Below are 144,179 nucleotides of genomic sequence, written 5' to 3'. Positions count from 1 at the left end.
TGATCACCATCGAATTTCAGCCCGCTACCGGGTTCCGTGCGCAGAGAGGATAAGCTAGCTACATATACCAATATAAAAAATTTCTATCTAGCAGACTCAGCTAAATACAAATTACCCTAGATAAAGCCACATCTCATAGTCACCACATGAGATTTGTAAATGAAAGAGAAATATAATAATACAAATCTAATGGAGTTTCCCATCTCTCCATTTAGAGTACTTCTGGAGGAGTATAGAAATCCTCTTCTCCAGATAGTGTATAATATTTAAATATACTTAAATCATACTTAGCGTAATTATCATAAATGTCTAAATTGGAACCATTTGAAATTCATTTCATGTACATTGTTTTTGGTTGTATTTATTATAATTTCAGTATATTAAATACATGTAAATAATGTAAATTATGTATTTTTTCATACTTAAGTATATTCTTAGTATATTATATAAATAGTAAAACAAATATACTTTGAAAAAACCTTAAGTACATTTTTATGTACACTACCGTTCCAAAGTTTGTGGTCACTTAGACAATTCTTAGTTTCTGAAGGAAAAAGCACATTTTTGTCCATTAGAATAACATCAAATTGATCAGAAATACATTGTAGACATTGTTGTAAATGACTATTGTAGCTGGAAATGGCAGGAATATCTACATAGGCGTACAGAGGCCCATTATCAGCAACCATCACTCCTGTGTTCCAATGGCACGTTGTGTTAGCTAATCCGAGATTATAATTTTAAAAGGCTAATTGATCATTAGCAAACCCTTTTGCAATTATCTTAGCACAGCTGAAAACTGTTGTCCTGATTAAAGAAGCAGTAAAACTGGCCTTCTTTAGACCAGTTGAGTTCTGGAGCATCAACATTTGTGGGTTCGATTACAGGATGAAAATGACTAGAAACAAAGTCTTTCTTCTGAAACTCGTCAATCTATTCTTGTTCTGAGAAATGAAGGCTATTCCAATGCAATAAATTGCCAGGAAACTGAAGATCTCGTACAACACTGTGTACTACTCCCGTCACAGAACAGAGCAATCTGGCGCTAACCAGAATAGAAAGAGTATTAGGAGGCCCCGGTGCAAAACTTTGCAAGAGAACAAGTACATAAGAGTGTCTAGTTTGAGAAACATACGCCTCACAAGTCCTCAACTAGCAGCTTCATTAAATAATATCCGCAAAACACCAGTCTCAACGTCAACACTGAAGAGGCGACTCCGGCATGCTGGCCTTCTAGGCAGATTTACAAAGAAAAAGCCATATCTCAGACTGGCCAATATAAAGAAAAGATTAAGATGGGCAAAAGAGACACTGGACAGAGGAACTCTGAAAGCATTCTGGATAGCAGAAAAGGTTGCTGTGGCACATGCACATTTTTATGGACATTTGTTTTTGAATGTATACTGAATGTATACTTTAAATATATTTTGTGGACATTAAAATATACATAAGTATATTTTCTTGAGATATGAAAAAGTATACTCACAGGAAGCATGTTCCTCACCTGTGCGACTTTCTCTGCACTCTTCTAAACAGGAATTTAGAAAGTACTTAAACTCATTATTGGCACTGAAACATTGTCTTGCAAAAGGATTCATACCCCTTGAATGTATTCACATTTTGTTGTTACAAGGTGGGATTCAAATTAATTTCATTGTAATTTTTGGTCAACAATCTACACAAAATACTTTGTCAAAGTGGAAGATCGCTATTTCTTTTCTTGAAAAGATTGATAGAAATTAAATCACTAAAATATAGTCATTGCATAAGTATTCAGCTCCCTGAGTCAATACATGCAATAAACCACATTGGCTGCAGTTACAGCAGTGAATCTTCTTGGGTAAGTCTCTAAGAGCTTTACACACCTTGATTGTGCTCTATTATCCCTTTTATTATTTTCTTAATTCTTCAAGCTCTGTCAAGATGTTGGTGCTTGTGGCAACACAGCGATTTTAAAGAAAGCAGATTTAAGTCAAAACTGTAACTTGGCCACTCAGGGACATACACTGTCTTCTTAGTAAGCAACTCCAGTGTAGATGTGGCCTTGTGTTGTAGGTTATTGTCCTGCTGAAAGGTGAATTCCTCTTCCAGTGACTGAAGCAGTGTTGATCCATCCTCAGTTTTCTCCCAGCCATTGAACTATGTAACTGTTTTACAATCCCCAATGGCCTCATGGTAACATCACTGATGTTCAAATCCTCCAGCTGACAAGGTACAAATCTGTCGTTCTGCCCCTGAACAGGCAGTTTAACCACTGTTCCTAGGCTGTCATTGAAAATAAGAATTTGTTCTTAACTGACTTTCCTAGTTAAATAAAGGTTAAAAAACCACAAAAAAACATAATCCACAGCATAATTAATAATTATTAACTTGACCATGTGTCACGCTCGTCATAATGATTGGATGCAGCGTGATATGTTTCCATCCCTTTTATTTGGAAGAGAAACTTAGAACAAAAACAATAAAGAGAACAAACGAAACGCTAATACAATTTTTATCATAGGTACACTTCAACTGTGAGAGGCGGAATCTAAAACAAATATCCAGAAAATCACATTGTATAATTTTTAAGTAATCAATTAGCATTTTATTGCATGACATAAGTATTTGACCACCTACCAACCAGTAAGAATTTCGGCTCTCACAGACCTGTTAGTTTTTCTTTAAGAAGTCCTCCGCTCTCCACTCATTACCTGTATTAACTGCGCCTGTTTGCATTGTATAAAAGACACCTGTCCACACACTCAATCAAACAGACTCCAACCACTCCACAATGGCCAAGACCAGAGAGCTGTGTAAGGACATCATGGATACATTTGTAGACCTGCACAAGAATGGGATGGGCTACAAGACAATAGGCAAGCAGCTTGGTGGTAAGGCAACAACTGTTGGCGCAATTATTAGAAAATGGAAGAAGTTCAAGATGACGGTCAATCACCCTCGGTCTGGAGCTCCATGCAAGATCTCACCTCGTTGGGCATCAATGATCACGAGGAAGGTGAGGGATCAGCCCAGAACTACATGGCAGGACCTGCTCAATGACCTGAAGAGAGCTGGGACCACAGTCTCAAAGAAAACCATTAGTAAAACACTACGCCGTCACGGATTAAAATACTGCAGCGCACGCAAGGTCCCCCTGCTCAAGCCAGTGCATGTCCAGGCCCAGCTGAAGTTTGCCAATGACCATCTGGATGATCCTGAGGAGGAATGGGAGAATGTCATGTGGTCTGATGAGACAAAAATAGAGCTTTTTGGTCTAAACTCCACTCGCCGTGTTTGGAGGAAGAAGAAGGAGTACAACCCCAAGAACACCATCCCAACCGTGAAGCATGGAGGTGGAAACATCATTCTTTGGGGATGCTTTTCTGCAAAGGGGACAGGACGACTGTACCGTATTGATGGGAGGATAAATGGGGCCATGTATCGCGAGATCTTGGCCAACAACCTCCTTCCCTCAGTAAGAGCATTGAAGATGGGTCGTGGCTTGGTCTTCCAGCATGACAACGACCCGAAACACACAGCCATGACAACTAAGGAGTAGCTCCGTAAGAAGCATCTCAAGGTCCTGGAGTGGCCTAGCCAGTCTCCAGACCTGAACCCAATAGAAAATCTTTGGAGGGAGCTGAAAGTCGGTATTGCCCAGCGACAGCCCTGAAACCTGAAGTATCTGGAGAAGGTCTATGTGGAGGAGTGGGCCAAAATCCCTGCTGCAGTGTGTGCAAACCTGGTCAAGAACTACAGGAAACGTATGATCTCTGTACCAAATATTAAGTTCTGCTTTTCTGATGTATCAAATACTTATGTCAGGCAATAAAATGCTAATTAATTACTTAAAAATCATACACTGTGATTTTCTGGATTTCTTTTCCGTCTCTCACAGTTGAAGTGTACCTATGATAAAAATTACAGACCTCTACATGCTTTGTAAGTAGGAAAACCTGCAAAATACACATTCAAGGGTTTTTCTGCAAAGCTGTCATCAAGGCAAAGGGTGGCTTCTTTAAAGAATCTCAAATATAAAATATATTTTTACTTAAAAAAATGTGGTTACTACATTCAATATGTGTTATTATATTTTTGATGACTGAACTGTTATTCTAGAATGTAGAAAATAATACAAAATAAAGAAAACCCCTTGAATGAGTAGGTGTGTCCAAACTTTTGACTGGTACTTAATGGGACCTCACCCAACAGGTTGACTCAAGTTTACCAAAAACCACCTGGATGATCATCAAGACTCTTGTAAGAATGTTTTTTGACTCATGGACAGATGAGTCAAAATTAGAACTTTTTGGGTGACATGGGTCCCATTATGACTGGTGAAAACAAAACACTGCATTCCACAGTAAGAACCTTATACCAACGGTCAATATATGGTGGTGGTAGTGTGATGGTTTGGGGATGCTTTGCTGCCTCAGGAGCTGGACGACTTGCCTTAACCATTTCACGCAAGTGCTAAATATCTCTAACGGTCACCCCAGCATAAGTTTTTTAATGCACGTGATATCAGAATGGACTCATTGTTCCAAAAGATGATTGCTATGCAAGAGGACAGTTAACCCGCACTGCCTGCTAATTATCTATAGTTTGTTTGTCAACTTGTCAATTTCAAATGAATTTCAAACCAGTTTTATCTTCAAACAACAGTTTTAACTGCGGTGTGTTCCGCCTCCTCATTAATTCACATAGACGTAACCCATTTCATTGTTGTAGACAATTTATGTTCGAGGATTTATTGAGCCGGACAAACTTCTCTTCAGGAGAGCCCAAGCACTTCCCAAGTGTTTCCGCCGAGCAAGTATGCAGTTTTTTTCCCGTGGCACATTTTCTGGCTGGCACTCATAACTTTGAAATGTGTGCATTCCTATCAAAGTAAGTGCCTTATTTCACATTTATATTGTGTTGTCGTTTCTACTGTAGCATACAGTACATTTATTTTTTTAACCTTTATTTAACTAGGTAAGTCAGCTAAGAACAAATTCTTATTTTCATTGATGGCCTAGGAACAGTGGGTTAAACTGCCCTGTTCAGGGGCAGAAAGATGGATTTTTACCTTGTCAGCTCTGGGATTCGATTTCGCAACCTTTCGATTACAAGTCCAATGCTCTAACCACTAGGCTACCTGCCGGCTATCTGCTGTATGTATGTACAGTACCAATCTAAAGTTTGGACACACCTACTCCTTCAAGGGTTTGTATTTATTTTTTTACTATTTTCTACATTGTAGAATAAATAGTGAAGACGTCAAAACTATGAAATAACACATATGGAATCATGTAGTAACCAAAAAAGTGTTAAATCAAAATATGTTCTTGCCATAATATGGACTTAGCCATATTTGGTCAAATACCATCTTCTGTATACCAACCCTACCTTGTCACAACACAACTGATTGGCCCAAATGTATTAAGAAGGAAAGAAATTACACACATTTAACAAGGCACACCTGTTAGTTGAAATGTATTCCAGGTGACTACCTCATGAAGCTGGTCTAGAGGATGCCAAGAGTGTGCAAGCTGTTATCAAGGCAAAGGGTGGCTACTTTGAAGAATCTCAAATGTAAAATATATTTTGATTTGTTCAACAGTTTTTTGGTTACTCAGTTCCGCAATAAATGTTTGATTTGTTCGATAATGTCCATTTATGACCAAGTAGCTACTTTTGTTAGGCTGTTTAGTACACAAATCCAAACGCTCCTGCAGATTCAGCCGAACGTAGGACGAAAACTTCTAAAAGTTATATTACAGGTCGTAGAAACATTTCAAACTAAGTATAGAATCAATCATTAGGATGTTTTTATCATAAATATTCAATAACGTTCCAACCGGAGAACATTGTCTGTAGAAAAGCCATGGAACGCAGGTCGCTATCATGTGAAATGTGCATGACCAGGACCTAGCTCTCTGCCAGACCACTGACTCAAAGAGCTCTCATCCGGCCCCACATCACAGTAGAAGCCTCATTCAAGTTTCTAAAGAAGGTTGACATCTAGTGGAAGCCTTAGGAAGTGCAACATAACCAATATCCCACTGTGTATTCAATAGGGGCTGGGTTGAAAATCGACCAACCTCAGATTTCTCACTTCCTGTTTGGATTTCTTCTCAGGTTTTTGCCTGTCATATGAGTTATGTTATACTCACAGACATCATTCAAACAGTTTTAGAAACGTCAGAGTGTTTTCTATACAATACCAATAATAATATGCATATATTAGCACCTGGGACAGAGTAGCAGGCAGTTTACTCTGGGCACCTTATTCATCCAAGCTACTCAATACTGCCCTGTGATGCCATGTTTGTTGACACTATACAATGCATTCTGGGTGTCACGTCAATGTCTGTCAGACCAAAGATGTTATAATGAGATGAAGGAATGGTTCACTCATCTTTTGAGTAAACTTCCGGAAGAGAATGAAGGGAAGTGAATGATAATATATGACACATCCCCTTCAACATGCATACTGCAAACAGACCAGACTCATCTTGCCTCCTCTTATTATCTTTAGTTGACGTGAAAAAACAAACATGGTTACATGCACAAACTACCCATTGTCAGATTTATTATACACATTATACACATTTTATTCTATCAATGGTGAGCTCGCCCGTGAATTGATGAATTGTAAATAGCAATTGATATTAGCTAATTCATATTGTGGTTTCTGTCTACTGAGTTAGCTAACTATGACCACTTGTGTTAGGTCAACCTTTACTCAGTTAGTGCTAGGACTAATGTAGCCTACATTTTCTGGTTTGGATGATTGTGTTATGCTGTCGCTTCTTCTGTGAATGTCTGAACATTGCATCCAAATATAAACTGGTCACTTTCAGGACATAACTTTGTAAAGACTGTTTGTGCAAAAAAAATCTGTGAAAAAACAGTGGCCAGCTCAAACGCTGACTGTCAATCGAAACTGGAAGTTCTAAAGTGTTCTCATCACAGCAGCTTGAGTGTACACTGCAGGGACCAGTTTAGAATGATCACACCCATGATTTCTGCTCTGTATCAAACAATTCTACATGAGAATGTCAGGCTATCCTGCTCTGTGCTGAAGCAAAGCTGGATCATGCTTCAAGACAATAATCCAAAACACAATCAAGTCTACATGAAAATTGCAAAAGAAAGCAACAAATTTGAAGCGTTCGAATGGCCTCGTCAAAGTCCAGACCTAATCCCAATTGGGATGTGGCAGGACCTGAAATGAGCAGTTCATGCTTGAAAACCCACAAATGTTGCTGAGTTAAAGCAGTTGTGCATGGAAGAGTGTGCAAAGAGTGCGTTTGGTTGGAGTCAATACAGCTAAAGGTGGCACAATCAGTGTAAGGGTGCAATTACTTTTTCACACAGTATTTGGTGTTGCATAACTTCATGAAATAAATTAAATAAGTATGTAGTTGTTGTGTATATTGTGTATATTGTTCAGTCAGGTTCCCTTTATGTCATATTAGGTTTTGGTTGAAGATCTGATAACATTCAGTATCAAAAATGTGCAAAAGTTGAGAAAATTAGAAAGTGGGCAAATATTTTTCACAGCACTCTATGTAATATATTTGTTTTCAATGCTCTCTTATGCTTGGGACTCAAAAAGTACATTTGATGCATCTATCAATGTGAGACAGAACAATCAGGTGAAGCTGCGTTACGGTATCTGCCCTCAAATAGTTGACCAGAGGCTCCAGAATTGTATCGCCCTGCAGCCGTTCTGAAAGGCCATTCAAATCGAGATTTATGACTCTGATGACATTTTATGGGATTTTTAATATTGTGCTAAATGTCAGCGCCTCTTACTCAAAGACAAACCATTTGGTACATAAAAGTCCCTTCCTACACAGGCTAGTCTCGGCAGGACACGTGATAGCAAACCACCCAACATTGAAGCTGTGCTCAAATAATGGCTTGCGTATTAATACAAAGCAAACTTTAGTTTCACGAGTCAAGCCATTGCCATTCATGGTCATCTTATCGCCTCTCCTTGGGATTTACTGGGAGGAATTGAGGGAATTTGTGGCGGAGAGACCTTTGTCTTAACGACTCCTCACTTCAGTGCCAGGGGACACGAGCCTCCTCTTGCACCAGCTACAGTGAGAATCACACATCGACAGCCATTTTTTTGTCCTTCCTGACATGAATAAAACATGAAGGCTCCAAAGAGCCCAGAAACCCCCAGATTTACTGCCAAATCTGATACAAGGCTCACTTTGTTGAAGTGCCTGTAATAGGAGGTCATAGATTTGATGCAAGACTGATAGTGAAAATGTGGATGGTTATTCTAGAAGAGAAAGATGGAGATCAAGCATTCTTTATTTCAGAAATCTCAGAAACATAGACTTTACCAGAATTTGAGTCTACCAATGGTACAGTATTTCAAGGAAACACAACAGTGACAGAATGCAATGTGACATGAGCTGTGAGATTTTCAGCAATATGAAATGATTGAGTTTTTCCTCACACTTTGACATACCTTTGTTTGGTTGTAGTAAGTACTAGTCTCCGGGTTTCTCTTTATTGTGTCCCCTTGTCTTGTCATTTTTCAGTATCGTTATGGTGTACAGTGCAGGTGCCATATTTTGAGCAGAGGGAGGGAGCTCCCATCTCACTTTGCTAATGGTGCCAGCCAAGCTTGTTTTCTTTGCAAGCAACTTGTTCGCCAATGACAGCAAAATGAAGAAATTTTACATGGTGACATTTCTCCCCGTACCAACATAAGGTTACAAAAGCCTCATCACCACGTTCTCCAACACTTGCTCAGCTGCTGCCCAATGTGGATATTTTCCAGATATTGAAAGCCGTTCAGCGTGTACAATTACACACGTTCTCACTGTGTAGCCTACTCCAGGTAGGCCAGAGTAGAACTGTTTGGATTCGGTGTACTTATATGGGGGTACATACCATTTTAAGATTACAATTAGAATAAATAAATACAAATACAATAAATGGCCCGCCCTGTTCTTCATTCACAATATATTGAAAGTGCAATGCACAGCTGATAATCACCCTGATAATTGCCTCGAAACTGAACCTAATTTCTCGAAACTAGTTTTACACATACAGTGTAAAAAGTTGAGAGATCACTGCTTCATTGTTCCAGACCAGAGCAAGGAGGAGTTAGAGCACTAATTATGCTTTTGGGTCCCAAGGCGCTAATGTGCCTTTAACTGATAATGAATGGGTGACATAAACCAAATAGAAACTGATAATTGTGCACGACTTCAAAATTGAATGTCAATTAACAAAATAATGAGGATGAAGTGATTGAATTTAGAACAATAGTGTAAGAATTGCAATTCCTCTGTCCTGCACGCACACACCCTGAAAAATACACAAATGGCTCCACTCTAATTTTGACAAAGTATTTTAATTTCTAGTTAAAGTGTACTGTACTGCTAGCTGGCTCGCTAACTACCATTACGTCATGCTTTGAGATTCATTGTTTATCTAGTTACATTTCTTACCAAAAGACTCTTGTCTTAGTGTGCCAGAGCGCAGAATAACTGATGCATTTTTGAATGCTCAACACCCAATGACAAAGCCAGGGCGAGTAAAATGGTGAGTGGTGTGTTCTCTCATTATGTGTCTGGAAGTATCTAGCCAATGTTAGCCAGTTAGCATGGGTGCTTGACTGTAGTTGTGAGGTCAGAGCTTTTAGAACAACCCTACTTATTGGCCAGAGCAACCATTTTGCTCTCCGAATGCGAAACCACAGAGCGATAGGGCGAATAATGTTCAGTGAGCTATTCTCTCTCTCTTAGATGTCTGGAAGTAGCTGGCAAGTCAGTACAGAATGGTTGGATCAACTCTTAAAGAGATGGGTGAGGCTAAGGCTTAAGAGGATTTGGACAATGCTGAATGGGTGTAGACAAAGAAGGGCTCTCCAATACTTGTACCAAAACATTGAAAGACATTTTTTTTTAAGTAAGTTTGTAAGTTGAATAACTTTCAAAGTAGAACTCCTTTCCCATTGTTTCCTCAAATGCAGTGTATGATATACCATTTTGTAGCTCAGAGTCTCTACTTTTATGCAATGTAAAAACACAAAATGTTGCTACATAAAACCGTATCCAGGTGGTGAGTGACATATACATACTGTATGTCCAAATATGAAAATAATATATATATTTTTTTAAATCTTGGGCGGGGGGTGTGTACTTACTTTTTTACTATATGTTACCTTTTGTTGACGTTATTATAATGTAACTTATGGTAATGTAGTAAGCTACATCCAAAAATAAGGTGTCCTTATTAATCACACCAAGTAATTGTGTTGAAGGTTCATCCTGCTGAGGCAGAAATGCATTTAATTATTGCATCACATCCATGCTACCCAGGGGGAGCCACGGCCAATAAGTACACTAACAATTATTGTGGGTGAAAGCGAGTGGGTACAATCATTTTGATTTGACCTATGCCAATAAAAGCCAAGAGCCTTTATTGGTTTGACTTTTCATCTGGCTACATTGGAACCAAGATCATTATCGGTTTAATTGCAATCCAATGTGTTTGTCTTTCGCTGCAGCCAACCAGTCAACACAACATTATTCACTCCAGGTACCATGACCACCACCCTGATTTATCCCTAACTTTTTGTATTGACCATTAATTCCTCCTGTTTGCTCTCCTGACAAACTTCAATGTCTCTAGCCTAGCCCTTCCTCTGTCAGGACAAGGTGGAAGAAAGATAACTGGTGGTATGTGATTTTGTATGTTTGATCTTTAATAAATCTACAGTGTCTGTTTACCTGTCTATAAATGGACCGTGCCCCTGTTGCAGTATCTGTTATTTTCACGAGTCAATATTCATTGATAGCCGAGAGGCAAGATCTATATTATCATTGATGAAATGATTGCCATTGATGCCCATGCTTAATGTAAATATACACACAGTATGGATTCACTTGACATACAGTATGTTTGCTATTTGTTATTTGCATGCATGAAAAGAGGACAGTATAATGTGTAGCTCTGTGCAAAACTGGATAGCTACAGTATATAAATAGTATAGATTGAAATCATTCTCTCTGAAGTGAAGGGAGAAAATGACTGAAGGAGAAATGCATAGTGAGTAATCACTTAACCATTAGATGGTTTAGTATTGTTAGAACACTGATCATTGGCATTCATAATAGCCCAGTTAATCCTGCTTCCTAATCACCAGCGATTGTGCCAAATTATCGGGCAGAAATCATTTTAATTACGAAATTAATTAATTGAATATTGAATTAACTGGTCATGCTAGAGAGCTTATTCACATAAGGCACAGTTCCTTTGTTGATCATAGTATAGTATGCCTTTGAGCACACATCTTATCTTTGCTATTGAAGAACCCTTAGCTCATCTGTTAGTTGTGAACAACAAACAAACAAATATAGTTCATAAGATGTGTATATTTGATTTCATAATCAAATATAATATGTCCGTCCAATGGTGTTGGTATGACTGAATTAAAGACAAAGTAACTTCTCCATCTGTGTGTGTGTGCGCTCATGTGTACTTGACTGTTATGGTTCCTGATGTTCACCCAAAGATGTTTGCAACAATAAAGTGATGGAAGGGGTTTAATGCCACCACAGCTATCACAGTGTAGGACATGCAACAGTGGGAGACTGCAGTGGAGATGCCATCAGCACTCAGCCCTAGGGGAGATAAGAAAGACCAGAGTAAAGACTACTAGCCTTTCACAACAGCTTAATCAGAAGTGAACTATAAAGAGACTCCATAACACTACAATCTATCCCATGAGCTAGCTTTTCTTTTGAGCAAACTCTGACTACTGTATTGTACACGTTTCAGGGCAACCTTTATGTCAAATCATACTGAATCTTAAGGACAACAAAGTCAAGCTATTGGAGTGACCATCACAAAGCCCTGACCTCAATCCTATAGAACATTTGTGGGCAGAACTGAAAAAGCTTGTGCGAGCAAGGAGGCCTACAAACCTGACTCAGTTACACCAGCTCTATCAGGAGGAAAGTGGAAGGCTTGTGGAAGGCAACCCGGAACGTTTGACCCAAGTTAAACAATTTAAAGGCCAAGCTACCAAATACTAATTGAGTGTATGTAAACTTCTGACCCACTGGGAATGTGATGAAAGAAATAAAAGCTGAAATAAATAATTCTCTCTATAATTATTCTGACATTTCACATCCTTAAAATAAAGTGGTGTTCCTAACTGACTTAAGACAGGGAATTTTTACTCGGCTTATGTCAGGAATTGTGAAAAACTGAGTTTAAATGAAATGAACGTGTATGTAAACCTTCGACTTCAACTGTATATCTTCAGACGACAACATTTCCCTCACAGCGGTTTATGGTAGAGAAATTAACAATCAATAATCTGGCAACAGCTCTGGTGGAAATTTCTGCAGTCAGCATGCCAATTGCACGCTCCCTCAAAACTTGAGACATCTGTTGTCATGCAGGTGAAAGAGGACCCAAAAGCGACTTGGCGAAAACAGAGTCTTTAATCCAGTAAAGTAAATACAAACAAAAAACACAACTTTCACTCGAAATGACGAGGACAAACTGGAGACTCGATCTTGAACAGCAGGTGAACAGCAGGTTGCCTCGGGAAGGCACTTGAACCAGACAGACTCAGACACCTGCTCACCACGCAGCATCTGAGGAAAACACGACACGACAGGGCGATACACAAACACAGCACGGTGAATTCTAGACAAGGAACCGACAGGGCAGAAACGAATAACAAGGAGAGAAATAGGGACTCTAATCAGGGAAAAGGATCGGGAACAGGTGTGGGAAGACTAAATGATGATTAGGGGAATAGGAACAGCTGGGAGCAGGAACGGAACGATAGAGAGAAGAGAGAGCGAGAGAGTGAGAGAGGGAGGGGGAGAGAGAGGGATAGAAAGAGGGAAAGAACCTAATAAGACCAGCAGAGGGAAACGAATAGAATGGGAAGCACAGGGACAAGACATGATAATAAATGACAAAACATGACAGTACCCCCCACTCACCGAGCGCCTCCTGGCGCACTCGAGGAGGAATCCTGGCGGCAACGGAGGAAATCATCAATGAGTGAACGGTCCAGCACGTCCCGAGACGGAACCCAACTCCTCTCCTCAGGACCGTAACCCTCCCAATCCACTAAGTATTGGTGACCCCGTCCCCGAGAACGCATGTCCATGATCTTATGTACCTTGTAAATAGGTGCGCTCTCGACAAGGACGGGAGGGGGGAGGGAAGACGAACGGGGGTGCGAAGAAAGGGCTTGACACAGGAGACATGGAAGACAGGATGGACGCGACGAAGATGTCGCGGAAGAAGCAGTCGCACAGCGACAGGATTGACGACCTGGGAGACACGGAACGGACCAATGAATCGCGGAGTCAACTTACGAGAAGCTGTCGTAAGAGGAAGGTTGCGAGTGGAAAGCCACACTCTCTGGCCGCAACAATACCTTGGACTCTTAATCCTGCGTTTATTGGCGGCTCTCACAGTCTGTGCCCTGTAACGGCAAAGTGCAGACCTCACCCTCCTCCAGGTGCGCTCACAACGTTGGACAAACGCTTGAGCGGAGGGAACGCTGGACTCGGCAAGCTGGGATGAGAACAGAGGAGGCTGGTAACCCAGACTACTCTGAAACGGAGATAACCCGGTAGCAGACGAAGGAAGCGAATTGTGAGCGTATTCTGCCCAGGGGAGCTGTTCTGCCCAAGACGCAGGGTTTCTGAAAGAAAGGCTGCGTAGTATGCGACCAATCGTCTGATTGGCCCTCTCTGCTTGACCGTTAGACTGGGGATGAAACCCGGAAGAGAGACTGACGGACGCACCAATCAAACGACAGAACTCCCTCCAAAACTGTGACGTGAATTGCGGGCCTCTGTCTGAAACGGCGTCTAACGGGAGGCCATGAATTCTGAATACATTCTCGATAATGATTTGTGCCGTCTCCTTAGCGGAAGGAAGTTTAGCGAGGGGAATGAAATGTGCCGCCTTAGAGAACCTATCGACAACCGTAAGAATCACAGTCTTCTCCGCAGACAAAGGCAGACCGGTAATGAAGTCTAGGGCGATGTGAGACCATGGTCGAGAAGGAATGGGGAGCGGTCTGAGACGACCGGCAGGAGGAGAGTTACCCGACTTAGTCTGCGCGCAGTCCGAACAAGCAGCCACGAAACGGCGCGTGTCACGCTCCTGAGTCGGCCACCAAAAGCGCTGGCGAATAGACGCAAGAGTGCCTCGAACACCGGGATGACCAGCTAACTTGGCAGAGTGAGCCCACTGAAGAACAGCCAGACGAGTGGAAACAGGAACGAAAAGGAGGTTACTAGGACAAGCGCGCGGCGACGCAGTGTGCGTGAGTGCTTGCTTAACCTGTCTTTCAATTCCCCAGACTGTCAACCCGACAACACGCCCATAAGGAAGAATCCCCTCGGGATCAGTAGAAGCCACAGAAGAACTAAACAGACGGGATAAGGCATCAGGCTTGGTGTTCTTGCTACCCGGACGGTAAGAAATCACAAACTCGAAACGAGCGAAAAACAACGCCCAACGAGCTTGACGGGCATTAAGTCGTTTGGCAGAACGGATGTACTCAAGGTTCTTATGGTCTGTCCAAACGACAAAAGGAACGGTCGCCCCCTCCAACCACTGTCGCCATTCGCCTAGGGCTAAGCGGATGGCGAGCAGTTCACGGTTACCCACATCATAGTTGCGCTCAGATGGCGACAGGCGATGAGAAAAATAAGCGCAAGGATGAACCTTATCGTCAGACTGGAAGCGCTGGGATAGAATGGCTCCCACGCCTACCTCTGAAGCGTCAACCTCGACAATGAATTGTCTAGTGACGTCAGGAGTAACGAGGATAGGAGCGGACGTAAAACGTTCTTTTAGAAGATCAAAAGCTCCCTGGGCGGAACCGGACCACTTAAAACACGTCTTGACAGAAGTAAGAGCTGTGAGAGGGCAGCAACTTGACCGAAATTACGAATGAAACGCCGATAGAAATTAGCGAAACCTAAAAAGCGCTGCAACTCGACACGTGACCTTGGAACGGACCAATCACTGACAGCTTGGACCTTAGCGGAATCCATCTGAATGCCTTCAGCGGAAATAACGGAACCGAGAAAAGTAACGGAGGAGACATGAAAAGAGCACTTCTCAGCCTTTACGTAGAGACAATTCTCTAAAAGGCGCTGTAGAACACGTCGAACGTGCTGAACATGAATCTCGAGTGACGGAGAAAAAATCAGGATATCGTCAAGATAGACAAAAACAAAGATGTTCAGCATGTCTCTCAGAACATCATTAACTAATGCCTGAAAAACAGCTGGCGCATTGGCGAGACCAAACGGCAGAACCCGGTACTCAAAATGCCCTAACGGAGTGTTAAACGCCATTTTCCACTCGTCCCCCTCTCTGATGCGCACGAGATGGTAAGCGTTACGAAGGTCCAACTTAGTAAAGCACCTGGCTCCCTGCAGAATCTCGAAGGCTGATGACATAAGGGGAAGCGGATAACGATTCTTAACCGTTATGTCATTCAGCCCTCGATAATCCACGCAGGGGCGCAGAGTACCGTCCTTCTTCTTAACAAAAAGAACCCCGCCCCGGCCGGAGAGGAAGAAGGCACTATGGTACCGGCGTCAAGAGACACAGACAAATAATCCTCGAGAGCCTTACGTTCGGGAGCCGACAGAGAGTATAGTCTACCCCGAGGAGGTGTGGTCCCCGGAAGGAGATCAATACTACAATCATACGACCGGTGAGGAGGAAGGGAGTTGGCTCGGGACCGACTGAAGACCGTGCGCAGATCATGATATTCCTCCGGCACTCCTGTCAAATCGCCAGGTTCCTCCTGAGAAGTAGGGACAGAAGAAACGGGAGGGATGGCAGACATTAAACACTTCACATGACAAGAAACGTTCCAGGATAGGATAGAATTACTAGACCAATTAATAGAAGGATTATGACATACTAGCCAGGGATGACCCAAAACAACAGGTGTAAACGGTGAACGAAAAATCAAAAAAGAAATAGTCTCACTGTGGTTACCAGATACTGTGAGGGTTAAAGGTAGTGTCTCAAATCTGATACTGGGAAGATGACTACCATCTAAGGCGAACATGGGCGTAGGCTTCTCTAACTCTCTGAAAGGAATGTCATGTTTCCGAACCCATGCTTCGTCCATGAAACAACCCTCAGCCCCAGAGTCTATCAAGGCACTACATGTAGCACCCGAACCGGTCCAGCGTAGATGGACCGACAAAGTAGTACAGGATTTTGATGGAGAGACTTGAGTAGTTGTGCTCACCTGTAGCCCTCCGCTTACAGATGAGCTCTGGCTTTTACTGGACATGAATTAACAAAATGTCCAGCAACTCCGCAATAGAGGCACAGGCGGTTGGTGATCCTCCGTTCCCTCTCCTTAGTCGAGATGCGAATCCCTCCCAGCTGCATGGGCTCAGACTCTGAGCCAGAGGAGGGAGATGGTTGCGATGCGGAGCAGGGAAACACCGTTGATGCGAGCTCTCTTCCACGAGCCCGGTGACGAAGATCTACCCGTCGTTCTATGCGGATGGCGAGAGCAATCAAAGAGTCCACATCTGAAGGAACCTCCCGGGAGAGAATCTCATCCTTAACCACTGCGTGGAGTCCCTCCAGAAAACGAGCGAGCAGCGCCGGCTCGTTCCACTCACTAGAGGCAGCAAGAGTGCGAAACTCAATAGAATAATCCGTTATGGACCGTTCACCTTGGCATAAGGAAGCCAGGGCCCTAGAAGCCTCCCTACCAAAAACTGAACGGTCAAAAACCCGAATCATCTCCTCTTTAAAGTTCTGGAACTTGTTAGAGCAATCAGCCCTTGCCTCCCAGATAGCTGTGCCCCATTCTCGAGCCCGGCCAGTAAGGAGTGAAATGACGTAAGCAACCCGAGCTCTCTCTCTAGAGTATGTGTTGGGTTGGAGAGAGAACACAATCTCACACTGCGTGAGAAAGGAGCGGCACTCAGTGGGCTGCCCGGAGTAGCAAGGTGGGTTATTAACCCTAGGTTCTGGAGGCTCGGCAGGCCAGGAAGTAACAGGTGGCACGAGACGTAGACTCTGGAACTGTCCAGAGAGGTCGGAAACCTGAGCGGCCAGGTTCTCCACGGCATGGCGAGCAGCAGACAATTCCTGCTCGTGTCTGCCGAGCATGGCTCCTTGGATCTCGACGGCAGTGTAACGAGCGTCTGAAGTCGCTGGGTCCATTCCTTGGTCGGTTCCTTCTGTCATGCAGGTGAAAGAGGACCCAAAAGCGACTTGGCGAAAACAGAGTCTTTAATCCAGTAAAGTAAATACAATCAAAAAACACAACTTTCACTCGAAATGACGAGGACAAACTGGAGACTCGATCTTGAACAGCAGGTGAACAGCAGGTTGCCTCGGGAAGGCACTTGAACCAGACAGACTCAGACACCTGCTCACCACGCAGCATCTGAGGAAAACACGACACGACAGGGCGATACACAAACACAGCACGGTGAATTCTAGACAAGGAACCGACAGGGCAGAAACGAATAACAAGGAGAGAAATAGGGACTCTAATCAGGGAAAAGGATCGGGAACAGGTGTGGGAAGACTAAATGATGATTAGGGGAATAGGAACAGCTGGGAGCAGGAACGGAACGATAGAGAGAAGAGAGAGCGAGAGAGTGAGAGAGGGAGGGGGAGAGAGAGGGATAGAAAGAGGGAAAGAACCTAATAAGACCAGCAGAGGGAAACGAATAGAATGGGAAGCACAGGGACAAGACAAGATAATAAATGACAAAACATGACATCTGTGGCATTGTGTTTAGAGTGGCCTTTTATTGTCCCCAGCATAAGGTGCACCTGTCTAATGATCATGCTGTTTAATCAGCTTTTTGTTATGCCACACCTGTCAGGTGGATGGATAATCTTGGCAAACTAGAAAAGTTCACTAACAGTGGCGTACACAACATTTGAAAGAAATATCAATTTTTGCCATCTGGACAATTTTGGAGATCTTATATTTCAGCTCATGAAACCAACACTTTACATGTTGCTTTAATATTTTTGCTCAGTATAATTAATTATATGTATATATATATATTATACTTTGTATGATGTATTAAGACAAACAATCACTACAGGCATCCTTCCTAACTCAGTTGCCAGAGAGGAAGGAAAATGCTTGATTTCACCAAGAGGCCAATGGTGACTTTAAAACAGTTTCAGAGATTAATGGCTGTGATATGAGAAAACTGAGGATAGACCCAACAACATTGTAGTTACTCCACAATACTAACCTAATTACCGGAGTGAAAAGAAGAAAGCTTGTACAGAATAAAAATATTCCAAAACATGCATCCTGTTTTCAACAAGGCACTAAAGTAATACTGCAGAAAATGTGGCAAAGCAATTCACATTTTTTCCTGAAAAGAAAGTGTTACGTTTGGGTCAAATTTAATGCAAAACATGACTGAGTACCACTCTCCATATATTCAAGCATAGTGGTGCGTGCATCATGTTTTGTGTATGCTTATATAAGTTAAGGACTGGGAGTTTTTCAGGATAAAAAATAAACGGAAATGAGCTCAGCACAGGCTAAATCCTAGAGGAGAATCTGGTTCAGTCTGGTTTCCACCAGACTGGAAGATTAATTAACCTTTCTGTAGGACAATAATCTAAAACTGGAGTTTGCAGAGTATTTTGTGTAGATCGTTGACAAAAAACATGACAATTAAATCCATTTTTAATCCAACTTGTAACACAACAAATGTGAAATAGTTAAGGGTTGAGAATACTTTCTGAAGGCACTATAAATAATGTTAGCCATAGTCCAACACAGGTTACAAAAAAATCCTTACACAAGATCATTCATAACTGCCATAGAAATACAAGATTGGTTCCTAAAATAAAAACCCGCCTTCAACTTCAGAGGCATGGGAGTAGACAATTGTGTCATCAGTGTACAGGTGGCATTTTGCAGAGTTCACATTTTAACTCATTTTAACCTCTCACCCACCCCCTCCCTCTCTCTCTGTCTCTCTCTCCCTGAACATATCTGTGTTGTGTGTGTGTGTGTGTGTGTGTGTGTGTGTGTGTGTGTGTGTGTGTGTGTGTGTGTGTGTGTGTGTGTGTGTGTGTGTGTGTGTGTGTGTGTGTGTGTGTGTGTGTGTGTGTGTGTGTGTGTGTGTGTGTCTGCCTGTCTCTTATCTCTCTGACCACCACATGTCAATTAGGAGAGACGTATAGTAGCAACCTGGACTCACAACTTCCATATCATGCTGCTCCTCCTGCCTATTACCGATTCTCTGTTTTGCTGTTTCCCCTCAGGAGGTTGGATCCTAATAGATGATATCTAGCACACTTGGAAAAAAAGGTACGGTTAGGGTACAAAAAGATCAAAACATGCAATGTAAATTTAGAGGTACACTTATGGGCTCACATGGTACTATTTGGTAGGCCTAGCAAATGTAATTGTACATTAGTGGAACCCAATATTTTGAATGTAAAGGTACAATCATTGGAGGCATGGCTTAGCTACGCCCCGTAGCTTTCAGTTAATAATTTTGGGTCACCCATGAGTGAAAGTGTTATACCTGTTTAACTTCTTGGTGACAGGCTGCAGTATTTTCATCTCCGGATGAAATGCCAGCCAAATTCAACTGCCTGCTACTCATCCCCAGAAGATAAGATATGCATATTATTAGGAGATTTGGATAGAAAACATTCTGAAGTTACTAAAACTGTATGAATGATGTCTGTGAGTATAACGGAACTTATACAACAGGCAAAAACCTGAGAAAAAAATCCAACCAGGAAGTGGGAAATCTGAGGTTTGTCGTTTTTCAACTCTGTTGAACTCTGAAGATACCGTCGGATATTAGTTATGTTTCGTACCCAAGGCTTCCACTAGATGTCAACAATATTTAGAACCTGTTTTGAGGATTCTACTCTAAAGGAGGGGCTAATAAGAGCCCTTTGAGTGAGTGGTCTGGCAGAGTGCCACAACCTCGGTCTGGCGCGCTCACGTGAAAGGTAGTTACGTTCCACTTCATTTGTACAGACAAAGGAATTGTCCGGTTGGAACATTAATGAAGTGTTATGTTAAAAACATCCTAAAGATTGATTCCATACTTAGTTTGGCATGTTTTTACGGGCTGTAACAGACCTTGTAACAGACCTTTTTGAACTTTGCGTCCGACGTTCGGCGCGACCTGAACGCGCTTTTGGATTTGTTTACCAAACGGCCTAACAAAAGAAGATATTTGGACATAACTGATGGACATTATCGAACAAATCAAACATTTATGGTGGAACTGGGATTCCTGGGAGTGCATTCTGATCATCAAAGGTAAGTGAAATAGTAAAATGCTATTTCTGAGTAATGTTGACTACCCAATATGGCCGGTATCTTTTTGGCTGCTTTGTTGTCTAAAGGCTGTACTATTATTGCATGGTTTGCTTTCTCCGTAAAGTTGTTTTGAAATCCGACACAGCGGTTGCATTACGGAGAAGTTTATCTGAAGTTCCATGTATAATAGTCATATCTTTATCAATGTTTATTTTTTCTATAATTTGATGTGGCTCTCTGCACAATCACTGCATGTTTTAGAACTACTGAACGTAACACGCCAATGTAAAATCAGATTTTTTGATATAAATATAAACTTTATCAAACAAAACAAACATGTATTGTGTAACATGAGTGTCATCTGATAAAGATCATCAAAGGTTAGTGATTCATTTTCTCTCTATTTCTGCTTTTTGTGACTCCTCTCTTTGGCTGGAAAAATGGCTGTGTTTTTCTGTGGCTTGGTGGTGAGCTAACAATCGCTTCTGGTGCTTTCGCTGTAAATCCTTTATGAAATCAGACACTGGGGCTAGATTAACGAGAATTTTATCTTTAAAATGGTGTATTTTAATTTTCATTATGAGATTTTTGTTGTTTTGAATTTGGCGCCATGCACTTTCACTGACTGTTGGAGGGGGGGGGGTCCGCTAGGGTTCCCCAGTCCTAGACAGGTTAAGTGGTGTATGTTCATGTTATTTAAAGTTTGAGTATGTACCCTGACAATTCTGAAGTACTTATAAAGTCTTACATAAGAGCATTTGACAAAATTGACCTTCACCCTAAAGAGACAAGAGTATACCTTTTGGCTCTTTTAACTGCAATGGTAGAAATATGTACCTATAACTTATGGTACAATGGATGTACCTTATAGGGTACCATGACAGTGACAAGCGTTTGTATCCCTTTATGTATAATTTGGTGCCTTTTTCTCTGAAAGTGTATAGGTACATATGGTATAGTCCTCACAGAGAGATGTGAAAACACTGGTTACGCTGTGAGAGTGGAGGAAATGGGGGACCAATAGACTGGCCCAGGCAACCATGTGGCCCATAATGCCTGTAGGTCAACCACTTATATGTTGGGTAATTGCAGAAAGGAGCTGGACGTGGAGGTAGACATCACACGAGGGTTTTCTCCCCATTATCTAAGCCATTTTTATCCCTGTAAAGCCTCACTCACCCTTTGTATTCACACACACACACACGCGCACACACACACACACGCACACACACACGCACACACACACACACACACACACACACACACACACACACACACACACACACACACACACACACACACACACACACACACACACACACACACACACACACACACACACACACACACACACACACACACACACACACACACACACACACACACACACACACACACACCTCTAATTCCTCTCTCAGCAGGAGAGGCTGAGCAACAGCAGGCAGATCTCTACCTGTACACCTGTCAGACTCACTATGGCAGCAGCCCTCCACTGGTGGCCTTGGCTGTTAAACCCCTCTTTATTTTTCTCTCTCCTCTTTCCCCCACACACAGACACACACAGACACCTCAGAGCTCAACAACACAAGCCAGACCTGCTGCATCTCATCTGCAGATTCCTCACCAGGACAGACTGCATTGGGCTTCAACTATTCTTTCTCTTGCCATCTCACAGTAGTACATCAGTAGAAACACCTGAGACACAAGGAGACATAGAGAGCCTCTGTGTGTACAGTTTGGCGTCTCATTTAAAGGACCTGGCAGAGTCACAATGTATGTGCACCCTGTAATTACTGTGAGTGAAAGCAGCTGTGGGGTGAGTATGCAGTGCAGTCAGAACCGATTGGGTGCTGGAGAAGAAGGATTAATGAAAGACAGTGAGAGACAGTGGGGTGTGCAGAAAAATACAGAGAGGAGAAGTAGATGTGAAGAAGGGAGACAGCAAATTAGAAAGTAAAGGAGAGAATGCATCATTACCACTAGACTCCTTGGTTTTAGCCATCTAAGATGCAATTGGACAGGCCAAATTACCAGTTAGACATCATCTCAAGATTTGCAGTGGGAGAGAAGAAATTGAGTCTCAGATACGCCCACACACTTTCAATAATGACTCAAGTTAACCCCTTGTTTACACAGCACACACAAATGACTGACAGAGCTGTTCAGAGAGGGTGATATCTTCACTGGGGTTGGCTAAGGTAGTTGATATAACTACTGTATTTCAGTTGTACGTTGTAGCTCTAGCACTACTGAACAAAACCCACTGAAATGGTTAATATGGTTAAATTAGGTAATTATTCCAACAAATGTCCAGCCACACCATGTCTGTCACTCCCTGACCTTAGAGAGACGTTTTATTTCTCTATTTGGTTAGGTCAGGGTGTGATGTGGGGTGGGCATTCTGTTTTATTTTTCTATGATTTTGTATTTCTATGTTTTGGCCGGGTATGGTTCTTAATCAGGGACAGCTGTCTGTCGTTGTCTCTGATTGGTAGCCCTTTCCCTCCTTTCTTTTTGGAAAGTTAATCTGTTTGTGGCACATAGCCCTTAAGCTTCACAGTTGTTTTGTATTGTTTACTGTTTTTGTGGGCGTCATCCTAAATAAAAGGAATATGTACGCTCACCAGGCTACGCTTTGGTCTAGTTCTTTCGACGGCCGTGACAATGTCCCAGAGATGGACCACCAGACTCCCATGAGGCTAGGGACATAGAGACTTTCATTACATACAGTGATGGCCATGGCCTCATATTTCGTATAATCTGCACTCTCATGTGTCTCTTAACTGTAATGAGCTGTGCTCTGTTGCCACCCGTTCAATATGGCAGACCACATGAGTGATTGGCCCATTTATTTATTGCGTGTGCATCGATTTTGCTCCGATGCAACCACAACCGCTCATCTTGGGGCCCATCACTTGGACACATCCATTTAATCGTGCTCTCCCATGTCACATCTCCAAATGTTTTGAGATCCATAATGGTAACATTTGGAAGCCACTTACTCTCCTAGCTGTGCCCCCCTGTGGTATGTAGAGGGAACCTCCCGACGCTGGAGCGTGGCTGACAAAGTAGAGAAAAAGAAAACCGTGGACACAAATGTATCAGCCACAAACACAAGTGGATTTCTGATACTGCCTCTGAGACGTTGTCGAACCACAGGGAAGACAGTGCTAAGCACTTCTCAGAACAGCAGTTAACCTTTTTATAGTTTACACTAGACTTATCAAATTATTGTCATTACAGCATAATATTTTATACTGTAATATTTTATTCATGCTTTTTCCAATTACAGAAACCCATTAAGAAGCTTGAATATACAGTAGGATGGATGCCTGATTATGCATAATTGGTAAAAGTGTGAGTGTGGTATGAATTGTGTGTATCCTGTTTATGAAACTAGAATAGCGAATGAGGTATCACTACAAAACATATTAGTCCATTTACACATGCTTCACGTGAAAGAGGGAGAGAGGCAGAAAAGTAAATTGAGTGAAAACCCAATTGTTGGTGCAATTAGCCCCATGTGACATTATTAGATGTGACATGGCTAATATGGATCTCATTATTGCCACAGGAAGAGTGATTTTCATGGGGAAAGACATGCAAAAAATAATGAATAGAAAAGTGCTTTTTCAAAGACTGCTTAGTCGCTCTGCAGTGGTTCAAACAAGATGCACGACCTCCCACTGCTTTTTTGAAAGCTGCTTTATTTTTGTAATGATTCAAGTGGCCAGGTTTTTCACATTGATCAATTCCACCCTGGGTTTGAATGGTGGGCCCTGTCCCTGGCGCTCTGCTGTTTTGAAGGCTGGACATCAGTGAGCAACCCCTTTCCAAAGGGCGTTTCACCCTCCCTTCATTGAGATGCATCCATCTCTTTCTCCAGCCGCTGAGTGCTTATGTGTTTGCATAATGGGGAGTATGCAGGGGTCTGTGTGTGTTTGTGTGTCTGTGTGTGTGTAACGCATGACTTGTGCAGACTCTGCCACGCCTGATGTGTGAATGCTTGTCATTCAGGTTTTCTTCAGTCTCAGAATTCACTTCCTGGTCTTCTGGTAAAATGTTTATGCCATGAGACTCAGTCTAGGCTAGGGTAACTGCATGTATATCCTACAGGATATCAGCTGTGAGACTGTGAGAGACAGTTGTATGGACTATTCCTCAGAACACAGGTTGATGTGCTATCAAGGCCTACTATGATATTTTCTCTATGCAAGAACAATAATAATTTCTTACCAAAAACAGGGGCAAATGGTTTGACTTGTAGTTTAAGGTTCTGTCCGTTGACATGATTAGTCAGGACAGGATAGGTTGGCAAACAATTATATATTTTTTTCTGAAAATTCATCATTACTTGCTTTTTGCTGTTTTAAAACTAGAAGGTAAAGCACAGTAAATTTACACATTACCATTATAAAAACAAATGTGTCTTAATTTTAATTGGATATAACATTGAATGTGAGAAAAATATACTTGCATACTGCAAGTATATCATACTTTAAAAAATATATACAGTTAGTGGATGGCGGCCATTAAATTAGACCCAGCATACAGTTTTGAGAACATTTGTTTTTTACTCAAACTGCAAAATATTTACTCACAAAAAAATGATATTAACCACATCCTACAAATGTCACCAATTATTACAATTTGCGCAATATAGTGAACATTTTCATATTGGTAGTTAGCAAACATTGACACTAAGCAAACACTGGAACACAGGTGAATTTTTAAACCATGGCGCCAGAGGTTGTACAGCTGAGGAACTGACAGTGTCAGTACACATATTGTACCTGGCCTGGTGGTTACTGTTTTTTGTCAGCTTTGACTAAGTTATCCAAAGCTAGCTAGACAGCATTTTTGCTCGCCAGGTATCGACATCGCCAGGTATCGACAGCGCTCAGCAAGGAAGAAGCCACTGCTCCAAACCGCGATATAAAAAGCCAGATTACGGTTTGCACATGGGGACAAAGATCGTACTTTTTGGAGAGATGTCCTCTGGTCTGATGAAACAAAAATATAATTGTTTGGCCTTAATGACCATTGTTAAGTTAGCTGGATAAAAGGGGAGACAATGACCCAAAGCATACTTCCAATGTTGTGGCAAAATGGATAAGGACAACAAAGTCAAGGTATTGGAGTGGCCATCACAAAGCCCTGACCTCAATCTCAGAGAAGATTTCACTCAAATGTAATGTCAGGAATTGTGAAAAATTGAGTTTAAATGTATTTGGCTAAGGTGTATGTATTGCTCTGTTCATCTTTCCCTCGATCCTGTCTATTCTCCCTGAGGAGTGGGTTCCGTCTGGCCACTCTACCATAAAGGCTTGATTGGGGGTGTGCTGCAGAGATGGTTGTCCTTCTGGAAGGTTCTTCCATCTCCACAGAAGAACTCTGGAGCTTTGTCAGAGTGGCCATTGGGTTCTTGGTCACCTCCTTGACCAAGGCCCTTCTCCCCCAATTGCTAATTTTGGACGGGCGGCCAGCTCCAGGAAGAGTCTTGTTGATCCAAACTTCTTCCATTTAAGAATGATGGAGGCCACTGTGTCCTTTGGGACCTTCAATGCAGCAGGAACGTTTTGGTATTCTTCCCAATATCTGTGCCTCGACACAATCTTGTCTCAGAGCTCTAATGACAATTCCTTCGACCTCATGTCTTGGTTTTTGCTCTGACATGCCCTGTCAACTATGGGACCTTATATAAACAGGTGTGTGCCTTTCCAAATCATGTCCAATCAGTATGATGAAAATTTCAAGAATGATCAGTGGAAAGGGAAGCACCTAATCTCAATTTCGAGTCTCATAGCAAAGGGTCTCAATACTTATGTAAATAAGGTATTATTTTTCTATTTTTTGCAACAACAACAAAAACTGTTTACGCTTTGTCTTTATGATGTATTGTGTATAGATTAATGAGGGGAAAAAATATTTTATCCATTTTAGAACAAGGCTGTCATGTAACAAAATGTGGAAAAAGTCAAGAGATTGAATTATTTTTGAATGCACTGCATATATGTTAATTTCTTGCAATGTGTGCCCAACGTGGTTTAAAACACGCTTTGGTGATGAAATTTAACTTTTGTTTTAAAACACATTTACCAAGACAAATATTATTGCTCATGTTCTGAATCGTTCAGTGGGATCTTTCTCTAACATATCATTAACATTATATTCAAAAATACAGATTTTGTACCTAATAGCACCGTGCATGTTGTGGTGGTGGTGGTCTGCAAAGTTGTTTCCGTTGGGTCGCGAAAAGCTAAATTGGCATGACACGAGCTTAAATGTGAAAGACTTCAAATAAAAAGCCTGCTCAGTGCTCCGTTGACATTTCACTGAGATAGACATGTTTTTGTGATAAATCTGTGAAAATTAAAAGTAATTTCGCATGAATTTGAAAAGTTTATTTCCTTAAATATGAAAATGTCATATCTATCTTAGCTCTGTATTGTTTATCTCCTCCGGATTTGATAAGAAAGATGATGATGTCAATGGTGAGCCTGTCAGTTTGCATTAATTCTTGCACAGCATACAGCCTAGCTGACACAATACAATTTATTTTACATGTTCTACCACCTTTTTTCTCATCACCATTCATTGAGTCATCCTAATTGTGGCCATCCTACAAGGGTAAAAACTCCAATAACCTTTTAACCGATTATGATGGAGACATGAGTTACCCATTGGTCAAAATATGCGTTTTTGATTGGACACCCTACAATGTGGCAGATGACAAACTCTTAATTTCTGGTTTATTTATTGTAAGGAATGGATCACAAACCAACACTTCTGACCAATCACTGACAAATGACAAATGTGTTTTTTCTGATACAGTGTTAGAATATGAAACTGATTCAATTGCATAAACAGATTCCCTCTAACTTTGCTAGACTATCAATTATAACCAGCCACCCTGCAGTCCTGTTGTTAGGTCCCTTGAGCCAGAGGAGGGCCAGAGCAGTGACAGAGAGGGGGCCAGTCAGAACCATTCCTCCTGGGCTGTGAGGATGCAGTTGAGGCTAAAGCTGTGAGCTCAAAGGTAGGCCTAAACCAGGAACGATTGCTCCCTCTCATTGAAGCCATGATAGTTCAAGGCCGATTGCGGTACTGCAGGCATTGTTACCAGAAAACAGGATCCCCCTCTAAAGTGAATGGAAAAATGGCAATCTTCTTCATCAATCTTCGTGTAAATAATACAAAAAAAGAAAAGCAAATCATGGTACCAATAATTGCTTCTAATACGCAGACGTATGTCCTTGAACCGATTATTCTAAAATCGCACACAGAAGTTATAATATTTGAGTTTGCTAACAGTAACCCGATCAGTCTTCAACTTGAGTTACTCAATTAGTTACTCACTGAACTAACCTTCAACCTCACTTCCTGGAGTAGCTTATGTTTACATGAGATGCCATCTTAATTAGATAACTTCATTTGGCTTCAATGGGCTAAAAACTCTTCACATAGGAATGAATAGTGTCACATGATAGGTGGATTTTTCCATTCATACTGTATATTCAGTACAGTAATTGGGCCAAACACACTGCTCATCTTGTCTGTAAATGTTCCTGTTGACTTTTGAGAGTGGGTCAGGACAGAATATGAGAAGACAATCATTATGTGGTTTGATATGAATCAGGTTGGCTGCCAACCAGATGTGAATATGCCATAGAAAATCTGCATTTGTGGGCCCATGCTTTTCTGCCAAGTATACTGCTCTTTCTATCTGACATTTTCACTCCCTCCTTCTCTCCTCCTCCTTTGTATTCTTCCATAATCATTCACTAAACCATCATGATTCTTTCCTCCCAATGACACTGAATCCTAGTCAGTCTTTGCCTATCTCTCTCCTTTTCTTTTTTTGCCCATACCTGTCTGAGGAGTTATTCAATCAAATCAAATCAAATTGGTCGTGTACACATATCTTGCAGATGTTATCTGAGGTGCAGAGAAATGCTTATCTCCAAAAGTGCAGTAATACCTAACAGTACAAAACAATACACACAAATCCCCCAAAAATGTAAATAAAGAAATTAAGAAATTATTATAGGTACTAATGTACCATCGTCTGAACTGCCCATTCAATGTACTCCACTTAACGTGCATTAGTAGTTAGTATATGAGGAACTATTCATGACTTGTGCCTTTGTCAGACTATTCAACAGATGGGGGTATTTTATATCCTTCTCCTTGGAGAAGAAAGTTGTGAGGCGATGTATTAAAGTTTAACGAGAGGTTTGCCAAATCAGAGCTGATTTGATGAATAGTTAGCAGGTGTTTCTGAATCCCACTGACTCCTATTCATCTTGTGCATGAGAGAGATGGAGGGAGAGAGGATTCATACAATGAACAAAGCCATCGCTCATAATCACTGTTTCATGTTCCTCTTTCATGTGATGAAAAGAGGAAAATAAAGTTCAAAGAGGGCTTTTTCTTACCTCATGGAAATTCACTGTGGGGCTGCACATTGTTTTGAACACACTCCCTTAGCTAATTGAGAAGAAAGGATTGCAGAGTCTCTCCATCATTTAACTGTGGACAGAGAGGATAGGAGAGGAGCCTCAGGTGGCCATGCCAAGTTGTTATCCTGCGACTTTGATTTATTGCCCGATAATCACCCTCATAATCCTGAAAGAAGGGATTAGTTTTCCAGCTGGCCTTTCATGTTTATTTAACTAGACACAACTTCCAAATCAGTGACACAAAATGAATGAGGTTTCTTGTAAAACTTTGGTGATTCAAGCCACTTTCACTTGATGCTAGTTTGTTTTTATCTGGACATCTACAATAGAATCATGGTCAGAAAGTGCATTTGTTTTTCAATTTATCTGATGGTTGTTTGTTTGCTTCTATTTATTGATTTTCCCTTGTCTGACAAAACAGGCAATATACAGCATATCACTTGCAGACCAATCCCTTGCAGTTGATACAGTTAATGAAAATGAGTTTATGAAATTTGAGAAGTGATACATTTGAGAGGAGGGAGGTTATATGAGTTTGTGTTCCTACCACCAAAAGCAGGGATAACAATCATTAGCAAGGCAACTGACAACAAATATTTTAATCCACTGTCTGTGCATGTGGCCTCTTATTCTAATTTCCATTGTTAATGGGATAGGGTCTTCAGAAGAACTCCCTATTCCTCTGTCCATTATATTTTTACATCAAGACACACAGAGAGATACACTTTCCAGCTCTGTCCTTTTCACATGTCCAGACTTCATTATCCCAGATTTATTCAGCAACTACATGGCTGGAAAATGGCTTTAGAAATGTGGCTTTCTGAGTGGATGTTGTGGATGGAAATTGGAAATCCAACTTAATTAAGGCTAGTCCTGTTCGATAAAAGGGTCTGGAATTATGGCACTTCTCACAGGACCCTCATAGAGTGAATGATTGGATGTTTTAGGCCGAAAAATATAAATGATCTAGAAATTCCCCTCTCTCTCGCGTGGCCAATAAAACTAATTAAAAGTGAGCGGATCCAGTCCTCTCACATGTGAAACTGATGTAGAGCTTCCTGATTGCTACTTGATTAGCACTGGAGCTAATTTCAAATTCATGAGATAGTTACGTTGTCGTTGAATTTAATTGGATATAATGGGTACACTTTATCTCTGGTGGCCGTTAATTGATAGAAAAAAAAATCTGCATTGATGAATGCAAATGGATGAGTGCAGGCTTATAAGAGGTTATTGAACCTGCACCTCTCTGCCCGTTCCTTTCAATTGAAAAAAAAAACAATCATGGGGAGGTTTTACTTGGTTTATTTACCCATTCCAATTAAAATAGTTTGGTTTTTACTTATATAATGCTTATTCTGTTTTGTAAACACTTAAAATCCCTTTACTTTGTGGTATGAGCCACACAATTAAATGCAATGGCCCTGTTTGTGTACACTTACTTTGGTTAAGAACAACTGCGAAGGGAGTAGGCAATCTCCAGTCAAGTTAGAGTAATCAACTTCTGGTTATTGCCTAATGTTAGACTAGAATATGCCAACACAGAGATACAATTCCCACCTACACACTACATGACCAAAAGTATGTTGACACCTGCTCTTCGAACATCTCATTCCAAAATCATGGGCGTTAATATGGAGTTGGTCCCCCTTTTGCTGCTCTAACAGCCTCCAATCTTCTTGGAAATCTTTCCACTAAGATGGTGAAACATTGCTGCGGGGACTTGCTTCCATTCAGCCACAAGAGCATTAGTGAGGTTGGGCACTGATGTTGGGTGATGAGGCATGGCTTGCAGTTGGTGTCACAATTCATTCCAAAGGTGTTTGATGGAGTTGAGGTCACAGCTCTGTGCACGCCAGTCCAGTTCATCCACACCGATCTCGACGAACCATTTCTGTATGGACCTCGCTTTGTGCACAGGGGCATTGTAATGCTGAAACAAGAAAGGGCATTCCCCAAACGGTTGCCACAAAGTTGGAAACACAGAATTGTCTATAATGTCATTGTATGCTGTGGCATGCTGTGGCATTAAGCTTTCCCTTCACTAGAACTAAGGGACCTAGCCCGAACCATGAAAAACAGCCCCAGATCATTATTGCTCCTCCACCAAACTTAACAGTTGGCACTATGCATTCGGGCAGGTAGTGCTCTCCTGGCATCCGCCAAACCCAGATTCGTCCATTGGACTGCCAGATTCTAGAGAACGTTCTAGAAAAAGTGTTTGCGCAAGGTGATCTTAGGCTGCTCGGCCATGGAAACCCATTTCATGAAGCTCCCAACAAAAATTACAGTTATTGCTCCTAGACATTTCCACTTCACAATGACAGGACTTAGTTGTCCGGGGCAGCTCAGAAATTTAATGAACTGACTTGTTGGAAAGGTGGCATCTTATGACAGTGCCACGTTGAAAGTCACTAAGCTCTTCAGTAAGGCCATTCTACTGCCAATGTTTGTCTATAGAGATTGCACAGCTGTGTGCTCAATTTTATACACCTGTCAGCAACCGGTGTGGCTGAAATAGTCAAATCCACTAATTTGGAGGGGTGTCCACATACATTTGCATATATTGTGTACTTAAATCGAGTCTGAAGCTATAGTAAATGGAATAGAAAAACAATGTTTGCATGATTATTTCACATGTAATGTAGTTATTTCATTGATTAATTTTGGTGTACGATTGTCTGACTTGAATCTATATTGTCTTTAAGGCAAGGCTTAATTTCAGGACTTTGTTTTCTAAGACGAAGCGTTGGCTGTTTCAATTTGCTGTGAAAAAAAAAATCCATCAGCAGCATTGTTGTTTGTCCAACTGGCCTATTTTTCTCCCCCCTCTGGTATTTATCCTTACCTGGGTTTCTCTCAACTAACTAAGATGGCAAATTCTGTCAGGGTTTTCCTGTGGTGAAGTAGAGGACCAAAACGCAGCGTGGTTATATTGACTCATGTTTAATCAAAAACAGATAAACATGAACACTACAAAACAGTGAACGTGGAAAACCAAAAACAGCCCTATCTGGTGCAAACCACAGCGACAAGACCATCAAGACACTCAGGACCATCAAGACACTCAGGACCATCAAGACACTCAGGACCATCAAGACACTCAGGACCATCAAGACACTCAGGACCATCAAGACACTCAGGACCATCAAGACACTCAGGACCATCAAGACACTCAGGACCATCAAGACACTCAGGACCATCAAGACACTCAGGACCATCAAGACACTCAGGACCATCAAGACACTCAGGACCATCAAGACACTCAGGACCATCACCCACAATACAACCAAAGAATATGGCTGCCTAAATATGGTTCCCAATCAGAGACAACGATAAACACCTGCCTCTGATTGAGAACCACTTCAGACAGCCATAGACTCTCCTAGAACACCCTACTAAGCTACAATCCCACTAAACTACAATCCCACTAAGCTACACACCACATACAAAAACCCATGTCACACCCTGGCCTGACCAAATACATGAAGAAAAACACAAAATACTTCGACCAGGGCGTGACAAATTCATTTAATCAAAGCAGATATCTTCAAAGCAATAATAGACACTCATCTTCATATTGGCCAGCAGGTAGACAACAGCTTTGCTTTTACCATCAGTTCTCTAAAAAAGCTTACACAACACTTGTAAGTGAATTTCTGGTCCAAATGAATTTCTGGTCTGGCTGCCGTGAACACTGGAGGTAAGGGCCATTCCATTTGTATTGAATGAAGATGGAAGAAGAGGAAAAAACTCAGCACAGTGCTCACTAATTCTGTTTCACTGGTCGATCCAGGGTTCAAATGAGAAACTTTTGAAAGGGGAGGGGGAGAAACACAATTTGCTAGCAACAGTATAGCAATGATGTATAGATGTATACAGGAGACTCAGCAGTCAAGGTCAGCCAAATGAAACATGAGCCTTCTACTGTAATCCTCCATAATAACATAAGCCCCCGACTCACCCTGCCATTGTCATGAAGTGGTTGTATTGATCGTCACAACCTTGAGCCTATCAATACCATACATCAATGTATCCATTCATCTCATTGGCTCAGTTTGCTGGCTAAATTCATTTGATGTTTCTATGGAGGTTTGCTGTTCTGGCTTCATATGTGCATCAAAAGGCTTATGTCAGTTTTTCTGTTGGCTTCAGATCTACTGGGCACATAAATATGAAAATACTTTACCTGTTTCTTTCTTTATGACTTGGATTATGACATATCAAAAAGCACATATAACATGCTAAATGTGTTATCAATCTGTCATATGAAACTGTCCAGATAAAGCATTAATGTGGTTTGCCCTTATCATGTCATCCTTCTCAACTCTAGGTTACCTTAAAAGTAGATAGAGCCTGCTCTTAATATTCAAATGTCAGAGATAATTACCATTGTGAGATATACTTGTATTCTGTAACAAAATGCGCTGTCTGTTCCATAAATTCTACTATAGGAGCCACCATGGGCTACATTCCTTCAGAAATGTTACATCCTAGTTTAGTATTTCCGTTGTACGCATCTGTATCATTTTGGCCCCTAATATGATTCTGGAACAGGTTCTATTGTACATCAGCTGCTGTCACAAGCCGCAAGGCCCAGGTGTGAAAACAGCATCGGAGAAGCAATAATGACATTGCTGCCTGCTGGTTAATACTATCTCTGATTGATTTTTTCCAGTTCCACCAATGTCTCTGGAATAGGATTTTGTGCTCATGGTAATGTAGATGCCATCCTTGGGCCAGACAGGCCCACCTCTCTCATAATGTGTATCTGCACAGCCTCTTTGTCAAGCTTGTTCTCTGAGAGATAGAGGGGGAAGATTAGCCCAAACACAGAGCTTGAAAGAACCACCCTCTCCAAATGAAGTTCGGCTCCAAAGTAAGTGACTGTAATTTCTCAACTCTTCTTTTGTAACTACCCTTGGCTGAATCCTCCAGTCCATTGTGTAAGTAGCAGAGATTGCCACTTGCCTAAATCTAATGGAGAAAAAAGGGACAGTAGCTGGGGTCTCTCTTTTAGTGTTCCTATTATTGGCTAAAGAATTGTGTGAATGTACTTTTTGCAATAACAACAAGCTATAGGAGCTATGTTGATGAAACTTGATTGTGTTGATAATATTTTGTTTGACTAATGTCTCCCATGTAGCCTCAATAGATTACAAGAATGCCTGTACGCAGTGGGTTTACTGAAGCATGTTTATATTCATTTGGTTGTGTCCAGGGATGTGATAGTTTTCGAAAGTAGTTAACACTGAACATAGTTTGAGATGACATGCACAGCATAATGTAAACACCAACAACGCTAAATGTGTGTGTGGACTGTATTTAAATCAGTTTAATTAAGTGATAATGCCCGAGAAGCTGGTGTTTGGAGGAAATATTTTGTCTCGGGTCGGCAAACTGTGCCAATATATCCTCCAAACACCGGATTCTCTGGCATTAGCACCTTTATTCAACGGGTTACCAACATATTCATATAATGATTGACATATATTCATTAAAAACGTTATTTTCATCAATTTATTCATACTATTTCATCCTTCCAGAAGATATAGTCCTGACACAAATCTAGGGTTGCTACCCAAGCCGGCTGGTCGTTTGTTTTATCGTTTCAGTTGCTAGAGACGTGACCCAGTCGCCCAGTCTTTTTGTTCTGTATCTATGGACCCAGTCATTTGTTCTAAATGCTCCATAGCCATACCAGCTGGCAAAGTGCTTATCCCTTGCTTACTAGCTTGCTAACTATGGCTAACTTACAGTCATGTCAAAAAGTGCAGACAGAATAACAACAAAGTAGCTGCATTTGCATTTGTTTAAGCTGTTTTATAGAGACATTTATTTAGATACATCCATAACAATGAGCTAATGAGGCGGGATTTCATCTGGCAGAGAATATGTGCTCACTCGTCAGGAGTGTTGTTCAGAGGAGCTAGCCAACAACATAGCTAACACAATCATTTTAAACTGGCTACACATTTTTTAAATTGACATTTATTTGTATATATCCATAAAAATGATTCCCGCTGATTCATGATTTTGACTGGCTGTTAAACGCTGCCTGCCTCGCCCGACTCCTGACACGTTCATTACTGTGGGACAGCTGAAGATCGAATTTAAAAAAATTGAAACAATGTTGCAAATGTCGGAGAGACTGACAGCAATGTTTAGACAAATCTCCGCTGTTGAAAACGAAATGTTAGTCTAAAATAATTGTCAGATAATGTCTAAATGCTTTTTACAGTGGAGATCATCTTCATAAATTGCTTGGCTGGGCTAATGAGACAGTGGATTGCGCAGTCAGATGGAACAGAGTAAATATGCTTTATAACGTCATTGATTTAGCCGGTGGTAATTTGTGGAACAGACTCCGGCTGGAATACGGTTTTAACCACTCAGCATTCGGGATTAGACCCACCCGTCGAATAATCTCCACCACATCCCCGGTTCTCTTCCATTGGCCCTGCCCAACACCTGCCCACCAACCACTATGACTATGGATCTGTTCTTGCTCCTAAGCAGGCCCCCTACCCACTAACTCCATCAACTACTATGACAGGTAGTCATTGAAGACTGACAGATCCCAATAGGGTGTTAAGAATAGCAGGCCAAGACCCAGTTTCTGTAACATTTTAGTGAAAGATGGCATAGGTAGGAAGACCCCACTTGCATACACCCACACGCACAAACATGAAGAAGTTTCACTTAAACTTACACATGGGGCTCCAAGAAGAATTGACATTTGAGTAAAGAAAATAAGCAAAATTAAGACTGGAAGTTATTCAAATAATAATTAAAAGTTAAAGGTTGAAAACATTGGGAAATGTTAAAGGGTGATTAAAGTGATGTAGTAGAATGGTTAAGAATGAGATGTTTGTTTGCTTTAAGGTACAATGCATTTTGAATATGTTTGTTAGGTTTAGAGGATAGAGTTCTAGTGCCTGTAGGAGGTTGATAATGAAATGTTCAAATGTTAAAAATATTAAATGTTTAAGATGTATTGTAATAAATAAAGTAAGTTAGAGGGATATTAGGATTGAGTGAAATAAGAAGGATTAATGTTTAAGAATAAACATTTTAGATGTTTATGTTTAAGAATTAAAAGTGTATTAAGGGTACTAGACTAATATCCTGTAGAATGACCCCAGGTTGGACATGTTGAGGTGCAAATCCTGCTGAGGCGAGGAAAAAGTGGGGGCTAGTTGGCGCTTAAAAATACCTTTTTGAGAAATGGCCTCGCTAGGCGTCAACCACTGAATGCTTCATTAAAGTAGGTGTTAGCCAGAATGAGTCAGCAGAAATGAATATTAAGGGTATAAAAGAGGCAGGACTTTTGGGAAGGGTACGACTCTCTTTGAGCTTGTTAGAAGAACCGGTCGCCATCTGGAGAAAGATTTTGGTGTAGCTTTTTAGCTTAAGATATATTTTTATTTTAGAATTACATTTTTATTATACAGTTTGTTTTTATTCTTAAACTGTTAAAGCAAAGTTCTAGAAGGAACCCTTAAGGTTACCTTATTGTTAGGAGTGTTAAAGTGACTGTTCGAATTTTAGACACCAACTAAGGGACTGATCATCCTGAGGGGGGAGACAAACAACTGTTTATAGGTTGTAGAAGGTAAGAACCTGTTTTTCTTGTTATTAAATACTGTGCTTCTCAGAAAATGTTAGATACAATTATTTTATTGGCACCACAATAAGGGTTTAGTTAAGGGCGTTGAAATTGCCTATTAATCTGATCTTTTTGATCCGATCTAATTTTCACTTATCATTGATTTGTGATTGATTGATTGTTTGATTGAACTGGGATTTTTTTTATGCCTATTTTTAATAAACTTGCTTTATTGTTCTGAAACCCTGTGTCATCAAAGAGTCATAGAAGTGCATGTCGTTTTACTTTAGGTTTCTGAAATTGACTTGATTAACTGAGGATTTTTTGCATCTGGTTGATTAGTCCATTGGGAACATGAGCTGCTGGTATAAAGGAACCTGAGACCGAACCATATGTACTAAGTGCATTGGTAGGAGTCGTAGGAGGGGTGTCTCTGGGCTAAGCCAACCCAGAGGAATGTGGCCCACTCATAGTGTACTACGGTGGAAGCTCTGGCCTGGACGATCATGAGAAGGCGCCGGGTTACTAAGAGAAAGAGTGAGGAAGCACTAGACTCTATTGAGTTTGAGGAACAGTCCCTAGCTGTAGACTAGCTCAATGGTAAGGCAGAGCAGCATCTATCAGATCTGTAGGGATCAGTGACATGAGATAACTGACTGCAATTGGGTATGCGGAAGAGGTTGTGTCGATCTTCAGAGGTGGTATTTTTGCTTTGACAAGGGTTTCATGCTTGTGGGATTAATTGGCCTATAAGATTACACCATGGTGTATCTGGTCTCCACTCCCCCACTGTGGAAGCAAATAGCACATTGTGATAGAGCCCTGTTATTGCAGAGAGAGTAGTATTTAATTATATTTCTGGTGGACTGATATCTAGACAAAGAGTGTTAGCTGGAAGCCAAATTGTCTCACCACGTTTAAGGCAGCTCTCCTGTTCATTTTCATCTTTGCTCTCCAATGTCTCCTTTCTGGAAATCATACAACCATGTCTGTGCAATTTTAAAGAAAGTAACATGAAATCATGATGATAGTCTCTGATAAGTATTGGTGTGGTTGGCTTCTATAGAATAGGTCCTTTCACTGGGGGCAGAGTAGTGGGGCAGTATAGCCTAGTGGTTAAGAGTGTTGGGCCAGTAACCGAAAGGTTGCTGGTTTTGAATCCCCAAGCTGATTAGGTGAAAAATCAGTCGATATGCCCTTGAACAAGGCACTTAACCCTACGTCCTCCTGTGTGTCACTCTGATAAGAGCATCTGCTAAATTATGTAATTGTAAATGTAATGTGTCTATGTCCGAGATACAACTTCTTAACAGTTATCCACAGATGACAAGTAGCCTAATAAGTGTTCATGAGTGAGGATTCATTGATTGGTTGATTTTGCTTGACTTTTGAAAATTCATATTAAGCTGCTTCAGCTGGAGATAACATTACATATAGTAAAACATAGCTATGTCTACAGAATATTGTTTCCCGTCATGATAGTCTATTTATAGGTATGGCATTTCTATCCAGGCTAAAAATCAGAGCAGCATGTAAGCTGAATCGTATTTCCACGGTATCTTATTGTGAAATGGGTATGTAAATACATCTGCAGAGGCATCCCGTATGCAGAACATCATCAAACATTAATGCATCCTGTTTGAGATTCATTTTATTTTTTAAAGCAGTGTTTTTACTTGTTGCTGGGAGAGCAGGGAGACGCCGGGGACTTTTTGACATATTTCTGCAACTCTGCCAGCTGCTGTACTCCACCACTGAGTTATGCTCAAGTGCTGCATGTGGGGGTGGAAGTGGGGGAGGAAGGAGGGATGTGGAGAGAAGATAAGAAGGTGACTCAGAACAGTAGCAACAGAGAATGTTCTGTATTTTTGAAATGGGGATGAGGAGAGATAGGGTCAGATATCAGAACCTCTGATTCGCCGCAGAGGCTTTCATGGTGGTCATTGCAAATTAATCTGTGCGCACCCGTAAATCAATCGATTAATCATTAGCGCAGGGGTCTAATCGAGATCGTGGGTGGAGGAGGGTCAATGCTGAGGTGTGTGAGAAAAAAACAGCTTGATTGTTTTCCCTTCGCCTGGTGCACAATGTGAGCTCACAGTCTTGCTGAATCCCATCATCTCAATCTCAATCCCCTCCTCCCTTTTAGCACAACATCTAGTGCTCTCCCTCTGCCACTTATCAGTCAAAGGCCTTCTATTTCTTCCCCAGCCTTAATGATGTAGGACCCGTGCATGACGTGTGGCTGGAATTTCAATGTAGGCCCCTGTGGCAGACGATAGCCTCCCGGTTGCACGAAACAAAACAAGCTGCCAGGCTGAGGCTGGTAGGCCAGGCTAGCCTGAGAGGGTGAATTACCCTGTATCTGATATCACATGAGGGATTTGGCCATGGCATGGGAAGCCTTTGATGTGCCTGATGGGAGGGGAGATGTTATTTGGTGTAATTGCACATTATGAGTCAATGTTTTATGTGTGCTGTGTTTTCAGTAGACACATTTGGCCCATGTCCGCTGCTGGAGTTTTATTTCTTCAGTGTGTTTGAATGGAACAATCTCATGGATCTTGATCTCTATTTTTGAAAAAGCATACGTTTGGAATCAGAATCACCTCCATTCTCCAAATACATTTGCATGTACAGGAATTTGACTTGGTGAAATGGTGCTGCCACAATAAACATAATATACAGACAGACAGATGATAAACAAGATATAGAAACAACATATGTATGTCAGTTGTCTTCTTCTTTCCCTCACCCATTACTTCCTTAGTTAGAAAGGACAGCTGGTAATGTTTAGTTTGTGATGTCACTATCAGCAGGAAAAATACAGTAATGATGTAGGATTTTAAATACACATATTATGTTAATTTCATTTAAACATGCTTTGTGTAAATTATAAACTGAAGTGGCTCATCATAAATCATTTAAATGAATCTTAGCTATGTTATTTGCTCTTATTCAGTCTTCTTTCTGTGGGAGTTTATTGCCATACATAAACTGCTAATATTTAAAATCCCAAACTATTTAATCATTGCAGCACTCAAAAATTATCACACGACCTGCGGAAGTGCTGCTATTTGTATCTTAGAGTAGAAAGGTAAACAGTCTTAACACTTTTAAATTATATTACCAGCCACTACACAAGTATTTCATCCAGCTTAGTAGTCAGTAAACATATATCTGAAATGTCATCCTTGTCTCATCGCGCACCAGCGACTCCTGTGGCGGGCCGGGCGCAGTGCACGCTAACAAAGGTTGCCAGGTGCAAGGTGTTTCCTCCGACACATTGATGCGGCTGGCTTCCGGGTTGGATGCGCGCTGTGTTAAGAAGCAGTGCGGCTTGGTTGGGTTGTGTATCGGAGGACGCATGACTTTCAACCTTCGTCTCTCCCGAGACCGTACGGGAGTTGTAGCGATGAAACAAGATAGTAGCTAGTAAGCAATTGGATACCACGAAATTGGGGAGAAAACGGCATAAAAAATAAAAAACACTGAAATTTCAAAAACTGTTTGAATCATGTCTGTGAGTATAAGAGAAGTTATGTAGCAGGCAAAACCCCGAGGACTAACCATTCAGAATTTTTTTTTTTTAGGTCTCTGTCTGTGCAGTCGTTCTCAATGGGAAACTATATTTCTTAGGCACGTGTTTTCAGTTCCTACCGCTTCCACAGGATGTCACCAGTGTTTGGAATTTGGTGCAATGAAATTTTGTGCAATGAAGTACGGCCATCTCGGAACTGGGTAACACTGTTGAGAGTGCGCAAGACTTGAAAAGTAGTGTTGGTTTGTTGTCTTCCTGTATTGAACACAGATAGACCCGTCTTCAATTTGACCGTTATTATTAACGTTTAAAAATACCTAAAGTTGTATTACAAAAGTATTTTGAAATGTTTTGGCAAAGTTTACAGGCAACTTTTGAGATATTTTGTAGTGACGTTGCTCAAATTGGAAGCTGTTTTTTTCTGGATCAAATGCACCAAATAAATGAACATTTTGGATATATATGGACGGAATTAATCGAACAAAAGGACCAATTGTGATGTTTATGGGACATATTGGAGTGCCAACAAAAGATGCTCGTCGAAGGTAAGGCATGTTTTATATTTTATTTCTGCGTTTTGTGTAGCGCCTGCAGGGTTGAAATATGCTACCCTCTTTGTTTACTGTTGTGCTATCATCAGATAATAGCTTCTTATGCTTTCGCCGAAAAGCCTTTTAAAAATATGACATGTTGGCTGGATTCACAACGAGTGTAGCTTTAATTTAGTATCTTACATGTGTGATTTAATGAAAGTTAGATTGTTATGTAATTTTATTTGAATTTGCAGCGCTGCATTTCCCTGGCTTTTGGCCAAGTGGGACACAAGCGTCCCCTATACCTTAAGAAGTTATTAACTCTTAAAGATCGGGTCTTTTTTTTCAACGTTTTGTTAAAAATCGCACAAAATTTCAACATCCTGCTACTCATGCCAGGAATATGCATATGATTAGTATGTGTGGATAGAAAACACTCTGACGTTTCTACAACTGGTTAAATCATGTCTGTGACTATAACAGGACCTGTGTAACAGCCAAAACCCCAAGGAAAACTGTTCACCAAAAAAAATAAAAAAATATCCATCCGCCAGTTGGCTGGATTGTCTATGGCAAGGGAAAATAGATAGCTCCCAGTTTACAAGTCCTACAGCTTCCACACAATGTCGCCAGTCTTGGCAATTGGGTTGAAGTTGTTCCTTGGTGAAATGAAGAAGAGGCACTTCATGTCATCCGGTACACGACAGGATGTTTTGGAAGAGAGAATATCGACCATCGTTTCAATACCTGCAGCTATTGACTACACATCGCCCCGTGATCAATTTGATCGATTATTAACGTTTACTAATACCTAAAGTTGGATTACAAAAGTAGTTTGAAGTGTTTTGTCAAAGTTTATAGGCAACTTTTTTAATTTAAAAAAATGACATTGCGTTTTGGAAAGATGTTTTTTTCCTGGATCAGACGGGCTTCATAAATGGACATTTTGGGTATACATGGACGGATTTAATAAAAAAAAGACCCAATTGTGATGTTTATGGGACATATAGGAGTGCCAACAAAGAAGCTCGTCAAAGGTAATGAATGTTTTATATTTTATTTCTGCGTTTTGTGTAGCGCCGACTACGCTAATTATTTTGGGGTGTTGCATGCTATCAGATAATAGCTTCTCATGCTTTCGCCGAAAAGCATTTAAAAAATCTGACTTGTTGGCTAGATTCACAACGAGTGTAGCTTTAATTAAGTACCCTGCATGTGTGTTTTAATGAAAGTTTTAGCGAGCACTATTAGCATTTGGCGTTGCGCATTTGCATTTCCTGTTGGTTAAGTGAGACGCTAGCACTATCAACAAGGCAGGTCCTACAGGCCCTAGTTTTGTTGCACCTGGACTTCTGTTCAGTTGTGTGGTCAAGTGCCACAAAGAGAGACTTAGGAAAATTGCAATTGGCTTAGAACAGGGCAGCGCGGCTGGACCTTGGATGTAGAGACAGAGAGCTAACATTAATGATATGCATGTCAATCTCTCCTGGTTTAAAATGGAGGCGAGATTGACTTCATTAATTCTTGTATTTGTGAGAAGTATTGACATGTTGAATGCACCGAGCTGTCTGTCTAAACTACTGGCACACAGCTCGGACACCCGTGCATACCCAACAAGACATGCCACAAGAAGCCTCTTCACAGTCCCCAAGTCCAGAACAGACTATGGGAGGTGCACAGTACTACATAGAGTCATGACTACATGGAACTCAAACACATGATAACAGACACACTATACACACGTACACATGGATTTTATGTTGTAGATATGTGGTAGTAAAGTAGAGTAGAGGCCTGTAATGAATGTACTGTAATGTTTTTATGTATAACTGCCTTAAAACCTCTTTGGGATAGGGGCAGCATTTTCACTTTTGGATGAATAGCGTGCCCAGAGTAAACTACCTCGTACTCAGTCCCAGATGCTAATATATGCATATTATTATTAGTATTGAATAGAAAACTGTTGGAATGATGTCTGTGAGTATAGCAGAACTCATAAGGCAGGCAAAAACCTGAGAAAAAAATCCAAAAAGGAAGTGGGAAAACCGAGGTTTGTAGTTTTTGAACTCAGCCCCTATCGAATACACAGTTGGATATGGGTCATTTTGCACTTCCTAAGGTTTCCACTAGATGTCAACTGTCTTTAGAACGTTGTTTCAGGTTGCTCCTGTGAAGGGGGGCCGGATGAGAGCTGTTTGACTAAGGGGTCTGGCAGCAGCCTCGTTCCCAGTCACATGCATTACACATGAGAGGTAGCTCTCGTTCCATTGCTTTTCTACAGACAGTGGAATTCTCCGGTTGGAACATTATTGAACATTTATGATAAAAACATCCTAAAGATTTATTATACTTAGATTGACAAGTTTCTACGACCTGTAATATAACTTTTTGAACTTTTCGTTCGACGTTAGGCTGAACCTGAATGCGAATTTGGATTTGTTTACCAAATGCCCTAACAAAAGAAGATATTTGGACATAATTGATGGACTTTATGGAACAAATCAAACATTTATTGTCGAACTGGGATTCCTGGGAGTGCATTCTGATGAAGATCATCAAAGGTAAGTGAATATTTAAAATGTTATTTCTGACTAATGTTGACTCTGAGCGCCGTACTCAGATTATGCTCTTTCCGTAAAGATTTTTTGAAATCTGACACAGCGGTTGCATTAACCTGTTGAATCTAGGGGGCACTATTTGAATTTTTGGAAAAATAACGTTCACATTTACATTACATTTCCCAAAGTAAACGGGCTATTTTGTAAGGACAAGATGCTAGAATATGCATATAATTGACAGCTTAGGATAGAACACACTCTAAAGGTTCCAAAACTGTAAAAATATTGTCTGTGAGTATAACAGAACTGATATTGCAGGCGAAAGCTCTGCGTTCCTATGCGTCCCTATTGAGCAGTGAATGAGATATCAACCAGATTCCTTTTTCTATGGCTTCCCTGATGTGTCTGGTGTCACAATACATAGTTTCAGGCTTTTATTTTGAAAAAAATGATCCTGAACGTCAACATTGCATCAGTTGTCAGCTGGAGGCTCTCAGAGTGTTTTGTGCGTAAAAGACAAATGCGGCCATTGTTTCTCGCTTTCCTACTAAGAAGCCACCTGTCCCGGTTGATATATTATTGAATAGATATTTGAAAAACACCTTGAGGATTGATTATAAACCGCAATTTCCGGTCGTGACCGGAATTTCCGGTCGTTTTCTCAGCCAAAGGTTTTTGGCTACAAAAATAATTTTTCTGGAAAAAGGAACATTTGCTATCTAACTGGGAGTCTCCTTAGTGAATACATCCGAAGCTCATCAAAGGTAAACAATTTAAATTGATTTCTTTTCTGATTTCCATGACCAAGTTACCCGCTGCTAGTTTTCATGAATAGGAACATTTTCTAGGAATATTTATGTCCGTTGCGTTATGCTAATTAGTGTCAGTCGATGATTACGCTCCCTCATGCGGGATGGGGAGTCATTAGAGGTTAATGCTAGATATTCTAATTTATGAGCAAGGAAATTGCACTCAGTTGGGGATAAACTTTGACTGACAAATGCAACTGGATGCAGATGTTGATCCTTGTCTTCTTGGTACATATGGCTGTTGAGGGTCTGTAAAAGCAAGCACTGGAGCATTATTGAGGCTTTCCTTCAGTTTCTCAAAGACCATTTCACATTTCTCATCCCATCTAGATCCTTAAGGATTCAGAGTGCTTGAAGTACTCTTTGACTCTTCTTTCCTTAGACTTTCTTCCTTTCTTGGCCAATGGAAGGTAACCATGCAGGAGTTTGTTCAAAGGGTAACTCACTTTTGATTAATCTTTCACAAATCTTTTATAATACCCACAGATTCCGAGAAAGGAAAGGAGAGTAGACACAGTGTCTGGTCTCGGCCATGTGGTTACCGCTTTGATCTTTGATGGATCTGTAGCCGCTCCATCCTGGGATACTATGTGTCCCACAGTTGACTGCTGGCTGAATTGACACTTGTCCAAATACAACTTCAGTCCTTCTTCTTTCATGCGATCCAACACATTGAGAAGCCTCTCTTCATGTTCTTCCAGTGTCTTTCCGAAAACTATCAGGATGTTTAAGTACACTAGAACTTCAAGCAGATTCAATGTGTTATGGAAACATGCACGCACCCAGAGATTATGCAATAGTTTCGACGGAGGACACCAAACGGACAGCTGGTAAATGTAGTCTCTTATGGTCAATTTTCCAATGATATGCCTACAAATACGTCACAATGCTACAAACACCTTGGGGAAACGACAGAAAGTGTAGGCTCATTCCTTGCGCATTCACAGCCATATAAGGAGACATTGGAACACAGCGCCTCAAATCTGGCTCACTTCCTGTATGAAATTTCATCTTGGTTTCGCCTGTAGCATTAGTTCTGTGGCACTCACAGACAATATCTTTGCAGTTTTCGAAACGATAGAGTGTTTTCTTTCCAAAGCTGTCACTTATATGCATAGTCTAGCATCTTTTCGTGACAAAATATCTTGTTTAAAACGGGAACGTTTTTCATCCAAAAAGGAAATACTGCCCCCAGAGGTTCAAGAGGTTAACAAAAGGCTAAGCTTGTGAGTGAATATATTTCTTTCATTTCATTTGCGATTTTCATGAATAGTTAACGTTGCGTTATGGTAATGAGCTTGAGGCTATGATTACGCTCCCGGATACGGGATTGCACGACGCAAGAAGTTAACCTCCTCTTCCATTCTTCAAATAAAGGTTAGTTAGCGAAGTTGAATGGAAAATAAGTAAGTTGTGCTTACTCCCTTCAGCGGCAGCAGGAACAGGAGCTACATCTACAGGTAACAGATAAGCAATGGGCATGCCATGTTTTAAGGCAATCTCCCTTGACGATACATTCCTGACTGTAACTGTTATTCTTCTAGACGACATAACCATAGACATCTGAATTTCAGGTCTCACAAGAAGTTATTCTGGAAACCGGGACGGGAATCTTCTAGACACAGGGATTCTTCAGGCCTATCTACCAAAATGGTCTCTGTAGAAGGTGATCCAGAAAACTTCGGAATCCCGTTGGCTCTTGCTCTTCCACCAGGGGGCAATGTTACATGCTTTGTCTGTGAAAACCATACTGTTCCTCTTTTCTGATCATCAACTTCTGTTGGGATCTATCATCTTCTCATAAGCATCTTTGATAACAGGACTAACTCGTAGTGTCCTCATGAAACCTTCACTTCCTTTCTCTTCACAGGCCATCATCAGCCTTCTCACCAATGAAGTGTTTGTACCAACCAGGATAAAGACTTCACTTTTCATGGCTGGGTCTGGACAAACCAACTCAAGTGCTTCTATGGTCTCCGTTATTTATTTAAATCAAATCAAATCAAATTTTATTCATCACATACACATGGTTAGCAGATGTTAATGCGAGTGTAGCGAAATGCTTGTGCTTCTAGTTCCGACAATGCAGTGATAACCAACAAGTAATCTAACTAACAATTCCAAAACTACTGTCTTATACACAGTGTAAGGGGATAAGGAATATGTACATAAGGATATATGAATGAGTGATGGTACAGAGCAGCATACAGTAGATGGTATCGAGTACAGTATATACATATGAGATGAGTGTGTAGACAAAGTAAACAAAGTGGCATAGTTAAAGTGGCTAGTGATACATGTATTACATAAGGATGCAGTCGATGATGTAGAGTACAGTATATAAATATGCATATGAGATGAATAATGTAGGGTAAGTAACATTATATAAGGTAGCATTGTTTAAAGTGGCTAGTGATATATTTACATCATTTCCCATCAATTCCCATTATTAAAATGGCTGGAGTTGGGTCAGTGTCAATGACAGTGTGTTGGCAGCAGCCACTCAATGTTAGTGGTGGCTGTTTAACAGTCTGATGGCCTTGAGATAGAAGCTGTTTTTCAGTCTCTCGGTCCCAGCTTTGATGCACCTGTACTGACCTCGCCTTCTGGATGATAGCGGGGTGAACAGGCAGTGGTTCGGGTGGTTGATGTCCTTGATGATCTTTATGGCCTTCCTGTAACATCGGGTGGTGTAGGTGTCCTGGAGGGCAGGTAGTTTGCCCCCGGTGATGCGTTGTGCAGTCCTCACTACCCTCTGGAGAGCCTTACGGTTGAGGGCGGAGCAGTTGCCGTACCAGGCGGTGATACAGCCCGCCAGGATGCTCTCGATTGTGCATCTGTAGAAGTTTGTGAGTGCTTTTGGTGACAAGCCGAATTTCTTCAGCCTCCTGAGGTTGAAGAGGCGCTGCTGCGCCTTCTTCACGACGCTGTCAGTGTGAGTGGACCAATTCAGTTTGTCTGTGATGTGTATGCCGAGGAACTTAAAACTAGCTACCCTCTCCACTACTGTTCCATCGATGTGGATAGGGGGGTGTTCCCTCTGCTGTTTCCTGAAGTCCACAATCATAGTGGTCCTTCTGTAGCTCAGTTGGTAGAGCATGGCGCTTGTAACGCCAGGGTAGTGGGTTCGATTCCCGGGACCACCCATACGTAGAATGTATGCACACATGACTGTAAGTCGCTTTGGATAAAAGCGTCTGCTAAATGGCATATATTATTATATTATTATTATCTCCTTAGTTTTGTTGACGTTGAGTGTGAGGTTATTTTCCTGACACCACACTCCGAGGGCCCTCACCTCCTCCCTGTAGGCCGTCTCGTCGTTGTTGGTAATCAAGCCTACCACTGTTGTGTCGTCCGCAAACTTGATGATTGAGTTGGAGGCGTGCGTAGCCACGCAGTCGTGGGTGAACAGGGAGTACAGGAGAGGGCTCAGAACGCACCCTTGTGGGGCCCCAGTGTTGAGGATCAGCGGGGAGGAGATGTTGTTGCCTACCCTCACCACCTGGGGGCGGCCCATCAGGAAGTCCAGTACCCAGTTGCACAGGGCGGGGTCGAGACCCAGGGTCTCGAGCTTGATGACGAGCTTGGAGGGTACTATGGTGTTGAATGCCGAGCTGTAGTCGATGAACAGCATTCTCACATAGGTATTCCTCTTGTCCAGGTGGGTTAGGGCAGTGTGCAGTGTGGTTGAGATTGCATCGTCTGTGGACCTATTTGGGCGGTAAGCAAATTGGAGTGGGTCTAGGGTGTCAGGTAGGGTGGAGGTGATATGGTCCTTGACTAGTCTCTCAAAGCACTTCATGATGACGGAAGTGAGTGCTACGGGGCGGTAGTCGTTTAGCTCAGTTACCTTAGCTTTCTTGGGAACAGGAACAATGGTGGCCCTCTTGAAGCATGTGGGAACAGCACACTGGTATAGGGATTGATTGAATATGTCCGTAAACACACCGGCCAGCTGGTCTGCGCATGCTCTGAGGGCGCGGCTGGGGATGCCGTCTGGGCCTGCAGCCTTGCGAGGGTTAACACGTTTAAATGTCTTACTCACCTCGGCTGCAGTGAAGGAGAGACCGCATGTTTTCGTTGCAGGCCGTGTCAGTGGCACTGTATTGTCCTCAAAGCGGGCAAAAAAGTTATTTAGTCTGCCTGGGAGCAAGACATCCTGGTCCGTGCCTGGGCTGGGTTTCTTCTTGTAGTCCGTGATTGACTGTAGACCCTGCCACATGCCTCTTGTGTCTGAGCCATTGAATTGAGATTCCACTTTGTCTCTGTACTGACGCTTAGCTTGTTTAATAGCCTTGCGGAGGGAATAGCTGCATTGTTTATATTCGGACATGTTACCAGACACCTTGCCCTGATTAAAAGCAGTGGTTCGCGCTTTCAGTTTCACGCGAATGCTGCCATCAATCCACGGTTTCTGGTTTGGGAATGTTTTTATCATTGCTATGGGAACGACATCTTCGACGCATGTTCTAATGAACTCGCACACCGAATCAGCGTATTCGTCAATATTTCCATCTGACGCAATACGAAACATGTCCCAGTCCACGTGATGGAAGCAGTCTTGGAGTGTAGAGTCAGCTTGGTCTGACCAGCGTTGGACAGACCTCAGCGTGGGAGCCTCTTGTTTTATTTTCTGCCTGTAGGCAGGGATCAGCAAAATGGAGTCGTGGTCAGCTTTCCCGAAAGGGGGGCGGGGCAGGCCTTATATGCGTCGCGGAAGTTAGAGTAACAATGATCCAAGGTTTTACCACCCCTGGTTGCGCAATCGATATGCTGATAAAATTTAGGGAGTCTTGTTTTCAGATTAGCTTTGTTAAAATCCCCAGCCACAATGAATGCAGCCTCCGGATAAATGGTTTCCAGTTTGCAAAGAGTTAAATAAAGTTCGTTCAGAGCCATCGATGTGTCTGCTTGGGGGGGATAAATATACGGCTGTGATTATAATCGAAGAGAATTCTCTTGGAAGATAATGCGGTCTACATTTGATTGTGAGGAATTCTAAATCAGGTGAACAGAAGGATTTGAGTTCCTGTATGTTTCCTTCATCACACCATGTCCCGTTAGTCATGAGGCATACGCCCCCGCCACTCTTCTTACCAGAGATGTATGTTTCTGTCGGCGCGATGCGTGGAGAAACCCGTTGGCTGCACCGCCCTGGATAGCGTCTTCCCAGTAAGCCATGTTTCCGGGAAGCAGAGAACGTTGCAGTCTCTGATGTCCCTCTGGAATGCCACCCTTGCTCGGATTTCGTCAACCTTGTTGTCGAGAGACTGGACATTGGCAAGAAGAATGCTGGGAAGTGGTGCGCTATGTGCCCTTTTTCGGAGTCTGACCAGAACACCGCCTCGTTTCCCTCTTTTTCGGAGTCGTTTCCTTGGGTCGCTGCATGCGATCCATTCCGTTGTCCTGTTTGTAAGGCAGAACACAGGATCCGCGTCGCGGAAAACATATTCTTGGTCGTACTGATGGTGAGTTGACGCTGATCTTATATTCAGTAGTTCTTCTCGACTGTATGTAATGAAACCTAAGATGACCTGGGGTACTAATGTAAGAAATAACACGTAAAAAAACAAAAAACTGCATAGTTTCCTAGGAACGCGAAGCGAGGCGGCCATCTCAGTCGGCGCCGGAAGTCCTGAAACACACACCTACTGATCCTGAAAACTCCAACTTAAATGACAAATAGCCATAGGGGTATTGCTCTGAGCTAAGGCCCCACATCTCCAAGTGTTTGATGGGCTTTAATGGCAGATGTGTAAAGTACTTGTTGTAAAAGTATCTGTAGAGTAAGCTAATCTGAGACCCACTATCTAGTAAAGCTTTAGCATAGATGCCTTCAATCTGTACAGGAACAATAGCACTAGGGCCCACTAAGCAGGTAAGTAGCATGTCTTTTGCTTCTTCACGTTTCTTGTGAACTTGGTGGAACATATCTTCACAGTGACATCAGGCTGCTGCTTTACTGCGTTCCACTGTAGTTTCCCATGGACTGTTTCTGGCTGATGAAACGTTTGTTGATTTCCTCAGATTTTCTTCGCCCTCACAGTCTCGTTTGAAGTGTCCATCCTCTACAGATTTATAGCAGAAGATACCAGGTTGGCCTTCATCCTTAGTGAGATCTTGAGATGGATCAGTGTTCTTCCTTCTGACTTTGAATGGAGAATCTGTATTCTGAGTGAGAGTCTCAGGATTACAGACCTAAAACGAGTCATCTCAGTTTTCAATCCATTCAGTGCTTTCCTCAGCAGCTCCATGCCACTGTTGACTTCTGTGGGTGCAGCAAAAACTGGAGTGACAGCTGATGACATCAAATCAAATCAAATCACAATACAGTCTTGAGTCATATCATCCTCCTCCCTTACCTCGTGATGCAGCTCAGAGAAGGTAGGTGGATCACTTAGCTTGTAGGTCATCCGCATGCGAAGAACAACCATGTTGTGTGGCAGTGCACCTCTCACAACCTGTTCAATGTGTTTGCTAGTCATCTCAGGCAGTTGAATTCCACCTTTGCGAAACACATTGTTCAGAAATTTGTTCAATCTAAGCAGATTTGCAGAATGTTTTTTTCCCTCATTCTGGAACGCGTTTCTGAACCTTGCCATCAGATCAGATGCACTTTCAATGGTTCAGAATGCAGTTTCAAGAGCGTTCATGTAATCAGTAGCAGTAGCTGTGGGATTTCCAACCTTCACAAACCTCACAATGTCAGCAGCAGAACCTTTTAGACTTTCAACTATTCTTTGCTTCTTCACATTATCACTGCATTGCCATTCATCCAGCAGAAGAGTGGTCTGCTCAGCCTAAGCATCATACTCCTCTTCTTCACTGGGAGTAGGCTTCACACCAGAGAACATGCGTAGCTTTCGGTAACCTTGCGTCTAAGTAGGCGCACGGTGACATTGCTCCACCAATGACCAATGGCACTAACCGACGCAGTTTTTAGATCAACAGAACGGGAGTGATTTATCAGACCTGTAACATCTGCAACAGTCTTTCCTTCATGATGACAACAGCTTAGACTGAAAATCTTCACCCTCTGCAGGAGATGCAACAATGACATGCACTGGTCAGGGACCAGCCTCTCCAGGTAACCCTACAGTACAACATCTGGTACTACCATGTTTTTTTATTAAAAATGTTTAATCATTATTTTACCCCTTTTTCGCCCCAATTCCGTGGTATCCAATTGGTAGTTACAGTTTTGTCCCATCGCTGCAACTCCTCCCGTACGGACTCAGGAGAGGCGAAGGTCAAGAGCCGTGGGTGCTCTGAAACACAACCCAGCCAAGGCACACTGCTTCTTGACACAACGCCCGCCTAGCCCGGAAGCCAGCCACACCAATGTGTCAGAGGAAACACCGCACACCTGGCGACCTTGTCAGCGTGTATTTTGCACCTGGCTGGGGTAGAGTGTGGGAAAACAATGCATTTTTTTTACAATGTACTGAAATAATGTCTCAAAATAATGGATTGTAAAAACATTGTGCAGGTTCCTGCAAGTCATTGTGTAGTTTCACACACTGCAAAGGGTAAAGAGTGCCAGAAAAGTGGGAGACAGGCAGGAAGACAGACAGTTTATTGGTGCTACGTTCAGACAGCAGGCCCAAGGAGGAGGAAGACAGAGTGAAAGCACACAGCAAACCTTTTTGTTTCATTTTTACTTATTTCCACAGTTTTATTACCCTCGGGTCCAGTGGTCCCGAACACCACATATAATATAAATGTGTAGGGTGGTGTGCAGTGTGCACTCAAAGAAAATGTGTTATTTTACATGAAAATGAGCCAAGGCTAGTGAGTCTCAGGTTGAGAAAATTATTAACACCACACAATGGTTAAAAGGGTCAACATTTAGATTATGGCTTAATAACCTGGCATTGAGACCTGATCCCTCACCAAGGTATTCATCCTGGGTCATCATAAATGGAACAAATGCTCTGTGCGTTCAAACAAATGGGGGAGCCAGGAAAGCTGAGTTGAGTGGTCGTTTCTATCTACACTATAGGTGCCTGTTAATCTGTGCAGCCATCTCACCGCTCTGAAAAGCTGCAGGCACAAGCTGTTCTCAAGGCTGATGAGCAGCAGGGAAGCATATCTGTGTCAAGCAGTGTTGGCTGTGCAGGGGACACACAAGGGACGCACTTGAACAACCTCAAAGGCTACGCTAATGTTTCAGCAAAGTAAATGAGCCAAAACAGGAGAAAAACATGTAATAAAACCCCCACACTTATTGGCACGGAGAGTCAATGAAATAGTGATGGCGGCTGTTAATTCCGTACACAATTCTTCTGCCGCCACTGGGGCCTTGGGTTGGTTCTGTCAGCCTAACAGACTATGACAAGATCCAGTGGTTTGTAGATGTTTCTCACTTCCAGCCCAGGAGCATCAGAAAGAACTGTGTTCTCGTCTTGGCCTGGCTTCAGGTCCTCACTCTATCTCCTACCCATCTCTCTCCAGCCAGACAGATAAGTAAAGTCAGGGAGATGCCAAAGAAAAAGGTTATTGCTGTCATGAATCCTTGGGACATCCCTACCCTAAACCCTAACCCAAACCTTAACCCCTACCCTTACACTTACCTTAACCTTAACCTTAACAATGACCATGACCCTTACCTAACCTCAACCTTAACCTTAAACCCTTACCTTAACCATTTAAATGTCCACTTCAATGCGATAGGGACATACCCAAGATCCCAGATAGCAAGGAAACCCTGTGCTGTCTCAGACAACCATGGGAGTGCAAACGCCTCTCTCTCTCCTCTCCCATGGATCAGACTGTTATTCTACTGGAAGACAGGTTGGCAATGGATCATGCTACAAAGTTTAGCCATCATTTACACTGAACACTGTTGAGGATTTGCAACTCTAAGGGCCCGAAGGACAAAGCACAGAGCACAAATCAGTGGAAATTAATCATTCTTAATTATGTGATTGATACATTCATACTGCCTGTCTCAACTATGACAAACACACCTAATGCATTTTTCCCTTTCCTGGAAGCACTGTCATCATGTGTCACTGTGGACATGGAGGGCTGCATTAACCCAAATGCTAACCTGCCAAATGTGTCCAAAGTGAAAGAGACTTTCCATGGTGGGCTACAGACTCGTGGTTTAGCTTTATATTGTCATGTTTTGTCATTAATTATCATGTCTTGTCCCTGTGCTTCCCCTTCTATTCGTTTCCCTCTGCTGGTCTTATTAGGTTCTTTCCCTCTTTCTATCCCTCTCTCTCCCCCTCCCTCTCTCACTCTCTCGCTCTCTCTTCTCTCTATCGTTCCGTTCCTGCTCCCAGCTGTTCCTATTCCCCTAATCAATCATTTAGTCTTCCCACACCTGTTCCCGATCCTTTTCCCTGATTAGAGTCCCTATTTCTCTCCTTGTTTTCCGTTCCTGCCCTGTCGGATCCTCATCTATAATTCACCGTGCTGTGTCTATGTTTTGCCCTGTCGTGTCGTGTTTCCCTCGGATGCTGCGTGGTGAGCAGGTGTCTGAGTCTGCTAGGTTCAAGTGCCTTCCCGAGGCAACCTGCAGTTCTCGATCAAGTCTCCAGTCTGTTCTCGTCTTTACGAGTAGTATTATGCTTTTTGTTTTGTAAACATTTCTTACTGGATTAAAAACTCTGTTTTCGCCAAGTCGCTTTTGGGTCCTCATTCACCTGCATAACAGAAGGATCCGACCAAGGAATGGACCCAGCGACTACAGAGGCTCGTAACACTGCCGTCAAGATCCAAGGAGCCATGCTCGGCAGACACGAGCAGGAATTGTCTGCTGCTCGCCATGCCGTGGAGAACCTGGCCGCTCAGGTTTCCGACCTCTCTGGACAGTTCCAGAGTCTTCGTCTAGTGCCACCTGTTACTTCCTGGCCTGCCGAGCCTCCGGAACCTAGGGTTAATAACCCACCTTGCTACTCCGGGCAGCCCACGGAGTGCCGCTCCTTTCTCACCCAGTGTGATATTGTGTTCTCTCTCCAACCCAACACATACTCTAGTGAGAGAGCTCGGGTTGCTTACGTCATTTCACTCCTTACTGGCCGGGCCCGAGAGTGGGGCACAGCTATCTGGGAGGCAAGGGCTGATTATTCTAACAATTACCAGAACTTTAAAGAGGAGATGATTCGGGTTTTTGACCGTTCAGTTTTTGGTGGGGAGGCTTCTAGGGCCCTGGCTTCCCTATGCCAAGGTGATCGATCCATAACGGATTACTCTATAGAGTTTCGTACTCTTACTGCCTCTAGTGACTGGAACGAGCCGGCGCTGCTCGCTCGTTTTCTGGAGGGACTCCACACAGTGGTCAAAGATGAGATTCTCTCTCGGGAGGTTCCTTCCAGTGTGGACTCTTTGATTGCTCTCGCCATCCGCATAGAACGACGGGTAGATCTTCGTCACCAGGCTCGTGGAAGAGAGCTCGCATCAACGGTGTTTCCCTGCTCCGCATCGCAACCATCTCCCTCCTCTGGCTCTGAGACTGAGCCCATGCAGCTGGGAGGGATTCGCATCTCGACTAAGGAGAGGGAACGGAGGATCACCAACCGCCTGTGCCTCTATTGCGGATTTGATGGACATTTTGTTAATTCATGTCCAGTAAGAGGCCAGAGCCCATCAGTAAGCGGAGGGCTACTGGTGAGCGCTACTACTCAGGTCTCTTCATCTAGATCCTGTACTACTATGTCGGTCCATCTACGCTGGACCGGTTCGGGTGCTACATGCAGTGCCTTGATTGACTCTGGGGCTGAGGGTTGTTTCATGGACGAAGCATGGGTTCGGAAACATAACATTCCTTTCAGACAGTTAGACAAGCCTACGCCCATGTTTGCCTTAGATGGTAGTCATCTTCCCAGTATCAGATTTGAGACACTACCTTTAACTCTCACAGTATCTGGTAACCACAGTGAGACTATTTCTTTTTTGATTTTTCGTTCACCTTTTACACCAGTTGTTTTGGGTCATCCCTGGCTAGTATGTCATAATCCTTCTATTAATTGGTCTTGTAATTCTATCCTATCCTGGAACGTATCTTGTCATGTGAAGTGCTTAATGTCTGCCATCCCTCCCATTTCTTCTGTCCCCACTTCTCAGGAGGAACCTGGCGATTTGACAGGAGTGCCGGAGGAATATCATGATCTGCGCACGGTCTTCAGTCGGTCCCGAGCCAACTCTCTTCCTCCTCACCGGTCGTATGATTGTAGTATTGATCTCCTTCCGGGGACCACTCCTCCTCGGGGTAGACTATACTCTCTGTCGGCTCCCGAACGTAAGGCTCTCGAGGATTATTTATCTGTGTCTCTTGACGCCGGTACCATAGTGCCTTCTTCCTCTCCGGCCGGGGCGGGGTTCTTTTTGTTAAGAAGAAGGACGGTACTCTGCGCCCCTGCGTGGATTATCGAGGCTGAATGACATAACGGTTAAGAATCGTTATCCGCTTCCCCTTATGTCATCAGCCTTCGAGATTCTGCAGGGAGCCAGGTGCTTTACTAAGTTGGACCTTCGTAACGCTTACCATCTCGTGCGCATCAGAGAGGGGGACGAGTGGAAAACGACGTTTAACACTCCGTTAGGGCATTTTGAGTACCGGGTTCTGCCGTTTGGTCTCGCCAATGCGCCAGCTGTTTTTCAGGCATTAGTTAATGATGTTCTGAGAGACATGCTGAACATCTTTGTTTTTGTCTATCTTGACGATATCCTGATTTTTTCACCGTCACTCGAGATTCATGTTCAGCACGTTCGACGTGTTCTACAGCGCCTTTTAGAGAATTGTCTCTACGTAAAGGCTGAGAAGTGCTCTTTTCATGTCTCCTCCGTTACTTTTCTCGGTTCCGTTATTTCCGCTGAAGGCATTCAGATGGATTCCGCTAAGGTCCAAGCTGTCAGTGATTGGCCCGTTCCAAGGTCACGTGTCGAGTTGCAGCGCTTTTTAGGTTTCGCTAATTTCTATCGGCGTTTCATTCGTAATTTCGGTCAAGTTGCTGCCCCTCTCACAGCTCTTACTTCTGTCAAGACGTGTTTTAAGTGGTCCGGTTCCGCCCAGGGAGCTTTTGATCTTCTAAAAGAACGTTTTACGTCCGCTCCTATCCTCGTTACTCCTGACGTCACTAGACAATTCATTGTTGAGGTTGACGCTTCAGAGGTAGGCGTGGGAGCCATTCTATCCCAGCGCTTCCAGTCTGACGATAAGGTTCATCCTTGCGCTTATTTTTCTCATCGCCTGTCGCCATCTGAGCGCAACTATGATGTGGGTAACCGTGAACTGCTCGCCATCCGCTTAGCCCTAGGCGAATGGCGACAGTGGTTGGAGGGGGCGACCGTTCCTTTTGTCGTTTGGACAGACCATAAGAACCTTGAGTACATCCGTTCTGCCAAACGACTTAATGCCCGTCAAGCTCGTTGGGCGTTGTTTTTCGCTCGTTTCGAGTTTGTGATTTCTTACCGTCCGGGTAGCAAGAACACCAAGCCTGATGCCTTATCCCGTCTGTTTAGTTCTTCTGTGGCTTCTACTGATCCCGAGGGGATTCTTCCTTATGGGCGTGTTGTCGGGTTGACAGTCTGGGGAATTGAAAGACAGGTTAAGCAAGCACTCACGCACACTGCGTCGCCGCGCGCTTGTCCTAGTAACCTCCTTTTCGTTCCTGTTTCCACTCGTCTGGCTGTTCTTCAGTGGGCTCACTCTGCCAAGTTAGCTGGTCATCCCGGTGTTCGAGGCACTCTTGCGTCTATTCGCCAGCGCTTTTGGTGGCCGACTCAGGAGCGTGACACGCGCCGTTTCGTGGCTGCTTGTTCGGACTGCGCGCAGACTAAGTCGGGTAACTCTCCTCCTGCCGGTCGTCTCAGACCGCTCCCCATTCCTTCTCGACCATGGTCTCACATCGCCCTAGACTTCATTACCGGTCTGCCTTTGTCTGCGGGGAAGACTGTGATTCTTACGGTTGTCGATAGGTTCTCTAAGGCGGCACATTTCATTCCCCTTGCTAAACTTCCTTCCGCTAAGGAGACGGCACAAATCATTATCGAGAATGTGTTCAGAATTCATGGCCTCCCGTTAGACGCCGTTTCAGACAGAGGCCCGCAATTCACGTCACAGTTTTGGAGGGAGTTCTGTCGTTTGATTGGTGCGTCCGTCAGTCTCTCTTCCGGGTTTCATCCCCAGTCTAACGGTCAAGCAGAGAGGGCCAATCAGACGATTGGTCGCATACTACGCAGCCTTTCTTTCAGAAACCCTGCGTCTTGGGCAGAACAGCTCCCCTGGGCAGAATACGCTCACAACTCGCTTCCTTCGTCTGCTACCGGGTTATCTCCGTTTCAGAGTAGTCTGGGTTACCAGCCTCCTCTGTTCTCATCCCAGCTTGCCGAGTCCAGCGTTCCCTCCGCTCAAGCGTTTGTCCAACGTTGTGAGCGCACCTGGAGGAGGGTGAGGTCTGCACTTTGCCGCTACAGGGCACAGACTGTGAGAGCCGCCAATAAACGCAGGATTAAGAGTCCAAGGTATTGTTGCGGCCAGAGAGTGTGGCTTTCCACTCGCAACCTTCCTCTTACGACAGCTTCTCGTAAGTTGACTCCGCGGTTCATTGGTCCGTTCCGTGTCTCCCAGGTCGTCAATCCTGTCGCTGTGCGACTGCTTCTTCCGCGACATCTTCGTCGCGTCCATCCTGTCTTCCATGTCTCCTGTGTCAAGCCCTTTCTTCGCACCCCGTTCGTCTTCCCTCCCCCCTCCCGTCCTTGTCGAGCGCACCTATTTACAAGGTACGTAAGATCATGGACATGCGTTCTCGGGGACGGGGTCACCAATACTTAGTGGATTGGGAGGGTTACGGTCCTGAGGAGAGGAGTTGGGTTCCGTCTCGGGACGTGCTGGACCGTTCGCTTATTGATGATTTCCTCCGTTGCCGCCAGGGTTCCTCCTCGAGTGCGCCAGGAGGCGCTCGGTGAGTGGGGGGTACTGTCATGTTTTGTCATTAATTATCATGTCTTGTCCCTGTGCTTCCCCTTCTATTCGTTTCCCTCTGCTGGTCTTATTAGGTTCTTTCCCTCTTTCTATCCCTCTCTCTCCCCCTCCCTCTCTCACTCTCTCGCTCTCTCTTCTCTCTATCGTTCCGTTCCTGCTCCCAGCTGTTCCTATTCCCCTAATCAATCATTTAGTCTTCCCACACCTGTTCCCGATCCTTTTCCCTGATTAGAGTCCCTATTTCTCTCCTTGTTTTCCGTTCCTGCCCTGTCGGATCCTCATCTATAATTCACCGTGCTGTGTCTATGTTTTGCCCTGTCGTGTCGTGTTTCCCTCGGATGCTGCGTGGTGAGCAGGTGTCTGAGTCTGCTAGGTTCAAGTGCCTTCCCGAGGCAACCTGCAGTTCTCGATCAAGTCTCCAGTCTGTTCTCGTCTTTACGAGTAGTATTATGCTTTTTGTTTTGTAAACGTTTCTTACTGGATTAAAAACTCTGTTTTCGCCAAGTCGCTTTTGGGTCCTCATTCACCTGCATAACATATATAGTCTCTCTACCCCCCAGCCTGTTTCTTCTGGAGACCATGAACTTATCTTTTATAAATGTATTATTTAAAAATAAACTGATATTTTTAACAAACTATGTGGTACAGCGACAGCCAAAATGATCAAAATGTTTGTTTATTATTTAGATGCTGGTGCGAGTTATTTTCCCTATGTTACACAAACACATCTGTTTTGAAGAGAACATCTCAGACGAAAGCACAATGGAATTAGGATGAAGACATTGACGTCAATCAGAAGGAAATATATATTTATTCCACAACAGAGCACAGATACATATTTGATTGATCACTAACGATGGAACTAATCAACATTAGTGGGGTGTTAATTATGCGTTCATGTTTAGACAGAATGAAGTAGAGCACAGATCAGGTAATTAATTTAACCTGTTTTGAAGGACCACATGTTTCCTTGCTAAAACATAATTGACAATTAATTTCAATGCAATAGTTATGGCATTTCAATTTCAATGATATCAGTGCTGTGTCCTGAAAGGTTGGTTAATAAGTAAAGTTTTGTGGAGTTTCTTTTCCTCCTCAAATTAACTTTGCAAATAAATGTGGTTCTCCTACTCACTTCAGTGCTAATGGAAAGCATGAGTAAATCAATAAGGCAATAAAGTATTTAAGATAATCCAATCCTAGGCATCACAACGAGCCTGCATATTTCTATGTGACGTTCCGTGCGGTTCGGAAATGGCCTTTTTATCAATAAAGCATATTTGTATATACCAAGTTGGCAGGGTGCTATTGAAAAGCAGAATAAGGAAGCACTGCACCTAACACTCATATTGAGAATACATAATTTTGAACAACCTTTAAAACCTCATCAGTACAGTAGCCACATAACAGTTTCTCCACATAAGCAACACAGACTACACATAAAGATACACTGTCAGATCTCCCCAAGGAGATTTGGGTGTGGAGTCAGGTGCAGGAGAAACAAGTTTCAAAGAAAAGGGTGTTTTATTCAACTAGCTCAAAAAATGACAGGACACCGGACTACAGTAATTGCCACGAAAACCCCACTCAGACACAGTCCAGGGAAAAACCACCTGTAAAACATAAGCTAATAAAACAAACCCCAAACTCACTGGCAGTTCAAACTAAAACCATCCCACACAATACCCCAAAGGAAATGTCGAATTAAATAACCCTAATTAACCCTAATTAACCAAAATTAAACCAGCTGAAACACCAAACAGACATAACCAAAAGAAAAGGAAAAAGGATCGGTGGAAGCTAGTAGCCAGTAGAACGGCAACGACGACTGCTGCACCCCGCCCGAACAGGGAGAGGAGCCACCTTCGGTGGGAAGTCGTGACAGACACTTCGTATTGAAGTATAGCTGTCATCACACTGTATAAGATGTAAATTGAATGTCTTTTGATAACTGCAACCAAAATCACAGCCAAAGTTATTCCAAACCAATTGTTAAATATGCCCATCTACAGTAGTGTTTAAAAAGACATTTGAAATAACATTAGCAATTTAAGGTGGAGTCTGTCTGGCTGTGGGCGACAGGGCGTCATGTGTGGTAGTTTTGGCTGAAGGATATTAATGAGGTATATGGCCCAAAATTCTACTGACATCTGATTGACCATTTTAATTATGTCAGAGGACACAGTGTGACAGTGACACATTCATCTGACACTTGAGGTGATGCATACAGTAGAGACATGGGAAAGAGGAGAAGAGGACGGTGACCTGTACTCCTCTTCTTCATCTGACCCTGTATGTTGCATTGCCCCCATCCCTCACGTGCTTGCCGTTTATCATAGAGCAGAGGGTTAACAATTGGACTTAATTAGCCTCTTTCAATTCTAGTGGTTGTTAAAACCTTTTCATGATCCAAAAACTGTGCTATACTTCAATGACGTGTTGTGCCAGCTATCAGGTTTTTGGTCTCTCTGTCTTATTAGCAAGCCAATCAAGTTCACTGTGTCTAAAAGCTACATAGAGCCGGTTATTCCATAATAAACTAATAGGAGAGAACAACATTATGTAGAGGTTCTATTTTTGCTTGAATGCATATCTTTAATTCTAAAACTGTTGTGGATTGTGATAAAAGGTGTGCATTATGTAGTTAGACTCCTCTTTTAACATGATGCACTTAAAATTCAGGGGGAAGTGTCACGCCTTGGTCTTAGTATTTTGTGTTTTCTTTAATTATTTGTTCAGGCCAGGGTGTGACATGGGGTATTGTCGTATTGGGGTTTTTGTAGGCATTGGGATTGTGGTTGATTAGGGGTGTGTCTAGTATATGCTTGGCTGCCTGAGGCGGTTCTCAATCAGAGTCAGGTGATTCTTGTTGTCTCTGATGGGGAACCGTATTTAGGTAGCCTGGGTTTGTCACACCTTGGTCATTGTATTTTGTGTTTTTGTTATATGTTTGGGTAGGCCAGGGTGTGACATGGGTTTATATGTTGTTTTTCGTATTGGGGTTTGTAGTATTTGGGATCGCGGCTGATTAGGGGTGTTGTATAGGCTTGGCTGCCTGAGGCGATTCTCAATCAGAGTCAGGTGATTCTCGTTGTCTCTGATTGGGAACCGTATTTAGGGAGCCTGAGTTTCGCCTTGTATTTCGTGGGTGATTGTTCCTGTCTTTGTGTAGTGTTCACCAGATAGGCTGTATAGGTTTCACATTCCGTTTGTTGTTTTCGTCTTTCAGTTAGTTCATGTACCACGATTCTTTCATTAAAGTCATGAGTAACCAACACGCTGCATTTCGGTCCGACTCTCTTCCTTCAACAGACGAACGCCGTTACAGGGTTTCACTTTGTATTTCGTGGGTGATTGTTCCTGTCTCTGTGTAGTGTTCACCAGATAGGCTGTAATTAGGTTTCACGTTCCGTTTTGTTGTTTTGTATTTGTATCAGTTATTTCATGTACCGCGATTCATTCATTAAAGACATGAGTAACCATCACGCTGCATTTCGGTCCGACTTTCTTTTGACAAACGAAGAACGCCGTTACAGGAAGTGCTTTATGAATGCACATATTTGTTTCTGAGGGAGTGAACCAGCTCTGAATACATGAATAGCAGAACACAAGCCCCAGGTCAGGGCCTGATGACAGAACTTCTCGAGGAGGGGGCGTTGGGTTGGAAGGGGAGGAGAGAAAAGGAGAAGAGAAAGATGAGGTGCTGAACTCAAACTGTGATGGGTCAGGGTTGGCTGTGTGAGGGGGATGCACCGAAAGATCCTGGCACACGGTCAGATCTAAGCCTGTTTGATATCTCCCCAGAGTCCCAACCATTAGGCCTCCTCCACCTTCTCTCTCCTTCCCTTCCTCCCATGGATAAATAAATGAGAGGAGGCCCACATTTTCTCCACTACCTTTATGAGCTACAGCCCAACAGGCCACATTAAAAGCAGAGATGTCTGAGGTGGAAAATGATGGGGACAGATCAAAGTGCTGAATGAAGGGGACTTGAAATACAGTGCATAGGCCCAAAGGCAAGGATCATTCATTTTCTAGGTATCAATAGCAATGAAACCTTATGAAGTGGTAGATGACAGATACTTTGTAAATGCTTTTTGTGTGTGTGTGTGTGTGTGTGGGGGGGGGCTGTTAATAACAACAATGGTATAACAAATGTGTATAACAACACATACATGGTGTAAATGGTAACCCATACTCTATCTAAAGGAAATGTGGTTGAAAGGACAATCTTGACAAAGAACATCCAACACCAGATAGGCCTTTTGCCACTACCAGTGGGACAGTCAGCCATTAGTGCTAGATACAGACCCCATGCTAGACCCATGGCCCCTACAATCACAGTCATGCAAAGCTGTGTTTGTTTAAGATTAACTTCAACCCAGGCCCATCTGAGCACCTCCATCAACTACCCTCAACTGTTCCTGAAGGCTCACATGTGAATGGACAAACTTCATGCTGAGAACACCCCCAACACTCCCTCGGTTTCCATCATTGAAATATGTTGTTCGGTTGTTTGATCGTATCGGATTACAGGGGTGGCATAAGCTCTCCTCGCTGCGCAAAGGCCTGTCAACTGGGCCACCGACAGCATCTTTTTGTTTAGCGCTGCGGTGGAACCCAATCTGACACAGATAACAGCAGCATCAAACCATGTCTATTAGCAACGTGTTGTGCACTACTGATTGGAAAACCGTGCAAATACAGCCAACCACTACAATGGTAATTCATACAGATTATCATTATCAGTTTGTCAATTTGGTAAATGTGCAATAGTGCAGCCGTAATGTTAATAACAAAATATTACAGAAGTCACCTTTCTTAAATCCTACATTATCCATCGTAGCACATTATATTGAAGTTTGTTCGAGGAATTCAGAACAATTTCCTGGAACCCAGGAGTTTTTCTGTGGAAGTCCCGTGTGAATGGGTGTCAGTTTCCAGCGTAGGCAGGCAGATATCATGCTGATTCTTCTTGAGAGAGTCAGCTCTGATTGACACTTCACATGCACCTGATGAATCACAGCTCTGCATACCTTAGAAGTTTTATTGTGAGGAATATGTCTACCCATAATCCTCTGGGTTTCTTTAACCACCTGATAACAGAGAGTACGAACTTATCATTCAGGGCCACAATTCAATACCTTTTGCTTTTCGATGTTTGTTCAGGTTTGTTTGAAATAGTGATAAGCTGTGTGGCTGAATGTCTAACCTTTACTTTGTAAAAAGTTAGTCATGGCATTTAACTCTAGATGGTACAGCTTTTGAAAATAAAGTATTTTTTTCCTCTCCTATTTTCGTCAAAGATCTACAGTTTGTCTGAAAAGTGTCTGCTCTACAGTCCGTTTAAGTATGTGTATGTATTGACATGCCAATTTCTAACTTTTTTTGCGGCACAAATCTATTATTCTACCACATGCCTCTATACTGACAAAATACCTCCTATTTGAAAAATAAGAAATATGTTATCGGGGGGGGGGGTGTTAGTTTCTTGGGTCAGTGTATGTGTTGTGTGTGTCTGTGGCTGGCTTGGCAATGCTGGTCAGCAGCAGCAGTTCACTGTGCCTGTTTACCATCTCCCTCCTTTGCCTGACAGCCCTTTCCACCCCACTGAGCTTCCATTCAAAACATCTGTTCAATTGCCCATTTGCCAATACTATTTAATGTCTGATAAAGTCAGCCCCTTTCTTTGTCCCTTCTTGTCACTGTTAAACAATCTTGTTTCTTATCAATCACATTTTGCCCTCAGTTTTACAGATGTGCCTTGACTATGGTCAAGTCTGGATGTCCTGCTGTCTCCCTGGCTGTCTGGTTGATGGGCAGGTCATACCTTTGGCCCCTGTCAATGCCTATGTCATTCAAGTCTGTGCCCTACTGTAACGGTTTTCTTCTGTTGAAAGAGAGGCAGACAAAAATGCAGCGTGGTTAGTTTTGTACATCTTTAATAAAGATGAAAATAAAACAATCTACAAAACAAGAACTGTGAATAAACCAAAACAGTCCTATCTGGTGCCACAAACACAAAGACTGGAACAATCACCCACAAGAGACCTAAAGAATATGGCTGCCTAAATATGGTTCCCAATCAGAGACAACGATAAACACCTGCCTCTGATTAAGAACCACTCTAGGCAACCATAGATACCTAGAGTACTACTCTAACCACAATCCCCTTAACTACAAACAACCCCAGACAAAACAAACCACATAAATCCCCATGTCACACCCTGGCCTAACCAAAATAATAACGAAAACACAGAATACTAAGGCAAGGGCGTGACACCTACAGAGTTCAGTAACTCCAAGTCTCCCCTTCATTTGGCTAATTGCATAAGGACATTTAAAGGTGTAGCAGGCATCATACTAGACCCGTGCTGTGTTAAAAGAAGCAGTACGACTGGTTGCGTTGTGTATCGCATGACTTTCAACCTTCGTCTCTCCCGAGCCCGTACGGGAGTTGTAGCGATGAGACAAGATAGTAGCTACTACAACAATTGGATACCATGAAATCGGGGAGAAAAAAGGGGTAAAATAAAAAAAATAAAAAATAAAAATAATGACTTCACAAAGTTTTAAAGTGTATATGTTACTTGCTTATGTAATGATCTTCGTCTGTTGTTTGTAGAAAGTCAGACCGAAATGCAGCGTGTAGGTTACTCATGACTTTTAATGAAGCTAATACGGTACATGAAATAACGGAAGAAGAAAACAACAAACGAAAGAAACAAAATACAGCCTATCTGGTGACTATCACTAAGACAGGTACAATCACCCACGAAATACAACGCGCACTCAGGCTACCTAAATACGGTTCCCAATCCGAGACAACTAGAATCAGCTGACTCCAATTAGGAATCGCCTCAGGCAGCCAAGCCTAAAAAGACACACCCCTAATAATACACACTCCCAATTAATGCAAACCCTAATACGAAATACAACATATAAACACATGTCACACCCTGGCCTACCCAAACATATAACAAAAACACAAGATACAATGACCAAGGCGTGACAGAACCCCCCCCCCTAAGGTGCGGACTCCGGGACGCACCTCAAGAGCATAGGGAGGGTCCGGGTGGGCGTCTGTCCATGGTGGCGGTTCTGGCTCGGGACGTGGACCCCACTCCATCAATGTCCTAGTTCCTCCCCTTCGCGTCCTAGGATAATCCACCTTCTCCGCCGACCATGGCCTAATAGTCCTCACCCTGATCCCCACATAACTGAGGGGCAGTTCGGGACCGAGGGGCAGCTCGGGACCGAGGGGCAGCTCGGGACCGAGGGGCAGCTCGGGACCGAGGGGCAGCTCGGGACAGAGGGGCAGCTCGGGACAGAGGGGCAGCTCGGGACAGAGGGGCAGCTCGGGACAGAGGGGCAGCTCGGGACAGAGGGGCAACTCGGGATAGCGGGGCAACTCAGGATAGCGGGGCAACTCAGGATAGCGGGGCAGCCCGGGACCGAAGCAGCGGGAAGCCCGGTACTGAGGGGAAGCTCGGTACTGAGGGGAAGCCCGGTACTGAGAGGGAGCTCGGTACTGAGAGGGAGCTCGGTACTGAGAGGGAGCCCAGTACAGAGAGGGAGCCCAGTACTGAGAGGGAGCCCAGTACTGAGAGGAAGCTCAGGCAGGTAGTAGGCTCCGGTAAATCCTGGCTGGCTGGTGGTCCTGGATGATTAAGGTTGTCTGGCCGATCTAGAAGATCTTGGCAGACTGGCACTTCTGGCGGATCCTGGCAGACTGGCACTTCTGGTGGATCCTGGCAGACTGGTGACGCTGGGCCGACAGGAGACTCCGGCAGCACAGGAGAGGAGAAAGGCTCTGGCTGAGCTAAACAGGCGAGGCGCACTGGATGCGCTGGGCCGAATGGGAGCACTGGTGGCGCTGGGCCGACTGGGAGCACTGGTGGCGCTGGACAGACAGGAGACTCCGGCAGCGCAGGAGAGGAGAAAGGCTCTGGCTGAGCTGAACAGGCGAGGCGCACTGGAGGCCTGGTGCGTGGTGCTGGAACTGGTGGTACTGGCGCGAGGACACGCACAGGAAGCCTGGTGCGGGGAGCTGCTACCGGAGGACTGGTGTGTATAGGTGGCTCTGGATAGACCGGACCGTGCAGGCGCACTGGAGCTCTTGAGCACCGAGCCTGCCCAAGCTTACCTGGCTCGATGCCCACTCTAGCCCGGCCAATAGGAAGGGCTGGTATGAGTCGCATCTGGCTCTGCACCCGCACTGGAAACACCGTGCGCTCCATAGCATAACAAGGTGCCTGCCCGGTCTCTCTAGCCCAACGGTGAGCACAGGGAGTATGCGCAGGTTTCCTACCTGGCATAACTATTCTCCCTTCTAGCCCCCCCAATAATTTTTTGGGGCTGTTTTTCCGGTTTCCAACTGCGTCGCCGTGCTGCCTCCTCATACATACGCCTCTCCGCTTTAGCTACTTCTATTTCCTCCTTGGGACGGCGATATTCTCCCAGTTGCGCCCAGGGTCCTTTTCCGTCTAATATCATCTCCCAAGACCAGAAGTCCTCATATTGCTGCTCCTCACAATTAACAGGGAGAGTAGGCTCAGGTCTGACTCCTGACTCTGCCACTCTCTCTCTGCGCTTTCCCCGTTACCTACGGTTTTCGCTCTGTATAGCCGTGCTCTCCTTTTCGATTCCATCTGTGTATAGCCCTCTTCGCATTGCTGTAGGGAATCCCAGGCGGGCTCCTGCACTCGCACTGGGTCGGACGCCCACCTGTCGATTTCTTCCCACGTCGTATAATCCCTGCTTCTGCCGTCCATATCACGTCGTATAATCCCTGCTTCTGCCGTCCATATCGTCCTCCTTTAGCTCCTGCCAGTTCACACGCTGCTCGGTCTCTGAATCGTGGTGGGTGATTCTGTAATGATCTTCATCTGTTGTTTGTAGAAAGTCAGACCGAAATGCAGCGTGTAGGTTACTCATGACTTTTAATGAAGCTAATACGGTACATGAAATAACGGAAGAAGAAAAAAACAAACGAAAGAAACAAAATACAGCCTATCTGGTGACTAACACTAAGACAGGTACAATCACCCACGAAATACAACGCGCACTCAGGCTACCTAAATACGGTTCCCAATCCGAGACAACTAGAATCAGCTGACTCCAATTAGGAATCGCCTCAGGCAGCCAAGCCTAAAAAAGACACACCCCTAATAATACACACTCCCAATTAATACAAACCCTAATACGAAAATACAACATATAAACCCATGTCACACTCTGGCCTACCCAAACATATAACAAAAACACAAGATACAATGACCAAGGCGTGACAGCTTAGTGCATTCAGTGCATACGGAAAGTATTCAGACCCCTTGACTTTTTCCACAATTTGTTAAATTACAGCCTTGTTCTAAAAACAAAAACTTGTCAATCTACATACAATAGCACATAATGACAAAGAAAAAACAGGTTTTAAGCCATGTATAATTTAAACAAATCTGAAATATTACATTTACATAAGTATTCAGACCCTTTACTAAGTACTTTATTGAAGCACCTTTGGCAGCGATTACCACCTCAAGTCTTCTTGGGTATGATGCTACAAGCTTGGCTCACCTGTATTTGGGGAGTTTCTCACATTCTTCTCTGCAAATCCTTTCAAGCTCTGTCAGGTTGGATGGGGAGCATTGGGTTCAATTACGGGCTCTGGTTGGGCCACTCAAGGACATTCAGATACTTGTCCCGAAGCCACCCCTGCGTTGTCTTGGCTGTCTGCTTAGGGTTGTTGTCCTGTTGGAATTTGAACCTTCTCCCCAGTCTGAAGTCCTTAGCGCTCTGGATCAGGTTTTCATCAAGGATCTCTCTGTTCTTTGCTATTTAAGAATGAAGGAGGTCACTGTGTTCTCAGAGACCTTTAATGCTGCAGTCATTTTTTGGTACAATTCCCCAGATCTGTGCCTGGACATAATCCTGTCTCAGAACTCTACGGACATTTCCTCGGTTTTTGCTCTAACACACACTGTCAACTGTGGGACCTTATTTAGACTGGTGTGTGCCTTTCCAAATCATGTCCAGTCAAATGGATTTACTACAGGTGGACTCCAATCAAGTTTAGAAACATCTCAAGGATGATCAACGGAAACACGATACACCTGAGCTCAATTTTGAGTCTCATAGCAAAGGGTCTGAATACTTATGTAAATAAAGTTTTTTTTTTTTTTTTTTTTCAAAAAAGTTGCTAAATTTATTTTTAAAAACGTATTCGATTTGTCATTGTCATTATGGGGTATGTACTGTGAGTAGATTGATGATTTTTTATTTTTTAAATTTATTACATTTTAGAATAAGGCTGTAATGTAACAAAATGTGGAAAAAGTCAAGGGGTCTAAATACATTTCGAATGCACTGTATCTGGAATTAATAGTAGTTTGTCCCAAATTGTAGGGAAATTACTTTTCTGAGACATTTAAGTCTGACACGTAGTCGGGCAAATATTTGAACACATTAAAAAAAACATTTAGCATTTGAAAAACATGCTTTAACACCTGTCTGGAAACATGATCTGAGACAACATTCAGTACAGTTTGGGTGTTTGTAAATAGTTATGTCTGTTTGTCTGGGGGGGCTGTAGACTGTAGACTGGAAGAGCCGTCCTGGGTCTGGACCTGTCTACCATACACTAGAAACCCTCGCCATAGCCTGCCAACACAGAGCAGACACTGAGCTCCCTACCCTAGAGTGACCTTGGCCTCATCCATCATTCATTAGACAGCCTGACAGAATGTCAGGGGAAGGAGGGCAAGCCATTCTCTCAATAATTAATCAGCTCCAATCAGGGCACTTTTTGTCTCTGTCCCAACAGTGCTGTTGCTCTGTCCCCACCTAACCCTTGCATGCCACACACTTGTATGTTTTTCACCAAGTGATTTTTCTCTGAAAGGGTATTAAAGTGTAGACACCAGAAATAGCACAGTGAAATAAGCTGTGTGTCTGTGTCACAGGAAGTAGTGGCACCTTAATTGGAGAGGACGGGCTCATGGTAACGGCTGGAGCAGAATAGGTGGAATGGTATCAAATATATCAAACACGTGGTTTGATGCATTCCATTTGTTCCATTCCAGGCATTATTATATTCCATCCTCCACTCAGCAGCCTCCACTAGTGTGGGTGTGTTCGCGTGTGTGTGTGCGTGTGTGTGAAACATAACTCAGTTCTCTTTGTATTCACACTGCCCTGGCCTTTGAAGGAGGACTCAACTCTTTTGTCAGTTCACTTCAACTATTTTGTGGACCAAGTCCTCTTTGCGTTCACATTGCTATATTTAGAAAGGAACCAAGATCTTTTTTCTAGCATATACTCTGTGTTTTTACAAAGTGCAAGACAAGCCATTCAATCACAATGTGGTATTGGACAGCTAGGTATACAGTGCCTACTTACATTTTGTAAGGTAATAGATTGCATTTAATTAAATTATGGGACATACTAATTGTAATCAGAAGATACGATTAACATGTACATTTACTGCTAACAGAGTAAATAGCAATATAATAACTGCAGAATAAAATGCTGTAATCGACAATTGTACACCCAAGGTAGACTACTGCCCCTTTAAGAGGTAGAATACATACATTGTATCTTATGTTGTGATTCTCACCAAATAGGTTGTCTTCTAGCACTATTCAAAACCACAGTTTATGAAGCTCTCTTAGACTATTGATCACATATTGCAAACAAATAATCTGAACTAAAAACTCCACACATTTTGGAATTTCTCTGGTTCCTTGACAATTGTTAATGAATATCCAAATATCCACAGCACACATTTTTTCCTGTGAACCTGCACATCATTATCTTCTCTCTTTTATGGCACCAGTGTTGCATTAGTGTGTGGTGCGGGAATAATAACAAGTGAACCTGGGGAGCTTTGCGTTCACATTGCCCTAAAAGAAGGAACCGAACTCAGACCCCGTCTCAAGATGGTATCAGTTTGATTCGCTTCGAGAGCTCTTTTGAGAGATCTGGGTTCCTTTGGAGTGTTCACACTGCACAAAAAAAGTAAGCGATCCACACTGAGTCCACAAAAATTGTCTGAAAGGGACCAAGTGTGAAAACACCGTAACATTACATTAATGTGAAATAACAGAATTAGTGACAAAAGAATCCCTGAAAGAAAGAGGGGTAATGAAGGAGAGAGGTGGAGCAGAAAGAGGGGAAGTGAAGGAGAGACATCGAGCGGAAAGAGGGAGAGAGGTAAAGCGGAAAGAGGGGAAGTGAGGGAGAAGGGTAGAGCAGAAAGAGGAGGTGGAAGTGTGGGAGATAGGGAGAGGCAGGAAGAGGAGGGTTGGACAGGGAAATAGGAGGACACCCACGCACCAGGTCTTTTGGGAGCAGAAACTGTCAAATAGGGATTACCAGAATGAGCAAGAAGCCTTCAATAGGCAGCAGCTTACATACTTTAGAAGACAGGATTTCGGTTTTAATCCACTGTAAACGAGAAAAAAGGCAGAAAATACAATCACTGCTAGTAGGCCAAACTGTTTCTGCTTCTGCGGGGAGCTTACATTAAAAAGGGAGAAAGCTACTGAACTAAACAATGCTAAGTGGGAAGGGGGACCTGCAATTATGAATAAAGAGGAATAGAGGGAGAGAAAAAGTGAAATCAGGTCAAATGAATGTGCTTGTGAGGTGAAATTAATGTGTATTTTCCATCACAGGGGTAACTAGCTTTGTCCTTCCACGTTCACAAACAGGTGTGCCCACAATATGGATCTAATGGGTCAGTAGGAGAAATTGGGTCCCCTCCTAAATGTACGTAATGTAAAAAAATATGGACACGTACACACACATGCACACACACACACGTACACACACACACACGCACACCCACACTCAAATCCACACTAGCGCACATAATTTTGAATCACAGCTGTTAACTGTAATAACATGCAAATTAACATAAAGGCAAAATTCAATTCAATTATGAATTATGAAGAGTATGTAACGAATTTACTGAAATATTTTTTTTTTTTTTATTTCACCTTTATTTAACCAGGTAGGCTAGTTGAGAACAAGTTCTCATTTGCAACTGCGACCTGGCCAAGATAAAGCATAGCAGTCTGAACAGACAACACAGAGTTACACATGGAGTAAACAATTAACAAGTCAATAACACAGTAGAAAAAAAGAGGAGTCTATATACATTGTGTGCAAAAGGCATGAGGAGGTAGGTGAATAATTACAATTTTGCAGATTAACACTGGAGTGATAAATGATCAGATGGTAATGTACAGGTAGAGATATTGGTGTGCAAAAGAGCAGAAAAGTAAATAAATAAAAACAGTATGGGGATGAGGTAGGTTAAAATGGGTGGGCTATTTACCAATAGACTATGTACAGCTGCAGCGATCGGTTAGCTGCTCAGATAGCAGATGTTTGAAGTTGGTGAGGGAGATAAATTTGCCGCTGTGGTCAAGTCTATAACGGCAGTTGCCCATGACTTCGCTTAATTCCTCCAGCAGCTGAGACACCTCACCAGATGTTGACTGTCCTCCACACCTCCTCCACCTCCTTCTCCTCCTCCACATACAGGCACTCTTCTAACAATCTCTCATCGCTCTTAGGAGTCTATTCATGGAAAGAGTGGCTGTAGAGAAGACAGAAACTGATTATCACAGTGCTAATAGCTGACTATCTTGAGGGTGTTCAAGCTGAAGTTTGTTTATTCGTCATATACAGATGATTTACTTGGAGTACACGATGCAATGAAATGCTTACTTTCAGGTATACCTCTCGACAGTGCAAAAACAATAGAAAAACTAAATGGGTAACGAAAGGATACTATTACAAAAATATGAATTATAACATTAAAATAAATAGTAATTTAGCAATATACAATATTAAAGAGAAGGAAGATAGAAGGCAGAGACAGAGTGTTATCCTCATTTCAAACATATGCAACAAGGACATGTAGTCAACATCACAGAGATCATTCTATGGTCAACACAACATAGTCGATTTCTAATGAAATAGACGCACAATTCTATTTCCAACTCAGTTCACAGTCACCCTCCAGGTGTTAAGTTATGAACCCTGTGACAATTAACCAATGTGACACCCACCCTCTCTCTGCCTTCTGAGAAGAACAGGGTGTCCTTGCTTCCCCTCCATTCTGCCTGGTGTACAGGACCTCCCATTCTCTACTGTACCCTGCAGGCAGCGGAGTTACCGAGCTGTGCAAAGTGATGAGTCAGGACTCCCCCGAACCGCGTCCAGAGATTAGACGAGAGGCGATGTGGAATTAAAGCATAAATCTTTTTTTAAACTCCCAACACCTGCGTCACTTTTTCCTTTTGATTTTAAAAAGAGGAACGAGCAACCACTTTTTTTTCCAGAGTCTCTGCTTTTTTCAGCATGGCAATGGAATAAATTAGCCTTTTGTTTTTAAATCATAACCCTCTCCCTCCACCATCTGTTTCCAGCCACTACCTGAGTGTTTCATGGAGATTTTAAACTGGCAGAAAATACTTTGTCATGGCGTGTATGGATAGAGGGAGTGTTGGAGGAGAGGAAAGGGAGCGAGGAAAAGCGGAACGGACAGAGATGAATAGAGGGGCCCACGGTTTTGCCCTGAAAGTCCACGCCAGAGGCTAAACTCAAAGGCAAATATTAGCGATGACCACAAAGCTTCATGGGAAATCTCCTGATGGATGTGCTTATCATTGGAATAAATGAGGCAAATCAAATGCAGAGTAAAGTGATTAGGAGAAAGCTCTGCACCGCTCTCAACCCATTGGGACCAGGATGTGACCTCAAAGCAGAGCATGAAAAATGAGGGGAGGATAGCATGAAACAATGGTTTGCGTAAATGAATGCTGTAAAGGTTGGATGTAATTCTGATAACCAGTTATAGACACAGACTGATTAGATAAGTACAATCTGGTTGTTATTATGTTGTGTGTGGTAATCTGACTAGTCTGCTTTGGTTCACTAGCATTGCAAACATGAGAAAATAACAGATATTAAGCCTGTAATGGAAAAATAATGATAACCATTAATGGAAAATGAGATTGATTGAGAAATACCCAACACCACACGTTCTGTTTCTTATTTATGTATAACTTTAGGCCTGCTGTGTTCACTTATACTAGTGCAGCATCTTCCAAGAAAGAAAAAAACAGGATAAATTGTAACATTTTTAGTAGGCTGTTTTGAAAGAGATCAATAAATACAAGAAATACCAGGAGAAAGTGGTGTCTCTGCTGCTGGTCTTCAGGCACACAGGCCCCTGATCACTGATGTGCTAACATCCTTAATAAACCAGCTCTAATTAGCAATAAGTGGGGGCTTCTCTACATTTCCATAAAACTCTGTTGATCAATAAATGTCAGCAATGCTGGCTGCATCTTATATTAAAATAGATATTCCACTGCCAGTGGGAATAAGTCTCCCATCAGCAAAGTGCACACTTGCATTTTTTACCCAACTCTCTCTACTGTCTGAAAGATATGAAAAACAAATATGCTACTGTCTGTGTCTGTTACCAGAGCATTTTCTCTGGCAGACTTAAAATGATGTAGGTATTATCTTTTCCCCTACCTAATAGATACATCTTGGCAGAGGATAGACACCTAGTTATTTCTTGTGTTTTGATTTTGATTGATTTTAAATTAGGTACCTGGAATATATGTTATTGGCTAACCTAACATTTAGCTTGGCATGTGGCTCATTGGATGGTTTTGCTGACTTACACTGTATGACCAAAAGTATGTGGACACCTGCTCATTGAACATCTCATTCCAAAATATGAAGTTGGTCCTGTCTTTGCTGCGATAACAGCCTCCACTCTTCCAGGAAGGCTTTTCACTTGTTCTTGGAGCATTGCTCCGGGGACTTGCTTCCATTTAGCCACAAGAGCATTAATGAGGACGGGCACTGATGTTGGGTGATTAGGCCTGGCTTGCAGTCTGCTTTCCAATTCATCCCAAAGGTATTCAATGGGGTTGAGGTCAGGGCTCTGTGCAAGCCAGTCAAGTTCTTCCACACCGATCTCGACAAACCCTTTCTGTATGAACCTTGCTTTGCTCACAGGTGCATTTTCATAATGAAACAGGAATGGTAGGCCCCAAACTGTTGCCACAAAGTTGGAAGCACAGAATTGTCTAGAATGTCAATGTATGTTGTAGTGTTAAGATTTCCCGTCACTGGAACTAAGGGGCCTAGCTCAACCTATGAAAAACAGCCCCAGACCATTATTCCTCCTCCACCAAAATTTACAGTTGGCACTATGCATTTGGGCAGGTACCACTCACCTGGCATCCACCAAATCCAGATTTGTTCGCCGGACTGCCAGCTGGCATCACATCCGGCCGTGATTGGGAGTCCCATACGGCATTGCACAATTGGCCCAGCGTCGTCCGGGTTTGGCCGGGGTAGGCCGTCATTGTAAATAAACATTTGTTCTTAACTGACTTGCCTAATTAAATAAAGGTTAAATATTAATATAAAAAAATGGTGAAGAATGATTCATCACTCTAGAGAATGTGTTTACATCACTCCAGCCGACGCTTGGCATTGTGCATGGTGAGCTTAGGCTGGTGTGCGGCTACTCAGCCATGGAAACCCATTTTATGAAGCTCCCGATAAACAACGTCAGCACAACAGTTATTGTGCTGACGTTGCTTCCAGAGGCAGTTTGGAACTCGGTAGTGAGTGTTGCAACTGAGGACGGACGATTTTCAAGTGCCAAGCATTTCAGCACTCGGCGGTCCCGTTCTGTGGCCTACCATTTTGCAGTTGAGTCACTGTTGCTTCTAGATGTTCCACTTCACAATAACAGCACTTGTAGTTGACTGGGGCAGCTCTAGCAGAGCAGAATTTTGACTAACTGACTTGTTAGAAAGGTGGCATCCTATGAGAGTGCCACGTTGAAAGTCACTGAGCTCTTCAGTAAGACCATTCTACTGCAATTGTTTGTCTACAGAGATTACATGACTGTGAGCTCGATTTTATACAGCTGTTGTGGCTAAAATAGCCGATTCCACTAATTTGGAAGGGTGTCCACATACTCTTGTATATATAGTGTACTACATGTGTACTATATAGTGTATATATAGTGTACCTTAGGTTCCTATGGTACTGTGCATTCGGAAAGTATTCAGATCCCTTGACTTTTTCCACATTTTATTACGTTACAGCTTTATTCTAAAATTGATTAAATAAATGTTTTTCCTCATCAATCTACACACATAATGACAAAGTAAAAACTGTTTTTTAGACATTTTTGCAGATTTATAAAAAATAAAAAACAGAAATAAGTAAGTATTCAAACCATTTGCTATGAGACTCCAAATTGAGCTCAGGTGCATCCTGTTTCCATTGATCATTCTTGAGATGTTTCTACAACTTGATTGAAGTCCCCCTGTGTTAAATTCAATTGATTGGACATGATTTGGTAAAGCACACACCTGTCTATATAAAGTCCCACAGTTGACGGTGCATGTCAGAGCAAAAACAAAGCCATGAGGTTCGAAGGAATTGTCTGTATAGCTCTGTGACAGGATTGTGTCCAGGCACAGATCTGGAGAAGGGTACCAAAACATTTCTGCAGCATTGAAGGTCCCCAAGAACACAGTGGCCTCCATCATTCTTAACTGTCCATTTCCACATTTGAGTTGTCTAAAATAATAGTTAAGCTCTCTTTTTCTCCATGAAATTAAAATTACTTTTCCTCATTTAGTGTCAAGAAATGTACGTAAAAATGTGGACACACTGATGTGTTGTGGAATGTCTGTGTAGATTTTGTATACAAACATGATATTGTGTGTAATTTCAACCCGGAGGCTTTCATGTGCATAGATATTTGCACAGGTCCAAATAAACAAGTGTATTCGATGTATTTTGTTTTGACCAGTTAATGGTTGCATTTTTATAATTATGTCTGGGTACCCAGGAGCTTTCTCCAATGTATGGGTACCCAGGAACTTTCCCATAGGAGTATGCCATACCATCCCCTCCATCAGATGAAAGAGAGAGCATGCAACAACCATCATCCAGAAAAGAGAGGACATGGAAGTCTAAAGATGGTCATATAGAATGGTCACCGTCACCACAACAAAGTCAAGGTAGACTGTCTGATTCCAATGTAATCAAAATTGTTCCAGGGCCTACACGATTTGTACTGCCCCACACTACAAGACAGTAAAACCAGCACCACTTGTGAAGAATGCAATAAATACATCTTCAGAAAGCACACACGTACATTCTGTTCAACATATGGAGAGAAAGACTGAAGGGATCATTTTGACAAATAGGGTCAAATCACACCTACAGTTGAAGTAGGAAGTTTACATACACTTAGGTTGGAGTCATTAAAACTCATTTTTAAACCACTCCACAAATTTAGTGTTAACAAACTCGTTTTGGCAAGTCTGTTAGGACATCTACTTTGTACATGACATAAGTAATTTTTTCAACAATTGTTTAAGGTCATTATTTAACTTAAAATTCACTGTATCACAATTCCAGTGGGTCAGAAGTTAACATACACTAAATTAACTGTGCCTTTAAACAGCTTGGAAAATTCCAGAAAATGATGTCATGGCTTTAGAAGCTTCTGATAGGTTAATTGACATAATTTGAGTCAATTGGAGGTGTACCTGTGGATGTTTTTCAAGGCCTACCTTCAAACTCACTGCCTCCTGGCTTGACATCATGGGAAAATCAAAAGAAATTAGCCAAGACCTCAGAAAAAAAATGTCCAAACGCCTGAAGGTATCTGTTCATCTATTCAAACAATAGTACGCAAGTATAAACACCATGCGACCAGGCAGCCATCATACCGCTCCTAGAGATTAACGTATTTTAGTGCGAAAACTGCAAATCAATCCCAGAACAACAGCAAAGGACCTTGTGAAGATGCCTGAGGAAACAGGTAAAAAGTATCTGTATCCACAGTAAAACGAGTCCTATATTGACATAACCTGAAAGGCTGCTCAGCAAGGAAGAAGCCACTGCTCCAAAACTGCAATAAAAAAGCCAGATTACTGTTTGCAACTGCACATGGGGACAAAGATCATACTTTTTGGAGAAATGTCCTCTGGTCTGAAGAAACAAAAATATAACGGTTTAGCCTTATTGACTTATTGGATTACTGAACAAAACGCGTGAACAAAACAGAGTTTTTGGGACATAAAGAGGGACTTTATCGAACAAACCAAACATTTACTGTGTAACTGGGACCATATGAAGATCATCAAAGGTAAGTGATTCATTTTATCGCTATTTCTCACTTTAGTGACTCCAATACTTGGCTGGTAAATGTTTGTATGCTTTTTTATATGGGGCGCTGTCCTCAGATAATCGCATGGTATGTTTTCGCCGTGAAGCCTTTTTGAAATCTGACACCGTGGCTGGATTAACAAGAAGTTCATCATTAAGATGATGTATAGCACTTGTATATTTTATGAATGCTTATTATGTGTATTCGTGTATTTTGAATTTGGTGCTCTTCAATTTTAACGGATGTTGGCCAGGTGGGACATTAGTATCCCACATACCCTAGAGAGGTTAAATGTATTAGGCTAAGGTGTATGTAAACTTCCGTCTTCAACTGTACGTAAGTATTACAGTTTCTCGGAAAAACAAGAAAAATGCCTACTTGGGGAAAAAGAAATGCTTGTTTGTGAGAAGGAAATATGTTTAACAAATAGTTCATAAATATAGAGTTTTGAAATCAAAGGTTCTTGTATTTCTTCTTCTGAAAGGTCTGACGAGACAAAATAAAGTGTTTGGTTGTTTTTACCTGATTCTTTCACCTCTTAATCCAACCACGGTGTCAGATTTCAAAAAGGCTTTACGGCGAAAGGTATAGTGACCGAGGTGACCAAGAACCAGATGGTCACTCTGACAGAGCTCCAGAGTTCTTCTGTGGAGATGGGAGAACCTTCCAGAAGGACAACCATCTCTGCAGCACTTCACCAATCAGGCCTTTATGGTAGAGTGACCAGGCGGAAGCCACTCCTCAGTAAAGGCACATGACAACCCGTTTAGAGTTTGCCAAAAGGCACCCAAAGGACTCAAACCATGAGAAACAATATTCTCTGGCACCATCCCTACAGTGAAGCATGGTGGTGGCAGCATCATGCTGTGGGCATATTTTTCAGCAGCATGGACTAGGAGACTGAGGTAAAGATGAACAGAGAAAAGTACAGAGATCCATGAGGACCTCAGACTGGGGGTGAAGGTTCAGGACAAGTTTCAGAAGTGGTTTCAGGACAAGTCTCTGAATGTCCTTGAGTGCCCCAGCCAGAGCATAGACTTGAACCTGATCTAGCATTTCCGGAGAGACCTGAAAATAGCTGTCCAGCGACGTTCCTCATTCAACCTGACAGAGCTTGAAATAATCTGCAGAGAAGAATGGGAAACTCCCCAAATACAGGGGAGGCTATAATCACAGCCAAAGGTGATTCAACAAAGTACTGAGGAAAGTTTAGATTTGTTTTATAAATTTGCAAACATTTCTAAAAAACAGTTTTTGCTTTGTCATTATGGGATATTGTGTGTAGATAGATGAGGGGATAAAACATTTTAATCCATTTTAGAATAAGGCTGTAACCTAAGAAAATTTGGATAAAGTCAAGGGGTCTGAATACATTGTATATATTTTCTTCTGACAACCATGGCTGAGAACACCAAAACCTGACAGAGAAAACAACACCAATTGTATTTGAAATTGCCCAACTGACGTACAGGGGCTTTAAAGCATACAGTTGAGGCTCTCTCTGCAAGGACAGCCACATCAGGAACCATTAATGTAAATGCTGTTGCTAAAGCATTTTATCGGGGGAGTTACTGAAAGCATCACTTGTGTATTTTCTGTGGAAATGTGTAAAATTGCTCAAAAGCGGTTTCTACAATTTCCCCTCAAATGTATATATTGGGATTTCAGAATTCATAAAAAATATTTTCTTAGATTTTCAAGAAATATCCATGTAACTACTTTTTCTACTGTGCACCCAAATCTATTTGAGATTCCTGTATTAAAAGTCTTATTTGTTATGAAAGTTTTTTTTTTACCTATATTTAACTAGGCAAGTCAGTTAAGAACATATTCTTATTTTCAATTACGGCCTGGGAACAGTGGGTTCAGGGGCAGAACGACAGATTTGTACCTTGTCAGCTCGGGGGTTTGAACTCGCAACCTTCCGGTTACTAGTCCAACTCTCTAACCACTAGGCTACCTTGCCGCCCCCAAGGTAATGCCTGGGAGTAAACATTTACCTGACTCTAAATGATATACATGTCAGATATGTGTCTGTGCAGGTGAGCTGTCTAAACATGCATTAATTTATCCAGTGTGACTCGATCTAAGCCCTGGGCCTTGTCAATACTGGAGGAGATAAAATGGTGTCATGGTGGGGAACTCATCCCAGAGGTGAAATGCTGTCGAGGCAACGGTCGATGTCGCTCATCAGTGTGGATTATAAGCATGCGTTCAGTGTTCTGGCACACGTGTAAACGCATCATGTGGACATCTTCCTCCCTGCTCTCTGCTATCTCTCTCTGATGGCTTACTAGCAGGGAAACCACATACAAGGCAAAAGGAGGAGGTAAATAACAAAGAGGATGATACTATAGCAATGGGAGTCTATTAGTCCAGATGTGTCTGTTCCACGATGAACATATTGGTAATGTTGCATTTCCCAAATACAATTATTCTCTCAAATATATGATTGGCAGCGAGGTTTTTGGATTTGTCTCATTTTTAGCTATATGTGTGATGGTGCGAGCTTGGCAAATAATATGACCCTTGGCACAAACATGGCACCTCTCAGGCTGTTGACAGGCAGATAAACGAATTATGGACACATGATGAACATCGAATCAAATGGCTATCCAGACTAATGTACTTGCACCCCACCCATCCTCTTTCACGTCACTGCTACTCTCTGTTATTATCTATGCACAGTCACTTTAATAACGCTACCTACATGTACATATTACCTCAATTACCTTGACTAACCGGTGCCCCCGCACATTGACTCTACAGGTACCCCTTGTATATAGTCTCTTTAACTACTTGTTACTTGTATTTCTTATTCATATTTTTTAAACAGCATTGTTGTTTAAGGGCTTGTAAGAAAACATTTCACTGTAATTACCTGTTGTATTCGGCGCATGTGACTAATACAATTTGATTTGATTTGTCAATTTTCTTAACTGTGCAGTAATTGAGTTGCCAGGCCTCTGCTCAGATGAGTCAGATAGAGCTCTCATAGACCTTTGGTGGTGAGAGAGAGGGATAGAGGGGTGAAAGAGGGGAGAGAGGAGTGGGAGAGAGAGGACGTGTCACCACAGGAGGGCAATCAATGCCTCCTTTTCCCCCTGGAATGTTCCACAGGAGGAAGAGGAAGGGGATGGTTGCCAGGGTTGGTCTTAACTCTCCTTGGGCATTCCATCAAAATGGTAGGCAGGGCTAAAGTGGACTTACAATGGAACACACAATCGGATAGACAATGATTGGCTACGTGTCCATCCTGTGGATGTATTCTGTCAGTAGGATGACCCACGCAGAGATTACAGCTGTATATTGTAGCTTATAGTGCTGTAGACCTTGGCAGTGCCGGACGGAACTCCATGTTATTTGACCTGTTCCTCCAGACAAGGTGAACCTTGAATACCATGGCTGGAATAGGGGCTACTGATGACAGCATTATAATAAAGTGCTGAGACAGAGGAAAAAGATGGAAGGTTAATTCCTATTCAACCGAGGCAGAAGACAACACATATTACAAGGGGGTACTTGAAGTGCAGGGGAGACAAATTGGATTCGAGCTCAAATCTTTCAATAAGTCACTTGCCTGGTCTTCTCAGGGGCAGCATAAATTGGCTGTGAACGTTGGGACTGAGAGGACTGAGAGACCCTTCATCAGCCTGCCGAGGGGGAGAACAAGTACAATGAGCAAAATAAGTAAGTAGGGGAGAGTGGATACGTTGAGCCAAAGGGTGAGTTGAGCCACCCCTTATTTCTAGGAAACCATACACAAATTCATGTAACCATAAATTTAGGAAGGGGTCATCATTTCGAGTCTGTGAAGGAACAAACCACATATAAAAATTGAGTTAGGTCCAAAAACGGATTTTCACAAATGTATTGTGTTATAGGTTTCATGATGAGTGTATCTAAACCAAAGTAAATCGTTTTAAGAATGTTTTATACATCAGTTGGGGTCCCTATAAGCTATAATAAGAGGTCCTAAACTTAGCATGAACGTGCATCCGTGTAGCTGTGTGGGCTAATAGTAAATTGTTTTGCCTTGGGATAAGTTGAGCCAATTGCCACCATACTACATACAAATGATGATTACATATTTGTCAGTTTTATGCATAATATGCATATTAGTTTTGCAATAAGTCATGCATATGAACTCAATGTTGTGCATTTTTTGTTCTACAGAACAGGCATCATCATGCCCCATTTATACAAACGTGAAACAAACAGGGCCCCCCTTTAGGTTCTTGGTAGAGCAGACAAAGGAAGTGAGAGAAGGGAAGAAGTCCATTTGAACAGCAGCAAGGGATTAAAAAATAGACTGAATGACACTGAAGAGGTACATTGACAGAAAATAAAATGAACATATAACTGTGTGAAAAAGAAGCTATGAAAGAGTAGCAGAGGCACACAAGGTCTTATCTGATGACATGGAGTCTGAGCTTGCTAAATGTATCAAGTATCTCGCATGACCCGTTTCAATTGCAGAGAACTTGCCTACAAATTGACACATCAAACAACGTAGGCATACATTTAAGATATACAATATACCACACCCCCATTGATGCTACCACCACCATGTTTGACAGTGGGGATGTTGTGTTCAGGGTGATGTGCTGTGTTGCTTTTTCGCCAAACATAACGTTTTGCATTGTTGCCAAAGTTCACTCCTTCCATTTCAATATTATCGCTTGCACAGTGCTCCTTGGGATGTTTAAAGCTTGGGAAATCTTTTTGTATCCAAATCCGGCTTTAAACTTCTTCACAACAGTATCTCGGACCTGCCTGGTGTGTTCCTTGTTCTTCATGATGCTCTCTGCGCTTTTAACGGACCTCTGAGACTATCACAGTGCAGGTGCATTTATACGGAGACTTGATTACACACAGGTGGATTGTATTTATCATCATTAGTCATTTAGGTCAACATTGGATCATTCAGAGATCCTCACTGAACTTCTGGAGAGATTTTGCTGCACTGAAAGTAAAGGGGCTGAATAATTTTGCACGCCCAATTTTTCAGTTTTTGATTTGTTAAAAAAGTTTGAAATATCCAATAAATGTCGTTCCACTTCATGATTGTGTCCCACTTGTTGTTGATTCTTCACAAAAAAATACAGTTTTATATCTTTATGTTTGAAGCCTGAAATGTGGCAAAAGGTCGCAAAGTTCAAGGGGGCCGAACACTTTCGCAAAGGCACTGTATATGTAGATATCATTGTTAGAAATAATACTAAATTTCCCTTGACGTAGTGATGCTGAATGAAAACATTTGCTCAATTTACCCCACTCTCCCTTAAATACCATTAGATCTATCCAGGGAACTTGATTTCCATTCTATACTTCAATCATTCGAAACGCAATGTTTTAAGCTATGTGAATGCTTTGTTCAAATTCAGATTAAAATAACATAAGTGCAACCAACATTATCGCTTACATGGATGGAACATACCAACTGCAAAGCATCAAGGCTACACGTCATTCCATTTCAGAAATGCTTATGAGCAGAGGGTACTGTGTGTGTCCCTGAGCAATGCTTTTCATTGTCATTTTAAAATGAACTCCACAAGCAGAGCCTTTGTAATGACAGTTCTACCCATTGGACCTTTGGAAGTGGACCCACAGATGGGTGTTTGACCCCTCCCTCTCTGAGCCCTTGCGTTGTTTGGGTAAATGTTGAGGGGAGAGACTGTGAATAGCTTACGTGAAGGCTGACACACAATAGCAGCTACCGTTATTGCTTGCTCCACCTAAAGCATGCTATGAATAAGTAATTCAGACAACTCAGAGGAGTATGCCCCTTTCCCTTGGGTGACCACCTTTTTGTACGACCTCTTATTCATTTCCACAGTGAACCTTGCCCTCTGCTGTTTCCTGCTGAACTTGTGTGTTTGCTCTCAAGCTAAGAGACAATAATGAAAAGTGAAGGAATACCCATTTGGCAGTGTGTACAGGACTATTAGCTTTGGGGAGGCAGTCATTGCTTCCACTACCTAGTCCTTAGCCACCTGCTGCTGCTTTCATTACATCTAACACAAGTGTTATGGCAACCTTCTCAATAAGGCACACACTCTCCTAATCAAGAGTTCCCAGCTCCAACATGACTCATGGTATTGTGGTCCCTCTAGTGCTGAGCGATTAACATTTTAAACAACTAATTGACCCACATCGGTTCAATTATTTGAATTCCATTTCGGTTATATTTTTTCAGTGAGCTCCTGTTGAGCTGCTGTTTCTCTAGAGATAAATCAGATCGTGCCCGAACTGTGCGATGTAGTAGGGAGTTGTAGTTTCCAACAGGCCAATGTTCTACATAGTTTAGTGCAGAAAACGTGATAATTAACTACAATGACCTTAATCCATTGCGTGCGGATACTTGTCCAGTCTGAGGTTCTTTTATGCCTGCTACTTAAGAGACAAAATAATGGGCCATCAAGACGGGATACATAGAGAACATTTTCTTCATTAGGAATTGGTATTCAGGAGTCATAAATGTAATGCATGACTTATTTACTTTTAAGAACTACTAAAATAGTGATTTTGTCAGCATAGGCATCAGCTCTACAGAAATGAGATGACTTGGAATTAAATGATAAAGTCATAAATAAAACAAAAGTAATACACACAACTGAAATGTGTAAAAGTATAGTAATGTGAATGAATGATGGTTAATACGTGGTAAGGAGTCATTGGCAGTCACCACCATCATGGGACTTGTATTAATTGTTTTATCCTGTGTTGATTCAGCATCCAACCCACATAATGCAAAGTGCCTTTTTAAAATATATTTTTTAATTGAAACTGAAATCGAAAATCTTAATAATTTAAAATAATAATTGGACCAAAACAGAATCGACCACAAAAGGCACTAATTTCTCAGCAGTAGGTCCCTCCCATGCCTCCTCATCCCATTTCCTTGTAAGGGTTTTCTTCTGGTGAAAGAGAGGCGGACCAAAATGCAGCATGGTGGTTATTCATGTTTTTAATAAAGTTGACTATACATGAACAGACTATACAAAACAAGAAAAGTGAAAACCTAAACAGCCCTATCTGGTGCAAACACAGAGACAGGAACAATCACCCACAAAACCCAACACAAAACAGGGTACCTAAATATGGTTCCCAATCAGAGACAATGACTAACACCTGCCTCTGATTGAGAATCATATCAGGCCAAACATAGAAATAGACAAACCAGACACACAACATAGAATGCCCACCCAGCTCACGTCCTGACCAACACTAAAACAAGGAAAACACATACGAACGATGGACAGAACGTGACATTCCTTCAGTAGAGATGTGATCCATTGGGGCCAATTGAGGTCTGCTGATTCCCCAATGCTCCAGAGCAGTGGCTGATGGTCTACTATAAAAACAGGCTCCCCAAGGAGACCGTGGGACATTACACATCAACATAGAGTGGGGCCAAGGCTGAGGTCTTCTCTCCCAGGTGGTAATAGTGATAGCACACACAGTAGTGAAGTCATTAATAACCCCACACATCTGTTTTCTGTTTAACCCATGTGCTACAACATATAATCAGAGAAGACAGGTGGCTATGTGGCAGTCATTGCACTGTCTTGAATATTTATCGGTTTCCAGTGGACAGCCTGAATCCGCAGGAAGGCTGGGCATTTGCATCTTGAAGGACCCATGTGCACCAACATGTGAAATTCATAGAAGCATGTCAAATATTTTTGAGGAATTTAAGGCAATATATACCATATTCAACCATGTTCCATCGAAAAAAATAGGAATAAGTAAAAGCTTTGATTTAAGTTCATGTCACGTTTGTTGTATTGAGGAGACCAAGGCACATACTTATTTAATAGAAGAATGACCACTGAACCAAACTAACAAATCAAAACAAACCGTGAAGCAATATGGCTAGTGCTGAACAGGCATCTAAACATAGAATAACAACCCACAAAATAACCAAGGAATATGGCGACCTAAATATAGTTCCCAATCAGAGACAAAGATAAACAGCTGCCTGATTGAGAACCAATCTAGCTAACCATAGACATATAAACACCTGGACAAACAAAAACATCTAGACAATACAAAAACTAAACAAACCACCCTTGTCACACCGTGACCTAACCAAATAATAAAGAAAACAAAGATAACTAAGGTCAGGGCGTGACAGGTCAAATAGATGGAAAAGGGGTCTTAGACAACATCTACCAGAAAAACATCCCTGCCATCTAATATAAACACATATTTGGTTTTTGAGAAATGATTCTGTAAGTTTAAGAAACATTGCCTTGTGCCTTGTAATTCCATTACCAAAATCGACATAACATTAAGATACTTTTGAAATTCTGTCACTCATGAGGAGGGTGGATAATGAAAGTTCACAGAAGTAACAAGTAAAGGTAGACCTACCAATTAGTTATGTTTTTTTTACTGATATCAAGTTTGTTTATGTGTGTTATTGAAACTCGTAATTACCGGGAAATCTGTAACTTAATTACTGCAAATGAGTTGGCTGCAATGGTAAATCATAGTAGTCACAATCCACAGTTGGGTCACCTGCTATTGTCCTCCCTTCCACTGGCACACTGTCATAACCGTTTATTCTCTCTTTCTGTGAAATCAACCCCTTCCTCTCATTTCCCTGTCTCTCTCCTGACACTCTCCCTCTCTTATCTCTCTCTCCGGTTAATGTCAACCTCTCGCGGCTCTTACTGACACCTACCATGACACCTACCACCTACCCTCTTTCCATTTACTGTAACAAGCATCCTCACACACTGATCACCGACTGACATAGAATGTTCATGGTCGTTGAAAAGTAGTTGACATTTGGTCAGTTGGCTCTGGCCAGACCAACTCTGAACCAATCATAGATGTCTATGTTTCACAAGTTTTGACAGGACAGTACAGTACAGTAAAGTAAAGACAAGTACAGTAGTGCAGTACTGTAGAGTTAAGTACAGTACAGTACATACAGTACAGTATTATGTACTGTATTGTACTATACTGTTCTGAACAGATCTACTTTACCTTATTGTACTGTGCTTTATGCTTTACGGTGCTGTACTGTGATGTCAAAACTTGTGAAACATAATTAGAATTTTTTTTTCTAATTTGGTTTGGTCAGGACCAACCAAATGTGGTCTTGTTTGAGGTCGGAGCATATTACAATAATAGCCAGTGTGTAGAATAATACCCAAATATGCAAAAGGTAGGATATTGTATACCTTTGTGTACCTATTCAGGATACATCACCACAAAGAGAATGATATTCATATCCATAATTATACATTTCTGTGTAGTACAGATCAGGGACTGTAATTCCATTACTGGATGTAAATTCACTTCACTTACTCTAGTTCAATGACCAAAATACCGTTTGTCAATCTCAAGGTGTCATGTAATAGCTGACACTGCATTATTTTAGCAAAAATCTTTTAATCTTAATTCGGAGCAGACATTTACATTTTTGGATAACTTGGTTGCATAAAAAAACTGAGTGAGATGTTCCTGTAATTCTATTACCAAACGTTGTACATTCACAGTTCTTCCAGTAAATGTGTTTTTGTGATTTTGTTCAAACTATATCAACGCAACATGTGTTGGTCCCATGTTTCATGAGCTGAAATAAAATAACCCAGAAATGTTTCATATGCACAAAAACGTATTTCTTTCAAATGTTGTGTAGAAATGTTTTTACATCCCTTTAAGTGAATATTTATCCTTTTCCAAGATAATCCATCCACCTGAAAGGTGTGGCATATCAACAAGCTGATTACAGCATGATCATTACACAGGTGCACCCTGTGCTGGGGACAATAAAAGGCCACTCTAAAATGTGCAATTTTGTCACACAACACAATGCCACAGATATCTCAAGTTTTAAAGGACATGTGCAATTGGCATGCTGACTGCAGGAATGTCCACAAGAGCTGTGGTCAGATAATTGAAAGTTAATTTCTTTACCAAAAGCCACCTCCAACATACGTTTAGAGAATTTACATGGCCCCTGGCACACTGGAGAAGTGTGCAGAATCATGGCTGAGACATGGGGCACAAAACCGGGGCACAAAACCGGACAGGAAGATCACGTCAGTGACTCAACCCACTCATGTCGAGTATAGCAAAAAAAGCCTGGCCAGACGTGTTGCATCCCCTTTGAGAGGGCATGGAAGATCACTAGGTAAGCCAGTGATTCAGCCCCTGTAGCAGGGTCAGAGGCAGAGAATCGCAGTAGAGAGAGGGGTGTTGGTCAGGCAGAGACAACAAGGGCTGTTCGTCACTTGTGAGGAAAATTTATGTTAAACCGTACTAATGCTTGTGTATTAAGATATCCTTCTTTAAATCTAGACATTGGGCTTGAGATAGTTTATTTAACAAACTCATATAACATAGAAAAGAGTGAGGCCTATTTCAATTCGCACAGTTTTAACTGTTTTGTTCTGTAGAGTATGAACCCATGATATCCAGGCACACAGCCAAGAATATGACAGAAACTGACTGGTTCCTCTTGATCCTAGACAGAGTAAAGGTTATATCCTGTACACCAGTAACAGAGCTATTGTTCTGTTTTGGAGCCTTTTTCTGGGGAAAGATTATGGTGGAGAAATCAGCATTATCTAGGGGGTGGCAGGTAGGCTAGTGGTTACAGCATTGAGCTTGTAACCAAAAGGTTGCTAGATCGAATCCCTGAGCTGACAAGGTAAACATCAGTCGTTCTGCCCCTCAACAAGGCAGTTAACCCACTGTTCCTAGGCAGTCATTGTGAAATTAAGATTTTTTCTTAACTGACTTGCCTAGTTCAAATAAATAAATGTAACATAGATAATTTAGATGTCTTATCTACAGAATATAATTGAACTGTTGAAACTCTTGTTATTAGAATGTCTCCTTTCTAGTGTTTGCAGCTGCACTTCCTCAGTCACACTGGGTCCAGAGAGGGGAGAAGTCAGGCTTATCTATCACATGTCCCTGTTGCAATGCAGAATATCAGCAGGGAATATGACAAAGGAGGTCAGAAAGAAACATTGTCAACTGTGTGTCTTTATTACAAACAATGTAATGGGGAACCAATCACTTGCCTCCACAGTCTCTGTGCATCAGTCACCTCCTCCTAGGGGGAGATTGTATTTGGGACCCAAAGTCTGGCACAGGATGTGTAGGGAACCATTGTGCCTCATATCTGAAGTTGCACCTATCCTGACCTATCCTGAGATAGTATACAACCCATTGTTCGAGACTGAGTCTGCGTCTCTCACATGGATAGGCAGACCATTCCAGAAAAATGGAGCTCTATAGGAGAAAGCCTATAGAAGCTGTTTGCTTAGAAATTCTAGGAATAATATGGAGGCCTGCGTCTTGTAACCGTAGCTTACGTCTAGATACTGTATATACATCATAACCAAATTGGAGAGATAGGTAGGAGCAAGTCCATGTAATGCTTTATCGGTTAGCAGTAAAACCTTGAAATCAGCCCTCACCTTAACAGGAAGCCAGTAGAGAGGCTAGCACTGGTGTAATATGATCAAATTTGCTGGTTCTAGTCAATATTCTAGCAACCATATTTAGCACTAACTGAAGGTTATTTAGTGCTTTATCTGGGTAGCAGGATAGTGGAGCATTGCAGTACTAAAAGTGGCAGAAGCCCAAAACAATGACAAACACATTCAGATTTTTGCAAAGATACGAAGATTTAAAAAGCATTTGCATATGTTCGTAAAGAGAGCAATCAGGGTCCAGAGTAATGCCAAGGTCCTTCACAGTTTTATTTGAGACGATTGTACAACCATCAAGAATAATTGTCAGATCAAACTGCAGATTTTTACCTTTATTTAGCTTGGCCAGTCAGTTAAGAACAAATTCTTATTTTCAATAATGGCCTAGGAACAGTGGGTTAACTGCCTTATTCATGGGTAGAATGACATATTTTTTTTTTGTTTAATCGAAATGTACAGCTAGCTGTGTGTCGTCCGCATAGCAGTGAAAGTTGACATTGTGTTACCAAATGATATCCGTTTGTATTCTTGACAGGCAGTTTTTCTCTGTGAAGTGGTATTGGAGAACATTTTATTTGTAAGATGCACTGAATACAATATGGTGAATATGGTTACTTACAAGTCCTTAATAACCAGGTAAGCATTTGATTAGCTGTTCAGTAGTCTTATGGCTTGGGGGTAGAAGCTGTTAAGAAGGCTTTTGGACCTAGACTTGGCTCTCCGATACCACTTGCCGTGAGGTAGCAGAGAGAACAGTCTATGGCTAGGGTGGCTGGAGTCTGTTAGGGCCTTCCTCGTACACCACCTGGTATAGAGGTCCAGGATGACAGGAAACTTGGCCCCAGTGATGTACTGGGCCGTATGCATTACCCTCTATAGTGCCTTGTGGTAGGAGACCGAGCAGTTGCCATACCAGACAGTGATGCAACCACATGCTCTTGATGGTGCAGCTGTAGAACCTTTTGAGGATCTGAGGACCCATGGCAAATATTTTCAGTCTCCTGAGGGTGAGTAGTTTTTGTTGTGCCCTCTTCACGACTGTCTTAGTGTGTTTGGACCATGATAGTTTGTTTGTGAGGTGGACACCAAGGAACTTGAAGCTCACAATCTGCTCCACCACAGCATAGTGATTAGCTTTGAGGGCACTATGGTGTTGAATGCTGAGCTGCAGTCAATGAATAGCATTCCCACATAGGTGTTCCTGTAGTCCAGGTGGGAAAGGGAAGTGTTGAGTGCAATAAAGACTGCATCATCTGGGGATCTGTTGGGGTGCGAATTGGAGTGGGTCTAGCCTTTCTGGGATAATGTTTTTGATGTGAGCCATGACCAGCCTTTCAAAGCACTTCATGGCCACAGATGTGAGTGCTACGGGTCGGTAGTCATTTAGGCAGGTTACCTTTTGTTCTTGGGCACAGGGACCATGGTGGTCTGTCTGAAACATGATGGTATTACCGAATCAGTCAGGGACAGGTTAAAATTGTCAATGAAGACACTGGTCAGTGCATGCTCAGAGTACACGTCCTGATAATCTGTTTGACTCTGCGGCCTTGTGAATGTTGTGAACTCACATCGAATGATGACACAATCTTCCGAAACAGCTGATGCACTCATGCACATTTCAGTGTTACTTGCTTCGAAGCGAGCATAGAAGTAATTTATCTCATCTGGTAGTGTCACTGGGCAGCTCGCGGCTGTGCTTCCCTTTGTAGTTTGTAGTAGTTTGCAAGCCCTGCCACATCCGACGAGCGTCGGAGTCGGTGTAGTATGATTCAATCTTAGTCCTGTATTGACACTTTTCCTGTTTGATGGTTCGTCGGCGGAATGAGTGGGATTTCTTATATGCTTCCGGGTTAGACTCCCTCTCCTTGAAAGCAGCAGCTCAACCCTTTAGCTCAGTGCGGATGTTGCCTGTAATCCTTGGCTTTTTGTTGGGTTAGGTGGCAGGTAGCCTAGTGGTTAGAACGTTAGACTTGTAACCGAAATGTTCAAATCCCTGAGCTGACAAGATAAAACAATATGTTGTTCTGCTCCTGAACAAGGCGGTTAAACTCTCTGGTACCTCAACAACAGCCAGTTAAATTGAAGGGTGCCAAATTCAAAACAACAAAAATCCCATAATTAAATTTCCTCAAACATACATATATTATCCATAATTTTAAAGATAAACTTCTTGTAAATCCAACAAGTGTCCAATTTCTAAAAGGCTTTACTGCGAAAGCACACCATGCGATAATGTTAGGTCAGCACCTGGTCACAAAAAAACATATAGCCATTTTCCAGCCAAGGAGAGGGCTCACAAGTCAGAAATAGCGATTAAATGAATCGCTAACCTTTGATGGTCTTCATCAGATGGCACTCATTGGACTTCATGTTACAAAATACATGTATGTTTTGTTCGATAAAGTTCATATTTATATCCAAAAATCTCAGTTTACATTGGTGCGTTAAGTTCAGTAATGCATTGTCTCAAACTAACATCCAGTGAAACTGTAGAGAGCCACATCAAATTTCAGAAATACTCATCATAAACATTGATAAACGATACAAGTGTTAAACATACAAATTAAGATATGCTTCTCCTTAACCTCTTGCTCCTACCTGGCATGCAGGCGTCCCATCTAGAGCTCTGGAAATGCAAATGCGCTACGCTAAATGCTAATAGTATTAGTTAAAACTCAAACATTCATTAAAATACACATGCAGGGTATTGAATTAAAGCTACACTCGTTGTGAATCCAGGCAACAAGTCAGATTTTTAAAATGCTTTTCGGCAAAAGCATGAGAAGCTATTATCTGATAGCATGTAACACCCCAAAAGACCCGCAGGGGACGTAAACAAAATAATTAGCATAGTCAGCGCTACACAAACCGCACAAATAAAATATAAAACATTCATTACCTTTGACCATCTTCTTTGTTGGCACTCCTAGATGTCCCATAATCACTATTGGGTCTTTTTTTCGATTAAATTGGTCCATATATAGCCTAGATATCGATCTATGAAGACTGTGTGATAAACGAAAAAAATAGCGTCTTATAACGTAATGTCATTTTTTTCAATTAAAAAAGTTGACGATAAACTTTCACAAAACACTTCGAAATACTTTTGTAATGCAACGTTAGGTATTAGTACACGTTAATAAGCGATCAAATTAATCACGAGACTAAGTGTTTTCTATAGGGGTCCGTCTGGAAATAATGTCCGTGTATTTCTCAACCAAAATATCCGATCGGAGACCTGAAGAAAAAGCCTGTCTCTTGTTCGTTTGACCAAGAAACAAAGAATTGGCAAATGACAAGACTGTTGACATCGTGTGGAAGCTGTAGGTACTGCAACCTCAGCCCATAACAATGGGTTGAAGCGGCGGATGGATATATTTTTCCACTTTCAGTGATCAGATTTTCCTGCACTTTTCTTTATAGTCACAGCCGTGATTTAACCAGTTTTATAAACGTCTGAGTGTTTTCTATCCACACATACTAATCATATGCATATACTATATTCCTGGCCTGAGTAACAGGGCGCTGAAATGTTGCGCGATTTTTAACAGAATGTTCAAAAAGTAGGGGGTAGGAGTAACAGGTTAATGCAACCACTGTGTCAGATTTCAAACAGGCTTTACGGAGAAAGCACACTTTGCGATAATGTTAGGTCAGCACCTAGCCACAGAAACCCATACAGCCATTTTCCAGCCAAGGAGTGTCACAAAAGTCAGAAATAGCATTACAATTAATCACTTACCTTTGATGATGGCACTGCCAGGTCTCCAGGTTAGACAATAAATGTTTGTTTTGTTCGATAATGTCCCTCTTTATGAACAAAAAGCTCCTTTTGTTTGCTCCTTTTGTTCAGTAATCCGAATACTTAAGGCACTAAGTACAGACGAAAAGTTTTACAATAAAAGTTAGTAGAAACATGCCAAACAATGTTTAAAATCAAACCTCTGGTTGTTTTTGTCATAAATAATCAATACATTTTCAACCGGACAAAAGCTTCATCAATAGGAAAGGAGAAACAAGTAAGGCGCGTTCCCGATCAGGTGCATGGCTGATGAATGGAAATTTCTACTGGCCACTGATTGAAATCTCCCTAATTTTTCAGAGTAAAGGCCTACAACAATGTCTAAAGACTGGCCACATGTAGAGGAAGCCACAGAGCTCGTGAACTGGGTCCTAAGTCTTTGTATGGTGGACAGTCTTTCAAAATAATAGTACTTCCTGGTTGGATTTTCCTCGGGTTTTTGCCATATCAGTTATGTTATACCCACAGATATTATTTTAACAGTTTTGGAAACTTTAGAGTGTTTTCTATCCAAATCGTATATGCATATCCTATCTTCTGGGCCTGAGTAGCAGGCAGTTTAATTTGGGCATGCTTTTCATCCAAAATTCCGAATGCTGCCCCCTACCATAGTGAAGTTAACCCACTGTTCCTAGGCCGTCATTGGAAGTAAGAATTTGTTCTTAACTGACGTGCCTAGTTAAATAAAGGTAAAATATGTATGTACGGTCACTGTGGGGATGACATCATCAATTCAATTATTGATTAAGTCAGTGACTGATGTGGTGTCCTCAATGCCATTGGATGGAATCCCAGTCCTGTAGCTTAGTCTCTGCTTCATCTGACCACTTTTTTATTGATTGAGTCACTGGTGCTTCCTGCTTCAGTTTTTGCTTGTAAGCAGGAATCAGGAAGATATAATTATGGTCAAATTTTCCAAATGGAGGGTGACGGAGAGCTTTATATGAGTTTCTGTGTGTGGAGTAAAGGTGCTCTAGAGTTTTTTCCCCTCTGATTGCACATTTAACCTTTTAGGGATAGGGCTGTCTACTGCCCCCGCTGGAGTAATTGCATGCCCATGGTAAACATAATTATTTTTTGTCAAAAGTTGCTAATATATGCAAATAAAAAATATTATTGAATAGAAAACACTCTAAAGCTTTTAAAACCGTTTAAATTGTGTCTCTGTGTAAAGCAGAACTCTCAAAATATGCATTCTCCCAAACTATCTCTTCTCATCTGAAAACTTGGGCCACCTTTGACGTCATCACAAACACCCTCCCCAAACAGTTACAGCTCCCGGAACAGTCTCCACGTGTTCAGCGTGATCTCAGCTTTCAATAGGGCTTGCCATTGTGAGAATCGCCCGCTCGTGAGAGTTTGAGCACGTGGTAAGCTCCCAGTCAATCAAAAACAGCTGTCACTTTTCTGTGCGCAGTGGTCAAGTCCTCTCTTTCTTCCAAGATCGATTGAACGGTGCCTGTGTTTCTGTTTGTTCTCAAAATTGCTGTACACCTTTATAACATGTTAAAGCTTGATTATGAAGTTAGTTTGACAAGTTAACTAGACATATAATATATAATTTCAACGTTTTGGTGCGCAATCACTTCAATTTTGTGTAAATTTCGACCGAAATGTGGGTATTTTGAGAACCGAAAGACGTAGACTTGAAAACTAAATGCTGGTTTGGTAAGTATAATCCCTTCCAGGTCGTTTGATGGACGAACAACAAAGGTAAGGGAATATTTAATGTATTCATTTTGGGTTTCTGTCGACTCCAAGATAGAGGAGTCATTATGCTACTGTGGGAGCGCCGACTCCATATTATAGTCTAGTGAACGCAAAATGCAACGTTAAAATTAAATGTAACAATGCAATTGCATTTAGAAGAAGTGTATCTTGCTATACATATGTAAAACATGCATATTTAGTCAAAGTTTATGATGTGTATTCCTTGTTAGCTGACGTTATCTGCCGGGGCTATCGTCATTTCTCAGGACATTTGGGTAGCATTTTTTGAACGATGCATCATTGTAAACAGAGATTTATGGATATATATAGCATATTATTGAAAAAAGATGAATGTACTGTGTAACATGTTATATTACTGTCATCTGATGAAGATTTCAAAAGGTTAGTGAAATGATTTTTCTTTTAATCCTGCTTTTGTTGATTGCATATTTTTTCCTACTTGGCTATGCTAATGAGCTATGTCTGCGGTGGTGGTTTGACATAAATATGTGCTATGTTTTCACCGTAAAACATTTTAGAAATCTGACTTGCTGGCTAGATAAACAACTTGTTTATCTTTCATTTGAGCTATTGTACTTGTTAATGTGTGGAGGTTAAATATTTTTAGGAATATTTCTTGCGTTCCCTGCGCCACATTCCAGCTGGGGGGGGTGGGGGCGCGTTCCCAAATGGGAACTGGTGTCTCTATTAACATGCTGGTAGAAATATGTAAAACAGATTCAAGTTTAAGACACGGTGGCAGAAACATTATGTCCAAAATAAGTTAGAAATAATGCAAAAAAACCCACTCACAATAGCACAATTGGTTAGGGGATTGTAAAAGGGCAGCCATCTCATCCGGCACCATTACACAAGTGGGATGTCCCTCTTTACATGTTAAAAATGTGTTTATTGTGTTTGCTTGACGCATGTCTTGTTTTTTCCTACTGACACTGGCAGTTGTTGATGAATCATCGTAACAAATCATGTTTGTACATTATTTCACTGATGATACATCATGATCAGTCTCTCTCTACATCTTGGCACAATCTTCTTAACTGGGACAACATTTACCTACAGAACACTCACTGTTGTGTGTCAGACTTTGGTTGGTACACAATAGGATGTGGTGCTAACAGGGTGGCATATATCCTAGTAAAACACAGTATGTTGGTTATTAAAATGTAATCTCTTTGAAGTACTAATTACCCTGAGCTTTCATCTGCGTTCATCTCTGACGCCACATTGTCTGCCTTCAGTCCCAACAACTTTGTGTTTAGTTTTCTTGGGGCATCACTTTTCATGATACAGTTCTTATGCTCAGAGGTACGGTGGTGTGTGCCACCAAAAATAAAAACAACTTCATCTTAATGAGATCTGAATATCAAGCAGGGCTACATTAGTAATGTCAAAGCTTCTGCTTGTAAAAGTCTAACTTCTTGAATTCAACTGTACATACTGTTCCAAATGGCATTGCAGTGTCTTATTGTTTTCTAGTTTCAAATGACCCTATTTTCTCCTGATTTGTAACTTCTCTTGGCAGAAGTGTTTTTGCTGTTTATTTACAACATCTAATAAGCAAGGACATACAACAAGAGGTATGGAGACGGCGAGAAGATAATGACATCTCTAGTTACATTTACATTACATTACATTTAAGTCATTTAGCAGACGCTCTTATCCAGAGCGACTTACAAATTGGTGCATTCACCTTATGACATCCAGTGGAACAACCACTTTACAATAGTGCATCTAAATATTTTAAGGGGGGTGAGAAGGATTACTTTATCCTATCCTAGGTATTCCTTAAAGAGGTGGGGTTTCAGGTGTCTCTGGAAGGTGGTGATTGACTCCGCTGTCCTGGCGTCGTGAGGGAGTTTGTTCCACCATTGGGGAGCCAGAGCAGCGAACAGTTTTGACTGAGCTGAGCGGGAACTGTACTTCCACAGTGGTAGGGAGGCGAGCAGGCCAGAGGTGGATGAACGCAGTGCCCTTATTTGGGTGTAGGGCCTGATCAGAGCCTGGAGGTACTGAGGTGCCGTTCCCCTCACAGCTCCGTAGGCAAGCACCATGGTCTTGTAGCGGATGCGAGCTTCAACTGGAAGCCAGTGGAGAGAGCGGAGGAGCGGGGTGACGTGAGAGAACTTGGGAAGGTTGAACACTAGACGGGCTGCGGCGTTCTGGATGAGTTGTAGGGGTTTAATGGCACAGGCAGGGAGCCCAGCCAACAGCGAGTTGCAGTAATCCAGACGGGAGATGACAAGTGCCTGGATTAGGACCTGCGCCGCTTCCTGTGTGAGGCAGGGTCGTACTCTGCGGATGTTGTAGAGCATGAACCTACAGGAACGGGCCACCGCCTTGATGTTAGTTGAGAACGACAGGGTGTTGTCCAGGATCACGCCAAGGTTCTTAGCGCTCTGGGAGGAGGACACAATGGAGTTGTCAACCGTGATGGCGAGATCATGGAACGGGCAGTCCTTCCCCGGGAGGAAGAGCAGCTCCGTCTTGCCGAAGTTCAGCTTGAGGTGGTGATCCGTCATCCACACTGATATGTCTGCCAGACATGCAGAGATGCGATTCGCCACCTGGTCATCAGAAGGGGGAAAGGAGAAGATTAATTGTGTGTCGTCTGCATAGCAATGATAGGAGAGACCATGTGAGGTTATGACAGAGCCAAGTGACTTGGTGTATAGCGAGAATAGGAGAGGGCCTAGAACAGAGCCCTGGGGGACACCAGTGGTGAGAGCGCGTGGTGAGGAGACAGATTCTCGCCACGCCACCTGGTAGGAGCGACCTGTCAGGTAGGACGCAATCCAAGCGTGGGCCGCGCCGGAGATGCCCAACTCGGAGAGGGTGGAGAGGAGGATCTGATGGTTCACAGTATCGAAGGCAGCCGATAGGTCTAGAAGGATGAGAGCAGAGGAGAGAGAGTTAGCTTTAGCGATGCGGAGCGCCTCCGTGATACAGAGAAGAGCAGTCTCAGTTGAATGACTAGTCTTGAAACCTGACTGATTTGGATCAAGAAGGTCATTCTGAGAGAGATAGCGGGAGAGCTGACCAAGGACGGCACGTTCAAGAGTTTTGGAGAGAAAAGAAAGAAGGGATACTGGTCTGTAGTTGTTGACATCGGAGGGATCGAGTGTAGTTTTTTTCAGAAGGGGTGCAACTCTCGCTCTCTTGAAGACGGAAGGGACGTAGCCAGCGGTCAGGGATAAGTTGATGAGCGAGGTGAGGTAAGGGAGAAGGTCTCCGGAAATGGTCTGGAGAAGAGAGGAGGGGATAGGGTCTAGTTGCTACTGATCAGAAAGTGTGAGAGAGGGAAATAAGACAGAAAGGCTATGCTGTTGTTTCCTGGCAAGAACTCCTCCTAAGAGGCCTGGACAGTGACTCCAGTGGCTCTCCGGACGGTTTATTAGAGCAGGCTGTGGGTCCCCAGAGGGCTGTCTCTAGGCCCATTTCCCCTTCTGCTAATGCCACCACCTCATTACGCACAGGGGTCCTTGAAGAATCCCCCTGGGGAGGGAGAGAAGCCCAGGCCAGCTAAGCCCAGCCAGACCCAGGAAACACAGCCTGTTTGAGCTCTTATATCAGTGAAGGCAGTGTGATATCTTATTAGTGATTGAACAAATGGATCTATCTGTACTCTGGAATACTGTAGAGTGCATGTATGTTCCCCTGCACATGTGAAATAATATGGGCTATTAAGAACTATTACCATAGTTCATTGGTTTGCCACATTAGATTCATTAGAATGCATATGTATTAATACGTTTTACAAAGAACTAGCTATACAGTATATATATGCAGTCGGGAACAATGATCATCTAAGTGTGTGCATAATGGGATGTAAAGGGATATTGGACAAAGAGAATCATGTAACAATGACTGTCAATGCTTTTTAGTGCTTGGATCATATTAGTCATATCCTCCAGGAGAAGAGCAGTATCACAGTACATACATAGTGAGTATCTCTTTGTCCTTTGGGGTTGATTTTCTCCCTTTCAAATATGAAATATAAACACAGTTAATATTGCATACCAGTGACTTAACACTAATCACACATGGCCATTGGGGCTATTTAAATGTCAACATCAAAGCATCAAAGGTGACGGGCATTATTTATGGTGTTGGGGTGATGGGGATTGAGTTTCGACCTGCACAATTATCTTCTTACATGAACCACCATTTCAGTCTGCCTTCCAGGTAAAACCAAACCAGATTTTTTTCTTCAGTGTAAACAGTCCCACAGAGAGCGCTGTGCACATCCCAAACACACAACATACATAGGCCCCTCCAGGCAGTTGTGTCCTATTGAACAAGCACTCTAACAGGGGAGCGACGGTAACAATTACAATTTGGGTTCTACACAGAAGCCTCAATTCTAATTTTAAAAGCCTCACATCAGCCTGCTAGGTGATTCAATTTCTGGGGGAAAAGGAGGGATGGAGATGGTTATCAGAAAATGGTTGTTGCGCTGATATCTGTCTTTGCTTTACTATATTTTCGAAATGCATTGGAGGGTGTTTCATAAAAAATCCATAGAGCATTAGATCAACCTTTACCAGTATGCTCAAACAGCTTGTCAATATCATCTAAACCTTCAGGAAGAAATGTTTAGTAATATAAAAAGAACAGAGTTTGATCCACCTTTTTTGACAGATGGTTTGCAAAGAGATTGTTCATCAAACATGCATGCAACACACATGTGCATGCATAGTATCAGAGGTTATCATTGACCTGAACAGCAAAATCAAACTTGAATATTGATTCGCCAGAGGGGACGGAAGTAACATATTAAAAGGATTTTGTTCTGGCTGGAAGCAGTAGGTATTGAGAGCTGACCCTGGAGATTTGTATGTAGCTCACGTTGCAGTACTGGGACAGCTGCTTGAACAGACTCAGGTAAACTGGTCCATAAGGAAGAGTCAAAGAGAGTTGAGAGGGCAGTAGAAAACCACAAAAATGCCTGCTGTCTATCCTCTTATTAATAATGGAAGAACAACAGCTACTCATTACATTCTACATTTACATTGTAGTCATTTATCAGACACTCTTATCTAGAGCAATTTACAGTGCATTCATCATAAGATAGCTAGGTGGGACAACCACATATCACAGTCATAGTAAATAAATTAATCCTCAATAAAGTAGCTTTTAGCAAAGTCCGAACTAGTAAGGGAAAGAAAAAGTAAGGTACGAGTGTAGTACACGAAAGGCTTTTACATTTTTATTTATAAAACAAATTGGAGAGTGGGGATTAGGGGTCAGATTAAGGAGGAGGGGGTGCTGTGAGATTATTTAAGATACTCTTTGAGATGTTTTCAGCAGATGAGCAGGAACTCTGCTGTCCTAGCTTCAGAAGGAAGCTGCTTTCGCCGTTAGCGTGCCAGGACAGAGAAGAGCTTGGACTGGGCTGAGCGGGAACCAAGAGGCCAGAGAGGGCATTAGACAAAGGTTTTGAATTCTTATCTCAGATCCAGGGATTCCTTGCTATACCCCTGTGTTACATTTACAGAGAGATGTGGGTTGATGATCATGTTAGCGGCCTTTACTCTGTAGGTTGCAGTGAGCGTGCAACGAATCATCCTGGCTACAGAAAAAAGCTGTAGTAGGTGGTGCATATACCATCAATCAGCACAAGTCAACGGTCACTGGTTAGCCTATATTTCAACTGGCTTTCACAGTCTCTCGTCAGAATTAGACATTATTCATGTTTCTCAAATGTCACATTTTGAAGTTGTTGCAAACATCAAATGGTTCAAGGTTAAGTTTTAGGCATTTACTCTACATTTTTAAGTTTAGGATTAAGTTTAGGCATTAACACTGAATGGTTAACTTCATATGGCTGCAGGGGCAGTGTTGAGTAGCTTCGATGAAAAGGTGCCCATTATAAATGGCCAGCTCCTCAGTCTAAGTTGCTAATATATGCATATTATTATTAGCATTTGGATAGAAAACACTCTAAAGTTTCCAAAACTGTCAAAATATTGTCTGTGATTATAACAGAACAGATATTGCAGGCAAAACCCTGAGGAAAATCAAAACAGGAAGTGGCTTCTATTTTGAAAACATGTTCCATAGGCTCCCATTGTTGGATTTAAAGGGATATGAACCAGATTCCTCTTCCCATTGCTTCCTCAAAGTGTCAACAGTCTTCAGACATAGTTTCAGGCTTTTATTTTGAAAAATGAGCCAGAACGATAACATCGCGTCAAGTGTTTGGATAGGTATTGCTTTTCCCTCTCCTACTGTGAAAGATATTTGCGGTTGATATATTATCGAATATATATTTTAAAAACAACCTGAGGATTGATTATAAAAAAATGTTTGCATGTTTCTGTGGACATTATGGAATCTATTTGGAATTTTCGTCTACGTTGTCGTGACCGCTCTTTCCTGTGGATTTCTGAACAAAACGCAACAAACAAACAGAGGTATTTTGGATCTAAAAATAATCTTTATGGAACAAAAGGAACATTTGTTGTGTAACTGGGAGTCTCGTGAGTGACAACATCCGAAGATCATCAAAGGTAAACGATTCATTTGATTGCTTTTCTGATTTTCGTGACCAAGCTTCCTTTGCTAAGTGTACTTAATGTTTTGTTGTGCGATCTATAAACTTACACAAACGCTTGGATTTCTTTCGCTGTAAAGCATAATTTCAAAATCTGACATGACAGGTGGATTAACAAAAGGCTAATCTGTGATTTCCTATATTGCACTTGTAAATATTTGTAGTAACATTTATTGAATGTAGCGTTATGCTATTCAACGGTTGTTGATAACACTTATCCCGATAGGGGGAATGCAGCCATAACAAGTTCAATTAAGGTTGCGTTTCCCAAACTCAGTCCTCAGGAGCCCAGAAGTTGCAAATTTGTGACCCGATTCAGGAAACTAGGCGTATGTTGAAATTCACGACTTCACAGGAGGGCTGTTTGAAATGCGTTTTTTTGGCAGAAATGCCTTCTCGAACATGTGAACTTTCATGTGACTTAATATCAAAGTTGTATGCCATCTGTAAATATGAATAAAATTGTTAAAGCGAGCAACCTTCCCGCTAGCCATGATTGGCTGAGATAATGAGTGGGCTGGACATGCTGAGAGATGAGTTTGGATTGGTCTACCATATTGTATGTTTAGGTAATATGTTATATGTTTAGGTAATCATGTCGATCGTGGCTTTAAAATTGCTTTTATTGCGTAGAAAAACTGCATAAACCTAACGTCAAGTTAAAGTGTACTGTTAGCTAGCTTTCACTAATGTTATGTGTATGCTCTCCACTTTCTGGTGGACCGAGTTTTGAAATCAGTGGAATTCGAGTATGATAGCTAAGGAGATGGAGAAAAGACCAGTCTGTATTACATCGTCAAACTAAGGCAACCATGCATGGCATCAGACAGGAGAAGCGTCCAACCATGATAAACACTGTAAGATTATCAGATATTACACGTTTCTAATTTTGACAGAAGTGTATTGTTAGCTAGCTAACGTTATCTGACTGGGTCGCTTGCTAATGTTATGTGTATGATCTTATTCTTCGTATCTCAGACAAATTTGCTGACTAGTTATAGCCATATAACCTGGTTGGTTAGCTACCTGCAGATTCATGCAGGGTAGTACGTCATGAGTTGTGATTATGGTCCATTGTTTAGCTAGATGTCTTAATCCTACCCCCTACTTTTTCGAACATTCTGTTAAAAATCGTGCAACATTTCAGCGCACTGCTACTCATGCCGGGAATATAGTATATGCATATGATTAGTATGTGTGGATAGAAAACACTCAGATGTTTATAACACTGGTTAAATCACGGCTGTGACTATAACAGAACGTGCGTTTCATCGAAAAGCGCAGGAAAATCTGATCACTGAATATGGAAATATATATCCATGCGCGACTTGAACCCATTGATAAAGGTGAACCACATTTAATGGGGCTCAGGTTGCAATACCTACTGCTTCCACACGTTGTCTAGAGTCTTGTCATTTGCCTAGGCTTTGTTTCTTGGTCAAACAGACGCAAGGCTACGCATTTCCTCCGGTCTCCGACTGGATATTTTGGTTGAGAATTACCCGGACATTTTTTCCAGACGGACAGCTAAAGAATATACTTCACCTCGTGATCAATTTGATCGCTTATTAACGTTTAATAATACCTAAAGTTGCATTACAAAAGTATTTCGAAGTGTTTTGTGAAAGTTTATCGTCGACTTTTTTAATTTTAAAAAATGACGTTACGTTATAAGACGCTATTTTTTTCTGTTTATCACACAGTCTTCATAGATCGATATCTAGGCTATATATGGACCGATTTAATCGAAAAAAGACCCAATAGTGATTATGGGATATCTAGGAGTGTCAACAAAGAAGATGGTCAAAGGTAATGAATGTTTTATATTTTATTTGTGCGGTTTGTGTAGCGACGACTATGCTAATTATTTTGTTTACGTCCCCTGCGGGTCTTTTGGGGTGTTACATGCTATCAGATAATAGCTTCTCATGCTTTCGCAGAAAAGCATTTTAAAAATCTGACTTGTTGCCTGGATTCACAACGAGTGTAGCTTTAATTCAATACCCTGTATGTGTATTTTAATGAACGTTTGAGTTTTAACTAGTACTATTAGCATTTAGCGTAGCACATTTGCATTTCCAGATGTCTAGATGGGATGCCTGCGTGCCAGGTAGGACCAAGAGGTTAACAAAAGAATCCTCTCTAATTTTGACAAAGTATTTTCATTTCAAGTTAAAGTGTACTGTTAGCTAGCTAGCTAACGTTAGCTGGCTGGCTCGCAAAACAACGTTACGTCATGCATTGGGATTCATTGTTTATCTAGCTAGCTACATTTCTTAGCAAAATACTCTCGTCTTAGTGTGCCAGATTGCAGAATAACTGATGCTTTTTTGAAATCTCAACACCCGTTGAATATGTCCGGTGTCAGTAAAGGTCGGCAACAAAGCTAATTCAATTGTTGCAAGCAGCACAGTTACAGTCACCAACGCTCTGGATAACATGAAAAAAGCATAACCAGCTCTGCTGGGATGAGGAAAATGGTCAGAGTCGGGTGTTCTCTCATTATGTGTCTGGAAGTAGCTAGCCAACGTTAGCCAGTTAGTGTGGGTGCTTGAGATTTCGGAACAACCCTACTTGTTGGCCGTGCGAATAATGTTCATTGAGCTGTTCTCTCTCTCTCTCTCTTAGATAACTGGAAGTAGCTGGCAAGTTAGTACAGAACGGTTGGATCAACCCTTAAAGAGATGGGTGAGGCTAAGGCTTAAGAGAGTGTGAATGATGCTGAATGGGTGTAGACAAAGAGGGCTCTCCAATACTTGTACCAAATCATTGAAAGACGGTTTTCTCAAAAGTGAGTTTACAAGTTGATCAACTTTCAAAGCAGAATTACTTTCCCATTGTTCCTAAAATGCAGTGTATGATATACCATTTTGTAGCTCTGAGTCTCTACTTTTATCCAATGTAAAAACAGAAATTCTAATTTTGCTACAAGGTTTTTGGATAGGCTGAAAACAAAAATCGCAAAAACAAATTTCTATCACAGGATTTGAACTTCAAACCTTTAGAAGAAGAGGCAGATGCTTATCCACCTCTCCATCCCCAACACCCAACTTGAAGATAACAGCAATCACTGTGTATCGCGGATGACCTGGCTGTATATCGTCCTTACCATAGTTGTTTGTTCATTATCTGAGTTGATTGTGTTTAGGATAGGATTGCATTTTGAAAGAAATGCAGCTCAGACTGCTTCATAATTAGGTCTAAGAGTTTTTCCTGACCATGCAACTCAACCAGTGAAATCACTATGTCCAATAGACTAGATAAAACTACAAATAAATTGTAATCTTCCTTCATCTGAAAAGTCTTTGTTTGCTTGTGTTTGTCTGCATGGATCTGGTGAATCATTGCAGTGGAACCTCCTTACATCTGAAGTAACCAGGTCAATTCAAATCAAATTGTTAGTCACATGCATCAAATACAACAGGTGCAGACCTTACAATGAAATGCTTACTTACAAGCCCATAACAACAATGCAGTTTAACAAAAATATGGAAAGTGATTAAAGAGCAGCACTAAAATAACAACAGGGAGACAATATACAGGGGGGTACCAATAGAAGGTAATATGAGGTAATATGTATATGTAGGTAGAGTTAATAAAGTGACCATGCATAGGTGACAACAGAGAGTAGCAGTGGTGTAAAGAGGGGGAGAGGGGGGGGGCAATGCAGATAGTCTGGGTAGCCATTTGACTACATGTTCAGGAGTCTTATGGCTTGGGGGTAGAAGCTGTTTAGATGCCTATTGGACCTAGACATGGTGCTCTAGTACTGCTTGACTTGCGGTAGCAGAGAAAACAGTCTATGAATAGGGTGGCTGGAGTCTGAGAATTTTTAGGGCCGTCCTCTGACACCGCCTGGTATAGAGATCCTGGTTGGCAGGAAGCTAGGCCCCAGTGATGTACTGGGCCATTCACACTACCCTGTGTAGTGGCTTGTGGTCGAAGGTCGAGCAGTTGCCATACCAGGCAGTGATGCAACCAGTCAGGATGCGCTCAATGGTGCAGCTGTAGAACCTTTTCAGGATCTGAGGACCCATGCCAAATGTTTTCAGTTTCCTAAGGGGGAATATGTTTTGTCGTGCCCTCTTCATGACTGTCTTGGTGTGCTTGGACCATGTTAGTTTGTTGGTGACACAAACTAGTTTTATAGTGGACACCAAGGAACTTGAAGCTCTCCATCTGCTCCACTGTAGCCCCATCAATGAGAATGGGGCGTGCTTGGTCCTCTTTTTCCTGTAGTCCACAATCATCTCCTTTGTCTTGATGACGTTGAGTGAGAGGTTGTTATCCTGGCACCACACGACCAGGTCTCAGACCTCCTTCCTATAGGCTGTCTCAGTGATGTCGGTGATCAGGTCTATCACAGTTGTGTCATCGGCAAATGTAATGATGGTGTTGGAGTCGTGCATGACTGTGCAATTATGAGTGAACAGGGAGTACAGGAGGAGCCTGAGCACGCACCACTGAGGGGCCCCTGTGTTGAGGATCAGCGTGTCGGTTGTATTGTTACCCACCCTTACCACCTGGGGGTGGCCGTCAGGAAGTCCAGGATCCAGTTGCAGAGAGAGGTGTTTAGTCCAAGGATCCTTAGCTTATTGGTGAGCTTTGAGGGCACTATGGTGTTGAACGCTGAGCTGTAGTCAATGAATAGCATTCTCACATAGGTGTTCCTTTTGTCCAGGTGGGAAAGGGCAGTGTAGAGATTGCATCATCTGGGGATCTGTTGCAGCATTATGCAAAATGGAGTGGGTGTAGGGTTTCTGGGATGATGGTGTTGATGTGAGCCGTGACCAGCCTTTCAAAGCACTTCATGGTTTCAAAAGTGAGTGCTACGGGTCAGTTGTAATTTAGGCAGGTTACCTTAGTGTTCGGGCTCGTCAGAGTCGTTAGAGGGAAAAAAAAGAAGGATTCAGCTAGTCTGTGGTGAGTAATCTTAGTCCTGATGTCTAGAAATTATTTTCGGTCATAAGAGATGGTAGCAGCAACATTATGTACAAAATAACAAAATAAATTACAACGCAAATAAATGAACAAAAAAACATAATAGGTAAAACATCTGGCATCAAGTGGGGTTAAATATCCAACAACGTATAGGTTTTCTGGTGCTTACTCAATTAAACCGTGCTGGCCACATCATCGCATGTCAATTAAAAGTTTACATTCTGTAAAGCAATAGTAAAAAATACCAAACACTTCATGATTTATACAAAGATTCATGACAGATACAAGGCCTGGAGATCATTAGAATATTAGTTCCATATCTATTACATTTTTTTTAGCAAATGTTGTTTATCAACTTCCAAGCACCTGGTCATTAATTTCAGTTCTGTGCATGTATTCACAGAGCAAGGCAATGTTTTTGCTAGCTCTTAGTTACCATCATGATTACTGCCCTGGGTCACAATGCAAAACCGCCATCAATTAGCATAAATTATCCCTGGGGCTGTGCAGCAGGTAGTGGATCTGTGAATAAACAGGTTCAAATGATGGAACAAATGATGGAATGTGTTAGCTAGCGCGTGATGATCAGAGAGTTGCTGGTGGGATTTCCGATCGGGTGAAGGACGATAGTGCAGGGTCCTCTAGCATCAGCTGTAAGAGAAGGCAAAAGATGAAACGATAGACAAACTGAAAGTGCACACAGAGTGATTGGGAAAAAACGCAGGCAGACAACCAAAACGTCTCATCAGGCCATACACATTTAATTAGCACTATAAAGGATTTCATTTTTTGAAAAGTGAAGTGAGCAAGCAAAACAAATAAATCACAATTAAAAATGTAACAAAGTTGTACTTCTTGTAATAATATTAATCAACCTTAGCACAACACCTGATGACCTCACCAGGAGATTTGAACCAGGGTCACTGGCGTGAAAGGCAAACACCCTACACAAAAGGAGTGCCTAAGAAATATGTCTGCACAGTTGACTGGTTGACTTACTGTTAACTGATAAATGATGTGACTAAAGTCAACAAAAGAAGAAGAAACGGTATTATGAAGACAAGATCAATGATATTAAGAATGGAGAAAAAAACTTTGGAGAACCTTAAATTAAATTATGGGCAGAAAGATAAATTCAAATACATCTTTCATCGAATCAGATGGCTTATTTATTAGAAAAACATGTGATGTTGCCAATTATTTTAATGATTATTTAATTGGCAAAAAGGGCAAACTTAGGCAAGAAATGCCATAAACTGACAGTGAGCAGTGGTGGATAAAGTATTACATTGTCATACTTGAGTAAAAGTAAAGATACCTTAATAGAAAAAGTCACCCAGTAAAATACTACTTCAGTAAAAAGTCTAAAAGTGTTTGGTTTTAAAAATACTTAAGTATCAAAAGTAAATTGAATTGCTAAAATGTACTTAAGTATTAAAAGTACAAGTATAAATCATTTAAAATTCCTTATATTAAGCAAACCAGACAGAATCATTTTATTTTCTGTTTTTTTATTGACAGATAGCCAGGGGCACACTTCAACACTAAGACATAATTTACAAACAAAGCATTTGTGTTTAGTGAGTCTGCCAGATCAGTTGCAGCAGGGATGACCAGATTAATAGATATCTTGATAAGTGTGTGAATTGGACAATTTTCTTGTCAAAATGTAACGAGTACTTTTGGGTATCAGGGAAAATGTATGGAGTGAAAAGTACATTATTTCCTTTCAGAATGTAGTGAAGTAAAAGTAATGTACAGATACTGCCCAAAAATACTTAATTAGTCATTTATAAAAGTATTTTTACTTAAATACTTTACACCACTGACAGTGAGCCATTGTAAAATGAAGAAGAAAAGCATTGCAAGTTTGTAAAGTTAGTGTGGAACATTTTTTGTTATCAATCAATAATTGAAAACTTAGATGTAAAACTACTGAAGATGGTAACCGTCTCGTTAGCCACTCCTTTCTATGATATCTTTAATCTGAGCCAAGTTTTTGTCCTCAGGCCCGGAGATGCTATATCTCTGTTAACAAATGAACAACAAACTTTCAGCATGCTTATAGAGAAGCGCACTCAACATGTACTGCACTGACACAAATGACTGATGTTGGTTGAAAGAATCTGCTAATAATACGATTTTGGGAGCTGTACTGTCAGATTTCAGTGCAGCCTTTAATGTTATTGACCATAACCTGTTGTTGAGAAAACGTATGTGTTATAGCTTTTCAACATCTGCGAGATCTTGGTTTCAGAGCTATCAATATAATAGAACTATCAGGGTTTTCTTTAGTAGAAGCTTCTCTAATGTCACACATGTAAAGTGTGGTGTACTGCAGGGCAGCTTTTTAGGTGCTCTACTCTTTTCCATTTTTACCAATGACCTGGCATTAAACAAAGCATGTGTGTCCATGTATGCTGATGATTCAATCATACAGTGCATTTGGAAAGTATTCAGACCCCTTCTCTTTTTTTCACATTTATTCTGTAAAATAGATTAAAGTGGGCCGTCGTTGACAAACTGCACGATTACCAGTACGGAGCAAAGTTCGAGGTGAGAACAGACATCAATCCACTGACATACACTACCGTTCAAATTTTTGTGGTCACCAAGACATTTCAAATCAAATCAAATGTATTCATATAGCCCTTCGTACATCAGCTGATATCTCAAAGTGCTGTACAGAAACCCAGCCTAAAACCCCAAACAGCAAGCAATGCAGGTGTAGAAGCATGGTGGCTAGGAAAAACTCCCTAGAAAGGTCAAAAGCTAGGAAGAAACCTAGAGAGGAACCAGGCTATGTGGGGTGGCCAGTCCTCTTCTGGCTGTGCCGGGTGGAGATTATAACAGAACATGGCCAAGATGTTCAAATGTTCATAAATGACCCGCATGGTCCAATAATAATAAGGCAGAACAGTTGAAACTGGAGCAGCAGCACGGCCAGGTGGACTGGGGACAGCAAGGAGTCATCATGTCAGATAGTCCTGAGGCATGGTCCTAGGGCTCAGGTCCGCCGAGAGAGAGAAAGAAAGAGAGAATTAGAGAGAGCACACTTAAATTCACACAGGACACCGAATAGGACACATATAACAAACTGACCCTAGCCCCCCGACACAGACTACTGAGCATAAATACTGAGCAAGAGGACAAGTACGTTAGAGTGTTAAAGTGTCTAGTTTGAGAAACGGATGCCTCACAAGTCCTCAACTGGCAGCTTCATTAATCTTAGAACTCCCCATCCCGGATCCGGGATCGTGACTACGGCTCAAGCTCATTACCATAACGCACAATGCAAAAGAATATTCTTAGAAATATTTAACCTCCACACATTAACAAGTCCAATAGCTCAAATGAAAGATAAACACCTTGTTCATCTACCCAGCAAGTCAGATTTCTAAAATGTTTTACGGCGAAAACATAGCACATATTTATATTAGATCACCACCGAAACAAAAAACAAGCGGCGGCCATTTTGTCCCAGAAAAAATACAATTTAAAAGTAGGATTAAAAAATAAATATTTCACTAACCTTTTGAAAATCTTCATCAGATGACAATAATATTACATCTTACACAGTACATTTTTTTTTTTTCAATAATACGCCATTTATATCCATAAATCTGTTTACAATGACGACATTTCAAAAAATGCTACTCAAATGTCCGGAGAAATGACGATAGCTCCGACAGATAACGTCAGATAACAAGCAATAAACATGACTAAATATACATGTTCTACATATATTTACAAAGATACACTTCTTCTTAATGCAACCGCTGTATTACATTTATTTTTAACGTTACAGACATCGTTCACTGGGCTATACAATGAGACGGCGCTCAAATATTAGCAGTATGTCTCCTCTACATTTGGAGTCCACAGAAACCCAAAATAACCACATAAATATTCCCTTACCTTTGATGTTCTTCCATCAGAAGACGTAGAAGGAGTCATACTTACCCAATACATCATTTGGTTTCACGTTGTGTGTCTCTGTATTAGCATATGCTAACAGCTTCAGCTGAAATGCATCCAAAATGACTTCTGGTCCAGCACTTTTGCGCATCAAAACTTCCAATTTACATATTATATGTCGTCTAAACTGGTCAAACTATGTGAAAAATCGAGTTTTATGATGTTTTTAGCATGTAGAACAAAGATCAGCGCGAACAGACAAACCGGCTTCAAATGCTGGATGATGGAAAGGAACGTACTCCAAATCGGCCGCGCGCAATAGAGTGCATGTTTTTCAGAGGGACACGAGCAATTTCGCCCGCTGAACAAATACATACTGTTCCCAGATCGGTAGCTGCCTGGGAAGGGTGGGGGCGATGACGTCAAATTTGACCCAACTTTTCTCTCCACAAGAGAGAGTTTGGGAGACCTGAGAGTTCTGCTTTACATACAGACATAATTTAAACGGTTTTAGAAACTTTAGAGTGTTTTCTATTCAATAATAATTATTATATGCATATATTAGCAATTTTGCGAAAAAATATTTTCAGTTTACTATGGGCACGCGCTTTCTCCAACGGGGGCAGTATTGAGGGGTAGTCTTTTAAAAAAATAGTAAATGTCCTTGTTTTCCATGACAACCTGCATGAAATTAGTTCCAAAATAAATAGGAAATATGGCCAAGACTTTGACAAGGTTGGAAATAATTATTTTTAATTGAAATTTTAATTGTGGTCTTCAAACTTAGCTTTTGTCAAAGAAGCAGCTATTTCAGCCTTGCAGACCTGTGTCATTCTAGTTGACAATTTGTTGAGGAAATCTGAAGAGATTTCCCCCCATGCTTCCTGAATCACCTCCCACAAGTTGGATTGGCTTGATGTGCACTACTTACATACCATACGGTCAAGCTGCTCCCACAACAGCTCAATAGGGTTGAGATCCGGTGACTGTGCTGGCCACTCCATTATAGACAGAAAACCAGCTGACTGCTTCTTCCCTAAATTGTTATTACATAGTTTGGAGGGGTGCTTTGGGCCATTGTCCTGTTGTAGGAGGAAATTGGCTCCAATTAAGCACCGTCCACATGGTATGGCATGGCTTTGAAAAATTGGGTGATAGCCTTCCTTCTTCAAGATCCCTTTTACCCTGTACAAATATCCCACTTTACCACCACCAAAGCATCCCCACATTGCCTCCACCATGCTTGACAGATGGCGTCAAGCACTCCTCCAGCATCTTTTCATTTGTTCTGCGACTCACGAATGTTCTTCTTTGTGATCCGAACACCTCAAACTTTGATTTGTCTGTCAATAACACCTCTTTCCAATCTTCCTCTGTTCAGTGTCTATCTTCTTTAGCTCATCGTAATCTTTTATTTTTATTGGCCAGTCTGAGATATGGCTTTTTCTTTGCAACTCTGCCTAGAAGGCCAGCATCCCGGAGTCGCGTTTTCACTGTTGAAGTTGAGACTGGTGTTTGCGGGTACTATTTAATGAAGCTGCCAGTTGAGGACTTGTGAGGCATCCGTTTCTCAAACTAGACACTCTAACACTCTAATGTACTTGTCCTCTTGCTCAGTTGTGCACCGGGGCTTCCCACTCTTTTCTGGTTAGAGCCTGTTTGCGCTGTTCTGTGAAGGGAGTAGTACACAGCGTTGTATGAAATCTTCAGTTTCCTGGCAATTTCTTGCCTTCAAGAATAGACTGACGAGTTTCAGAAGAAAGGTCTTTGTTTTTGGCCATTTTGAGCCTGTAATCGATCCCACAAAGATGCTGATGCTCCAGATACTCAACTAGTCTAAAGAAGGCTCCAATTAAGCACCGTCCACAGGGTATGGCATGGCATTGCAATATGGAGTTATAGCCTTCCTTCTTCAAGTTTCATTTACCTAGTGCAAATCTCCCACTTCACCACCACCAAAGCAATTCCAAAATTAAATCTAAAATTGGCTTCCTATTTCGCAAAACAAGGCATCCATCACTCATGTTGCCAAACATACCCTCATAGAACTGACTATCCTACCGATCCTCGACTTCAGCGATGTCATTTACAAAATAGCCTCCAACACTCTACTCAACAAATTGGATGCAGTCTATCACAGTGCCATCCGTTTTGTCACCAAAGCCCCATATACTACCCACCACTGTGACCAATACGCTCTCGTTGGCTGGCCCTCGCTTCATTCTCATCACCAAACCCACTGGCTCCAGGTCATCTACAAGTCTTTGCTAGGTAAAGCCCTGCCTTATCTCAGTTCACTAGTCACCATAGCATCACCTACCCGCAGCACGCGCTCCAGCAGGTATATTTCACAGGTCACCCCAAAAGCCAATTCCTCCTTTGGCCACCTTTCCTTCCAGTTCTCTGCTACTATTGACTGAAACGAACTGCAACAATCAATGAAGCTGGAGACTATTATCTCCCTCACTAACTTCAAGCATCAGCTGTCAGAGCTTACAGATCATTGTAACTGTACATTGCCCATCTGTAAATAGCCCATCCAACTACCTCATCCCCATACTGTAGTTATTTATTTTGCTCCTTTGCACCCCAGTATCTCTATTTGCACTTTCATGTTCTGCACATTATCACTCCAGTGTTTAATTGCTATATCGTAATTACCTCACCATTTCATTTCCTTACCTCCCTTATCTTACCTCATTTGCACACACTGTATATATACTTTTTTTCTACTGTGTTATTGACTGTATGTTTGTTTATTCCATGTGTAACTCTGTGTTGTTGTATGTATGGAACTGCTTTGCTTTATCTTGGCCAGGTTGCAGTTGTAAATGAGAACCTGTTCGCAACTGGCCTACCTGGTTAAATAAAGGTGAAATAAAAAAAGGCCAGTTTTTATTGCTCCTTTAATCAGTACAACATTTTTCTGTGCTAACATATTTGCAAAAAGGTTTTCTAATGATCAATTAGCTGTTGGGGAACTCCACCCCCCCCCCCGTTCAGCTGAATAGGTGGCGCAGTGAATTCAAAAATATTCTTTAGAAATATTTAACTTTCACACATTAACAAGTCCAATACCTCAAATGAAAGATAAACACCTTGTTCATCTACCCATCATGTCAGATTTTTTAAATGTTTTACAGCGAAAAAAACATATTTATGTTAGACCACCACCAAACCAAAGAATAAACGCAGCCATTTTTTCCAGACAAAGATAAAATCACAAAAGCAGGATTAGAAATCAAATGAATCACTAACCTCTTGAAAATCTTCATCAGATGACAGTCATATGACATATTACACAGTACATTTATGTTTTGTTCGATAATATGCATTTTTATATCCACAAATCTCGGTTTACATTGATGCCATGTTCAGAAATTCCTCCAAAATATCCGGAGGAATTATAGAAAGCTACGCCAGATAACAAAAATACTCACCATAAACTTTGACTAAAGATACATGTTCTACATATAATTAAAGATACACTGGTTCTTAATGCAACCGCTGTGTCAGATTTTTTAAAAACGTTACGGAAAAAGCCTAACATTGCAATAATCTGAGACGGCGCTCAAACATAACCGCCATGTTGGAGTCAACAGAAATACGAAATTACAACATAAATATTCCCTTACCTTTGAGGATCTTTCATCAGAATGTAGTGCAAGGAGTCCTAGTTCCACAATAAATCGTTTTTTTTTTCCATAATGTCCAATACTAGTGTCCAAGTAGCTGCATTTCGGTTACTAGTCCAACGCTCTAACCACTAGGCTACCCTGCCGCCCCAGGTGATGTCAAAGTTGCCCCAACTTTCAGAATTTCACTCCTTGTTTGGAAGATTGCCTGCCCTATGAGTTCTGTTATACTCACAGACATAATTCGAACAGTTTTAGAAACTTCAGAGTGTTTTCTATCCAATAGTAATAATAATAGACATATATTAGTAATCTAGGACAGAGTTCGATGCAGTTCACTATGGGCACGCAATTCATCCAAAGTGAAAATACTGTCCCCTATCCTCAACAAGTTAAACTGATTAGCTAACACAACGTGACATTGGAACACAGGAGTGATGGTTGCTGATAATGGGCATCTGTACACATATGTAGATATTACATTAAAAAACATGTTTTTTCCAGCTACAATAGTAATTTACAACATTAACAATGGCTACACTGTATTTCTGATCAATTTAATGTTATATTAATGGACAAAATTTAATTTTCTTTCAAAAACAAGGACATTTCTTAGTGACCCCAAACTTTTGAATGGTAGTATATGTCTTGACCTCAGCAAAAATGGATGCTACTGCTCATCGTTGGCTTGCTGCGTTATCTACCTATGAATTTAGTCTTAAGTATAGGCCGGGAAAACATAACAATGATGCCGACTCCCTATCCCGTCGTCCACATGAGTAATCTGAAATGAAATCAGATTCATAGATTATCTCAAGAGTGATTGACCAATTGGCTGCTTCATACCGTTCGTCAAGCATACTGCAACCTGACTACGTTGAGTGCTCATCAGCTTCCAAGTTTGAGTACATCTGAGCTGTCAGCTACTCAACAAGAAGTTCTTTGCACTAGTGAGGAGTGGTCTGCTCTAGCGATGGGTGATGTCACAAAAGTAATGAAGACGGGACATCCAGCAATCTCTCTCCTCCTGAGAGAATGGGAGAAATTGAAGATGGAGTGCAATAACACGATTTCCAATCCTCCGCATAGACCTCATCACACTCACACTTCTGCCAGAGATGTTTAGAAAAGTGTTGTTGAAGTCACTACACGATGACTCAGGTCATCTGGGATTAAACAAGATTTAAGGACTAGTAAGAGACGGTTTCTACTGGCCACGTATGAAACTGGAGGTCAAAGACTACTGCAAGTCCTGTGCTCGCTGTATCCAGAGAAAGACTCTACCCAAGAGAGTTGCTCCTTAGTCTCATACATAGTGATGGACCCTTGGATCTTGTCTGCATGGATTTCCTGTCCATTGAACCAGATTCCAGTAACACAGCGATTGTCCTGGTCTTTACAGATCACTATACCAGATATGATCAATCCTTTCCTACTAATGATCAGAAAGCATCCACGGTTGCAAAAGTGTTTTGGGAAAAGTACTTAATCTGTTACAGCCTACCCCAAAGCATGAACAGTGATCAGTGCTTAGAGTCGAGAAGTCAAGAACAATGCCGTACCATCCTAAGAGAGATCCACAACCTGCAAGATTTAATAGAACGTTGTTGAACATGCATGGAACACTGGATCCAAGGACAAAGAGCAAATGGAGCCAGCATATCGGACGTTGTGTACATTCACACAGAAGGAAAATAGACTCAGAAGGAAGCAACCATATACTCTCCGTACATTCTCATGTCTGTGAGTATCACATAACTCATATGGCAGGTAAAAACCTGAGAAAAAATCCAACCAGGAAGTGGGAAATCTGAGGTTTGTCATTTTTCAACTCAACCCCCATTGAAGATACAGGGAGAAATTAGTTATGTTTTGATTCCATACTTAGTTTGGCATGTTTTTCTACGGGCTGTAACGGAACTTTTCGACCGATGTTCGGAGCGACCTGAGGACTTTGTTGACGCTGGACATCGGTTTTCGGATGCATGCAGGGCACTTTCTGCCAATTGGATTATAAATAGATATCGGCCTTGGAACTGTTGGCTTCATTTAGTTTCTACTAGACCGCGAATAACTGTTTCTTTAGCTTAATGTTTTTTTTATAGCTCCAACAGTGCCAAAGAACATTTTCAGTTTAGCACCCGGGTTTAGGTTTAGGCTGTCTTAAAATTGTATTGTGTCATGTGTATTGCAGGTTGTGTACAATTGTATCATTCATCCATTATTATTTTCTACATAAACATTCTATATGTAGTTAAGAACCCTGGTCTCTCTGTTTTTCCCTAGTGAGTTAAATCATACCAGGTCTATTATATGCTGAGTGTCCGTTTCACCATACTTACTGAATTGATTTATCTGAGTCTGTGGTGAGAGGGTTACAACTAACAACAGAAAACAGTCACAAGTCAGGTAGGAAAATTCAAAGAAGCAGTACATGCATAGAATAGGCCATGTTTTGTTGTGTTTTCTAATAGTTATTCTAAGGCTCACTGTTTCAGTTGCAAAAAGTCAACTGCATTAAACTGAACGAAGGGACTCCTGAATAAACAGCAATGAAAGGATGGCAGTACAATATGCAAATGCTAGCTAATACTGAAGTTGTGTGCATGTTCATGGAGCCATGTCCTACCCTACAAGGATATTTATTTTAGCAGAGTAACCAGATTAGACCAGAGCGTATCTGAAATTAAAGCTTCAATATTGAATGTGTCCAGGCCGTACAGCTTTTGACTGTGGAAGAAGGTAGTGTTTATTTTAAGTGCATCACTATGATTGCTGGCTGGTGGCAGCACCATTCAGTGTTCCTGTGCCCCTCTCTCTCTCTCTCTCTCTCTCTCTCTCTCTCTCTCTCTCTCTCTCTCTCTGTGCAACCTCTCCTAGAATTGAGCAAAGCTGTTTTCAGGTACTGTTAGGGTCCCTCGTGTTGCATGTTCTAGGACACGTTCTGCACCTTTCACATTCAGTCGGTGTGGTGCCTAAAGCATTAACAACCTCATAAGAATACCCTGTACCACAATGATTAAGCACATTGATTTTCCTGTAATTGCTATGCTTCACACTCTTTTGGGGGCTGCGGATAGCAAGAACATTGGTTATTTAAGGAATAATGGCTAAGCGCTATTTACATTACTCTGTTTGTAAAAGAAAGGGTAATTAGGTGAGAGTGCGAGGTATGAGCCGCTGCATCTGGCCCCCAAAGAGAGGCTCTGTGTGTGTGATTAGCTGCCAAGAACACCCCCAGATGGCACCTATTACCTGAGCGCATTAATTAAAGATCCAAGCAAGCCCCCTGCTTTAGAGTCATGCACGGGGATGAGGACACTAGCTGATGGCTGGCTGCAGGGCTCTTCATCTAAGCCGGGCCAGCTGCATTGTAGCATCGGAAGCCTCTCAGCTGCATCGGGTGTGCGCCACGTGCCTGTTGTCGTGACTGGCGAGGGTCAACAAAAAGACAATTAGAGCAAGTACTGATCAACAATTGGAGTCACACTCACATGTTAGGAATAAGCACTTTCCGTTAGTAGTGCTATAGAGAGTATTGTAATGGAGTTTTTTTCCCCACAGGCACAGGCGAACAGTGGAGAGGGGTAGCAGTCCTGGTGCAGTGAAGAGTCAGACAGCCGTTGGTTGAGAGGTTCCCGTAAAACGGAGTGTCCGAGGTAAGTGTCCATTTCCTATAGGTCTGGGCCGTCTTTAGCATTTAGTTTGAGGAGGTGATAGGGATTGGCAACAGCGGTCACAATTTCACTTTTCTCCATGCCAATCTGTGGAATCACAGCATACCATGCAAAGGAAGGAAATAGTCCATGCAATTCAATTACATTCACACATGAAGATTTAAGAAGTTAAGTGAAAGGCAATCGTTGTAAGTAACACACAGCATACAGGATTACAAGGCACTCATAAGGGCATGATCGCGAATAATAAGACATGTGACTGGAACGAATTGCAAAAATCGCTGAAGTTGGAGACTTTTATCTCCCTCACCAACTCAAACATCTGCTATCTGAGCAGCTAACCGATCGCTGCAGCTGTACATAGTCTATCGGTAAATAGCCCACCCATTTTTACCTACCTCGTCCCCATACTGTTTTTATTTATTTACTTCTCTGCTCTTTTGCACACAAATATCTCTACCTGTACATGACCATCTGAACATATACCATCTGAACATATATCACTCCAGTGTTAATCTGCAAAATTGTAATTATTCGCCTACCTCCTCATGCCTTTTGCACACAATGTATATAGATTCTCTTTTTTTCTACTGTGTTATTGACTTGTTAATTGTTTACTCCATGTGTAACTCTGTGTTGTCTGCTCACACTGCTATGCTTTATCTTGGCCAGGTCGCAGTTGCAAATGAGAACTTGTTCTCAACTAGCCTACCTGGTTAAATAAAGCTGAAAATAAATGTTGATATGTAAGATAATAAACATGATAATATAAATACAATGTCAATCTCTAGTTTAGTAAGAGTCCGTGTCATTTGTGACAATGTCACGACTTCCGCCGAGGTCGGTCCCTCTCCTTGTTTGGGCAGCGGTCGGCAGTCGACGTCACCGGCCTTCTAGACATCCCCGATCCACTTTTCGTTTTGTCTTTGTCTTACACACCTGGTTTCAATTCCCCAATTACTTGTTCATTATTTAACCTCTTGAAGCTAGGGGGCACTATTTTTATTTTTGGAAAAATAACATTCCCAAAGTAAACTGCCTATTTCTCAGCACCAGATGCTAGAATATGCATATAATTGACAGCTTAGGATAGAAAACACTCCAGCTGGTTTCCAAAACTGTAAAAATATTGTCTGTGATATTAACAGAACTGATATTGCAGGCGACAAACCTGAGAAAAATCTAATCAGGAAGTGACTCTAATTTTGAAACCCCTGTCTTTCTATGCATCCCTATTGCCCATTGAAAGGGACATCAACCAGATTCCTTTTTCTGTGGCTTCCCTAAGGTGTCTACAGCCTTTAGACGTAGTTTCAGGCCTTTATTTTGAAGAATGAGTGTAAATGTCCACATTGCATAAGTGGTCAGTTGTTGGCTCTCAGTGTCATTTTTGCGCTAAACAGAGATGTAGCCATTTTTCCTCCCGGTCCTAGTGAAAAGCCAACTGTCCCGGTTGATATGTTATCGAATAGATATTTGAAAAACACCTTGAGGATTGAATTTAAAAAAGGTTTGCCATATTTCTGTCAATATTTTGGATATAATTTGGAATTTTTGTCTGCGTTGTCATGACCGCTATTTCCGGTGGATTCCTAAGCATATAATGCATCAAACTAAAGGAGGTATTTGTATATAAAAAATATCTTTATGGAACAAAAGGAACATTTGCTCTCTAACTGGGAGTCTCGTGAGTGAAAACATCCGAAGCTCAGCAAAGGTAAACGATTAATTTGAATGCTTTTCTGATTTTCGTGCCCAAGTTTCCTGCCGCTAGGTGTACAAAATGTTTTGTTAGTATATCCAAGAGGTTAACCTGTTGCGACGAGCAATCCCGTATCCGGGAGCGTAATTATAGCCTCAAGCTCATTACCATTACGTAACATTAACTATTCATGAAAATCGCAAATTAGATTAAATAAATATATTGGCTCACAAGCTTAGCCTTTTGTTAACAACACTGTCATCTCAGATTTTCAAAAAATGCTTTTCAACCATAGCTACACAAGCATTTGTGTAAGAGTATTGATAGCTAGCATAGCATTAAGCCTAGCATTCAGCAGGCAACATTTTCACAAAAACAAGAAAAGCATTCAAAATAAAATCATTTACCTTTGAAGAACTTCGGATGTTTTCAATGAGGAAACTCTCAGTTAGATAGCAAATGTTCAGTTTTTCCAAAAATATTATTTGTGTAGGAGAAATCGCTAAGTTTTGTTCATCACGTTTGGCTGAGAAAACCCCCCGAAAATACAGTCATTAAAACGCAAACTTTTTTCCAAATTAACTCCATAATATCGACAGAAACATGGCAAACGTTGTTTAGAATCAATCCTTAAGGTATTTTTCACATATCTATTCGATGATAAGTCACTCGTGGCAGTTTGGTTTCTCCTCTGTTCAAAATGGAAACATGCACGCACCTGGAGATTACGCAATAGTTTTGACGGAGGACACCGAGCGGACACCTGGTAAATGTAGTCTCTTATGGTCAATTTTCCAACGATAGGCCTACAAATACGTCACAATGCTGCAAACATCTTGGGGAAACGACAGAAAGTGTAGGCTCTCTCCTTGCTCATTCACAGCCATATAAGGAGACTTTGGAACACAGCGCCTCAAAAATCTGGCTCACTTCCTGTATGAAATTTCATCTTGGTTTCGCCTGTAGCATTAGTTCTGTGGCACTCACAGACAATATCTTTGCAGTTTTGGAAACATCAGAGTGTTTTCCTTCCAAAGCTGTCAATTATATGCATAGTCAAGCATCTTTTCATGACAAAATATCTTGTTTAAAACGGGAACATTTTTCATCCAAAAATGAAATACTGCCCCCAGAGGTTCAAGAGGTTAACCCTCTGTTCCCCCAAGTTAGTTTGTTAGTGATTGTTTGTTTTGTAATACGGCCCATTATTGTGGGCTCAAATATTTTGTGTTGTATTTGTGGAATCTTGAGTAAATACGTTTATTACGCATATCTGCTGTCCTGTTCCTGACTCCTCTACACCAGCTACACACAGGCTTTATTACAGAATCACTCACCCAACTAATGGAGTCAGCAGGAGCAGACGCCCTCCCTGTGGCGGTAGAGGAGCGCGTCCAGCAGCATGCGAACATGTTGCAACGTCTGGGCACCCCAATGGATCGTGTGCTGCAGACGATGGATTGTTGGGAGAGAGGAGGAGATCTTCCAGCGCCTCCACCAGCCCCACTACAGTAGGCCCCACTGTCCACCCCTCCTTCACCGGGTCCTAGAGGGATTCGACTCGCGCTCCCAAGGGAGTATGACGGGAACACTGCCGGTGCCCTGGGGTTCCTACTCCAGCTGATACTTTAACTGGCGACCGTCCACCCGGCTCCTTCGGGACGTGAGAGTGTGTCCGCCCTCGTCTACTACCTCTCAGGCAAAGCCCTGGAGTGGTCCAACACCGTATGGAGTGAGGGAGACGCGGCATTGGACCATTATGCAGAGAACATCTGTCCACCTGAGGAAGGGGACGAAGGAGCGCGAAGGATTTCGCTTTGGACTTCCGGACCCTGGCCGCCAGCGTGGGATGGAACAACAGGGCCCTGATCGATCACTACCGGTGAAGTCTGTGCGAGGACGTTCGTCAGGAGTTGGCCTTCCGAGACACCACCCTCACGTTGGACCAGCTGTTGGACCTGTCCATCCGGCTGGAGAACCTGCTGTCTACCCGCGGACGTCCGGATCGGGGCCTGTTAATTCCATCCCCCAGTACCTCCATTCCGACGCCAATGGAGCTGTCAGGTGCTGCACTTAGGGTGACCGAAGCAGGGGCCATTCCCTGCACCCACCATCTGTGGCCACAGAGGGCACACTGCTGGTTGGTGCTGGGGGTATTCCTCAGGGAGTCGAGGCAGTAGGCAGGGCATTATCTGGTCAACCCAGATGAGTAAGCACCAGGCTCACCCAGAGCTCCCTGTTGCTCACATGTATGTGTTTATTACATTTCCTGAATTTTCCCCGCATTCCCAGCATAAGGTGCTCGTAGATTCAGATGCAGCAGGGAATTTTATTGACCGTACATTTGCCCATAGTTTAGGGATCCCCCTTGTTCCTGTGGATCTGCCCTTCCCTGTACATGCCCTAGACAGTCGACCATTAGGGTCAGGGCTGATTAGGGAGGCCACTGCTCCACTGGGCATGGTTACGCAGAGGGTCACAAGGAGAGAATCCTTATTGATTCTCCTGCATTTCCTGTGGTGCTGGGGCTACCCTGGTTGCCCTGTCATGACCGCACTCTTTCGTGGCAACAGAGGGCTCTCAAGGGGTGGTCATGAAAGTGCTCAGGGAGGTGTGTAGGAGTTTCCATTGTTGCGACTATGGTGGAAAGACCAGGTCTCCACTGTCGTGTCTTTGGCTGTGGTAGATGGAAGGCTTCAGTAGGTTGGTGGTAGATGGAAGGCCGTGTTGCCAAACCGAGTCCTTTGAAGAATGTCTCTGGTGGTCAATTGGATATGTTGTAGTAACGTCGTTGTGTGATAGACGGGATACTCTGTCTGTTCCTTACTAACCCTCGTTTGCAGCTGCTGTTGCTAACTCAACGGCTAGGAGGTATCGCTTCTGTAGTGAATAAAAGTTCAAAGTTCATACCATTTGCAATCAAAGCCCACACTGATGTTGGCTTTGTTCTGTAGTTATTACCTGAACCACTCTGACATCGGACCGTCGTCCTCACATCCTCGGAACAGGAGGTTACGCTGTCGTCAAGGCTTTATATAGGAAGGGAGAGGAGGGCGTGTTTGAAACGTTTTATAGCCCATGTCCCTTCACAGGGGTGGGCCACTGATTGAGCATAGCCCTAACCTTATGAAACCCAAATCTCACATTTTAGAAGCTAAAATCACATTTCATCCGATCACGAATATTTCATATTATTTAAATTGAACAACAATTCCATGTGAATCTGATAACTCTGATGTGTAGACTTTCCAATGTAGAGTTTGTCATCTTATCATTGATGAGAATGTCTCACATTACAACTGAACTAACATCATATTCATTAAGTACCACCGCATATGTTACATAGGTCGGATTACCAGAATATACAGTGGGGGAAAAAATATTTAGTCAGCCACCAATTGTGCAAGTTTTTAAGTTCTCCCACTTAAAATGATGATAATTTTCATCATAGGTACACTTCAACATTGACAGCCAAATGATATATTTTTTTCTCCAGAAAATCACATTGTAGGATTTTTAATGAATTTATTTGCAATTTATGGTGTAAAATAAGTATTTGGTCACCTACAAACAAGCAAGATTTCTGGCTCTCACAGACCTGTAACTTCTTCTTTAAGAGGATCCTCTGGCCTCCACTCGTTACCTGTATTAATGGCACCTGTTTGAACCTGTTATCAGTTTAAAAGACACCTGTCCACAACCACAATGTCACACTCGAAACTCCACTATGACCAAGACCAAAGAGCTGTCAAAGGACACCAGAAACAAAATTGTTGACCTACACCAGGCTTGCAATCAGTAAGCAGCTTGGTTTGAAGAAATCAACTGTGGGAGCAATTATTAGGAAATGGACATACAAGACCACTGATAATCTCCCTCGATCTGGGGCTCCACGCACGATCTCACCCCGTGGGGTCAAAATGATCATAAGATCGGTGAGCAAAAATCCCAGAACACGGGGGGACCTAGTGAATGACCTGCAGAGAGCTGTGACCAAAGTAACAAAGCCTACCATCAGTAACACACTACGCCGGCCAGGGACTCAAATCCTGCAGTGCCAGACATGTCCCACTGCTTAAGACAGTACATGTCCAGGCCCGTCTGAAGTTTGCTAGAGAGCATTTGGATGATCCAGAAGAAGATTGGGAGAATGTCATATGGTCAGATGAAACCAAAATATAACTTTTTGGTAAAAACTCAACTCGTCGTGTTTGGAGGACAAAGAACACCATACCTACTATGAAGCATTGGGGTGGAAACATCATGCTTTGGGACGGTTTGTCTGCAAAGGGACCAGGACGACTGATCCGTGTAAAGGAAAGAATGAATGGGGCCATGTATCGTGAGATTTTGAGTGAAAACCTCCTTCCATCAGCAAGGGCATTGAAGATGAAACGTGTCTGGGTCTTTCTGCATGACAATGATCTCAAACACACTGCCCGGGCAACGAAGGAGTGGCTTCGTAAGAAGCATTTCAAGGTCCTGGAGTGGCCTAGCCAGTCTCCAGATCTCAACCCCATAGAACATCTTTGGAGGGAGTTGAAAGACCGTGTTGCCCAGCAACAGCCCCAAAACATCACTGCTCTAGAGGAGATCTGATCTCTGAGATAAACTTTTGTTATTGACCAAATACTTATTTTCCACCATAATTTGCAAATAAATTCATGAAAAATTCTACAATGTGATTTTGTCAATTTTTTCTAATTTTGTCTGTCATAGTTGAAGTGTACCTATGATGAAAATTACAGGCCTCTCTCATCTTTTTAAGTGGGAGAACTTGCACAATTGGTCGCTGACTAAATACTTTTTTGCCCCACTGTAATTAATTTCCCCCCACCTTCTGATGTTCCCATAATCTCTATGTTAAGCAAGGTGTTTGCAAATGTAACATCAGTAGGGTAGAGAGAGGAAAAAGGGGTAAAGAAGTACTTATGACTGTCATAAACCTACCCCCAGGCCAATGTTCTTACAGTCCCGCCATGTTGGGTTCAATCTTGCGATTAACCTGCATGTTGCAAACCAACATAAAAATGAAGGTGGGTTGTCCTGGTTGTGGTCCATCGTTGTGGTCCCCATCTGGTGGTCGACCCGGGTAGGGTTTCTGCGAATGAAGTCCGCTCCATGGCTGGACAGCAGATGTCCAGTTGGTGATTGCTGTTGCAGTCCCCCCTCTGGTGGTCGACCCGGGTAGGATGTCTGCAAATGAAGAAGTCCGCTCCATGGCTGAGCAGCGGATGTCCAGATTGGGATCGCCGTTCCGGACCAGTCGTATGTTCGTCCAGACTGGAAGATCTGGGCAGTAACTTAGGCAGATGTTAACAACGCACACACACTCATGAAATATATCATTACATGTCCTCCCAAATGAGCGGCATTGTGGCACTAAATGATGGTTGTATGGGGAAGTTGTTTATGGCTCTATCACTTTCTACATGCTGAAGAAAATGAAACAAAATGAATGAAAGCATAAACAAAACAAAATATAGTTATGCCCCCTTAATCATCTAATTGGACTGTATTCTATCGACATCCATGGTCTTGGCAAAATGACCCTATCATGGCATTGTCTAATGTCATATCTAGAGCTTTCCTAATTTTCAGGGTGTTGATTAGGGTACTATCCTAAGTTGATAACTATATGATAAGTCTACAGCTGTAAGGCACATGTTTTGGGCAGTCTACAGGGGTGACCTATGGACTTCTGGGAAGAAAACTGGTGAGTGCTGAAACTGTAGAGTTAACCTCTTAAGTCGACCCTCTACTTTTTCGAACATTCTGTTAAAAATCGCGCAACATTTCAGCGTCCTGCTTCTCATGCCAGGAATATAGTATATGCATATGATTAGTATGTGTGGATAGAAAACACTCAGACGTTTATAAAACTGGTTAAATCACGGCTGTGACTATAACAGAACGTGCGTTTCATCGAAAAGCGCAGGAAAATCTGATCACTGAAAATTGGAAAATATATCAATGCGCCACTTGCAAGTATTGTCTATGGGAAAGCAAATTACCTGGAGCCGAGATTGCAATTCCTACAGCTTCCACAAGATGTCGCCAGTCTTGTCAATTGCCTGGGCTTTGTTTCTTGGTCAAACGAAGAAGAGACAGCCCATTTCTTCAGGTCTCCGACTGGATATTTTGGTTGAGATTTACCCGGACATTATTTCCAGATGTACAGCTATAGAATACACATCGCCCCGTGATCAATTTGATAGATTATTAACGTTTACTAATACCTAAAGTTGGATTACAAAAGTATTTCGAAGTGTTTTGTGAAAGTTTATCGTCAACTTTTTTAATTAAAAAAAATGACATTGTGTTTTAAAACTGTTTTTTCCTTGATCACACACTTTTCATAGATCGATATTTAGGGTATATATGGACCGATTTAATCGAAAAAAAGACCCAATAGTGATGTTTATGGGACATCTAGGATTGCCAACAAAGAAGATCGTCAAAGGTAATGAATGTTTTATATTTTATTTCTGCGTTTTGTGTAGCTATGCTGATTATTTTGTTTACGTCCCCTTCAGGTATTTCGGGGTGTTGCATGCTATCAGATAATAGCTTCTCATGCTTTCGCCGAAAAGCATTTTATAAATCTGACTTGTTGGCTGGATTCACAACGAGTGTAGCTTTAATTCAGTACCCTGCATGTGTGTTTTAATGAATGTTTGAGTTTTAACGAGTGCTATTAGCATTTAGCGTAGCACATTTGCATTTCCAGATGGCTCGATGGGACGCCTGCGTGTCGGGTGTGCTTAAGAAGTTAAATGGTAACAGGTATTCCATGCCTGTTTCAGTGAGTAGGCCAAAGTAAGCTGAAATAAGCCTATGACAGTAAGCTTGTGGGTGTTCATTCCAAGCTTTTTTGACCATGTTAGCCAGAGAGCTATCGTGTTTGCGAGTTGCAGAACCACTGAATTCTAATTTCAAAGCTGTTGCAAGTTTAGCGTAGTCATTAGCACGTGTTGCTGTTGTAGGCGAATTAACCTTGTCACGTTTCTATTCGAAGTTTGCTTCAACAGGTAAACCCTGTCAGAATCCGTAGCATTCGGGTAGCCATCCAACGCGTCCTCTATGTCAGCTAGGAACGTCTCAGTATCGTTTGGCTGACCTGGAACGGGGTCAAAGGTGGGGAAATTCTTGACGAGTTTGTCAAGGTATTCCGCGTCAAACGGGCGGAGAGGGTTAGCTTCATCCTGTGGGGAAAGTGGGGCCGAAAGGGAGGAGAGAGGAGAAGCCAAGCTTTGGCTTTGTTGGCCAAGAGGCTCCATATTACTCAGTGCCGAATGGCCGAGAGGAGAAGACTGAGGGACACATGATGGAGGCAATGTCTGAAACCTATCGTTTTCACTCCTTTGAGTAGAGGGCTCCGGTTGCTTGGATGGATAGTCACGCTGTAGAGCGTGACCATTCTGACTTCCTCCAGATGGAACCTAAGGGTGGTACTCTGCTGCATTGCAGAGTCCACTTGGGCGCTTAGAGAACTGATTTTGGACATGTGAGTGTCGCACTTGCTCCTTTCGGTCTCAAACTTATCTGTCATGGTTTGCAGATAGAGGTCTTGAGTACTGAGTGAGAGATTCAGTGATGAGATTTTTTCCGCTTGCTTAGAAATCAAGATTTCCATCTTCATCACCGAGTTCTCTCATCATTCATTTGGTCAGGGACTTCAATGAGTTCTGCTGATTTGTCATCCAACTTAGTCATTGTGTTCACTAATTGATTGTCTTTGGTCTGCAGAATTTTGAGTGTTACTCTGAGTAACTTTCAACAAAACTGCCTGCATGTTATCAAATTGCGCGCTCCTGTTTGTAGATAACTCAACAGATGTATCTAGTTTGGAGTGGACTACATCATATTTATTTTGTGCTAAATCGAGTTGTTCCTTGAGACAACAATTTTATTGAAAAGTTTGTGCTCGTTCATCGTCAAAAGTATTTGCAATGACTTTTAATTGTTCAGATTTCAAACGCAGTTCCTCGACTAGCAGAATGTTTTAATTTCCTACTTTTGTCAATAGTTGCTCAGTTCTCTCCACCTGCCCCCTCATGTTAGCCATGTGCTTTAGCTGTGCACTGTGGTATTGGACTGATGCCACATTTTTATGGCGATACATCAGTGCAAAAGTGGGGAGAACCGTCACAAAGCCTGTGTTTGATGGTTGATTTTGGAGAGCGTTCGCAATTTTGGCTGTTTTTTCTCTAATGGCATAATTAGGGTTGGTATCGCTACTGAGGTCAGAGATCAATCCTTTTATGGGTCGAGGTGTACTAATTACCAGAGGAGTGGTGACCACCTCCTTTGATAGCTTGCATATTATTAGAAAAATTTAGAGGAAAAATGTTCCTATTTTCTTTCAAAGTTTGTGTTTGGAATTCATTGGAAGCTGCAAAGACAATATACAGTATTTATAGAATTTGACGAACTACAGACTGCGGAGGCCCTGTTCACTCACGTCTTCTGGCATTACGGGGTGCCTCAGGACAGTCTCTGATCGGGGTCCCCAGTTCACGTTCAGGGTCTGGAGGGCGTTCATGGAACGTCTGGGGGTCTCGGTCAGCCTCACCTCAGGTTTCCCCCCCGAGAGTAACGGGCAGGTGGAGAGAGTAAATCAGAATGTGGGTAGGTATCTACGGTCAAATTGCCAGGACCGGCCGGGGGAGTGGGCGGCATTCATCCCCTGTGCAGAGATGGCCCAAAACTCACTCCGCCACTCATCTACTAACCTCTCCCCCTTCCAGTGCGTACTGGGGTATCAGCTGGTTCTGGCACATTGGCATCAGAGCCAGATCGAGGCTCCTGCAGTGGACGAATGGTTTAAGCGCTCGGAGGAGACCTGGGACGCCGCCCATGTGCACCTGCAATGGACTGTGAGGCGGCAGAAGGAGAGGGCCGACTGCTACCGCAGTGAGGCCCCGGTGTTCGCACTGGCTCTCGACCCGAAAGCTGGCCCTCCGCCTGGCCTGCCATAAGCTGGGCCCGTGGTTGGTGGGGCCATTCAAAGTCCTGAGGAGATTTAATGAGGTATGCTACAGGTTACAGCTTCCCCCAGATTACCATATTAACCCCTCATTCCATGTGTCTCTCCTCAGGCCGGTGGTGGCTGGTCCACTCCAGCAGTCTGACGTGCGGTAGGTTCCTCCGCCCCTCTGCACATCGAGGGGGGCCCCGGCGTATGCTGTTCGAGCCATCCTGGACTTAAGGGCGACGGGCGAGGGGCCTTCAGTACCTCATGGAGTGGGAGGGTATGATCCGGAGGAGAGATGCTGGGTTCCGGTGGAGGATGCCCTTCATTGCTGCAGAAATTCCACCGTCTCCATCCGGATCGGCCTGCGCCTCGTACTCCGGGTCGTCCCCGAGGTCGGTGTCGGCGCATTGCTGGAGCCGCGCGACAAGGGGTGGGTACTGTCACAACTTCCTCCGAAGTCGGTCCCTCTCCTTGTTCGGACAGCGGTCGACGTCACCGGCCTAGCCATCGTCGATCCACTTTTTATTTTCCATTTGTCTTGTCTTTGTCTTACACACCTGGTTTCAATTCCCCAATTACTTGTTCATTATTTAACCCTCCGTTCCCCCATGTTTGTTAGTGAGTGATTGTTTGTTTTGTAATAAGGTCCGTTATTGTGGGCTCGAATATTTTGTGTTGTATTTGTGAAAACTTATATCCTGTCCTGCGCCTGACTCCTATACACCAGCTCCACACAGGCTTTATTACAGACAAATACATGTAGAAATTATGATTCTTTACTGATGCATCCAATGTGACATGAGAAGGATATGCAAAACTGTCAGAACAACTAGGACAATCAACCCATTATCATGTATTTATAGAATACTTATTTTTGCTTACTTGAATTTCAGTGTTTATCGTTACTTTTTCCCATGGCTGTTAAAGAGGATTGCCTGATCTGTTGCTATCTCTGCACCGTGCCAAGCACCTGGCACACGCACCTTGACAGAAGGTTTCAATCCGATCATGTAAATACTCCATATTACAGATCTTAAATGACAGGCCCAATGCAAAGACTTTACATAACTGGTCTTTCCCCAACAAATCACTCATGTAAACGATGCCAAAATGCTCATGGGAAATGCTGGTATTGTGTGAGCCTGTAACTCTCAACTCACAGCATCGCATCATATGAGAGGTTTCAATAGAAAGCTGAAATCCCTCGACTCTACACACTGACTCTACAAAATGATGTGGATATTTAGGTGTAATCCAAGCTATTTTAGCCGGCGGAGACAGAGGAGAGTGAGAGAGCGATTGAGGGGCTGTGGCTAAATATATCTGGGAGAGAGGGAGGGAGCGCCACAACAGAGCAGGTACACAGCTGCTTGGTGATAGATAACAAATTGTCACAGCGGAGGTAACATGCACCAGGGCACTGTAGCATTCATTTGCTAATTTCAAAATGTTCCACCCAGTAGAAGTAGTGAGTTTGTTGTTGCACTGTAATTAATAGCTCTCCTTTTCACAGCTAACAGATAGGCCTAGGCTGTTCCATCGCATAGGTTAATTTATACTTCTCCTCTTGTGTGAGGCTGAAGCAGGATGCACAGTGAACCATTTCAGATTTCCCTTGCTGCTACCCCCATCACTACCTAAAATATAGCTCACACCTTCACGTCATTCAGCCGTCATGGTGAGCAGGAAATTAGATTACTTCTGACAAAGACTGATCTCTTGGCCGTGAATACATTTCTGAAGTTTTGTGAAAATCTCATGTTAAATCCTATTTTAATAAGAGAATCAGGGACTAGACACTGGGAGGTGTTGTTCCTATAGGAGCCTGCTCTGACCATGTGTCAAAGCTGAAATATTTATGGTGGAACATTGAAACCCATTCAATATTAATGTCTGGGTGCTCTGGAATGGAGTGCACATCTCGAAAGTGGGGTAGAAAAAATATTGTACGTGGTCTGGAATTCATGCCATGGTATTTGAATGGACCAGGCTCACCCTTGTTAAAGCACCTAACACTTTCATCATCACTCACTGACACACAATATCCAGTGAAGCACTAAGCTATCTCTTATCGAGAAACGTAAAGCATCTCTTTCACATAATGTAACGATTTTAGTTGGTGGAAGGAGAGGAGGACCAAAGTGCAGCGTGGTACGTATCCATAATACTTTTGAATCCAGAATGAATACACAAACAAAAACAACAAAACAATAAACTAACAGTTCTGACAGGTGGAACAAAACACTAACCAGAAAACAATCATCCACAACTCACGCCCTGACCAAACTAAAACAGAGACATAAAAAAGGAACTAAGGTCAGGACGTGACACTTACATTAGTGTGCAGATTACCTCTTAAGTATGTCACTGTATGAGAAGAGATAAGATGCAATATGATGTCTATTGAAAGTGCTATTAGTGTCCTGTGATTTTACTCCTTAAGATTTCTCACAAAGCTATGCCCTCGACCAGGTAGGGGTCAGAAGCTGTTAAATGTATAATTATGTGAATTTACACGAGCAAAAACTCTACTCGACCTCGACCTCACTCTACACGACCCATATATGCAAATATTTCAGTGTCTGTACATGAAGAGTATCCCACATACTGTATTACCATAACCATTTGCTTTGAGTAAAATATGCACTATTGGATAGACATTCACATTTCCATTTTATTTAAATCAATAGAGATTATTTGTATAACAAGAGAGCCCTAGAATTACATAGACAATACACTGAAGTTAATAATTTATCCCTAACATTCAGTGTTTTTCCCCCAAACACATTTTGAGAAAATGTCCCTCCTTCAATTGCATATTTCCCTGAAACTGAATATTCTTTCCCTGGCACGATTGCCAAATCATGACAGGTTATTTCAACTTTGTCTAAGAATACTTTGCGTTCCAAAGACATTTATTACCATGGAGATGGAGCCATTATCCTCCGCAACAAGTAATTTACTTCCAATAGAGATATTGAGATTTTGTCTGAAAAAGATTTGTCCTAAAACTATTGGACAAAAATATTCCCCCTAGTGTACAACACAGCCTATGTTACAAGATAAAGACTAACCAAATTAATAATAATCAACCAACCAACAAACCAAATATAATTGTCCTTTTGTAATGAGTATGAACTACTGACATAAAGCATTAGCGTTGTCAGGACATTTCCTATTCCGGAACAACTGAAAAACATTTGTTGGTGTTTACTGATCAGGTCAGGCAGACATGACAAACCTTTGGCCCTGAGAAAACAAACTTATTGGCGTCTTCTTTCACAGGCTATGAATTCGGAATGTATTTAGACCCCTTGACTTTTTCAACATTTTATTACGTTACAGCCTCTTTCTAAACATTTTCCCTCATCAATCTAAACACAATCTACACAATCTACACACAATACCCCATAATGGCAAAGCAAAAATAGTTTTGTTTTGCTAATGTATACCACCTTTACTCAGTACATTGTTAAAGCACCCTTGGCAGCGATTACAACCTTGAGACTTATTCGGTATGACGCAACAAGCTTGGCACACCTGTATTTGGGGAGTTTCTCCCATTCTTCTCTGCAGATCCTCTCAAGCTCTGTCAGGATGGATTGGGAGCATCGTTGCACAGCTTTTTTCAGGTCTCTCCAGAGATGTTCGATCAGGTACATGTCCAAACTCTGGCTGGGCCATTCAAGGACATTCAGAGAAGCCACTCGCGTGTTGGTTTTGTGCTTAGCGCGGTTGCTTCTGTTGAGGTCCTGAGCAGGTTTTCATCAAGGATCTCTCTGTACTTTGCTCTGTTCATCTTTCCCTCGATCCTGACTAGCCTCCCAGTCCCTGCCGCTGCTACTACCATGCTTCACCGTAGGGATGGTGACAGGTTTCCTCCAGACGTGACGCTTGGTATTCGGGCCAAAGAATTCAAAACTCCACAAAAGTGCCTTTTGGAAAACTCCAGGCAGGCTGTCATTTACTGAGTGGCTTCCGTTTGACCACTCTACCATAAAGGCCTGATTGATGGAATGCTGCAGAGATGGCTGTTCTTCTGGAAGGTTCTCCACAGAGGAACTCTGGAGCTCTGTCAGAGTGACCATCGGGTTCTTGGTCACCTCCCTGACCAAGGCCCTTCTCCTCCGATTGCTCAGTTTGGCTGGGCGGCCAGCTTTAGGAAGAGTCTTGGTGGTTCCAAACTTCTTCCATTTACGAATTATGGAGGCCACTGTGTTCTTCAATGCTGCAGTGTTCACTGTTTAGGGACCCTTCCCCAGATCTGTGCCTCGATACAATCCGGTCTCGGAGCTCTATGGTCAATTCCTTCGACTTCATGGCTTGATGTTTGCTCTGACATGCACTGTCAACTGTAGGACCTTGTATAGACAGGAGCGTGCCTTTACAAATCATGTCTAATCAATTTGATTTTCCACAGGTGGACTTCAATCAAGTTGGAGAAACATCTCAAGGATGAGCAATGGAAATAGGATGCACGTGAGCTCATAGCAAAGAGTCAGAATACTTATGTAAATAAGGTATTTCAGTTTTAATTTATAATAAATCGGAAAAGATTTCTAAACCTGTTTTTGCTTGGTCATTATGTGGTGTTGTGTGTTGATTTATGACGGAATAAAAAAAATCTATTTTAGAATAAGGCAGTTGCTTAACAAAATGTGGAAAAGTCAAGGGTCTGAATACTTTCTGAATGCACTCTATTTACTTTGAAACAATATCACATCTAATGCCATCATAGCCCCAAAATGTGTAGTTATTTTTAACGCGTGCATAATTGTTTTCCCGTTCCCCCCTCCAGCCCGGACCATCCTAGCTACCCCTGTATCATTCACCTTTCGTACCATCCTGCCCGCCCTAACCACCCCACTGTCCCTACCTCAGGCGTGGTCTATGGATCCCAGGCATGACAAGGACCTGCCAAACATCAGCTCAGTCAGATCCCCCAAGCTGACAAGACAATCCATCTTCACCTGCTGCAGAGTAACTTTACACCAGAATCTGTCATCAGCCCCCCGCCCCATGCCCCCGTCTACCGCCCTCTGCCAAGGAGAACTAAAATATAACTGGAAAAAATCCTCTGCCCTCTAATTGTCAGCAGTGAGGTAAAAAATGAATCTTCAAATAGATAGTCAAAATTGATTTTGGTTAGTCTGGTGTTACAGCGACTAGGTCCCAGGTATGCCCACTACTGCAAGAGCAACAACATGCACTGAAACTCTCCCTTATCCACTTTGTCCTTTCTTACTACTTCTACCACCACACAACTAATAACTATAACCATATGATAGTAATAAAGAAGGGTGTAATAATTTAATCCAGTATATTTAGAGGGCAAACAGTGAGGTCCTGAATGTTCACACAGTGCCATAGAGCCAATAAGCAGAGTCAGGCTTGCTGCACTAACAGGATTAAGCACCAGGAGTTGATGTCTTTTACGGCCGCTGGCAGGCTCGGGCTTGGAAATAATGGGATCAGTTCCCCAGCACTTCATCACGGGAGAAACCACCTCTTCCCACATTAGGTCTCCGTGAGAGGCTCCGCTGCACGTGTAGGCCCACAGTCACACTGGAACACACCCGTGAATAAATTGTAAACAAGCAATGACAACACGGATAAATACACATTGAAACAACAAACAGTTTCAAGAGGGGAGTATTTCACACGAGCGATTGGCAAACATTTTAACAAACACACAGCCTCAGAAAGGTTAAAGGTTCATGAAGGAGGAGCAGTCAATTACCTGTCTGTGAGCACACTGTGTCACTGACTGACCAACTAACAGCAGGCAGCCTTACAGAACAAGGTTCATGCAATTGGTACATATTGTGAATGTAAGATATCTTCAGCGATGTCTCTTGCCATGTTCACAATTAGAGGGGTTCTTCCTCCAACTATATATTTTTAATCGGCTGTAAATTAAAAGGGAACGGCGTCTACCTACATTGCAGATTATGTAAATGAGGATAAAACTAGAGGAAAGATGAACATGAACGGTTTTGAAGATGGATCATTAGGAGTTAGTGGGATATAATGAGATTTGCTTTGATGCCACGGTGCTCAGAAGAGATTTGCCAGATGGCAAGAGCATTCTTTGATTGTCAAATCACAAGCCTTACAGTCACAAAAATAAATATACATGAAATATGTCACAACGGCTAAGGACAGGAGGAAGATCAAGGCTCAGCCTTGGGGTCACATTCCAATCCATACAGTGAGCATCTCGTGCATAAGTAGGACATGGAATGTCACTGCAATTTATCAATCTTGACAATGCATGTGTTATGGAATGATTCGATCCCTGTAACGATGTTTAGTATATTGTTGGTTTGTGATTACAGTTGCGGTGACTCTACCTAGACATAACACTCATTGATTTGAAGTTTGCTATTCATCCCCCAAAAATAAACACAACACAAGAAATATGTTAGAAAAGTGAAATACATAGGATACAATATGACAAAAAGTCCAATGTTTTCTCAGCATCAGCAGTTCTCTGTGCTTATCTTCTTAGCAATCCATTTTCTTGTGCGGGGGAAATGTAAAGGTCAGAGGATTGGAAGCATTGAATTAATAGGATCTCTGTGTTTTGTGACTTCTGAATCGAAATTGGTTTTGCAAGTTATGGGTGAATACATATAGCTAGCTATATTAGAAAGGGGGGCACATGTTTGCATGAATGATTTTTTTTACTATCATAGAGCTTTTTCTGGCTTAGGCTCTGGCCAGCATTTTTCATGGATATCATTCACTATTTATGGAACCAGCAAAAATGTTCATACACACTGATAACTGTTTGGGTTGTTTACAACTGAAAGGTTGTACATCGGGTTTGTATGAGCGTACTGTAACTCAACATGTCGCTCTTGCTGCTGGTGAGTCTGTGATCCACCTCTACGCAGATGACACCATTTTGTATACTTCTGGCCCTTCTTTGGACACTGTGTTTTAACAACCCTCCAGACGAGCTTCAATGCCATACAACTCTCCTTCTGTGGCCTCCAACTGCTCTTAAATACAAGTAAAACTAAATGCATGCTCTTCAACTGATCGCTGCCTGCACCTGCCAGCCCGTCCAGCATCACTACTCTAGACGGTACTGACTTACAATATGTGGACAACTACAAAAACCTAGGTGTCTGGTTAGACTGTAAACTCTCCTTCCAGACTCACATCAAACATCTCCAATCCAAAGTTAAATTTAGAATTGGCTTCCTATTTCGCAACAAAGCATCCTTTACCCATGCTGCCAAACATGCCCTCGTAAAACTGACCATCCTACCGATCCTCGACTTCGGCGATATCATTTACAAAATAGCCTCCAATACCCTACTAGATAAATTGGATGCAGTCTATCACAGTGCCATCCGTTTTGTCACCAAAGCCCCATCTACTACCCACCACTGCGACCGGTACGCTCTCGTTGGCTGACCCTTGCTTCATACTCATCGCCAAACCCACTGGCTCCAGATCATCTACAAGACCCTGCTAGGTAAAGTCCCCCCTTATCTCAGCTCGCTGGTCACCAAAGCAGCACCCACCTGTAGCACGCGCTCCAGCAAGTAAATCTCTCTGGTCACCCGCAAAGCCAAGTCCTCCTTCGGCCGCCTCTCCTTCCAGTTCTCTGGTGCCAAAGACTGGAACAAATGACAAAAATCTCTGAAACTGGAAACACTTATCTCCCTCACTAACTTTAAGCACTAGCTGCCAGAGCAGCTCACAGATTACTGCACCTGTACATAGCCCATCTATAATTTAGCCCAAACAACTACCTCTTCCCCTACTGTATTTATTTTGCTACTTTGCACCCCGTTATTTCTATTTCTAATTGTCACATTATTCCACTGCAAAACTACCATTCCAGTGTATTACTTGCTATATTGTATTTACTTCGCCACCATGGCTTTTTTTGCCTTTACCTCCCTTATCTCACCTTATTTGCTCACATTGTATATAGACTTATTTTTCTACTGTATTATTGACTGTATGTTTGTTTTACTCCATTTGTAACTCTGTTGTTGTATGTGTCGAACTGCTTCGCTTTATCTTGGCCAGGTCGCAATTGTAAATGAGCACTTGTTCTCAACTTACCTACCTGGTTAAATAAATGTGAAAACATATTTAAAAAATAAATTCAAATAAATGACCAGTAAATCTCTCAATAAGTGGAATTGCATCATCTATACTTTTTTATGTTTTATCATGTAACCTTTATTTAACTAGGCAAGTCAGTTAAGAACAAATTCTTATTTACAATGATGGCCTACCCCGGCCAAACCCTCCCCTAACCCGGACAATGCAGGGCCAATTGTGCGCCGTCCTATGGGACTATACTCATTGGTCATACATAGCCTTCTGGGCAGTGGTAGCACTGTAATTTTACAGTATTAATTGCTACACTTGCATGGTATATTATGCCTGAATGGTGCAGTCAGACCTTTGATTATTTGATGCCACCAGGGCCCCTCTCTGATTTGTCCGAGTGTGACCCCCTCACCATGGGTTACTGCAGCTAGTGTTGCCACTACCTGCCACTACCTGGGTGGGGGCACCCCACCGGAATCCTCACCGGCTAGGAACAAGGTCATCAAGTTTCTCATTAGCAGCTTTGATACATGCTTTGTAGGACCAACCCTGCCAGGCAGGCTCAGAATCTTGAGGAGGTACTGCTTTAGTGGGTCTCTGACCGCATTTATATTTATATTTTGGCTGCGTATAGGCTACTTACAGTAGGCCCAAAAACAGATAAGGACTTTTCCTTAGTGTATGGGATGCACAGGTGGGTGTCTAGGGTATAGAGATGGGGACTGTTCAATCATGATAGGAAAATAAAGAAATAAATAAACAGTATTTATCATTTATTTTAAAATGTATATCACATATCTGCACATATCTGCTCACAGACACACATGGGCTCTGGGATTTGCAACCATTTTACTTTTTCACTCAGTTAACTCCACACTTTTCCAAACACAAAAACATACACCTTCCATCGCAATACACCCGCACAAACCCACATACTGTGCCTTCTATGTCCTCTGCTTGTTGTGTTTTTATCCCTACCATGTTGATTCTGAGTACTTTTGTGTTCCACTTCCTTACATTTTAGTAAGATGTATTATTTGGCAAATTATAATTTCTTCTAATGCTGTCTTATCTATTCATAAAATACTATATAAATAGAAAGTCGAAAGTCAATCAAACAATTGGTCTTTCCTTAATATTAATGACCCCTCTCTCCCCCTCCTATATCATGTGTTTCTGGAGATGTACAGTATGCTGAACAAGAGGCCTACACATTCTTCCTACCTCATTCCAACCTAGAATGGCTGCTATTTAATTTGCAAAATAAACAGCAATTAATGCGAGTGAATGGAATTGGGCACAGGAGAGAAATGAGGCGATGATGTCTGCTTTGATGGAGGGTTTCTAAGCGTGCTCGGCTTCTTTCATGTATAGTAAAGTAAAAACACAGGGTCTCTCTCAAGCAGGTATTTCATTACCAGTCCCCCTGGCCTAATCAGCATGCACTCTGGGACCTGCTTTTACTATGTTTATCCAAAGGCTTCAAGACAATGGTGACAGAAATGACAATAAGGGAAAGAGTGTGTAACATATAATTCTTCCTGTGTGATATGTGGAGGTGTATTGTGTTATTGCTCTAGATCTGTTTGATTAAGATTCATTGTTGAAATGAAACCATGAAAGGTAGTTTCAGAGGAACCTCATACATATTAAAAGGAGCTTCATGTGTTGTTATTTATAATTGTTATTACTTCATGTTGTTTAATTTTTTCTTTTTAACATTCAGGCATAATGTACCATGAAAGTGTTACAATTCATACTGTAAAGGGGTTGAGTGTGTATGAGTATGTGTGTGTGTATGTATCCCACATCTGTTGCTATGGGGTAATGATGTTAGGGACTATATGTGACCGACTAGCTGGATTCTGTTTTATATAGCGACTTTTGAAATTGTGTATTTTACATTGGATAAAAGTAGAGAATCAGAGCTAGAAAATGGTATATCATACACTACAATTGAGGAACAATGGGAAAGTAATTATGCTTTGAAAAATCATAAACTTGAAAACCCACTTTTGAGAAAATGGATCTTGGATGTTTTGGTAAACCTACTAGAGAGCTCCTCTTTGTCTACACCCATTTAGCATCGTTCACTCCCTCTTAAGCCTTAGCCTCACCCATCTCACCTCTTGACGCACCCATCCCTTTAGCGGGATCATTGTCATTAACACCCGCTGAATTGCAGCGCGCCAAATTCAAATTATATTACTAAACATATTTAATTTTCATGAAATCACAAGTGCACTATAGCAAAACACAGCTTAGCTTGTTGTTAATTCACCTGGCGTGTCAGATTTCAATAGAGCTTTTCGGCAAAAGCATAACAAGCGTTTATGTAAGAACATCTCTCTCAGTCGACAAAATATTACAAACAACTAGCAGCGAAGTAGGTTGAAAATTCCAGAAATTCCAAATCGTATCCGTAATGTCCACAGAAACATGTCAAACATCTTTTTATAATCAATCCTCAGGTTGTTTTTAAAATATATAATCGATAATATATCAACTGGCACTGTCGCTTTTTCAATAGGAGAGGGAGAGACAATGGCTGCCCCACTCTGTTGTGCAAGCAAAACTCATGCGAACACCCAGCTATCCACCAACGCGATGTTATCTTTCTCGCTCATTTTTCAAAATAACTATTTCTACTGTTGAAACCTTGAGGAAGCGATAGGAAAAGGAATCTGATTGATATCCCTTTAAATGGAGCGAAGGCAGGCTATGGAACATGGAGCTTTCAAAATAGAAGCCACTTCCTGGTTTGATTTTCCTCAGGTATTCACCTGCAATATCAGTTCTGTTATACTCACAGACAATATTTTGACAGTTTTGGAAACTTTAGATTATTTTCTATCCTGATCTGACAATTATATGCATATTCTAGTTTCTGGATACGTTTTCTAGCCAAAAACGAAAATCCTGCCACCTACACTCAAGAAGTTTTAAGGATTCACATGTGATGCCATGTACTAAACAAACAAAGATTTCAAGACTAAAGGCTGTTTTATACTATGTACACTACCGTTCAAAGGTTTTGGGCTACTTATAAATGTCCTTGTTTTTGAAAGGAAAATGTTTTGTCTATTAGAAATATCATCAAATTCATCCGAAATACAGTATAGACATTGTTAAAGAAGCAATAAAACTGTTCGTCTTTGGACTAGTTTAGTATCTGGAGCATCAGCATTTGTGGGTTCGACTACAGGCTCAAAATGGCCAGAAACAAAGACCTTTCTTCTGAAACTCGTCAGTCTATTCTTGTTCTGAGAAATGAAGGCTATTCCACGCAAGAAATTGCCAAGAAACTGAAGATCTCATACAACGCTGTGTACTACTCCTTTCAAAGAACAGCGCAAACTGGCCCTAACCAGAATAGAAAGAGGAGTGGGAGGCCCTGGTGCACAACTGAGCAAGAGAAAAAGCACATTAGAGTGTCTTCTTATCATACCTCAGATTGGCCAATAAAAATAAAAGATTAAGATGTGCAAAAGAACACAGACACTGGACAGAGGAACTAGGAAGCCAACATCCCAGAGTCACCTCTTCAATGTTGACGTTGAGACTGGTGTTATGCACTAGTTAAATTTCTAAGTGACCCCAAACTTTTTAACGGTAGCACATATCGACAGTTGTCACAGTGACGTCATGAACATTCTATTGACGTTCAACATCAACCTTGACGTTGTCGTCATGAAAAACAACAGTCAGCATAACATCAGCAGCCTGGTGTTCCAAAATAGCATAACTAGTGCATTTAACACCAATAAACCCTCCTGTTTAAAAATGTATTTAATATATGTCAATCTAGCAAACCAGGCAACTAAAAGCAACTTTCTAAACAATGTTTTGGTATGTTCCTAGCTTGTTAGCTAGCTAGCTAACTTAAATAATGACCATATCATATAGCTGAGAACGTGTACACTTTAGCTCATTTGTCTTCATTATTACAGAAAAATAAACTCCAAACAAGATCATTATTTACAAGTTAATGTTGAGCCAATTAGAGAAAATAGCTTATGGTTGTGAGTGTGGGACGAAATAAATAAAAGTGGAGACAACATTCTCTGTGTTCTCTTTTCGACTCCTTCCGCATATTTGCAATCAAACGGCAGAATTTTTCCTTAGCGATCATACTCTATTACCATCGAGCATTCCACTGATTTCAAAACTTGGTCCTCCAGAGAGTGGAGACCAACACATTTGCAGTTCTACCACTACGTTCCTGCCTTTTTTCGTGGCTAAACCAACTACTTACAGATTGCATACAAGTTTGTTATTAAGAGAAAATAAAGTTCACATGTTCCAGAAGGCATTTCTGCCCCCCAAAAATGCATTATGATAAATTAAATAAAAATGCCTCCTCTCCTGTGAAGTAGTGACAGGTGACATACGCCTACTTTCCTGAAACTAGTCACATATAGGATCAAAAATAATAATTGCATGCCAAAAATGTAATTTTTGTAATGGCAATCCTGGTTATAGGTAACAATCCTTCTCATGAACTGCCAACATTATTATGCATATTATTTGTTAATTATGGAAGTTAAGTTATGCAAGATTTTTTAATACATTGCCTTCGTAAAGTATTCAGACACCTTGACTTTTTACACATTTTGTTAGGTTTTTCAAAAATGTTTTAAATTAAATAGACTTCTCAGAAATCTAGACACAGTACCCCATAATGACAAAGCAAAAACAGTTCATTTTTATTTGTGTATATGTATAAAAATATATATATATATATATAAATAAGTATTCAGACCCTTTGCTATGAGACTCGAAATTGATCTCAGGTGCATCCTGTTTCCAGTGATCATCCCTGAGATGTTTCTACAACTTTATTGGAGTCCACCTGTGATAAATTCAATTGATTGGACATGATTTGGAAAGGTACGCAACCGTCTATGTAAGGTCTGACAGTTGACAGTGCATGTCAGAGCAAAAACCAAGCCATCAGGTCGAAGGAATTGTCCGTAGAGCTCCGAGACAGGATTGTGTCAAGGCACAGATCTGGGGTAATAAAACATTTCTGCGGCATTGAAGGTCCCCAAGAACACAGTGGGCTCCATCATTCCTTAAATGGAAGAAGTTTGGAACCACCAAGACTTTCCCTAGAGCTGACCACCCAGCAATTCTGAGCAATCGGGGGAGAAGGGTCTTGGTCAGGGAGATGATCAAGAAGCTGATGGTCATTCTGACAGAGCTCTAGAGTTCCTCTGTGGAGATGGGAGAACCTTCCAGAAAGACAACCATCTCTGCAGCACTCCACCAATCAGGCGTTTATGGTAGAGTGGCCAGACGGAATCCGCTCTTCAGTAAAAGGCACATGACAGCCCGCTTGGAGTTTGCCAAAAGGCTCCTAAAGACTCTCAGACCATGAGAAACAAGATTCTCTGGCCTGAATGCCAAGAGTCACATCTGGTGGAAACCTGGCACATCCATACGGTGAAGAATGGTGGTGGCAGCATCATGCTGTGGGGATGCTTTTCAGTGGCAGGGACTGGGGAGACTAGTCAGGATCGCCGGAAAGGTGAACGGAGCAAAGTACAGAGAGATCATTGATGAAAACCTGCTCCAGAGCACTCAGGACCTCAGACTGGAGCGATGGTTCACCTTCCAATTGGACACGCCCCTAAGCACACGGCCAAGACAATGCAGCAGTGGCTGAATGTCCTGCAGGGTCCCAGCCAGAGTCCGGACTTGAACCTGATCTAACATTTCTGGAGAGACCTGAAAATAGCTGTGCAGCTACGCTCCCCATCCAATCTGACAGAGCTTGAGAGGATCTGCAGAGAAGAAGACTCTAGGCTGTAATCGCTGCCAAAGGTGATACAACAAAGCACTGAGTAAAGGTTCCGAATACTTATGTAAATGTAATATTTCAGTTTTTTATTATATAAATTTGCACAAAAAAATAGAAACTTGTTTTTGCTTCGTCATTATGGGTTATTGTTTGTAGATTGATACATCTATTTCATCAATTGTAGAATAAGGGTGTAACCTTACTGTCACGGACGTCCTCCTCTTCATCTGAAGAGGAGAGTCGAGAAGGATCGGAGGACCCAAATGCGGTGTGGTATGTGTTCATCATGAATTTTAATAAAGAAAACACTGAACACTGAAACACACTATACCAAAACAATAAATGAAATAACGACCGTGAAGCTAATGAGAACTGTGCAGACACAAGCAATCAACATAGACAATCACCCACAAACAAACAGTGAAACCCAGGCTACCTAAGTATGATTCTCAATCAGAGACAACTAATGACACATGCCTCTGATTGAGAACCATACTAGGCCGAAACATACAAATCCCCAAATCATAGAAAAACAAACCTAGACTGCCCACCCCAACTCACGCCCTGACCATACTAAATAAATACAAAAACAAAGGAAATAAAGGTCAGAACGTGACACTTACAAAATGTGGAAAAAGTGAAAGGGTCAGAATACTTTCCGAAGGCACTGTAAATATGTAGAAGAACAACAAATATTTGTGGGATTGGAAAATGTAGACAATTACATTGATGGAAGCTATCTACCTTTTTTTTTACAAAAAGAAAGAAAGTTGTTTGATTGAACCTCCCTGCAGTGCCAGTCCAGATGGGCAAAATGTGTACTTTGGAGATTATTTCATTGGTTCCATTATGCCAGGCAAGATCAATCAAGCACAACTAATGTAAAAGACTGTAATGTGAAAGATACTAATGTGAAATGCTAATGTGAAAGAAACTATTTGAACCCAGGTGTGATGTTTAGAGATCTGTGTATACTGCCCCTGAACATCTGGTGCGCCCTCCACCATGTTTACAGCACTGCGATTATGTTAAAGCCATTTGTAAGGCTGTCAGGTGTGACTATAATTTAAGATCTCATTTGCCTTTCTGATTGCCGTGTCTTGGTTGGTACGAATAATTATAGCCCTGTGTTATCAGTGCTCTAACCACCATTGTGTTATCAGGGCTTTAACCACCCTTGTGTTATCAGAGCGCTAACCAGTCCTGCCGCCATCCTCAGATAGCATGTGGACGCTATTAGTCAAATACATACATGTTTCTTTGTTCGTTTTGAGACTGGTTTTATCAAGTAGACATTCAATAACTCTGGAGTATGTTAATGAATAATGTCTTAAATTGCATGTATGAATGTATTAGCATCATGAGGGATACTACTGACCAGTGGTGTAAAGTAAAAATACTTTCAAGTTGTACTTAAGTCATTTTTCGGAGTATCTGTACTTTACTTTTTATTTTTTACATTTATATATATATATATTTTATATTTATATTTTTTGACATCTTTTACTTTTACTTCAATGTATTCCTAAACAAAATGTTCCCTAACACCCAAAAGTTCTTGTTATGTTTTGAATTCTTAGCAGGACAGAGAAATTGTCAAATGCATGCATTTGTCAAAAGAACGTCTCTGGTCATCCTTACTGCATCTGATCTTAATAAAAGGAATTTGAAACTATTTATAGTTTTACTTTTGATAGTTAAGTAAATTTTAGCAATTAAATTTACCTTTGATAATTAAGTATATTTAAAACCAAATACTTTTACTCAAGTAGTATTTTACTAAGGGTGAATTTCACCCTTACTTCAGTCATTTTCTATTAAGGTGTCTTTATTTTGACTCAAGTATGACAACTGTCTACTTTTTCCATCACTGCTATTTTTTATTTTTATTTTTTTAAATTTTACCTTTATTTAACTAGGCAAGTCAGTTAAGAACAAATTCTTATTTTCAATGACAGCCTAGGAACAGTGGGTTAACTGCCTGTTCAGGGGTAGAACGACAGATTTGTACCTTGTCAGCTTGGGGATTCAAACTTGCAACCTTTCGGTTACTAGTCCAACACTCTAACCCCTAGGCTACCCTGTACGAAAAGATTTATTGAGATAGTTGCCTCGAAAGTTGATAATGTGTCAAACCTATAATTGACTTGTTGCGTGTCCAGGAAAAACATTTTACCGTAAAGATTATGATGGATAAGTAAATCAAATGTGCTTTTCAGACACTCAGGCAACATTATATTCACTATATATACAAAGTATGTGGGCACCCATCATATTAGTTGATTTGGCTATTTCAACCACACCTGTTGCTGACAGGAGTATAAAATTGAGCACACAGGCATGCAATTGCCATAGACAAACATTGGTAGTAGAATGGCCTTACTGAAGAGCTCAGTAACATTCAACGTAGCACCGTCATAGGATGCCACCTTTCCAACAAGTCAGTTGGTCAAATTTCTGCCCTGCTCGTGCTGCCCCGGTTAACTGTAAGTGCTGTTATTGTGAAGTGGAAACTTCTAGGAGCAACAACAGCTCAGCCGCGAAGTGGTAGGCCATATCAGCTCACAGAATGGGACTGATGAGTGATGAAGCGTGCAGCACGTAAAAATAATCTGTCCTCGGTTGCAACACTCACTACTGAGTTCCAAACTGCCTCTGGAAGCAACGTCAGCACAATAATTGTTTGTTGGGAGCTTAATGAAATGGGTTTCCATGGATGAAAAGTGGCCAAAGTTTGGTGAATGAGTGTTGTCCTGGGGCTGTTTTTCATGGTTCAGAATATGCCCCTTTCTTCCAGTGTAGGAAAACTTAACGCTACAGCACACAATGACATTCTAGACGATTCTGTGCTTCCAACTTCATAACAACAGTTTGGGGTAGGCCCTTTCCAATGC

This window comes from Oncorhynchus gorbuscha, linkage group LG01, assembly GCF_021184085.1.
Source record: "Oncorhynchus gorbuscha isolate QuinsamMale2020 ecotype Even-year linkage group LG01, OgorEven_v1.0, whole genome shotgun sequence".
Lineage (NCBI taxonomy): Eukaryota > Metazoa > Chordata > Actinopteri > Salmoniformes > Salmonidae > Oncorhynchus > Oncorhynchus gorbuscha.
This window is presented reverse-complemented; position numbering follows the sequence as displayed.